This window comes from Eulemur rufifrons, chromosome 22 (assembly GCF_041146395.1).
Source record: "Eulemur rufifrons isolate Redbay chromosome 22, OSU_ERuf_1, whole genome shotgun sequence".
NCBI lineage: Eukaryota > Metazoa > Chordata > Mammalia > Primates > Lemuridae > Eulemur > Eulemur rufifrons.
Window position 1 is genome coordinate 1788880 of NC_091004.1, and position 129916 is coordinate 1918795.

At 57.6% G+C, this 129916-nt stretch overlaps 3 protein-coding genes across 4 annotated transcripts; all 3 read right to left on the reverse strand.

Moving 5' to 3' along the window:
• Positions 1 to 4199: 4199 nt before the first annotated feature.
• Positions 4200 to 53394, reverse strand: FGD5 (FYVE, RhoGEF and PH domain containing 5). The gene is made up of 21 exons (XM_069497671.1): positions 53310 to 53394; positions 47024 to 49505; positions 27471 to 27615; positions 26730 to 26788; positions 26596 to 26626; positions 22229 to 22389; positions 21948 to 22104; positions 21235 to 21322; positions 19586 to 19636; positions 18833 to 18891; positions 16440 to 16511; positions 14454 to 14522; positions 14131 to 14214; positions 13630 to 13709; positions 11300 to 11399; positions 10846 to 10983; positions 10290 to 10419; positions 9640 to 9755; positions 8087 to 8215; positions 5536 to 5690; positions 4200 to 5150 (listed from the first exon to the last, which is right to left on the reverse strand). Exons 1-21 carry the CDS (start codon positions 53320 to 53322, stop codon positions 5114 to 5116), a joined length of 4356 nt encoding a protein of 1451 aa, XP_069353772.1. The 5' UTR covers positions 53323 to 53394; the 3' UTR covers positions 4200 to 5113.
• A 17418-nt stretch (positions 53395 to 70812) lies between these two features.
• Positions 70813 to 89893, reverse strand: C22H3orf20 (chromosome 22 C3orf20 homolog). The gene is made up of 15 exons (XM_069497709.1): positions 89419 to 89893; positions 87567 to 87701; positions 86170 to 86289; positions 82927 to 83062; positions 82162 to 82428; positions 81196 to 81348; positions 80451 to 80571; positions 78410 to 78541; positions 77511 to 77634; positions 76731 to 76986; positions 75554 to 75857; positions 73891 to 73998; positions 73496 to 73638; positions 71989 to 72129; positions 70813 to 71254 (listed from the first exon to the last, which is right to left on the reverse strand). The coding sequence occupies exons 1-15, from the start codon at positions 89891 to 89893 to the stop codon at positions 71164 to 71166; spliced, it is 2706 nt and encodes a 901-aa protein (XP_069353810.1). The 3' UTR covers positions 70813 to 71163.
• A 2893-nt stretch (positions 89894 to 92786) lies between these two features.
• Positions 92787 to 109597, reverse strand: CCDC174 (coiled-coil domain containing 174). Of its 2 annotated transcripts, XM_069497677.1 has the most exons (11): positions 109496 to 109597; positions 107113 to 107217; positions 105233 to 105333; positions 103908 to 103966; positions 102491 to 102668; positions 101659 to 101754; positions 100346 to 100488; positions 99292 to 99386; positions 98603 to 98732; positions 97050 to 97202; positions 92787 to 95853 (listed from the first exon to the last, which is right to left on the reverse strand). In XM_069497677.1, the coding sequence occupies exons 1-11, from the start codon at positions 109535 to 109537 to the stop codon at positions 95558 to 95560; spliced, it is 1398 nt and encodes a 465-aa protein (XP_069353778.1). In that variant the 5' UTR covers positions 109538 to 109597; the 3' UTR covers positions 92787 to 95557. The 2 variants fall into 2 exon arrangements, with proteins under 2 accessions (XP_069353778.1, XP_069353779.1); XM_069497678.1 differs by lacking the exons at positions 98603 to 98732; positions 99292 to 99386.
• Between the last annotated feature and the right edge of the window lie 20319 nt (positions 109598 to 129916).

Genomic DNA, 129916 nt, shown 5'->3' on the forward strand with positions numbered 1-129916 from the left:
AGGGGTCCAATCCAGTCCTTTTGACATTAAAAATTTATGCAATAAACCAGCTGTCTGAGTTTGCCACCTTGAGGATAATGTTAAGTTTTCAGTTAAAGGTTATTTTCTTAATGTTAAAAGCAGTAGCGAGGGTTCATAACCTTGATCGGCTCAACAGCTTTTCTTCCCCTAAGAAGAGATGCGTGTGTACACACGCACACAAATTGTGTGCACTATCTCTGCACGACAGCCCTTTACAAGCTGAGGTCAGCACTGTTTTCGTGCCGTTTTTTTTTACTCCAGGGTTTTTTGACCAGAAGTCTTTTTAGTGAGAACGCTTTAAGTGGCTTTTAAAACTTGATGGGTTTTATAGTCCCCCCAAAATACATGTTGTATTATACTAGCTGTACTTTCTTTTACCTTCCTGTTAATGAGAAACATGCACATTTACATTCGCAGTACTTTTAACATTGTTTTTGTCAGCTTTTAAAATAACGAGTTACTGACCGGGGGGTGTACATCAGAACTGCCAGGCCCCCATGCTTCTCCAGTACTTTCATTGAGCATCATAGGTTAATTCTGATGCATACTCAGGGCCTGAATCACTTATCTAATTCCAAACATGCATAACAAAACAAAAGGAAAAAAAAACGTTTTTGTTTTTTTTTAACAAGACTGATTAGACAATAACAAAAAAAAACTTGTTTCACCTTTTTTTTCCCGTTTTTTTTTTTTTGTTTGTTTGTTTGTTTTTTGAGATAGGATCTTTCTGTGCCCTGGCTAGAGAGCTCACGGCAACCTCAAACTCCAGGGCACAAACCATCCTTCCGCGTCAGCCTCCCAAGTAGCTAGGACTCTAGGCGCGTGCCACCCTGCGCTGCTAATTTCTTCATTTTTGTAGAGTCTGGGTCTTGCTGTGTTGCTCAGTCTAGTTTTAAACACCTGGCCTCAAGCCATCCCCTAGCCCCAGCCTCCCAAAGCACTGGGATGACAGGCATGAGCCACCGGCCCCCGGCCCTTTGCACATATCTTTTTCAAACACTTACCAGTCTGTTCTGACAGTCTCGGCTTGACTTGTCCGTGAACCTGAGAGCAGAAACTGTATCATCATACAGTTTAATTTTGTACCTAGCACATAGTAAACATGTTTTTTTTTTTTTTTTTTTTTTGCTGTCCAAGGTTATCTAAATCTCCCTTTAAACAATAAACATAGTATCATTGAAAATCAAGTTTGATGAAACAATGGTTGTGGACGTGCTCAATTTTTCCAATGACTATTATCAAGCAAAGATTTTTTACTTGTAAACGTGTTCCTTTTCTGCGACATAAATTAATTGCTGATAACTTTTGCATTCTCATAGACTGGGAAGGTTTAATAATTACCTTCCTAAGTACTTCTATACAACTTGGTCTCAATTTTTTCTGTAACAGCTATGCTATATTACGATACATAGTAATCATTTTAGCAGGCTTTTTGTTTATATCATTTGTGTGATTATTACCTGTATTCGTAAAATAAACTTAAACCTCACATCATGACCGTTAGCCTTAGTTTTTAATGACTACGGAATCTGAACCGACATAATCTCTGAATACTGGATCGTACATTTCTTACACCTTATCCCGTTTAATCTTACAATTACCTTGTGAAGTAAATGATATGATCCTGTTTTTATAGCTAAAGTGGCTGAGACCCGAACACAGAGAATGACTTCTCCAAAGTCACATGGCTTGCACATGGTAGAATGTTTTATTAATAGCCGTTTCTGATTTCTTCTCTTCTGTCCTTGAGGACTCTTTTTTTTTTTTTTTTTTTTTTGAGACAGAGTCTCACTCTGTCGCCCGGGCTAGAGTGCCGTGGCGTCAGCCTCGCTCACAGCAACCTCAGACTCCTGGGCTCCAGCGATCCTCCTGTCTCAGCCTCCCGAGTAGCTGGGACGACAGGCATGCGCCACCATGCCCAGCTAATTTTTTTCTATATATATTTTTAGCTGTCCAGATCATTTCTTTCTATTTTTAGTAGAGACGGGGTCTCGCTCTTGCTCAGGCTGGTCTCGAACTCCTGACCTCCAGCGATCCTCCCGCCTCGGCCTCCCAAAGTAGCTGGGATGACAGGCGTGAGCCACCGCGCCTGGCCTGATTTTTTTTGTATTTTATTTAGAGACGGGGTCTTGCTATGTTGTCCAGGCTGGTCTCCCCAGAGTGCTGGGATGACAGGTGTGAGCCACCGCGCCCGGCCTGATTTTTCTGTATTTTATTTAGAGACAGGGTCTTGCTATGTTGTCCAGGCTGGTCTCCCCAGAGTGCTGAGATGACAGGCGTGAGCCCCCGCGCCCGGCCCTTGAGGACTCCAAGAGGAAGAAAACCACATACCCACCTCCAGCCTTCTGTCAAAGTCAAACTCCATCACAGTCTATCAGGCTACTTGGAGACGCCTCAACTTCTATATACATGGCCCTTGTCCTTCCCAAGAAAAGAGAAAGACAGTTGTCCCCGTGGTGGATTAGTGGGGCAGGGACACAGGGACATGGAGAGGGCATTCCCTGGCCCCCTTCTGAACCACTTTTACTGAGATTCACGCGCCTGTCGTCTCTGTGGCTTCCTGGGTCTGAAAAACGTGTCATTTCCAAGTTGCACTTGGCTCAGATATCTTAGAACAGTGGTCTTGATCTTTTGGGGGGAGGCATGAACCCTTTTGAGACTGTCATGGAAAATTACATTCTCAGGACAATTTCACCAGCTCCTGGTCCGTTATTTTTAGAGTACGGATGGCTCTGAAGGATGGTTTTTGTTTTTAAATATTTTTAAATGTTACCTAACTAGGAGCTTTTAATCTCAAGGGTTGGAAGGTAGAGGGGGAGAGAGTTCCCCCGGTGAGCAGGGAGACTCTCTTAGCTTGTCTTGTTTTCGGCGAAGTGTCTTATTCCTGGTCTCAGCCATCTGTTTCTTTGTCCCCAAGTCCCCAGAGAATAAACTTATTTCCTGCCAGGGCAGGGGAAGGACGGTCACTTGTTTGTCTGGGGTGGGGCTAGGGTAGCTGAGAGTCACAGAGCATCAAAAATAGGCTGTTATAGAGTAAGAGGCTTTCAAATGACTTTCAGACACAGATTTCGATCCAGCTCAGAAACTGGTGGGGACACTGTCCCCCGCCTGGGACCGAAGTCCAGCTCTGCTTTTTTTAAAGACTCAAGAGGCCCATTTCAATCCATCCGATGATGACACTGATTCCGTTGGAATTGAGCCCCTCGAAAATCAACAGATAAAGACCTGTCTAATCACGCAGTCTAAATCAGCGATACGTTTAATGCAAAAATTTTTTAAAAAGGAGCTGAAAAACCGGAAGGAAATTTTGCCCCGAAAATATTTAATGTAAATAAGTCCTCGAGATGATGGTTTTTTTTTTTCCACAAAAGCTTGGTCAAGCCAATGCCTTTTTTTTTTTTTTTTTTTTTTTTAGGGGACAGGATATCAGACAATGAGGATTGTTTTTGATTGTGGTGAGAGTCACAAGAAATGTCCCCCTCCCCAGTCCCCTCTGCTTTGTGTAGAAAACTGTCCAGCTTAACCGGCATCAGCCGGAGGTGACATCACCCCCAGGTGCCTGTGCCCAGACGGTGTCTTTAAGCCACTCTTTTTTTTGTTTGTTTGTTTTGAGACAGAGTCTGGCTCTGTCGCCCGGGCTAGAGTGCCGTGGCGTCAGCCTCGCTCACAGCAGCCTCAGACTCCTGGGCTCCAGCGATCCTCCTGCCTCAGCCTCCCGAGTAGCTGGGACGACAGGCATGCGCCACCACGCCCGGCTAATTTTTCTTTTTTTCTTTTTTGTAGAGATGGGGTCTTGCTATGTTGTCCAGGCTGGCCTCAAACTCCAGGGCTCAAGCGATCCTCCTACCTCAGCCTCCCGAGTAGCTGGGACGACAGGCGTGTGCCACCACGCCTGGCTAATTTTTTTCTACATATATTGTTAGTTGTCCAGATAATTTCTTTCTGTTTTTAGCAGAGACGGGGTCTCGCTCTCGCTCAGGCTGGTCTCGAACTCCTGACCTCGAGCGATCCTCCCTCCTCGGCCTCCCAGAGTGCCGGGGTGACAGGCGTGAGCCACCGCGCCCGGCCTTCACGCCACTCCCGAGTGGCTCCGTCACCGTGTCCAAAGCCATCTGTCATGACCACGCATTCACCTCCCTAGTACATCGTGTCTTCTTTCTCTCTTTTTATTTATTTACTTTTTTTTTTTTTACCTCTTTCAAAAAATAAAACGGCTTCAGTAACAGCCCAGGGGTAGCGGCGTGTCTAAAATACGGATAAATTCCAGCGCTCGTCGTCAACAGCTCGAGTGGGCCACACAGAGGGAGGCGCGCAGGGAGGCAAAGCAGACCCTGACCCTTCAGAGGGTCTGCAGTGACCCTCTGGGGTCGGGGGACAGATCCGGGTGCCGGGATGGGGACCCTGGGAAGGAGGGTGTCCCCTGCCTCGAATAAGTTATGTCACCGTTCCGGTGACAAGCTCAACCAGAGGGGAACATCTCTCCTCCCCGTCCGGTGGGCTTCCGCGCTGCAAACCCAGTTCTACGTACGCCCTGCTTGGACGACCTGCTGGCCCATTAGTCTAGAAGATTCCATCTGCCGCTGACGCAAGCAGATCCCTTGGAAACCAAGAAATTGGAGGTCGCAGCTCAGCGGAACAGTAAAGTGCTTTCGTGGAGAGCAGGTGACAGTCGCTGGTTTTTGTCATGTCACCGCCGGTGACATCACGGAGGATGGGACGCTCTACCGCGAGTCCACGCTTGTTTCCACCCAAACGCCTGCGTTCCTGGAGGTATTTTTCTAGCAGTTTCCACATCGTCGTGTCGCCAAACTGGAACTCCCAGCAGGGGAAGGAAAAAGTTGATGGGGGGGGGGGAGGGGAAAAAGAAAAAAAAAAACGGAGACAGGAAAGGAGGGGACCATAAATATTTCTGGAAGGCTCCGCTCGAGAAGAGGGGTGTGGGGGGGTGGGTCAGGGGGTGACAGCAAGAAACACGAAGCCCCCCACGCCGATGCCACAGGTGCGTCCACACGAGCTGACACACGGATTGGCTTCTAGAAGGTTCCACGTGTCAACCCAAGAGTTCATTCTGAGTCCACGAGCTCGGGGACTGCTATAACACGCTGGCGTCCTCCATGGCCTCCATCCACCTGTGGGGACAGACGAGAGAGGAGGGGACAGCCCGGTGTCACAGGTGTGCCTGTCACTCCGCTCACAGAATCTTAAAGCGACCGGACTCGGTGACGCTCAGCTGGACGTCAAAGACCGTGTCACAGTCGTGCTTTTTTCCCCGCTAAACGTTTTCTAGATTTAGCAGAAGGCCTGGAAGATCGTGCAAAGGTTGACGGAATCGAGCCCGGCCCGTGTGGGCGAATCGTGACAGTCTGAAAAGTTGTCACCACTCGGAAGTGGCAGTGCCACCGTCGCGCTGTGGCCCAGAGGGACCCGAAGGGACAGGACGGCAGCCAAAGCCCTGGGAACCCCGTGTCTCCTCCTGGCCAAGGGTCTGAGGCCCAGCACGCGTTATTTCCGTACCTCTGAGCGGACTTGGCGTCCTCCGCTTTGAAGCTGTAAAACAGGCTTTTCTTGTGGTAAAGGTGGAACGTGGGACCCACTTCGCTGCCCCCTTTCTCCTTCTCGGGGGCGATGGTGAAGCCCAGCAGGGGCAGGGTCTCCAGCGCCACTCTGTCCTGCAGAGGGAAGGACCGGCGTCAGGCACGGCACGGTGGCCGGGCGCGGTGGCGCACGCCTGTCACCCCGGCGCTCGGGGAGGCCGAGGCGGGAGGATCGCTCGAGGTCGGGAGTTCGAGACCAGCCTGAGCAAGAGCGAGACCCCATCTCTACTAAAAATAGAAAGAAATTAGCTGGACAACTAAAAATATATAGAAAAAATGAGCCGGGCGTGGTGGCGCATGCCTGTCGTCCCAGCTACTCCCGCAGTCCCAGCTACTCCTCTAGTCCCAGCTACTCCTCTAGTCCCAGCTACTCCTACAGTCCCAGCGACTCCCGCAGTCCCAGCTACTCCTCTAGTCCCAGCTACTCCCACAGTCCCAGCTACTCCCACAGTCCCAGCGACTCCCGCAGTCCCAGCTACTCCTCTAGTCCCAGCTACTCCCACAGTCCCAGCGACTCCCGCAGTCCCAGCTACTCCTCTAGTCCCAGCTACTCCTCTAGTCCCAGCTACTCCCACAGTCCCAGCTACTCCCGCAGTCCCAGCTACTCCTCTAGTCCCAGCTACTCCCACAGTCCCAGCTACTCCTCTAGTCCCAGCTACTCCCGCAGTCCCAGCTACTCCTCTAGTCCCAGCTACTCCCGCAGTCCCAGCTACTCCCGCAGTCCCAGCTACTCCCACAGTCCCAGCTACTCCCGCAGTCCCAGCTACTCCCGCAGTCCCAGCTACTCCTCCAGTCCCAGCTACTCCCGCAGTCCCAGCTACTCCCGCAGTCCCAGCTACGCCCACAGTCCCAGCTACGCCCGCAGTCCCAGCTACTCCCGCAGTCCCAGCTACTCCCGCGGTCCCAGCTACTCCCGCGGTCCCAGCTACTCCGGTCCCAGCTACTCCTCTGGTCCCAGCTACTCCCGCAGTCCCAGCTACTCCCACAGTCCCAGCTACTCGGGAGGCTGAGGCAGGAGGATGGCTTGAGCCCAGGAGTCTGAGGCTGCTGTGAGCGAGGCTGACGCCATGGCACTCTAGCCCAGGCGACAGAGCCAGACTCTGTCTCAAAAAAAAATTCTCATAAGGAGCCACCACCTAGATCCCGGACGTGCACAGCTGACACTGGGGTCCACGTTCCTCTGAGCATCGCAGGGCCCCGCTGACCAGACAGGAGGCGGACCCGGGGCGGCGATGCCAGCGAAGTTCTGAGCAGCTGGAAACACAGACGAAGCTCCGCTGGCCTGTCCCCGCGGCTCACCTCCTGCTGTGTGGCCCGGTTCCTAACAAGGCCACCGATCCGTAACAGTCCCCAGCAGCCCGGGGCTTGGGGACCGCGGCTACAGAAACACCTACTTAGGACGCAGCTGCCTTGGGCTGCAGAAGCGAATCACATTGCATTTCCATTTGTTCTGGAAAAACAAGACTTCCCCACGGTGCAGAAAGCCCTACCTGTGGGCCCCTGAGTGAAGGGTCCCCCCTCCGCGAGGGCACGGGTCCTGTGGTCCCCAAGTCACTCAGGCCACCGAGGGTCCCGGGTCTGTGTCTTCCCCGAGGACAGAGCAGCCCGCAACCTTCACGGCTGCCGGTCTTTCCAGGGGGGGAAGCTTTATGTCCCCAAGAGGGAAAGCTTGTCACACAGCTGCGGTCGGGGACCAGGATCGGCCGTGTGTGACACAGAGTGGGGGACCAAAGCGCCCACCCTCTGCGGCTGGTCACAGCGCCCCGAAGTCCCATTGTCAAGGTGCATTGGGCCCGTGAAAGCCACCGGATGCTGGGGACCGGGGACCGAAGTCATTCCCGTTCCCCAGCAGGCTCAGCCTGGGTTGGTGACAGACAGTCGTCCCCCCCCGCCCCCTGCCCGACCACGACTCCCCATCTGTCTATTCCGGAAGCCACCTTGGTTTCCGACACTCTGTCCCCCAAAATAAGATGTCACATAAAAACAGACGTCTCCGTTTTACGTCTTAGAAGCGTGACCGGATTTTTCAGAAAATAAACGGAGACAGAAAAAGCGGCTTCCTCCAAGCTGTGCGATTTTTGTCCCAGGCAACCAAAGGGGACAGCACGGAGGGGGCGGCTTTCTTTTGTGACGTGCCTGGCCGGACCCAGACACGGCGCCCGTGATCCTTCAACGCTCTGTCCTGCGGGCCAGCATGCGGGGACAGTCTCGTCCGCACAGAGAAACTGCAGGTCCCTTAGATTTGGCAGCGACATGTGGCTCTGTGTGTGTGTGTTTGCACAGCGACACTCCGGGAACGTGGCTTCGCTCGGCAAAGGCGTGGCTGCCACGGAACCGGCCGCCCCTGGCACCCAGGACGCGCGCACAGCCCTGCAGGTGACTCAGGTGACGGGACGGGCGCGGAGCCCAGGTGGCCACCGAGAGGAAGGACAGGAGCTCGAGGTCCTGCCCGGGCTCGGAGATGCGCCTACCTCCCTGGCCACGTAGGTGTAGAGGACTTTGCCTTTGATGACGAACCAGAGCTTCTTCCAGTGTCGCCGGCCTTTCTTGCACCGGCTGAGATACCCGCTGATGGCGGAGCCCTCGCCCGACGCGGCCACCTGGCGGGAGGGACGCAGAGCGGGGTCAGGGCCACCCGGGGGGGGGGGGGGCTGCGGTTCAGACAGAGCCAGAGTGACAACGCAGGCCGGGCGCGGCGCGGTGGCTCACGCCCATCATCCCGGCACTCGGGGAGGCCGAGGCGGGAGGATCGCTCGAGGTCAGGAGTTCGAGACCAGCCTGAGCAAGAGCGAGACCCCGTCTCTACTAAAAATAGAAAGAAATTAGCCAAACAACTAAAAATATAGATAGAAAAAAATGAGCCGGGCGTGGTGGCGCATGCCTGTCGTCCCAGCTACTCGGGAGGCTGAGGCAGGAGGATGGCTTGAGCCCTGGAGTTTGAGGCCAGCCTGGACAACATAGCAAGACCCCATCTCTACAAAAAAGAAAAAAAGGAAAATGAGCCGGGCGTGGTGGTGCATGCCTGTCGTCCCAGCTACTCGGGAGGCTGAGGCAGGAGGATCGCTTGAGCCCAGGAGTCTGAGGCTGCTGTGAGTGAGGCTGACGCCACGGCACTCTAGCCCGGGCGACAGAGCGAGACTGTCTCAAAAAACAAAAAAATATATAAATAAAAAAGTAAATGTAGGCCGGGCGTGGTGGCTCACGCCTGTAATCCTAGCACTCTGGGAGGCCGAGGTGGGCGGATCGTTTGAGCTCAGGAGTTCGAGACCAGCCTCAGCAAGAGCGAGACCCCATCTCTACTAAAAATAGAAAGAAATTATATGGACAGCTAAAAATATATATAGAAAAAATTAGCCGGGCGTGGTGGCGCATGCCTGTCGTCCCAGCTACTCGGGAGGCTGAGACAGGAGGATCGCTTGAGCCCAGGAGTTTGAGGTTGCTGTGAGCGAGGCTGACGCCACGGCACTCACTCTAGCCTGGGCAACAGAGTGAGACTCTGTCTCAAAAAAAAAAAAAAAAAAAGTAAATGTATATAATCTGCTCCTGTTTGCGGGACGGAATTGCGTTTGGCCAATGCTGAGGTTTCCTGCGGCATCCCGTGGCCTGTGACCCGTTTGGGGTCCGAACCGTGACAGAATGGTACAGCCCCGGTGACCTGTGCAAAAGCCCTGGGTGACGGGTCTGGCTACAGAGCAGGAGAGAAAGAGGAGGAGGGGACAGGCAGGGAGGAGGGGACAGACGGCGGCTTGTAGCGCCATCCGTGACCATCCCAGGCCCGCCCTCTGCCACCACGCAGGGGTCTTCTCAGCCACGCCCAGGGGACTGGCATGTCCTTAATTAAGAGCCAGCGAGGACAGACAGGGCACTGCCCTTTGGTGGCGAGCCAGTCCTTGAGGCCAGAACGTCTCGTTAGGGATGCTCTCCGTCAGGGTGGGCGGGACAGGGCAGTCTGACCCCACCCGGAAGGAAGAACCTTGGACCTTCCGACCGCCCCCTGGCCCTCCCCGCCCCCCGGCCACCTCACCTCGGTCAGGGCCGAAGGGACCTTCTTCTGCTTCTTGAAGGTGGCGGGGCTGATGCTGTGGAAGACGGAGGAGAAGCGGGGCGTGGACAGCGGGAAGCTCATGCTCACCGGGCGCTCTGCGGGTGACAGAGACAGGGGGACAGGGACCGGGTGAGAGCCCCCAGACGTACCTGCTCCCCTGGGTGGGCAAAGCCTGTCCCCCCGCAGCCCCAAGTCTCAGCCTCCCGAGGACCCCATATCCCCCGACCCACGACTCCTCTCTGCTGTCCATCTTACACCCTCGGTCCCCAACGGATGACAGAGAACACAGGCCTGCAGGACACTCAGTACAGACCTCGGGAGCGCCCCTGTCTCTTCTGTCCCCTTCCCAGAGACGATGACGCCTACACTTAACTGTCCCCAGAGCCCTTGTTCTGGGAACACTAATCCGCCTTGCCCAGAACCTGCATTTGGGGGACAGTGCCCTGGTGGCGTGAGTCTGCGCCTCGGTGACCTCGAGGGCTGCCGCTGCTCCGGTCATCACACCATGCTCTGCTCCAGCCCTCCCGCCCTGCAGTCGCTCCCTCCCGCCCGGGGCAGGTGGTTTCAGGCACGAATGACACCCGGGGACAAGCCCCCCCAGAAGGCGACGACAGTGTCCCCGAGCTCACCCCGCATCGGGCCTGGGACGTTCCCGCCACGCTTCTGCAGCTCCGCGAAGCAGCCGTCACACACCTTGGCCAGCCGGTCCTTGAGGTACTTGAGCGGGTACTTGTTTCGCGAACAGTTCCGGCACACGATCTACGGGGGGGGGGACCCGGCAGGGGACACGTGTCCCTGGGCGCAGCCCACCCTCTTCCTCCTCCTCCTTCCCCGCCCCCCCCACAACTCCTCCTCCAGGGAGCCCCCGGGGCTTTAGTCCCGGGACTGCGCCGTGTCCCCAGTGCCGGCTGCGTCAGTCACGCGTGTCTGGTTTTTCTGATGACCCCGTGGCCTTGGCCACCAAGCCACCCTTTCTTCTCTCAGGAGGGTGACCACGTGGATGTCACGCTTTTATATTGCAAAGGTGGCCTGGCGCGGAACGGGCCTGGGACTTGGAGCCGGGGCTGGAGGATGTCACCCCGCGGGGACTGGCCATCCCCCCCCCAGCTCTGGGGGCTGGGTGAACGCGCCCCGCGGCCCCCCTGGGCGGGGACAGTCCCCGCGCCCCCAGCCCCGGCGACTCACCTTGCCGCAGGCTTGGCAGTGGTGGCGCCGCAGGGTCAGAGAGAAGTCACAGCCGCAGTTCATGCACATGATGACGTGGGTGACGGGCACCAGGGTGGGCGGCCTCTCGCCCAGGCTGACCCCCAGCCTCTCCCGGATCTGCGGCAACGCGGGTGCGCGGCGTCTACACCGGCCCCATCCGGGGCGCGGGTAGCCCTGCCCGGCCGGGTCCCCTTTGCACGGTGGCGGTGGAGGGGGACGTGCAGGGTGACAGCGGGGGAGGGGACACGCTAGTGCTCAAAGCCCCTCCCGCCTCCCCCAGGACGCTGACCTCGGGGCCGTGCTCCCGGGGTGCCCTGGGGTGCACGCATGGCAGGGGGGCCGTGGAGAAGGGGACCCCAGCACCCCGAAGACAGAAGCCACGCGCCCTCCTGGGGGTGGGGGTGGCCGCGGGGACGGTCGCCCGCCCGCTCACCTCCACGCTGTGCTGGAACGCGGCCAGCGCCTGCGCCTTGCAGTCCTCGGGCAGTGCTCGGCCCAGGCAACCGTACCAGTCGTCCCTCTCCGCGCAGGAGCTGCGGGCGCGCGGCCGCCGCGGTCAGCGCAGGCGGCGGGGGCGAGCACGCACATGCGCACACGCGACTCCGCCGCCACCCCCGCCACCCCCCCCCCCGCCCCCGTCTCCATCCTCCTCCTCCTCCTCCTCCTCCTCCTCCTCCTCGCTTCCCCCGCGTGGGGACAGTCGCCCTGCCTGGAGATTCCCACAGTGTCCACGAGGTGTCAGCCTCGCCCCTGCACACGCGTGGCAGCGTCCCCGGGAAAGCCGCGACAAAGGGACCCGTTTGGCCGGGGAGGGAGGTTGGGGACCGAGGCCCAAGCGGCATGACACGCAGCCAGATGCCGCGTCCCTAGGAGGAGAGGAAGGGGTGCTGCCCCGGTCCCCTGGGAGCTCGCTGTGAAGGGAGGGTCTCAGCTGGCAGGAGGGTGACAGGCCTGGCAGTGACGGTGGCTCTTGGAGGCCGGCGTCCCTGCCTGGGGACACACGGTAGCCCCACCTGAAGGCCCCAGCGTGGCCCGTCACCACCTTCATGTCACAGCCGGGCAAACAGAAGCTGTACCCTGGGCCTCCTCCAGCCTCTGATTCTATCAAGACGGGCGAGGCCCAGACGTCACCTCCTCCAGGAAGCCCTCCCTCACTGCCTGTGAATCTCCAAGGCTGCTTCCACCGCCCCAGGCAGGAGATCAAAGTGGAGAAGAGCTCTGGGTCCCACAGCCCCGGGACGGGCCGGGGCCCCAGTTCTGCCCCCTCCCACGCACGGAAGGAGCTAGAAGTCCCCCCTCCGAGGCGGGTGATGAGGATCGAGGGGGTGCCCGGGACCCGGCAGGGGTCCGATGGCTGTCACTGTCCTCACGACCGCTCTCCATGACTACAGCGGTCACGGTTCTGCATCAGAACCAGTTCCCAACTCTGTCCCCAAAAAGCAGGGTCCTCCCGACACGTCAAGGGCTTTAATAGTTTGTGCCCGTGGCCCATGACGTGGCCCGAGACGTGGCCCGTGACGTGGCCACATGATCAGGTCATGAGGGTGGGCCGTCCTTGATCAGATTAGGTCCCTTATACAAGAGGCCCCGGAGAGGCCCCCTCCCCGTCTACCACGCGAGGTGGTGACAGCAAGAAGCGGCCACTGTGAGCCAGGACATTGACTCTGGTGGCACCTGGATCTTGGACTTCCCAGCCTTCCAGACTGCAAGAACTTTCTGGTGTCTATAAGCCAGCATTTGGTGGCTTTTTGTTAGAGCAGTACAAATGGACTAATGCTGAACGTTCACCTGTTATTTTTTTCTCTCTCACCTTTTAGACACCAAAGCGTAAAGGGAGAAGACTTTATCAACTATGGCGCACGGGATGTTTTTTTTTCCTTGCCTTGACCGTTTGTATCGCTAAAAAGCCCCCATCGTGCACGAAGAATTTTGCAAACATGAGACCCTGTAATTGTTATATCTAAGCAATGGATCTTAGAAACCCCTAAAGTCATATATAATATTTTATATAAGTACGTGCATTTTTCTGGGGAGAGAAGTCATAGTTTTTTTTTTTTTCGTTTTTTTTTCTCTCTTTGTTTTTTTTTCTCTGTTTTTTTTTTCTGTTGTTTTTCCCTCTGTTTTTCCCCCGTTTCTTTTTTCCTGTTTTTTTCCCTCTGTTTTTTTTCTGTTTTTTTTTCTCTGTTTTTTTTCCTCCGTTTTTTTTTTCCCCCGTTTTTTTTTTTTTCCTGTTTTTTTTTTCCTTTTTTTTTTTTTTTTTTTTTTTTTTTTTTTTTTGGAGGCAGAGTCTCGCTCTGTCGCCCAGGCTACAGTGCTGTGGCGTCAGCCTCGCTCACAGCAACCTCAGACTCCTGGGCTCAAGCGATCCTCCTGCCTCAGCCTCCCCGAGTAGCTGGGACTATAGGCATGCGCCACCACGCCCGGCTAATTTTTTATATATATTTTTTTAATTGTGCAGCTAATTTCTTTCTATTTTTAGTAGAGACGGGGTCTCGCTCTTGCTCAGGCTGGTCTCGAACTCCTGACCTCGAGCGATCCTCCCGCCTCGGCCTCCCAGAGTGCTGGGATGACAGGCGCGAGCATGGTTTTTGCTTAGATTCTCAAAGGGGGTTGTGACCCCAAAAATGGTTCCGAAACGCTGAAGAGGAATGAAGCCTTTTGATCCAGAAGTCTCTCAGATAAAAACGACGCGGCCGGCTCCTGTCACTCCAAACGTCCCACCCTCACGTCCCTGCCGTGTCCCCTCCCTCGGCCTCCCGGTACCTGGCGGACAGCATCAGGCAGGACTCGGGGGTCTCGATCCGGAGGGCGTAGGGCACTTTCTCCGTCACGGGGCGGCTGACCTGGAAAACCAACAGCACGTTCAGGCCGAGACACGCACAGACACCCCTTCTCCTGGTGGCAAAGGGGGACGAAGGTGCCAGGTGCGCCCAGCTGCTGCTCTCTGCCTCAGTTTCCCCGTCTGCATGGCTAGGATACAGATGAACCCAAATCTCCCAAACACCTGCCTGTCTCCTCCTCACGGGGCGCCCTTCCCTCTCTCCCTCCCCCTTCTGACCAAATATCACCCACTCTAAGGACTCAGGCCCCCTCCTCCAGGAAGCCCTCCGTCTCCCTCCTTTCTCCTGAACCACCTGCAGCACAAATCGGCCGTGACAGTTCAACAGCTGCTGCCGCCAGCTGCTCTGGGTGCCCCTAGAAGCAGGACCCTGTCCCCTCCCCGCCCCGCCGGGGTGTCCCTGTCCCTCCAACCCCGCGAATGACCTTCATGCTGGCCACGGCCAACGAGCTCTTGAGCCGGTACTTCCCGTCCTTCTGGGGGTACGTGTACAGGAGCACGTCGTTCATCTGCGGAGGGGACACCCCGTCAGCCCCGTGCTCGCCCCAGAGGGCTGCGCCCGGCTTCTGTGCAGGGAGGGTCCCCGAGCTTGGTGGGGGGGGGGCACAGACACCTCCATTTTCCAGGGACCCCCGCAGGGGACCCAGAGCAGTCGGGGGTCCTCAGTGACTGTCCCAAACGCGGGGACCCTCGTGGTGGCTGCTGACCCAGAGCCGAGTCTCCTTCCCCCACGACCCCGGGGACTTACCAGAAACAGGTGCCGAGGGCGTCTGTTTCTCCCCGTCACCTTCATCAGCGTCCCCTCCTTCAGGAACTCCTGTGGGGAGACAGGCAGACCTCAGGGACCGGCCGATGCTCCCCGCTGTCCCAGAGAAGGGCACTGGGACCCCGGAGTGGGACACTCAAACCGTGACGCCTCCCCGAGAACCAGAGAGCAGCTCACGGGTGAATCCCAGCTCGTGAGAGATGCTCCCCGCGCGGAGAATCGAATCTGCTTTAAGGCTAAAATCCCGGCCGGGCGCGGGGGGCTCCCGCCTGTCACCCCAGCACTCTGGGAGGCCGAGGCGGGAGGATCGCTCGAGGTCAGGAGTTCGAGACCAGCCTGAGCAAGAGCGAGACCTCCCCCCCCCGTCTCTACTAAAAAAAGAAAGAAATTAGCTGGACAACTAAAAATATAGATATAAAATTAGCCGGGCATGGTGGCGCATGCCTGTAGTCCCAGCTACTCCTCTAGTCCCAGCTACTCCCGCAGTCCCAGCTACTCCTCTAGTCCCAGCTACTCCCGCAGTCCCAGCTACTCCTCTAGTCCCAGCTACTCCTCTAGTCCCAGCTACTCCCGCAGTCCCAGCTACTCCCGCAGTCCCAGCTACTCCTCTAGTCCCAGCTACTCCCGCAGTCCCAGCTACTCCCGCAGTCCCAGCTACTCCCGCAGTCCCAGCTACTTCTCTAGTCCCAGCTACTCCTACAGTCCCAGCTACTCCTGCAGTCCCAGCTACTCCTCTAGTCCCAGCTACTCCTCTAGTCCCAGCTACTCCTCTAGTCCCAGCTACTCCCACAGTCCCAGCTACTCCTCTAGTCCCAGCTACTCCCACAGTCCCAGCTACTCCTCTCGTCCCAGCTACTCCTCTAGTCCCAGCTACTCCCACAGTCCCAGCTACTCCCACAGTCCCAGCTACTCCTCTAGTCCCAGCTACTCCTCTAGTCGCAGCTACTCCCACAGTCCCAGCTACTCCTACAGTCCCAGCTACTCGGGAGGCCGAGGCAGGAGGATCGCTTGAGCCCAGGAGTCTGAGGTTGCTGTGAGCGAGGCTGACGCCACAGCACTCTAGCCTGGGCAACAGAGCCATACTCTGTCTTAAAAAAAAAAATAAATAAATAAATAAAATAAATAAAAGATAAATTCTTTTCAAGACTTTCCTAGATTATTGTTTCCAGAATTCCATTTTGCGGGACTGTGATATTTCGGGATTTCAACATCTGGGGTGATGGTGCTCAGGATTGTGTGTTTCACGATGACGATCCGCTCTCACTAGGGTGGCACTGGACACGGACAGCCCTGACCTCTCGGGAGTGTCACCTCGTGTCACACCAAGGCCCCAGATGCTGTTCTGGCCACAGAGTGGGCAAAACCCAAGACTCCCACCGCGGCTTGCACCAGGGAGGCGACTCAGAACAGAGCCTCTGAAGTTTGCTAGAGCAGCAGAAGAGCTGTGAACAACTGCTATGGCCCCGTTAATTCTGGAGCACACAAACAGCTATTCAATAAATATTTCCCGAACTCACGATCCTGGCCAGAACACTCAGTATGATTCTCACAGAAGGCCAGACTAGCGAGACCCCTTGCTACTTCCGAGTAAAATCCCCGCCCCCCTCCCCCCCCCCCGAGCACAATCTTTCGTTCCTTTGCGTCCTGTCCTGCGTGAGCCGTAACCGGTCACGAACATGATTCCTGAGCTGATTTTATGTTTTCCATTTGGAACTTTAAAGGAGAGTTGATCTGCCTCTTGAAGAATGTTATTTCGAAGACGTTTCCTACGGGCCGTGCTCTGGAGAGAGCGTTTGCTGTTTCTCCAGCAAGCGTAGAGGACAAATGCCAACTGGGACCATGGCTGTCACTGCCCTGAGACCAGAGACGCGGGGGACACACAGCCCCAGGGGAGGCCCAGAGGGTCCGTGCCCACCCGCCTGCGTGCCCACCCTCCCACCCTCTGCCCCTGCCCGCGGTGGCACTCACCCTTCCCGGCTGCAGCAGGTCCCCTTGTCCCCGAACGCTGTGTTCAATGTGGACCAACTTCCGCAGGTTCTCCTGTGGGTGGGCGTGGGCCAGGAGGGAGAGCGTGAGGGCCCCTTCCAGGGGGTCTTGTCCCCTCCGTAAGCAACGGCATTGGCAGGAAGTCCTGCTCCAAATCTGACCTCCTCTGTCTTTTTTTTTTTTTTTTTTTTTTAGACAGAGTCTGGCTCTGTCGCCCGGGCTAGAGTGCCGTGGCGTCAGCCTTGCTCACAGCAGCCTCAGACTCCTGGGCTCAAGCGATCCTCCTGCCTCGGCCTCCCGAGTAGCTGGGACGACAGGCATGCGCCACCACGCCCGGCTCATTTTTCTTTTTTTCTTTTTTGTAGAGATGGGGTCTTGCTATGTTGTCCAGGCTGGCCTCAAACTCCAGGGCTCAAGCCATCCTCCTGCCTCAGCCTCCCAAGTAGCTGGGATGACAGGCATGCGCCACCACGCCTGGCTCATTTTTTCTATATATATTTTTAGTTGTCCAGCTCATTTCTTTCTATTTTTAGCAGAGACGGGGTCTTGCTCTTGCTCAGGCTGGTCTCGAACTCCTGACCTCGAGCAATCCTCCCGCCTCGGCCTCCCAGAGTGCTGGGATGACAGGCGTGAGCCACCGTGTCCAGCCCAAATCTGCCCTCTTCTAAGTGGCAGGACCAGGACGCGAGCTCGGGTCTGCAGGACGCCAAGGTTGTGCGCTGTCCGCCATTAGGCTAGTCCCTCCGGATCTGGGGCCTGACAACACCATCATTCTGTGTGCCATGGGGTCGGCCACTTGGCCTCTCTGTGCCCAAGGTTGGACTCCAGCTCTCCTCACCTGCAGGCCAGGTGGGGACCAGTAGCCAGGAACATGCATCACCTGGCAAGAGATTGGATCCAAGCTCCTTGGAGCGTCACGGTTAGAAAAGCAAGTGTGTGTCATCCCAGCGCTCTGGGAGGCCGAGGCGGGAGGATCGCTCGAGGTCAGGAGTTCGAGACCAGCCTGAGCAAGAGCAAGACCCCGTCTCTACTAAACATAGAAATTAGCCAGACAACTAAAAATACATATAAAAAATGAGCCAGGCGTGGTGGCGATGCCTGTAATCCCAGCTACTCGGGAGGCTGAGGCAGGAGGATCGCTTGAGCCTGGGAGTTGGAGGCCAGCCTGGGCAACATAGCAAGACCCCATCTCTACAAAAAAGAAAAATGAGCCGGGCGCGGTGGCTCATGCCTGTCATCCCAGCACTCTGGGAGGCCGAGGCGGGAGGATCGCTCGAGGTCAGGAGTTCGAGACCAACCTGAGCAAGAGCGAGACCCCGTCTCTACTAAAAAAATAGAAAGAAATGATGTGGAAAAAAAAATAAAAAAAAATAAATAAGCAAGCGGTGTGGGATTAGAACCCCCAGTATGCAATATATCTCCACGGTGTCTATGCGTATCGATCATTTATTTCTATCTAATGATCGGATATGTTAATCAATGAGGGAGAAAAGACAAAAATGTCCGCAGCAGAAAAATTCTCAATCGTCTCGGCGGATCCTCGGCCCTCAAGGAGAGGAGACAGAATTCCCCGCTCAGGTGTGGGCTGCGGAGAATGATTTAGGGAAGGGAAGCAGGTGGGGTGGGGGGGTCAGAGAGAAACACATCACACGTGCCCAGGACAGGGACATCCTGCCATATACCTGAGCGTCGGGCTTCAAAGCCGTCAAGGTCGCCAAACACGAGGAATGTCCGAGAAACTATCCCAGAAAACTAAACAAATCTCAATAAGCTACATGCTCTTCCATTAATAACACCGTATCAATATCGATTCTTGCGCGTAATAAACGTACCACGCAAATATGTTACTGATAAACGAAACCGTGTACAAGATACACGCGAACTCTGTTTCGTTCCTGAACGTGTCTCTAGAGCTTTGAAATTGTTCTAGAAAATAAAGGCTATTCCGCGAGCAGAACGGGGCTTGGCAGGGGCCGGGAGGAGGTGGGGATGGTGTCTAGTTTCAGTTTGGGAGGATGAAAAGTCCCTTGCACACCGGCCCAGGACGTGACCGTGTTCCCCGCCGAGCTGGGACTGAGCCTCAGAATCATTCTTAACACAGCACTCTCTCGCATTGACAGAGAAAGGGAGCAGGGAGTGTGTGGAGGCAAGTAACCATGGTAACCACGGGAGGGGGGGGCTGGGATGTGGAATGTGTTTGCTGTCCTCGAAGAAGCCTATTGTCTAGCAGAGGGTCACCTGGTCACTCGGCAGGGGTCGGGGCCAGAACCCAGGCTCTCTGCAGAGAGGTGCCTGCCTGCAGCTCCCGGGACACAGATCAGAGCGGGGCAGGGTACGGAAGGTTCTAGAACCCGCCCCCAAGGGGCCACACTCACCCCCTGCTCCATGCTGTCGTTGGCGCGGTCTGTCACCTTGGAGAGGAGGCTCAGGGCGCCTGGGGACAGACACAGAGCAGACAGCCGGGCCGTCGGGGGGGAGCCGCCTCGGTCCCACTGTGCCCACCTGTCCCCTCTCTGCTCACCTCCTCGGTCCCCTGCCCCGGCCCCCTCGCCGCGGCAGGGACTTTTGGTGGCAGGGGACAAGGGGTGGCACCGATGTTTCCCACTGTAGGGCCACGTCACACGCCCCAGCTCTCTAAGGGACCGTCACAGTACGTGACCCCCCCTCTGCCTCAGTTTCCCCCGCTGTAAACTGAGTGTGTTCCAGAAGGAACGGCCCGGGCCGGGGACCCACGGGGACAGCCACGTGGAACTGGGAGGAGACAGAAAACCGTGGGGAGCTTTTCCGACTGGGCCCCCCACTTCCTGTGGCCGCATTCTGGGGGGCCCCTCACCCTCTGGCCACACGCCAGCGTCCCCCGCCCCCCCCGGGGGGTCCCCAATGTGGAGGGGGAGGGGAGTCACCCCGGGAGACCTGGAGGCTACAGGACACACCCGGCCGGCAGGGACGGGGCCGTGTCCTGTGCCCGGAAACTGCTCGGGGACAGGGGCCAGACGGGGCCGTGTCCCCTGCCCAGAAACTGCTCGGGGACAGAGGCCAGACGGGGCCGTGTCCCCTGCCCGGAAACTGCTCGGGGACAGAGGCCAGACGGGGCCGTGTCCCTCGCCCCGGATTTGTGACAGACTCACCCTGTGTCCTGTCGTACTCGGCCGAGTCCGGGCACAGGTTGTTCAGATAGTCTGTGGGCAGAACGAGCGCAGGGAGTCGGTGACACCCTGGCGAGGCCACCCCCGTCCTGCCACCAGCGTGGGAGGCCCAGCAGGACGGGGCGCCCGCGCTGTCCCCCGTGAGCCCCACCGTGACACCACGCTGGCACATGGCCGGGTTCCAAGACCACCGTCGGCCTCGCGCGGCCAACAGACAGCCACCCTGGCTACGGCTCTGGGGACAGGCACAAGGGACCCTGCCTTCTAGAAGCACACGCTCCATTCCGCGGTGTCTGAACACGCCGAGCTCGTTCCTACCCCAGGGCCTTTGCAGGGAGGAGGGAGGAGGGAGGAAGGAGGGGGGAGGAGGGAGGAGGCGGGAGGGAGGAGGAGAGAAGAGGGAGGGGGAGGGAGGAGGGAGGAGGAGGGAGGGAGGAGGAGAGAAGAGGGAGGGGGAGGGAGGAGGGAGGAGGAGGGAGGGAGGAGGAGGGAGGGGGAGGAAGGAAGGGGGAGGGGGAGGAGGGAAGGGAGGAGGGAGGAAAGAGGAGGGAGGAAAGAGGAGGGAGGAGGGAGGAGGGAGGAGGAGGGGGAGGAGGGAGGAGGAGGAGGGAGGAGGAGGAGGGAGGAAAGAGGAGGAGGAGGGAGGAAAGAGGAGGAGGAGCGAGGGGGAGGAGGGAGGAGGGAGGAGGGGGGAGGAGGAGGGAGGGAGGAGGGAGGAGGGGGAGGAGGGAGGAGGAGGAGGGAGGAGGAGGAGGGAGGAAAGAGGAGGAGGAGGGAGGGGGAGGAGGGAGGAGGGAGGAGGGGGGAGGAGGGAGGAGGAGGAGGGAGGAGGAGGAGGGAGGAAAGAGGAGGAGGAGGGAGTGGGAGGAGGGAGGAGGGAGGAGGGGGGAGGAGGGAGGAGGGAGGGAGGAGGAGGGAGGACAGAGGGAGGAGGAGGGAGGAGGGGGAGGAGGGAGGGATGGGGAGGGGGAGGAGGGGGGAGGAGGGAAGAAGGGAGGAGGGGGAGGAGGGAGGAGGAGGGAGGAGGGGAGGAGGGAGGAGGGAGGGAGGAGGAAAGAGGAGGGAGGGGAGGAGGGAGGGAGGAGGGAGGAGGGAGGAGGAGGGAGGAGGGGGGAGGAGGGAGGAGGGAAGAAGGAAGGAGGGAGGAGGGAGGGAGGAGGGAGGAGGGAGGAGGAGGGAGGAGGGGGAGGAGGGAGGAGGAGGAGGGACAAGGGAGGAGGGAGGAGGGAGGAGGGGAGGGGGAGGGGGAGGGGGAGGAGGGGGGAGGAGGGAGGAGGGAGGAGGGAGGCGGCCTTTGCACCTGCCGTTCCCGCCACCTCCCACTCTCTTCCTCCAGCCCTACACGCGGCTCACGTGCAGAGGGTTTGCCCGTTTATCGACCGCTCTATCTCCAGCCTCGAGCACGGGGTGGGGTGGGGGGAGGGGTCAGAGGGTTCCAATTGCACCTCGAGGGACAGCGGCGGGTGGGGACCGGAAGCTGGGAGCCATTCTTCCCCGACACCGAGCTGCCCTGCTCGGAGCTGAGGTCAGCATCGTGCGCCTTCCCGCCATGTCCTTGACCCCCGTCCTCGGGGGACCCTCCCAGCTGCCGCCCCCCACCCCAGCCCACCTTGACCCCCCGCGAGGCCCACCTGTGAGCAGCACTTGGTACTGGAACAGGCGCTGAACCACCCGCAGCAGATGATGCTTCGCGGTCTGGCCGCGTCCGTGTAGACCCTGCTGCTCTCGCGAGAGAGACAGAGAGACAAAGAGACAGAGAGAGACAGGAAGAAACTCCATCAGTGACCCCTGCCTTGAGGGACCCAAACTCACAGCGTCCCACATCTGCCGACCCAACCAGACTTCCTCCTTGGCCGGGCCAAACTTCTCCCTCATCTTCAAAACCCAGGTCATCCTCCTCCAGGAAGCCCTCCCGGATTAGCCCGACCCCGTCGTGCTAATTCCTCCCAGTTCAGAGCTGTATGTACCCCGTACCCCGCCTCTCCTCGTCCCTGCTCTGCTCCCCGATCTTAACGAAACACAAAAGCCCCCCCCATTTTCTGCCTGGATTCCCAGTTGGTGGCCGGTGTCGGTCATTTCTGCGGTCACCCGCTCCCGGCTGGGGCCCCCCGAGCTCGGCCGGTGCCAGGACAGCCGCCCCTGAGGCCTTTCCCACGGCTGGGGCTCACGGAGCTGTCACCCACTCGCTGCCCACCGTGGAATGTTCTGGATTCTGCCTTCCCCTCTACCTGCCTCACCCCTCCCTGCTTCTCAGCCTCCCACCGCTTTGCACGAAGCTCCTCAGTGTCCACCCCCAACCCCTTGCGTCCGTCCCCGGCAGGGTCTCAGAAGCCCAAGGACCCACCTCGAATTCACAGACGGCAGCTGCCAGTTGGGGACAGCGGAGACAGTTGTCCCCAAGCAGAGCCAGGCAGCGGTCGAACTGCAGGATGTGGGCGGCGTGGTGGTCAAACTCCTGCTCCCGGGCCAGGAAGACGTCGGCCACCTTCTGCTGGGTCTCCCTGCGGCCAGGCAGGGGGACGGGGGGCAGTGAGGACTCGCACGGCCTGTGACCTGTGTCCCTGGGGACGATCCCAGCTGGACCCGGCGCAGGAGTGGCCGTCTGGGAGCGTGGGGACAGCTCACCATTGCGCCAGCCTCTCCTCCAGCTCTTGCAAGATCCCCAAGTGCAGGTCGAGGATGGCTGGGAGTTCGCTCAGGCTCAGCTTCAGCTCCTCCCGGGCCACCGCGTCCCCGCCTTCTTGGTCCCCGTCGTCCAAGGCCCTCACGACAGCTCCGTGGAATTCCTGCAAGCCCGAAAACCTTGTCACCCTGCGGCTTCGGAGCCCCGGGCCACGTAGCGACAGTCACGGGACCTTCCGCCGCGGCCTCAGGACCCAGCGTTCTCCCCTGGGAAGCAGAGGTGACAACGCCCAAGGGAGAGTCCCCAACCCCATTCCTGGCACCACGGCGCCTAACACGCGTGCGTCCCTCCTCCCTTCCCTGCGGTGACCTGGCCGATGCCCGTCTTTTACAAGACGGATGAGAGATCGGGGTCATTTGTCATCTAAGGAAATACCTCCCCTCCCGTTTTCTTTCTCTTCTCTTTCTGGAACTCCAGTGAATTTATTTTATTTTTTATTCTTTTGGGACAGGGTCCCCCTCTGTCACCCGGGCTAGAGTGCCGTGGCATCAGCCCCGCTCACAGCAGCCTCAGACTCCTGGGCTCAAGTGATCCTCCTGTCTCAGCCTCCCCGAGTAGCTGGGACGACAGGCATGCGCCACCACGCCTGGCTAATTTTTCTTTTATTCTTTTTTGTAGAGATGGGGTCTTGCTATGTTGTCCAGGCTGGCCTCAAACTCCAGGGCTCAAGCCATCCTCCTTCCTCGGCCTCCCAAGTAGCTGGGACTACAGGAGTAGCTGGGACCGGAGGAGTAGCTGGGACCAGAGGAGTAGCTGGGACGACAGGCATGCGCCACCACGCCCAGCTCATTTTTTATATATATATTTTTAGCTGTCCGGCTCATTCCTTTCTATTTTTAGTAGAGATGGGGTCTCAGTCGGGGTCTCAGGTTGCCCATAAAGATCCAAAAGCAGAGAGTGGCTGAGAGGATGGGCAGTCCCCTTCCTCCAGGAAGCCCTCCTGGCTTTCTCCCCTCCCGGGGGAGGGCGGAGGGGTAGGAAAAAGGGCAGAGAGCGGGAAAGGGGGTCAGAGAAAGGAAAACAAGACAGAGGAGGAGGTGCGGGTGGGGAGGCTGAGGCTGACAGACCCTCCCCCCGCCCCCGTCTGGTGTTGTCCCCTCCAACATCTGCCCAGAGACGCCCAGGCCACCAGGACGCAGCACATGTGGCATTTAGAAAGGTCCCTACTTGCTGAACACCTCCTCCCGCGCTGCGCTGACCTCTTGCCCCTGTGACCCGCTCTGCCGGGAACCGCAGGGACAGGGGACAAGGCACAAGAGACAGGGGACAGGGGACAAGAGACAGGGGACAAGGGACAAGAGACAGGGGACAAGGCACAAGAGACAGGGGACAGGGGACAGCTTGAGCTCTAACAAGCCACCGAATCTCCTCTCGTTGCATCTGAGCTAGCGCACAGCCCTTCTTGGAAGTGAGTTTTTCAGGGGACGGAGAAGGACAGGGTGACAGGGAGCGCGGTGGCTCATTCGGACTCGGGGCGACCGGGTCATTCTGAACCCGGGGGGAAGGTGTCCCCATTGACCTGGTGACAAGAGGACCCCGCTGTTGCCCGGCGCGTTCGGCCCCAGGATCCAGCCCTGCGGGGTCTCCGCGGTCCCGGCCTCCCGGGAAAGGACAGACAGACATCGCTGTCCTCTGAGGACGGCGGAATCACCCCTCTTGCTCGCGTGGCTGTTTGTCAGGCGACTGTCAACCTCCAAGTTCAAGCCCAGCCGCGCCAGAGGGCAGTCGCGGGACCGTGCCTCAGTTTCCCCACCTGTACGACGGGGATAACAGCCCCGCAGGTACAGCAAGAGGCTGCGGGGGGGGAGGGGCTCATCCTGATGACTTTGCAAACTGTAAAGTGCGGCTCCCACGGTAGTGGTGATTGCACCGTCAACGGGACATCGTCAGAGCAGGGCCCACGGTATTCTGGGTCCCCGAGATGTCTCCGAAGTCCTGCAGAGCCGGGGACACAGAGGACGGGGCTTTGCGATGCTTTCCTGACCGCACGACCCTCGACCCCCGCTTAACAGAAAGGGAGACTGAGTCACGGGGAAGCTGAGACCAGATCTGGTCACCCTGATGCGCAGACGGGAGCATCCCAGCTGGGGGGAGGGAGGGGGGAGAGAGAAGGGAGGAGGGAAGGAGGGAGAAGGGAGGAGGGAAGGAGGGAGGGACGAGGAGGGAGGAGGGAAGGAGGAGGGAAGGGGAGGGAGGGAGGAGGGAGGGAGAAGGAGGGAGGAGGGAGGGAAGAGGGAGGAGGGAGAAGGAAAGAGGGGGAGGAAGAGGAGGGAGGGGGAAGGAGGGAGGAGGGGGAAGGGAGGAGGGAGGGAGGACAGAGGAGGGAGGATGAGGGAGGAAGGGAGGAGGGAGGAGGGAGGAGGGGGAGGAAGGGAGGAGAGGAAGGAAGGGAGGAGGGAGGGAGGACGGAAGAGGGAGGAGGGAGAGAGGAGGGAGGAGAGAGAGAGGAGGGAGGAGGAAGAGGAGGGACGGAGGAAGGAGGAGGGAGAGAGGAGGGAGGAGGGAGGAGGAAGAGGAGGGAGGGAGGAGGGAGGAGGAAGGGGAGAGAGGGGGAAGGAGGGAGGAGGGAAGGGAGGGAGGGAGGAGGGAGGAGGGAGGGAGGAGGGGGAGGAAGGGAGGAGGGGGAGGGAGGGAGGAGGGAGGAGGGAGGGAGGAGGGAGGGGAGGAGGGAGGGGGAGGGAGGAGGAGGAGGGAAGGGGAGGGAGGAGGGAGGAGGGAGGAGAAAGGGGAAGGAGGGGGAACGAGGGAGGAGGAGAGGAGGAGGAGGGAGAGAGGAGGGAGGAGGGAGGGGAGGAGGGAGGGGAGGGAGGGGGAACGAGGGAGGAGGGGAGGAGGAGGAGGGAGAGAGGAGGGAGGAGGGAGGGGAGGAGGGAGGGGGAGGGAGGAGGAGGAGGGAAGGGGAGGGAGGAAGGAGGAGGGAGGAGGAGGGAAGGGGAGGGAGGAGGGAGGAGGAGGGAAGGGGAGGGAGGAGGGAGAACAAGCCCAGAGAAGTCACTGGCCACATCCTCGTGTCTCCCCGGGGACCTTCAACACCAATGGCTCCTCCAGGTGGTTTCTCGTCCCTAATTAATTCTCACTGAGGCGACTCGGTCCCGGGGGGCAGGACGGCCATCGGCCATCGGCCATCGCCAACGTGACTCAGTCCAAACCCCCGAGCACGATCAGAACCGCCACGAACGTCCGTTGTTAAAACCAGCGCGCCGGCGGCAAGCGCCGAGCCAGGCCATCTGTCACTCCGTCATTCTGGTCCCTCCTGGCACCCGGGGGGACAGAGGGACGGAGGGACGGAAACCGCCAGCCGTCCTTCCCTCCCTGTTCGCGCTGCAAACGCTCTGAGCAGCGGCTCTGCACGGAGCCCCGCCGCCCCGGCAGGACAGGGACGCGTCTGTCCCCAGAGAGTTTGCAACCCGGGGCTGGGGACGATGAGCAGAAACATGACTTGTCCCGGGGCTGTAAGTGTTGGACGGGGAAAAGCAGGGGCGGGGAGGTCCGGCTTAGCTCCGGGAAGCCCCCCGAGGACGCAACGCCACCCTGAGACAAGAGGGACGTGCTCCGGGCGGCCGACACAGCACGTGCAAAGGCCCTGGGGTAGACGAGGCCCGGCTTGGAAAGCAAACAGGAGCCCTCGTGCCCCTGGAGAGGTGCCCGCGTGTGACCGGGCCGAGGTCCCTTCCTCTGCAAAGACCTCGATCTCCTCGTCTGCGAAATGGGGCTACGAACACACACCTGCTTCACGGGGCCGTGTGGAGACAATTGTCACTTTCCGCACCTCCCAGACGCGGTTCTAACCGTCTCTGTCCCCAGCAGGCAGCCCAGGGAAGGTGACCGACACGCGGCGACCCCTCCCAATGTCACCTCCTCGGGGAATGCCGGGATCCCCCGAGGTTGGTTGTCACCGCCCTGAGCTGTTGCCCCCTTGGCTGGCCAGAGGTCACCCGGGGGAGGACCCTGTCTGCTCCCTGGCCATGCCATCAATCCCCTCCTCCACAGGGACCCACACGTGACGCACGCAGGTGCCCGCAAACTCACGCCCGCAGAAATGCCCGGGGCCGCCCCTCCCGCCTCTCTCCGCAAGAGGGCCGAGGAAACCCCAAATCCTTCCAGAACCTTCCATCCAACGCCCCCATGCCCCCCGCTACAAGCTCACCGCCACCCGGCCTTGGAGAACGTCCAGGAGGACACAGCCTTCCCCAAAAACGCCTCTGCAAATGACAGTCACCTCTGTCCCCTCAATGCTTTCCTGCTGCCTCTTGTACCAGCCTCGTCCAAGGGACGATCAGCTTGGGGACAATCAAAATGCCCAACTCACCAGGTGGAGCCGCTGCAGCATCTCCACGTACCTGCGGAGGGAAAGCGAGTTGAGCCTGCGCTAGTCCCCGTGTCGCGTAAGCGCGGGAGGGGTGACATTTTGTCTGCGAGCTCCAGCCGCCCGGGGGGACTCACGCTTTCTCCGAGGACAGTAGGTCCTGCACGATGACGAGGGCTCTGGACTGTCCTTCCACCTGCGGGAGCAAACAGAGCCATCGAGAGTTGGGGACAGGCGCTGACGGTGTCCAGAGGAGGCCACCAAAGCTGCCGGAGGCCGGCGCCGGCGTCCTCAAGCCGTCCCCTGGTGCTCGGCAAACTCTGGGACCTTCAGAAAGTCACTTGACGTCTTTGGACCTTGCCTCGCTCCTTTCATAGCTTTGAACCCGTGCGAACCCCGCCCCTTCGCATGCTGTGTGACCTTGGCCAAGTTACTTAACCTCTCTGAACCTCTGTGTGTCTCTTCCCTCCCCCGCCACACGACAGGGAAGAAGAGGAGCCGGGGAGAGTAACCCCCTTGTCAGGGGTCCCCCCCCACCAAGCCCTTGGTAAGTGTCACTTGCGTGAAATGCCAAGAAACATCGTCCATGCGGACAAACGGATTTTTACCTGCCTCTCTGCTTTGCAAACATTGAACGCCGGGAGCAATTTCTGACGCCTTAGAAGGGGCTTGCGGAAGGGCCGAGACCACGTCACTGAATGGGTGTCGCCACCCTCAGCGCCGTCCCCAAGCAGGACCCGGGTGGGCTGTGCTACCTCAAGCCACAGCCACCCCCCCCCCCCCCCGGGCGAGTGACCCACCCAGCTGCGGCCACACAGGCGGGTGTCTGACGTCCACATGCCCCCGGCCCCTCCCCCGGGGCAGGGACGGTGACCTACCTTGGGGGTGACGCTGGCGTCTCTCGGGACGCTGTCCTCCTCCTCCTCCTCCTCCTCCGAGCTCCTCTGCTCCTCGTCCGACGTGACGTCCTCTTTTGGGACCGCCACCAAGACAGGACAGACCTTGTAAGGCTCTGTGTAGGTGCTGCGTCAGAGCAGGGGACAGAGACGGGGGTTAGAGCGTCTGGTCGAGCGACGTGAACCCGCCGGGGGGGGGGGGTCTTATCCGTGTCACACGGATGAAGGGGACACACGTACGACCCAGCCACCAGCCCCCACCCGACTAGCCAGGCTCCTCGCTGCCCCAGGGCCTTGGCACGTGCTGCGCCAGGCTGGTTTCAAAGGCACGAGATGTCCAACCGATCGCTCCGGGGTCCGAACCGGCTTGTCCAGACAGCAGGGTTTGTCCTCAAGGTCACCTGGGTCCCCTGACCCTGAATCAGGGACGGGTGACGTGGTGGACAGAACCCGGGACGTGCGTTCCGGGCCATCGGCTCGATCATTCGTGCGCAAGACGATTCCAGTCTCGCCTGCTTCGCGGGGGCCGCGAGGCGGACGGCTCACGCGGATGTGACAATCTCACAGCTGTACCCCCGTGACGATGACACCGCGAATTAATTGCATCACAAACACCGGCCTTCGATGCCTACTTATCGAGCGCCGGCTGTATGCCGAGCGCTGCATAAAACACCGGTGAATACAGCAGACGCCGCCCCCGTCCTCACACGCGAACAACCCGTGTACGATCCCAGACCGGGATCCCCGTAGAGACGGCTCCGGCCCCCTCACAGCGGCCTCCTTGCTCCCAGCCTGTCCCCTCCCCACGGCACAGTGACCGTTCTAACACGCTGCTCCCCTCTCCCGCTCAAGAACCTTCAATGGCTCCCTATTGCCACTGGCAACGCAGCCTCAGACAACTTCTCTTTATACGCAAAATCTGATCTGATTCAATCCTCATCCAATACGTAGATTCCTGCGCTGCTCCTGCTCAAGAACCTTCAATGGCTCCCTCTATTGCCACTGGCAACGCGGCCTCAGACAACTTCTCTTTATACGCAGAATCTGATCCTGTGAAATCCTCATCCAATACGTATTCCCGCCCTCTGGGAACGCCGGGATGAGATGCTGGAATGTTCCATGGGTGGATGAGAGGAAGGAGAGAAGGGAATGTCGCTTCTGGACTGGCCGGGGCCAACTACAGCCCAGCCCTGAGGCAGGCAGGCAGGCCGGGGACAGTGGCCTCGGGCCCTGGCCCAGGCAGAGGAAGTGTGGCCGGGGTTGGGGACACGGCGGGGTTGGGGACACGGCGGGGTTGGGGACACGGGGAAGAGACACGGAGCCTTAGGCTACAGCTGAACCAGGGCCCGCCCCGGATCTGCCTCTCAACTAACGATCACAGGAGCCAGACCTATCTCGGAACAGATGTCCCCAGGGGGCCACACAGAGCAGGGACAAGGTGACCTCCTCCTGCCCGAGCTTCCCCTGACGTCGGGGTCCTCACCCGGGACCCCAGGCTGAGCTGCGACCCCGACCCCCGCTCCCCAAGGGGCTTCCCGCTTCCAGTCCGACCTCTTTGCAAACAAGTTACTTTGTTGCGCTTTGGTTGCAAACGATGCATTTAAAACACGCAACACACCAGACGCCCATGGAGCGAGAAAGAACCTTCTCGAGGTTCGCTGAGGATGCTGGAGCCTCCCCTGCCCTCCCGGGACCACCCTGCACCTCCGCCGCCTGTCACCCCCCTGGGGGGACCGCCAGCTCCCTCTGTGGAGCCTCAGTTGCTCGGCGGAGCTCAGAACCAGGTTCAAGAACGTGACTGTGTAGACCGGTCCCATGCAGCCCTTCCTCCTCTTCCGCCAGAGCCCAACCGTTTGCGGGGCTGCAGTTTACCTGCGCCCGGACCCCTCCTCCGCCTGCTCCCCAGCCCAGAGAGGAGGGTGCAGCCAGGCCTTTTCTAGAATGTTCTAGGAGGCAGGAACGGAGTCCCGGCTGCCTCCCTGTCCAATGCCGTTCCACCCTGGCTGCCCCCAGCAGACCCTGTTGGATCCAAATCCCGCTCTCGATCATTATCCGATCACAAACACACTTCTGTCTGCGCTTGGACCCATTTTGCAGACATGAAAATAGAGGCACAGTTCGTTGGGTTCTGCATCAAAGGATGTGGACAGTCGGGTCTTAGGTTGTGCTTTGTTTTAGTGTTTTTTTTTTTTTTTTTTTTTTTTTGAGACAGAGTCTCGCTCTGTGGCCCGGGCTAGAGTGCTGTGGCGTCAGCCTCGCTCACAGCAACCTCAGACTCCTGGGCTCAAGCGATCCTCCTGCCTCAGCCTCCCGAGTAGCTGGGACGACAGGCATGCGCCACCACGCCCGGCTCATTTTTCTTTTTTGTAGAGATAGGGTCTTGCTATGCTGTCCAGGCTGGCCTCAAACTCCGGGGCTCAAACCATCCTCCTGCCTCGGCCTCCCGAGTCGCTGGGACTACAGGCATGCGCCACCATGCCTGGCTTATGTTTTCTATATATTTTTAGCTGTCCAGCTAATTTCTTTCTATTTTTAGTAGAGACGGGGTCTCGCTCTCGCTCAGGCTGGTCTCGAACTCCTGACCTCGAGCGATCCTCCCGCCTGGGCCTCCCAGAGCGCTGGGGTGACAGGCGTGAGCCACCGCGCCCGGTCTCCGATTTCTATCCGGAACAGCAGTGACGATCCTACAGGCGCAGGCCATATAGACGATTAATTGAAATCGTGCAACAAACGCACACACGCTACAGCTTAGAAGCCGCAAGAACGGAATTTCTGGGCGTTATTTCAACAGTTTAAACGACCAGTGGGATCTTTCCGGGAAATTCCGGGCATGCGGTCACTACGGGGGAACGGCAGTCCCAGCACTCACCGAGTTCTCCCAGGGGGACAGTCACACGCTGGGAGAACAGACAAAAGGGCCGGGCGGTCAGTGTCGTACGTTTAGTGACCTCACTCTGGCATCAGATGCAGAAGAATCGCCGGGCAAAGCTCAAACAAGTGACTCCACGTGTTTCTCATCTGCAAAGCGTGGGCATCGCTACATACATTCATTGCAGGATTCCACGAGAACAGGACAATAAAACCAGCCACCGCCTGGCACACAGTAGGTCCTTTCTGAGCCAGCCCAGAAGAGCTTACAGAAGGGCCAAGCTCTGTCCCCTCCCCCCATCAGACTGGTTTCCAAGCAGCCAACATGACGGTAAACCAGCCCCCGCCTGGCGCACAGTAGGTCCTTTCTGAGCCAGCCCAGAAGAGCTTACAGAGGAGCCAAGCTCTGACCCCTCCCCTCATCAGACTGGTTTCCAAGCAGCCAACATGACAGTAAAACCAGCCCCCGCCTGGCGCACAGTAGGTCCTTTCTGAGCCAGCCCAGAAGAGCTTACAGAGGAGCCAAGCTCTGACCCCTCCCCTCATCAGACTGGTTTCCAAGCAGCCAACATGACAGTAAAACCAGCCCCCGCCTGGCGCACAGTAGGTCCTTTCTGAGCCAGCCCAGAAGAGCTTCCAGAAGGGCCAATCTCTAACCCCTCCCCCGCAACTGGTTTCCAAGCAGCCAACATGATGGTAAAACCAGCCCCCGCTTGGCGCACAGTAGGTCCTTTCTGGGCCAGCCCAGAAGAGCTTGCAGAAGGGCCAAGCTCTGTCCCCTCCCCCCCAACTGGTTTCCAAGCAGCCAACATGACGGTAAAAGCAGCCACTGCCTAGCGCACAGTAGGTCCTTTCTGGGCCAGCCCAGAAGAGCTTGCAGAAGGGCCAAGCTCTGTCCCCTCCCCCCCAACTGGTTTCCAAGCAGCCAACATGACGGTAAAACCAGCCCCCGCCTGGCGCACAGTAGGTCCTTTCTGGGCCAGCCCAGAAGAGCTTGCAGAAGGGCCAAGCTCTGTCCCCTCCCCCCCGCCCCGACTGGTTTCCAAGCAACCGTCTGAGTCCACTTGTCCTTTAAGAGCATCATAAATTCAAGCTGCCCAGAGCTTATCACCTTAAACGACCCAGCAAACGAGCCCAGGCCCTTTCCGAAGCCTGAACGGTCACGTGCACCCTCGTCGGGGCGGGGGACAAGCACTGTGTGACCCGGCCCGGCGCTGTCCAGCTCTGACCGTTTAATTCCACTTTATGTCACACTCCCTGCGAGCCACAGCCCTGAACGCAGCCAAACGCGCCTGACAGCTCATAAAAAAGGCATGTTTTTCTCCCCCCCCCCACCCCTCAGGGACTCTCTCTTGGCCCCAAATTCCGCCCTCGAGGGTGCGGCAATATGTGTGATCGAGGTCAGACTGCAGAAGGAACCGGCGGAGGTGGCGGCGGTGGCGTCCAGCTGCTCTGAGTGAGACAGGTGGTGGGGACCTTTCTGAAGCCAGCGGGGAGGGGACAAGGGGTTCGGGGCTGAGCTTTCTGGGGGCTGCAAAGTTTGAGACGGAGCAGACAGGCTGGCGGCCGTATCCCAATCAGCGGAAGAGCAGGACTGGGAAGGGGGGAGGTCCCGGATTCACTGCTAACCCACTGGGCCATGGGATTGTCCCCATGGGCCTCAGTTTCCCCATCTGCAAAATGGGTCAAAGCACAAACCACCCAGGGACAGGAAGCTGCGCGTTGAGATCGGGCTGCGTGCACCCCACGGCTTGGGGGGGGATCCCCGGCTCTGCCATGAGCTGCCTGCCTAGTGTGTCCACTGACGTCTGAAGTGACACTCCATCTCGTCCCTCCCGGAGACGACACATCACACACCCAGGGTCAGCCGACGCAGAGCCTCGCGTTGGTTCCCGGAAACACGATCCAAGGAGAGACTCTTGTGCCATCTCCGGGAAGGTGGCACATCTTGGAATCCGGCTGCCTGAGGCCACCGTGTTTACTCCCCAGAGTCTCCAGACACCTGGGTTCCAGTCTCACGTCCCCCACGAGCCAGCTGCGTGACACTTGAGTGGCCTCCTTCCCCACGAGTCCCGGGAAGACAGCACTCACGGGCTTGCTGGACGTTTCTGCGTCCACGCGACCGGTGCATAATAGGTGCACAGCGACTGGTGCATAGTAGGTGTGCAGTGACCGGCACATAGTAGGTGCGCAGGGGCCGACTCATAGTAGGTGCACAGGGACCGGTGCACAGTAGGTACACAGTGACCGGCCCATAGTAGGTGCACGGTGACGTGTGCATAGCAGATGCACAGTGACTGGCGCATAGTAGGTACACAGGAACTGACACATAGTGGGCACGCAGAGACTTACACATAGTAGGTACACAGTGACCGGTGCATAGTAGGTGCGCAGGGACTGACTCTTAGTAGGTGCACAGGGACCAGCCCATAGTAGGTGCGCGGTGACTTGTGCATAGCAGGTGCACAGTGACCGGCACATAGTAGGTGCACAGTGACTGGCGCATAGTAGGTGCGCAGGGGCCGACTCATAGTAGGTGCACAGGGACTTCTGCATAGCAGGTGCACAGTGACCGGCACATAGTAGGTGCACAAGGACTGACGCATAGTGGGTGCACAGAGACTTGCACATAGTAGGTGCACAGTGACTGGCGCATAGTAGGTGCGCAGGGGCCGACTCATAGTAGGGGCACAGGGACTTCTGCATAGCAGGTGCACAGTGACCGGCACATAGTAGGTGCACAGGGACTGACGCATAGTGGGTGCGCAGGGACTTGCACATAGTAGGTGCACAGTGACTGGCGCATAGTAGGTGCGCAGGGGCCGACTCATAGTAGGGGCACAGGGACTTCTGCATAGCAGGTGCACAGTGACCGGCACATAGTAGGTGCACAGGGACTGACGCATAGTGGGTGCGCAGAGACTTGCACATAGTAGGTGCACAGTGACTGGCGCATAGTAGGTGCACAGGGGCCGACTCATAGTAGGGGCACAGGGACTTCTGCATAGCAGGTGCACAGTGACCGGCACATAGTAGGTGCACAGGGACTGCCGCATAGTGGGTGCGCAGGGACTTGCACATACTAGGTGCACAGTGACCAGCGCATAGTAGGTACGCAGGGGCCGACTCATAGTAGGTGCACAGGGACTTCTGCATAGCAGGTGCACAGTGACTGGCACATAGTAGGTGCACAGGGACTGACGCATAGTGGGTGTGCAGGGACTTGCACATACTAGGTGCACAGTGACTGGCGCATAGTAGGTATGCAGGGGCCGACTCATAGTAGGTGCACAGGGACTTCTGCATAGTAGGTGCACAGTGGCCGGCGCACAGTAGGTGCACAGCAAACGCGCTGACCGATTGTCCCCGGCTTCTCCATCTTGTCCCAGCTGATCGACCTGACTTTGGCCCCGGCCCCTCGGCTCAAGGTCTGCACACAGGACACAGCGATGGCATCGTCCCCAAGGTGCTCGGTGCCTTGGGCTGAACCGCCTGCTCCCGCCACCGCCGGGCACCCGGGGACGATGCGGGGGCCGGAGGTTCACGGCGGACACTGTGACGCGGTGATCCCATCCCACGCCCGAAGCCACCAGGAGCTGCGCGCGGGGGGCCCGCGGTTTGCGCGTGTCGGGGGCTGAAAACCGACCCCCTGTCCCACCTCCTGCCTTGCACACGAGCACGGGCACTAACAGTCGCCATGGGAGACGGGGCACCCGGCGTTTTTTCATGTCACCACGTGGCCAGGGGCCTTCACGAATCCTTCCCGGCCCCCTGCGTCCTGCCGGGATGAATGTCCCTGCACAGACAGAGAACAGGCACAGATGGGGGACGCGGGTGACAATCAGCACTGCCCCCCGCCCCCACCCGAGGCGCCACGGAGTCCCTGGGGCGCCCGATGCAGCCCGTATCCCCGTCTGGCGTTTGGAGAACGGAGGTTGACCAGGAGAGGACAGGAGAGAGGCGGAGGACGCCGGCCGGCCGTGGCGAGGATGGGGGAAACTGAGGCACGACGCGCTCTGTAGATCCCCGGGGGCGGGGGACAGAGCGGAGAGGACCAAGGCTGGGAGGGGCTGGCCTGGCCCTCTGCACTTTGCCTTTCCCGACCCGGACAGGGTGCTTGGGGACAGCACGTCACCCGCTTAGCAGGTGGGGGACGCGAGGTCCTCAGGGAGGGACCAGAAGGCAGGTCCGATTTCCGCGTCCCTGGGCAGAGGGGGGGGGTTCAGCTGTCCCGGGTGCCATGAGGCTTTTGGGGTGCAGCAGTTTTGGAGGGAAGAGGCTTGGGGACAGGCCGGGTGGCCTGGGAAGAGGGGGACCCCCACCCTGGGACCCCCAGAGCCCAGATCTGTCTCCAGGGCTCGCGGTGGCCAGCTGTCCCCTCCTCCACCCGCCGCCTCCCAAGCCTTGTCCTGCATTTCCTGTAAACACGAAACTTCCTCCCCTCCCCCGGGGAGGGGACAGGGACACACCCTGCAGGCCACACAGCCCGGGACACAATGGCTGGCCCGGGGCTCCCAGAGAAACACCGCCCTTACCCTTTGCCCTTTGCCCGAGCCAGACTGGCCAACGCCCGCAAGACACAGACGGGTAAACTGAGGCTGGGAGAGGAGGGGAGGCGTCTGCCCAGGCCTCGCTCACCCATCTCTGCGCCCTGGCACCGTAGACACGGACACAGCACGTGGGGCTCTAGGGGGAGGGACACGGCCAAGGAGCCAGCTGGGCGGCCTTGGAAAAGCGGTCTGTGCCTCAGTTTTCTCATCTGTAAAATGGGGACAATAACAGCACTGACCTTTCTAGGTCGTTGTGACGATTTAGTGAGTGGACACGTATTAAGCGCCACTCTGTGGCCCGGGCTAGAGTGCCGTGGCGTCGTCACAGCTCACAGCAACCTCAACCTCCTGGGCTCAAGCGATCCTCCTGCCTCAGCCTCCCGAGTCGCTGGGACGACAGGCATGCGCCACCACGCCCGGCTCATTTTCCTTCTTTTCTTTTTTGTAGAGATGGGGTCTTGCTATGTTGTCCAGGCTGGCCTCAAACTCCAGGTCTCAAGCCATCCTCCTGCCTCAGCCTCCCGAGTAGCTGGGACTACAGGCACACGCCACCATGCCCGGCTCATTTTTTCTATATATATTTTTAGCTGTCCAGATCATTTCTTTCTATTTTTAGCAGAGACGGGGTCTCGCTCTGGCTCAGGCTGGTCTTGAACTCCTGACCTCGAGCGATCCTCCCGCCTTGGCCTCCCAGAGTGCCGGGATGACAGGCGTGAGCCCCCACGCCCGGCCTATTCGAATGCGAGTTCAAATCCCAGCTCCTCTAGCTGTGTAACCCGCTTCTCCCTTCTGAGCCTCAGTTTCCCCACCTGTCAGGTGGGCACGGGAATCGCTTCTTTCCGACCCAGAGGGCTGCAGCGAGTGAGAACCGAAAGCCCCGAGGGCGAGACCCCGAGGTGCCCGGTGTGGCAGCTACCAGACCCGGGCTTTGTCTACAGGACGCACCCAGCGGGTGGCGGAGGGGCTGGCTGTGACTTCCTCAGCGGTGGGGGCAGGGGGGACCGGGCAGGTCCCCCATCGGGGGCTGCCTGGTGTCCAGCTGGGACACCCGCCGGCGGGGGGGAGGCCCGGGGCCGAGAGCTGTCTGCAGCCGGGACAGAGGGAGCCTGGTGACAGATTTCAAGGCTCAAAGGAAAAGACCCTGGCGGAAAGGACATCGGCCTGGGGACCCGGCTCCCTCCTCGTGCGCCCAAACCGCACTTCTAGCAAACCCACGGGACCCTCTCCAAGCCGCACAGTCCCCCGGGGGGATCCCCGTGTCCCCCGGTCCCCGTGCAATCCAGCTATTTAGGGAGACACCGCTGCTTGCCAAATACCACGCTAAGCGCACGATGGGGACCACCGCTTTGATCCAGAGCCACGATCTAAAACAAAAAAAATAATCAATCCAGCAAAATGTCACACACGACAGAGAAAAATTTTTAAAAAGCAGCTTAATTTAGATACTCTTTTTTTTCTTGAAGAACTAGCGAGCGTTCGACGTTGAGGATTTTTAAAATGAAGAACGAGAAACGGCCGGGCATGGTGGCTCACGCCTGTCACCCCGGCACTCGGGGAGGCCGAGGTGGGAGGATCGCTCGAGGTCAGGAGTTCGAGACCAGCCTGAGCAAGAGCGAGACCCCGTCTGTACTAAAAATACAAAGAAATGAGCTGAACAGCTAAAAATATATAGAAAAAAATGAGCCGGGCGTGGTGGCGCATGCCTGTAGTCCCAGCTACTTGGGAGGCTGAGGCAGGAGGATCGCTTGAGCCCTGGAGTTTGAGGCCAGCCTGGACAACATAGCAAGACCCCATCTCTACAAAAAAGAAAAAAAGAAAAACTAGCCGGGCGTGGTGGCGCATGCCTGTAGTCCCAGGGTGTCACAGGTGGGCAGTTAGACACCTGTGCCTGGGCTCTGGTGACCCGGGAGGGAGGAGGTGACACTTGGAAGTTCCCGGTCCCCAATGATGCCACCTGCAGCCCCCAGGCAGCTGGCCACGTGTTGCGGGGCTGCAGGACGCGGCCGTGGTTTGGAGATCCTGAAGTCTCAAGAGAAGCTCTCCGTGGCCTTCGTGCAGCATTTGCTGGAAGGTTCTGGCCGGGAGCACGACCGAGTTGCTCTGAGGACAGCTTGGCGCTTTCCAGACACGGCGACGCTAAGCTGCAGCCGCCCAGGCGGGGACAGAAGCACAGCCCGGACTTCGCCCTCCGGCCCAACGCTGGGCCGAGCGGAGACAGAGGCCAAACATCTGGATTTTAGCAGCCGCCTGCATCCTCTCTGGCAAGAGGGGGTGGCAAAAGTCGGGGTCTGGGACCCCAGACACTTGGAGGGCAGGCAAGCGGGGGGGGGACTTCTAAGCTCCCAGGAACAAGCAATCATGAGAGAGCCACCAGGGTCCTGCGGGAAGCAGGCAGGAAGGGGCTGTTCTGGGGACAGGCCCCCTCCACGCAACTGTTTGGGGACAGCCTTCCTTTGGGGTGGGGGTGGCACCGCTGAGAGCCCCTCCCCCACCCGTGTCCTTTCTAGGTAAGAGCTGAAAGGACAATTGTCAGTTCCATCCATGCCCTCCCTGGGGGGGAGGGGTGAGTTTTCCGGTTATCTCGTCTGAAATCTTATCCTAAAAAAAAATAAAATAAAATAAAACTTGCTCCTTAACGAAGCGTGTTCATCTCTTTCCTCTCTCCAGGAATCCCTCCTGTGGCTCAGAATCTTTTTTGTTTTTTATTATTTTTTTTGAGACAGAGTGTCGCTCTGTCGCCCGAGCTGGAGTGCTGTGGCGTCAGCCTCGCTCACAGCAACCTCAGACTCCTGAGCTCAAGCGATCCTCCTGCCTCAGCCTCCCCAGTAGCTGGGACTACAGGCATGCGCCACCACGCCCGGCTCATTTTTCTTTTTTTCCTTTTTTGTAGAGATGGGGTCTTGCTATGTTGTCCAGGCTGGCCTCAGACTCCGGAGCTCAAACCATCCTCCTGCCTCAGCCTCCCGAGTAGCTGAGACTACAGGCATGCGCCACCATGCCCAGCTCATTTTTTCTATATATTTTTAGTTGTTTGGCTAATTTCTGTCTATTTTTAGCAGAGACGGGGTCTCGCTCTTGCTCAGGCTGGTCTCGAACTCCTGACCTCGAGCGATCCTCCCGCCTCGGCCTCCCAGAGTGCCGGGATGACAGGAGAGAGCCACCGCTCCTGTCCCCAACAGACAGATAGCTCTTTAAAGGAAGGCCCAGATTATTCGAGATGAGGGTGGGGTTTCCAAACTGCATTGCTCAGACTGTGGGGGCGGAGTCACACGTCACAGATACCACAGGGCGACACTGTTAACAACAGCCAAAATGGCCACATTGTTACCAACAGCTAAAATGTATCTTTGAGCATTTACACCGGGCAGCCACTGTCCTTTCCCCTGTGTTTCACCGATAAGGCAGCTGAAACAGAGACGCCAAGCAACTTCCCTAAAGACACACAGCGAGCCAAGTGGCAGGGCTGGGATCTGAACTCAGCCGTCTGACTCTGGAGAACACACCCTCAAGCCCCGATCGGACACCGCGTCACACAATCAATGGCGCCTCGTTGGGCCACACGACAAGGCACAACCCCCAATTTTCGAGATTTCTATTCATCACGACGATCTCGTTCATGGACGTCCTACTAGAGCGTTAAAAATGAGAACTTAGGGAAGAGAATTATAGTCACAAATCCTTGGCCCTCTAAGCTGGGGTTGCACGGATGATTTTCTTTGCAAAACCAGCCCCGTCGTGACAGAAAGTGCGTCTTGTTTTCTTAATCCAAATCCTGCAAGAACAGCCTGAAATTTCAACTTCTGGGGTCAGGTCTTGACCTTGGAGAAATTTCCCCTCGGGCTTTGATCCAGGGGCGGTCAACCAACCCCAGGCGCACGGAGAGAATGGCTTTGTTTACATGGAGACCGGCCACAGCAGCCCAGAAAAACAATCTCGTGGCTCGAGACATTCGGCCCTGCGGGGAAAACGGCCAAAGAGCCCCGGCTGCTCCAACTGAGGAAAATCCGACGCTTCTCAGCTGCAAGATCCGAATTCCCCGACCCAAGGCTGCATTTCTGGAAGGCTGGACCGTCTCGGGGCGTTCTCGGGGAACCGAACGGAACAGGTTAGTTCATTACTCAGAAATCACTAACGACTTTTCTGTCCTGTTGACCTGGAGAATCACAACCACGGGCAATAAACTTCCCCAGAGCTGTTCCCGGGGGTAGCCAGGCGGTGCAAGGAAATATTAACGTTTTTGCATACCATCGTCCTTTTGTTAGTGCACGAGCGTGTGATGTTATTTCTCTGTGCGTTTTTTTTTTCCACAGCACTCCCTGGCCATGTGGATCTAAGCAACAAGACAGTCACTGTCCGCCGTCCGACTCCGCCAACGCATAACAAGGACATTTCCATTCTGAACATTCACGCCCGACTGTACGTCCTTAATTTGACACCTGGCGGGTGACAGTTCTAGCTAAGATGCTCTTAACGGGGTGAACTAGAAAGAGGGAAGAACCCTCCCTACAGGTATCATCCGGTCCTAGCTCCATTCACTATTACTGGCTTACGAGTTACATCACCACTCTGAACCTCTGTCTCCTCTTCTAGTTAAAAAAAACGGGATGTTTAGCAGATTCAACGCAATGATGCACAAAAAGTGCGAAGGAACCTCACAGCTTGAGAGCATCAGGACTGAAAACTGCCTGGTTTAATTCACTATTTCTGGCTTACAGGTTACGTCACCACTCTGAACCTCTGTCTCCTCTTCTATTTAAAAAAAAACGGGATGTTTAGCAGATCCAACGCAATGATGCACAAAAAGTGAGAAGGAACCTCACAGCTTACTTGAGAACATCAGGACTGAAAATTGCCTGGGTTTAAATTTCAGTTCACTTGGGTGACCTTGGCTCCTTAAGTTAACCTCTTTCCAGATCTGCTGGGTATAGATTTAAAAAAAAAAAAAATCTATGTCTCTATGTGTCAGGGTGTTTTTTTTTTTGGTTTTTTTTTTTTTTTTTTTTTTTTTTTTTTTTTTTTTGAGACAGAGTCTCACTCTGTTGCCCGGGCTAGAGTGAGTGCCGTGGCTTCAGCCTCGCTCACAGCAACCTCAGACTCCTGGGCTCAAGCGATCCTCCTGCCTCAGCCTCCCGAGTAGCTGGGACTACAGGCATGCGCCACCATGCCCGGCTAATTTTTTTGTATATATATATTTTAGTTGTCCATATAATTTCTTTCTATTTTTAGTAGAGACGGGGTCTCGCTCTTGCTCAGGCTGGTCTCGAACTCCTGACCTCGAGCGATCCACCCGCCTCGGCCTCCCAGAGTGCTAGGATTACAGGCGTGAGCCACCGCGCCCGGCCTGTTTTTTTTTTTTTTTTTTTTTTTTTTTTGAGACAGAGTCTCGCTCTGTCGCCCGGGCTAGAGTGCCGTGGCGTCAGCCTCGCTCACAGCAACCTCAGACTCCTGGGCTCAAGCGATCCTCCTGCCTCGGCCTCTTGAGTAGCTGGGACGACAGGCATGTGCCACCACGCCCGGCTCATTTTTCTTTTTTTCCTTTTTTGTAGAGATGGGGTCTTGCTATGTTGTCCAGGCTGGCCTCAAACTCGGGGGTTCAAGCCATCCTCCTGCCTCAGCCTCCCGAGTAGCTGGGACTACAGGCATGCGCCACCAAGCCCGGCTAATTTTTTCTATTTATATTTTTAGCTGTCCATATAATTTCTTTCTATTTTTAGCAGAGACGGGGTCTCGCTCTTGCTCAGGCTGGTCTCGAACTCCTGACCTCGAGCGATCCTCCCGCCTCGGCCTCCCAGAGGGCTGGGATGACAGGCGTGAGCCCCGCGCGCCCGGCCATGTCAGGGTGGTTTTAAGATTAACTCAGGTACACATAAAGGGTCTAAAACGGTGCCTGGCATACAGTAAGAGCTTAATAAAGCCACACCTGCAGCAGAGTCTACGTGCCTCAGCTCCCGGCAGCAGAGTACAAGACTGATAAATCTTATTTTGGAAAACCCAACAAAGCCCTTGTACATACATGATCCCTCATGATAGCTCAGCGGTGAAGAGACCAGCGTACCCATTTGTACAGATGAGGAAACTGAGGCTGGGATCGGAGGAGAAGCTACGGGTCAGAGCCGGGCAGGAGCTCACGCCCCTCCTGCTGTGCCCCATACCAACAGTAAACCCCAACCCTGGAAAGTTCCAGACTAGCCAGAGCGCTGGGTTATTCCGCTCCGAGCCCCCGCGCTACCGCCATGGCTGGAACCGCCACCAAACGACAGGGGCTGCAGAAGTTACGTCCCTCCTCCGCCTTTGCACAAAGCCCAGACACCTCCAGCCTCAGGACACAGGGCCTTCGTCTCTGCTGTTCCCTCCGCCTGGAACACCTTTCCCGCTGAGAACGCGCACCCGTCCCCGAAGTCCCCCTCAAATGCCACCACCCGGAGGAGCCGTCCCCGACTGCCCTGTCTAAAACGTCCCTCCCACCAGTCACTTTCCGGCACGTGGCTCTTTTTTTTTTTTTTTTCTTCTTTTGCACAAACTGGAATCATCGTGTTTATGACTCAGTTTACCTCTGCATTTCTGCAACAGCATATGAGCTCCGCCGGGGTAAGGACTTCCCCCCCCACCCCGTCTGTCTGTCCCTGCTGTACCTGAAGCTCAGAGAGTGGCACCTGGCATGTGACAAGCAGGTCTCTCCTGAAGGAACGTCTCTCCCAAGATGACTTTTCCCTTTCTTCGGCTGGATCTGCTGTCTGACAGACTTGTTCCCATTTCGCAGATGGGAACAACTGAGGCCCAGACACCTCGCGGCTTATCCAGACTTAGGCCAGAACAAAGGCCCCTGCTCCTCCTCTGAGGCTCAGCTGCTTAAGACGACCCGAAGGGGACATTTCACCCCTAGAACTCGCCCAACCAGACTCCCTTCCATTAGCGAGAATTATTTTCAGGAAACCCTGATTTTTTTTTTTTTTGAAAAGAAAACCACACTGTGATTAACGCTTAATCAGGACGCCGTCTACATTTCCAGCTTTGCAAATAAAAAAAAAAAAAATAGTCGGGGGGCGGGGAGAGGGGGGTCTTCCTATCACGCTTCTAAAATGTTGCAAGAAGTGTGTTTCCCGACACGATTTTTTTATTAGGGTCCTTTCCCTGGAAATTTTTTTTTTTTTTATTGCATGTCATTAAAAACGATGGCTCCGAGAAACAGCTTGCAGATGGTCTTCTTGGAAGGCAGCAAATTAAAAACTGACGCTTCTCAAAAAAAAAAAAAAAAAAAAAAAAAAAAAACCAAACAAAAAAAAAAACTGACGCTTCTCAAAAAAAAAAAAAAAAAAAGAACAAAAAAAAAACTGACGCTTCTCGTCCGTCAACTGCATTTGGGCGTGATGCTTCTGAGGTTGCAATAATTTTGACGGAATGTGTAGGTCCTTCCAATGAAGCTTCATGGGAGCTCGGTGTGAGTTCATTTGTCAGAAACGTAATAGAACAGGAGGAAGGTTCTAGGCGTACGGGCAGATAGGAAGATACCAGCGGAGGCCAGAGCTGGGTTATTCCAAAAATCTGGCTACACAGCTCTCTGCACCATCAGAGCTAGTCGGCAGCAGGAAGTTTTGCCGTAGCTCTGCCTGGAGGATTTTCAACCGAGGCTGCAAATCACCTTTGTTTTACGATGCTGCGTTATTTGTTGCTACGGAACTGTGTGCGGTTGTAAAAAAAAAAATAAAAGTCAGGGAATCGTTTCAGCAGAGGATGCTGGCGGTGGACGCTGGTGGACGGGTGGGGAGAGAAAGAAGGGGACCCTCGGGCTAGATTCTGGGATGCATTTTTTTTTTTTTGAGAAAGGGTCTTGCTCTGTTGCCCCGTCTAGAGTGCAGTGGCGTCCACCTCGCTCACAGCAACCTCAGACTCCTGGGCTCAAGCGATCCTCCTGCCTCAGCCTCCCGAGGAGCTGGGACGACAGGCATGCACCACCACGCCCGGCTAATTTTTCTTTTTTGTAGAGATGGGGTCTTGCTATGTTGTCCAGGCTGGCCTCAAACTCCAGGGGGCTCAAGCCATCCTCCTGCCTCAGCCTCCCGAGTAGCTGGGACTCCAGGCATGCGCCACCACGCCCGGCTCATTTTTTCTATATATATTTTCAGCTGTCCAGATCATTTCTTTCTATTTTTAGCAGAGATGGGGTCTCGCTCTTGCTCAGGCTGGCCTCGAACTCCTGACCTCCAGCGATCCTCCCGCCTCGGCCTCCCAGAGTAGCTGGGATGACAGGCGTGAGCCACCGCGCCTGGCCTGATTTTTTTGTATTTTATTTAGAAACGGGGTCTTGCTGTGTTGCCCAGGCTGGTCTCCCCAGAGTGCTAGGATTACAGGCGTGAGCCACCGTGCCCGGCCCACACCGTTTCTTAAATGGCGACACTTTAAATAGAAAACGGACTTCAGTGGAAAAAAAGAAAAAAAACTTGGACTTAAATAGCATTGAATCACATCGCGCTGAGCGAGAGTTCCTCCCTTCCCTATCCTTCTAGATCCTTCTGATTACGCCAAGCAGAAAGTCCCGTGGTACCGGGGCGTCCCAACACCTCTCCCTGCTTAGCAGAGAGGCCGGGCCTCCAGCTCACGGCCCTGACGAGTCACAACCTCGCAGCCCGACTTTGCCCGCGTTATTTTATTTGTCTCTGCGTCGTATTTTCCCCATCGCCTTCTATTTCTGGCAACCGATACTGTTTTTCCATCGCCCCGTGGTGACGAGAAGTTTCCTTTGTATTTTAAGTAAAAAAAAAAAAAAAAAGATGGACTGATTTAAAGAAAAACAATAGGGACATCATAGGATCTGCCGTGTAACAGAAAAACGACACGCGGAACCCGCTCCAAGCTCACCATTTTGCAGATGAACCTACTGTGCGCAGCCCAGCCTTTTCCAAAGTCTCATAACGAGTTTGGGGACCTTGGGCCTTGGGGGTTTCTTGAGGCCCCGTCCCGCCCCTCTGTTAAAGCTGTTGCTACTTATTTTGGCTTCTCCGTCCTGATCTCCCCAGTGAAGCAAGGGATGGGGACAGGACAAGCGGCCAGAGCCACCTCCCCAGTCTCCCATCCGGTGCGACCCCAAGCACGCCAAGCACGCACGGGTCTCAGATCAGCCTCGTCCCCCTTTGATCCACAAAGCACCCCATTCAGGCACAGAAGCAGGGGCCCCCCAACCCCGGCGGCAGTTCCTTGCACCGCTCAGCCTGTCGCAAACCTCCCCTGCCCAGACCTGCCCCAGCCCAGAGCGGGGAATTTTTTTTTTTCTCTCCCATTTGTTCCCATCTTTTGCACGCAGGAAAGCGCAAGAAAAGTTGGCTCCCTCAAAGAATTCCAAGAGGATGCGGGTCTTGCATGGGAGATTCATCCCGGCCTTTGGCAAAACAGCAGCGGAGTGAGGCAACCAACCACGCTTTGGAAATCCAAAGCCGGACGGTTCCGGATCCTACAACTCCTGGGCTGTAGGTGCCCGGCACAACCACGCAGTCAAGACCCAGCAGCATTAGCATTTTCTCGGATATTTTACTCCCTTGCTATATCATGTGAATCCGGACGAAGTGATCTTTTTTTCTTCGCACAAAGTATAAAATCAAAGCAACAGGTCGTTTGCGTACGGTTGAGCAGGCTGCGCACTGCACAAGCAACCCCAGGGACATCGTATATAAAACCAAAAGGTCAGGGAGTGACCGCCAGAATCACACAGAGCAAAGAGCTACTTTGAGGAGGTATTAGAGGGGGATAGTGCTTGCCTCAATCAGAAAGAAAAACTTTCTACATTTTAAATTTTTCTTTTTTTTTTTTTTTTTTTTTTGAGACAGAGTCTTACTCTGTTGCCCAGGCTACAGTGCCGTGGCGTCAGCCTAGCTCACAGCAACCTCAGACTCCTGGGCTCCAGCGATCCTCCTGCCTCAGCCTCCTGAGTAGCTGGGACTACAGGCATGCGCCACCACGCCTGGCTCATTTTTTCTATATATTTTTAGTTCTCCAGCTAATTTCTTTCTACTTTTAGTCGAGACGGGGGTCTCGCTCTTGCTCAGGCTGGTCTCGAACTCCTGACCTCGAGCGATCCTCCCGCCTCGGCCTCCCAGAGTGCCGGGATGACAAGAAAAAACTTTCTAATCATCAGACTACCCAGCAACAGAGGAGGCGGTTCTGAGAGGTAGTGAGCTCCCCGTGGCTGGCGGATTTAAAACACAGACTGGGGAGCTACCTGCTAAAGGTGGAGGTCTGGACGCACGTCCTCTGAGGGCTGTTCCAGCACGGAGAGTTTATTGTTTGGGCGCTTGGTCCTGTTTTCACAAGTGCCACCAGGCTCTGAGCCAAGGGGGCTGATTGTCACTCACACAAGGAGCTCTCGAGCTCCGCCTCAATCACCCCCGAGGCAGGGGTGGTATTTATCTTGGCTCTGACAAACAAAATCTTTTCATCCTACAAAGAACGAACCAACAGCCTCACCCAGACCACAGGAGCAGGGAGAAGGGGGGGGGGTCAGGCTGCAGAACCACCTAGAATACTCCAGAACAAACCGTGCAAGCACTTCCCAGCATTAATACCCCAGCGACAGCTAATGCTAATCACAAATCATCCTTACGTATTCAGGACCGCGAGTCCCCAAGGAATTCCCAGCAGCAACAGCTGTGCAAGCCTGGTTTGAGTTCTCGCACCCGGGAAGAAAGAATCCGATTAATTCCCTTTCGGATCCCAACCGGTTTTGGGGCTTTGCATTAATTCCGATCAGGTGTAAACAGTCGCTAGTCCGATCGCACCATCTTTAAGGGGCAGCCACGAGGCCTAAGGGACAGCGAGATTTTGCAATTATCTCGTTGGGATGATCAATTAACGAGCGTTCAGTCTTGGCAAGGCGGCATCAGAAAACCCCCCACGACTGAACAATAACGTCAAAATTTCCCTCTCACGTCAAAATTTCCCTCTCACGTCAAAATTTCCCTCTCACGTCAAAATTTCGCTCTCACGTCAAAATTTCGCTCTCACGTCAAAATTTCCCTCTCACGTCAAAATTTCCCTCTCACGTCAAAATTTCCCTCTCACGTCAAAATTTCCCTCTCACGTCCAAAGTGAATGAGCCACCAAAAAAAAAAAAAAACAAAACCAAAAAACAAAAAAAAACCCAGCTTGGATGCACTTTTTAAACACTTCCATTCAGAAATTTAGCTCGGGGCACACGGTAAGCTCTTTAAACAATTCAAATCCACGGTGTTTTCTAGATCCCCGTGGAATACAGTGTGTCTTTAAGCAGTAAAAGAAGGTATCGATCTCCATTGAGGGTATTTTCCCTGCTGGCGAAAGAGATCGAGTTGGGCGGGATTCCAGAACCTTCTCTCTCCGGGACTCTCCCGGAGCAGAGTCGCAAAGCCATCGAGCCCCGGAAGCATGAGAAATGTCCCCCAAATGATGGAAGTACAAATGCCTGCGTTTGTGCTGTATTTGGCAATTTTTAGATCATGCTTCCAGGCCGGGCACGCGGCGGTGGCTCACGCCTGTCACCCTGGCACTCTGGGAGGCCGAGGCGGGAGGATCGCTTGAGGTCAGGAGTTCGAGACCAGCCTGAGCAAGAGCGAGACCCCGTCTCTACAAAAAAGCAAAAAAGAAAAATGAGCCGGGCGTGGTGGCACATGCCTGTAGTCCCAGCTACTCGGGAGGCTGAGGCAGGAGGATGGCTTCAGCCCTGGAGTTTGAGGCCAGCCTGGACAAGATAGCAAGACCCCATGTCTACAAAAAAGAAAAAAAGAAAAATGAGCCGGGTGTGGTGGCGCATGCCTGTCGTCCCAGCTACTCGGGAGGCCGAGGCAGGAGGACCGCTTGAGCTGTGAGCGAGGCTGACGCCACGGCACTCTAGCCCAGGTGACAGAGCGAGACTCTGTCTCAAAAAAAGAAAAAGAAAAAAAAAAAATGCTCTGCCCAGAACATCTCCTGATTTTCTTACACAGTCTGCCACGAGGCGGCATGAACCCATTTTGCAGAGGAGGCCAACTGAGGCTGAAAGAGCTTTAAAGCCGCACATCTCTGGGAAGACACAGAGGCTGAGGCTGCAAAGCGACCCCACCCACCCCCGCGACCCCCAAGCCACCTCCCCCGAGCGCGACAGCCCCACGGTACCTTTCCGCGTCCCGGTCTGCGCCCTGCTGTTTGCCGTCGTAGGCGTTGAAGCTGCTCATGTCCACGTAGCCGTCGTTCTCGTTGGCCGCGGCCAGCGCCCGGCTCTGGTCTTCAAACACCTTCGTGAACGTCCCCGTCCTCGCCGGCCTGCGGGGCGGGATGTGGATGTTCTCGTAGTCCGAGCTCAGGGCCGGAATGTTCTCGTAGTCCGACGTGTCGGCGTTGGGGAAGGAGATGGAGCGCGGCTTGGTCAGCGGCAGGGGCAGGAAGGGTGGCCGCGAGCGGTCCTCGAAGGACTCCCCCCGGGACACCGTGCGGCCGAAGGGGACCCCCTTCCTCCTGCTGTCCCTGTACAAGATGAGGGACGAAGGGGACTCGCAGGCCCGGAGCTGCCCGGTCCGGCACTTGAGCTGCGGGGAGCCGCTGAGGCTGCGACGGTCGATTTCTAGAAGCCGGGACGGGCCATGGTAGCTAGACTCCGAGGACGACCTGGAGGACGACACGTGGACATCCACGTGGCCTTTGCTCTCCGTCCTCCTCTTGAACGTCATCGCCAGGAACCGCTTGAACGACGACTTCTTCTTCTTGGGGTGTCTGTCCGGGGAGTCCCCCTCGAGCAGCAGGGACGGGGTGCTCTTGGTGACAGGCCTCTTGGTGACGCACGCCAGGTCGAAGGGCGGCGGGATGTCGGCCACCGAGGACGGCGTCGAGGTCCCGCTGGACGCAAGGTGGTTCCGCTGGGAGAAGCTTCCAGAAGAGCCGATCACGCAGGGCAGAGACAGGCTGTCCTCGTGCCTCTTGCCCCTGGGCTCGTCCGAGCCGGACCCCTCGGGCTCGCGGTACAGGGACACGGGGACCTCGCGGCTTTCCACGGAGAACGACCGCGGGAACAGCGTGAAGGCTCTGGGCTTCGCGGGCAGGGCCCTGCCGGCTTCTAGAAGCTTCCCGTCCGGCGGCGACGCCGGTTTTCTCGCCTCCTCGGTGTCACCGGGGACGCCGGTGGCGGCTGAGCCCGCGTCTGGTCCCGATTCTTCGGGGACAGTTTCGGGGACGTGGCCGGCCACCTTCGCGGCCGGGGGCCGGGCCCTGGTGACCGTGCTGTTCCTGTCACTGGGGACCGGGCCGCCCTCGGCGTCACAGTGGGTGGCTTCCAGCGGGTCCCCTGCGGTGGTGACTCCCAGCACGTAGGGGTCCACGAGGGCGTCGTCCAGGCCACCCTCTTCCTGCGGCGTCAGCACCGCGGGGACGGGGACAGCGGGGCCGTCCCCAGCGCCAGCCTCGGGGACCTCCGGGTCCCGCCCCGATGACGACACTGAGCCCTTCGCCGGCCCAGAAAGGGCACAGCTGTCCCCGCAGAAGGACGTGCTCTCGGTGGGCAGCAGTGCGTAGGGACTCCCCGCGAGGGACGTCACCAAGTCATCGAGACAGCCACTCTCGAAGGGGACGATGTGGTAGCCGTCCTCGGCGTCCTGGGGGTCCCCGGCCGCTTCCTCCTGGTGGGTTTGATCATCGCGGCCGGGCGGGTCGTCGCCGTCAGCCTGGTCCCCACCGGCCGCGGTGGCTTCAAGCTCCTCTGACGTTTCTGTGTCACCCGCGGCCACCTCTGCGTCCGGGACGCCCGGGGACACCTCGTCACTCTCGGGGAGCTCCGCGCTGGCCTCTGCCGTGTCCCGTCCGGCGTCCTCGGTGGTCCTGTCGGGACCCGCATCCTCCTCTGTCCCAGCTGCCTCGGTGGCATCACCATAGCCTTCCTCACCGTCCTCTTCCTCCCCGGGGCTGTCGGGGGACCCGGGCTCCTCCCCGGGGACAGCTGGGTCCCCTGCGTCCACCTGCGTCAGGACGACATCGCTCTGAAAGACCCCGTCTCCGTCCCTGTCCCCCAGGTCCTGTTCCTCCGCCGGCTCCTCTTCTTCCTGACTTGGGGACGCCTGCTCCTCTGTCCCCATGTCCCGGTGACAGCCGTCCTCCCCGTTTCCAGGAGCGCGGTCTACGCCTTCCTCAGCGTCCCCGCGCGGCGTCCCTCCGGCCTCTGGGGCTTCCGAGTCCTCGCCGGGTCCTGTCCCGTCCATGTCACACGCGTCACCTTCCTCCTCATGCTCCTCTTCCTCCTCCAGGGAGCCCTCCGGAGGCACCGTCTCCGCGCTCCGCGGGGACCCGGGGACCACGATGTAGTCCTCGTCCGTCTCGGACTCGGAGCACTCCGGGACGGCCCGGTGTCCCCCGGGGAGCCCCCCGTCCCCGCAGGGCAGCCGACCGTTGCTGTACCTGCCGAGGGTCTCACCCGTGTCCCCGCCGCCGGCTCTCCACTCGCCGGCGCCGGCCAGCCTGGGCTTGGGGGCGATGGGCGGCTTCGGTCCCCTGAACATCGAGTTCAGGCTGGGGACGCTATCGGGCCTGGGGGACGAAGGGAACTTGGGGACGGTCCCCGGCGTGAGCGGACTGGCGGTCTTGGGCTTGGGAGCGAGAGGCGGTTTTGGTGAATCTAAGGGACAAAAAGAGACAAAAGAAGGAGGAGAAAAAAAAAAATACAATGAATTCTATTTCCAACCAGGGTCGCCGACATACCATCTGCAAGGGACGCTGGGGACAGGTCCCCGAACCCTGAACCCTGAACCCTCAGAATGCCCTGAGCTCCCCCTAAAGATTTCATCTGGGCCGGGGCGCGGTGGCTCACGCCTGTCACCCCAGCACTTGGGGAGGCCGAGATGGGAGGATCGCTGGAGGCCAGGAGTTCGAGACCAGCCTGAGCAAGAGCGAGACCCCATCTCTACTAAAAATAGAAAGAAATGAGCAGCACAACTAAAAATATATATAGAAAAAAATTAAACTGGGATGGTGGCGCATGCCTGTAGTCCCAGCTACTCCTGTAGTCCCAGCTACTCGGGAGGCTGAGGCAGGAGGATGGCTTGAGCCCCGGAGTTTGAGGCTAGCCTGGACAACATAGCAAGACCCCATCTCTACAAAAAAGCAAAAAAGAAAAATGAGCCGGGTGTGGTGGCGCATGCCTGTCGTCCCAGCTACTCGGGAGGCCGAGGCAGGAGGATCACTTGAGCCCAGGAGTCTGAGGCTGCTGTGAGCGAGGCTGACGCCACGACACTCTAGCCCGGGTGACAGAGCCAGACTCTGTCTCAAAAAAAAAAAAAGATACTAAAAAAAAAAAAAGGGGATCCTTCGAGGAGCACTGGATAGGGAGTCAGGAGCTCTGGTCTCTACTCCTCGCTCTGCCGTTAACCAGAGCTGTGACCTTGGCCAAGTTCTTTCCCCTTTCTGAGCCTCAGTTTCCCCATCTGCAGAGTGAGACGACTGGACCCAACAGCCAGTCCGGTTTGCTCTGGCCCACGGCGACCTTTTCTTACGATGTCCTCTGACACCCCAGGGTCTTCGGTCCCCAAGTCTGTTCCGGCCGCGGTTCGCTATCCTCCCCCGCCCCGCCCCCTCACCGGGGGACGCTCGTAGCCATATGTTACAAGAGTAATTATCTTCCAATTTCACCTTCCAATTGCATCTTAATTTAATTTTTATTGCCGGGTGCCTGTGACGTCCAAGCCAAGGCTGATGAGTTCTAATTAGGCCGCTGCGAAGCTGGCCCGGTGATCCGCGACAGTGCGCCGACCAGGACACAGCGCCAGACGCAGTGGGCAGACCTGGGCTCTAGTCCCCGCTCTGCCGTGCGCTGGCTGTGTGACCTGTGTCACTTTGCCCTTTCCTTCTCGGTAAAATGACAAGCTAGACAATCTGTGTTTCCATGTTTTTTTTTTTGAGACAGAGTCTCGCTCTGTCGCCCGGGCTAGAGTGCCGTGGCGTCAGCCTCGCTCACAGCAGCCTCAGACTCCTGGGCTCCAGCGATCCTCCTGCCTCGGCCTCCCGAGTAGCTGGGATGACAGGCATGCGCCACCACGCCCGGCTCATTTTTCTTTTTTGCTTTTTTGTAGAGATGGGGTCTTGCTATGTTGTCCAGGCTGGCCTCCAACTCCCGGGCTCAAGCGATCCTCCTACCTCAGCCTCCCGAGTAGCTGGGACGACAGGCATGCGCCACCACGCCCGGCTCATTTTTTCTATATATTTTTTAATTGTCCAGCTAATTTCTTTCTATTTCTAGTAGAGACGGGGTCTCGCTCTGGCTCAGGCTGGTCTCGAACTCCTGACCTCGAGCGATCCTCCCGCCTCAGCCTCCCCGAGTGCTGGGATGACAGGCGCGAGCCCCCGTGCCCGGCCTGTGTTTCCATCTTGTCTCAGCCCCTCCATAAGTCACTCAGCATAAAAATCTCTGTGCCTCAGTTTCCCCATCTGTAAAATGGGGACAGGAATAGTACTGACCTATAAGGTCACCGTGAGAACGAAATAAATCGACGCGAGGAAAACAATCAAAAGCAGTAGCCGCTTTATCGTAAGTCCCCAACAAATACTGGGGCTAAGATTTCTAGGTGACTTATGTGACAGACGCTATACTAGGCACCTCGATATGTTTTAGTCTATTTCATCTGAAGAAACTCAACGACCACGTGCTATGATCCCCATCTTTCAGGTAAAGAAACAGAGGCACAGAGAGGTGAAGCAACTTTTTCAAAGTCACACAGCGAAGTCTATGATGATTCTGAGATCAGTCCCGCGGAGCACGGGAAACGTCACGCCACGGTGACCGGGACATTCAGACCCTGCCTGGCGCCCAGAAATCCTCACTGCCGCGTCCCTGATGCAAAAAAGAAACCAGGTTTACCCGGGCGCTAAATCCCAGGACGGCTAAACGCAGGAGCGGCCACCGTTAGGATTTCCTGGGCCCGAACCTGCCTGTACGTTTATTCTAACGCGTTCCATCTTATTTTACTCTGATTCTCCGGGAAGGGAGGGCCGGGCCAAGCCTCAAATGCAGGAAAAAACGTCGCAAAGCTGGAAACGCTGTCCCCATTGTTACAAAGCGAGTTTTATTGGGAGCGGAGGAAAAAGCCAGCCGGGCTCTGCCCAGGCCGGGCCAGCACAGATAGGGGACAACCTTCTTCCTTGGGGACCCTGTGCCAGCCGCGTCCACTCCCAGAAAGTGGCACCTCTGGTGCCCCTGCCCCCCAATTCTGTGACCCCGACACTCACTCACCGCCCAGCAAGAACATGGCCCCGGTGGGGGGGGGGACACAGGGAGGTGGCGGCCACATTCCCAAGTCCTTTGTTGGACCCAATGCCTGCTGCTTTGCACGTCACTTCTAAGACGATGACGTTTTTTTTTTTTTTTCCATTAAAAAGATTTTAAAACGAAAAAGGAAAAAAAAAAAAAAACGCACCCACGTTCCCCACCCCACCCCCAACTCCAGCAGGATATGATTCCAAGACACCCAACATGGTGGCTTCCTGTTTGTTTAGGGACGTGTGTGTGTGTGTTCTGGAGGATGGCGTTGGACCGGGGGGTCGGGGGGTCGGGGACAGGGGACTCTGCCTGCTGCTAAAATCTGCAAGAACCAGAAAGAAGAATTGCTCCTTGGCACCGAAATGAAGCCAGCTGGGATCTGGTCGTTGGCAAACTCTGGGCTTGGAGGGAAGTTTCTGCGTCGCCCATGGATGGGACTGGGAATCCCGGGGACCGGGTGCCAAGCCACCGCCCCTGGGCGACTGTCCCTGTCCGCATCTGGGAAGTGGCCCTGCTCTGGAAGGATCGCTGAGACGTCTTTGCAGACACAGGCGGATCTCACGGAATCCCTGAAGTGACGCGCGCTGGGGCGCACGGGTGGCGTCGCCAAAGAGCGTCCCCTGGGCATTCGGTGCCCAGGCCCGGGCGCTTTTGGAGAGGGGACAGCTATGGGGGGGAGGGGGATGATATAATTCGGGGCTTTAAGCTCCAAACCTCCGGGCAGGGGCCACCGTGCACCGAGGCACCACGAGGACCCCGATGTCGGGGAGAACTCTGGGGGTCCCCCACGAAGCCAGATGGGGGACCTGCCCTGGGGACCACGATGGGGGAGGGGGAGGACAAGGGCTTCCTGGCGCGCGCGCGACCACGTCGCTTTTGCAACACCGCGGTGGGACCGGGCTACGGGCGCGGCCTCGCCAGGGCTCCGGGGACGTCCCCAAGGCGGGGCGTTCCGGACAGGCCACCCCCCCCCAGTGACCCCTCCCCTCCCCCCGGTTCTCAGCCTGCGCTGCTTGGGGACCCCCATCACCACTGGGCACGCCGGGGTGGGGGGACAGGGCGCGCCCCGCAGCAGGCGACAACTCGGAGCGCCCGGTGGGGACCCCTCCTGGCGCGCGCGCGCGCGCGTGTCGCCTGGGTCGCCCGGGGGTGTCGCGCGTCGCCTCCTACCTGCCCTGCGCATCTTCCGGCGCGCGGAGCCCGGGGCCGCCCGTCGGTGCGCGGGGCTCGCCGCGTCCGGGGGTCCGATCGCGAGTCCCCGCGTCGCCTCACTCCATGGTGGCCCCGCGGGGCCCGCGTGTCCCCCCCGCCCCCCGACCCCCCCACACACCCCGGGCGCCGCCGGACTCCGCGCAGCGCGCAGGGCCAGTGGGGCGCGCGGGGACAGCGCAGGGACGCGGGGCTCCGGGGGTGGGGACCGCGGCGGGGACAGCGCGCCGCGTCCTCGGGCTCCGCGCTCTGGCCGCCGCCTCCGCCCGCGCCGCTGTCGCCTCCGCCCCCTCCGAGACGTTTCCTCCGCTCCCGGCGAGAGGAAGCGTTTTTTTTTTTTTTTTCTCCTGCTCCGTCCGGGATCGAGGGAGCCGAGGGTCCAGGCGTCCCCGGCGCGCATTTAAAGGGACCGTGGCCGTGGGGACTGCGGGGCGCCGGAGGCTCGAGGGACGAGCACCCCGACGAGTTGGGCTTCTGGAGGCTCCCTGGTCCCATCCACCCGCCCGACGGCCCAGCCGTCCGTTTTATTTTCCGCTTTGGGCGTTCGCTCAGTCCTGAGACGGTTGCCCGTGCCGAGCACTGCACAAGACAGCGCCAAATCCTCGCCAGAAAAAATAAAAAAAGGCAACAAATATCATTTCCAAGCGTGGCTTGGGGGACAGAAACCAGGGCCGAGGGGCACCAGCGCCCGGGGCTGTCAAGGTGGGGCCGGGGATCCCACGGGAATCGTTCGGGGTGCGGATGTTTGGGGGGCCCCTCCGCAGGCTCGCTGAATCAGAAACCCCCGCGTTTTAGCCAATCCTGGGCCTTTCTGATGCGAGCTGGCGTCGGAGAAGCGCTGGAGTTCAGAGAATGGGCGATCAGGGAGGGCTTCCCGGAGGAGGTGACATTGCAAATGCGGACCTGGTTGGTGAGAAGCGCTTGGTTATTCGCCCCCGCCCGGTTCCTGGCCTGGTGCTGGGTGACAGATGACCCGGGTCCCAAACCCTCCAGGAGCTCACGGTCCGGTTGTCCCCGAGACGGGCGGATGGTTCTGCTTCCCCCAGACTGGTGCTGGGCCGGGGAGGAGCTCAGAGCACGCCGGGGCGTGGAGAGGGGTTTGCAGGTGGAGCCACCAGCTGGGGCCACCACTTCAGGTGTGAAAAAGCACGTGCCACCTCGGAGGAGGTGGTGGGGGCGGGGCCTGGCTTGGCGCGGGTGGCGCCGCAGGTGGACACAATTTTCCTCCCACCCTAAAATCGAGAATCGAGTTCCATCTTTGCGAACGTCCCTTCCCCCTCTGAGGCCCCCCAAAAAGTCCCTGAGCCAGCAGCCTTTTGTGCAAAAAGACTGTGACTTTGGAACAGGAAACCGGTGGCTGACTTTTGTGTCACTTCGCTTCTTAATAAACTTTAATCCATGCACGGAGGTCGTGGAGGTGGCAGAGAGGGGACACGTATCCGTGTTTCAACGTGGGTTTAAATGAGCAACTAGTTACGTCGCTTGCAAAGTTCATGCAAAAAGAAAATACGTTTTGTTTTTTTTTTTAATAGAGCTCGTTTCTGGGGATTAGCAATAAAAGCAAAATAATTTAGGACCCCGGGCAGAAGCAGGTGACGGAGGCTGCGCTAGTTTAACCCACCGGCAATTTGTCACTTGTGGCCCTGGTGCAAAGAAGGGACTTGCAGGAAGGAGCCCTCAGCGCCCTGCTAAAGCCCTCTCTGCCCCTGTCGGATTTGGGGTTCACGGCTAAGAACGTCCCCTTAAAAATACAGCAGCAAGGCCAGCTGGGAAAAGCCACCGGCCTGAACTTGTACCTTGAAGCCACATGATGCGAAGTGACATTCAATTCCTTTGTTTGCTTTTCTTTCCTAATAAGAGTCGTATGGAAGACGGTGGCTTTACAACCTCCGTCGCGGATGGGACTTACGGAGCTAACACTGAATTCAGGGCCCGTGACTGCAAATACCTACACAGGACGTGGCCGTGTCGGGCACAGTGACCACAATCACTCCCGTTTTGCGCCTTTAATGCACGTATTCTTCTCAAGAATCCTACGAGTGAGTTGCCATGGCCCCAATTCGCAGATGGGAAGACTGAGGCCTCTCTCCCTCTTTCTGTCTCTCTCTCTCTTACGTGCTGCTCGTGACGCTACCAAGGGATTTGTGTCCGGGTCCCCATTTTGCAGATGACAAAACGAGGGGGTTGGGGACACTCAGGACTGAGAGCCCAGACCTCGCTCTGCCCGTCTGCCGGTTCCCGCGTCTGCCCAGCGTCCCAGGCCGGGCCCTCCTGTCCCCACCCACGAGTTCCTTCGTGCCCCCCAAAAACGCAGAGCGCCTGCTCCGGGCCAGGCTTCGGGCCGGGCGCTGGGTGAGCAGGCGACACTCACCCCGTGTCCCCAGGCCTCCCGGGGAGCCGCGTGAACTTGGGCGTGCCTCAGTTTCCCCGTTTGCAAATCCTCATGTTTGCCGGTATTTTCTGCACTCAGTGAGCGTCTTGCCGACATCGACTCGTCCAGTCCTCTCTCGACGAGCCCGAGAGGTGGACGCCGGTGTCGCCGCCCCGGCACAGAGAGGCTGAGGCACCTGCCCAGGCATGCACAGCGAGTAAGCACGCATTGAGCACCACCGGTATCCTGGAAGGAGCAGAGCGTGTGTGGGGGAGGGGGAGGCCAGCAGGAGGCGTGGGGAGGTCTCGCCTGGGCTCTGCGTCCCACGGGGTGACAATGGAGGGTCTGTCTCCCACCGTGGGCCACCTGGGCGTCCACCTTTGCAGTCCCCACCCCTGTGGCCGGGTCCTCTTGCGCTTTTCCACGAAGCGTCACTTTTGTCGCCAGGGATCAAAGGCGTGCTATTAGAACGGAAATCACCCTGTCCCCCCCGGTCTCCTCGGCTGCCGACCCCGAGGTCCCCCGAGCCTGGGACTGCTCGCCCTGCACCACCACGGGACATGGGACATCGCCAGCGTCCGGAGCTCGTCTTTCCTGAAAAGCAATCGAGTTGCCTTCCTGGCTCCAGGGAGGACAAATCTAAGCCGGACACCTGCCGGGGTGGCCGGCGTCTTAGCTCCGCCCATTGCCACACTGTGCACCTCAGTTTTCTCGTCTGCAAAATGGGAATAGCGAGACCTCTCTCGTTCTGTCTCTTTGCCTCCATAGACAGCTCTCAGCGTGGCGGGGGGGGGAAGGGCTGGGGACAGCGGGCAGGGACACGGTGGGGCAGAATCGAGCTCAGGAGGTGACGTTGGGGCTGGCTTTAAAGGTCCAGCGGCGTTTCCCAGCTGGAGGAGAAGGCGTGGCCGTTGCAAGCGCGGGGGACAGCCGGAGCCGGGGTCTGGAAGACACAGGGACAGGCGTGGCGAGACGCGTGTCGTGGGCACAGCTCAGGATATACATGGGGAGAAGCTCCCCGACCGTGGGCGAAAGAGTTTGCACTTTGCCTCGCAGGTGACGGGGAGCCATAGAGTGTTTCAGGGAGAGGGAGTGACGTGGTCAGACCTGCGTGGCCGGTGAGTCGGGGTTGGGTGGGTGGGGGAGGGGGCGAGGACAAGACGAGAAGACCCATCGAGGCAGGAGCAGGGCTGCCCCGCAGTTAGGCCTGACCTCACGGCTATGCCTGACCCCCGGCTGCGCGAGGGAGGGGTTCAAGTGCAAGCCCGGAAGGCTTCCTGGAGGAGGTGGGCTTTGCCCTGCACTCTGCGAGGCGAGAGGGTGGGGGCAGGAGTCTGGGGCCGGGCAGGGCCCGCGGCGGGGGAGTTTTTATCGCTGGGTGGGATTCAAGGTCCGCGGAGGAAACGGCCACCCTCTTCCGGCCGGCCGGCCGTTGGCTCCCCTCGGCCACACACACCCGGCGGCAGGGGTGGCCCCGGCCCTGGGCTTCCTGACCCCGCTCCAGGCAGGCGGGATTGGGGGCCAACGGCCCTCAGGCCTCCTTCAAAACAGGAAGCTGCTCGCCCTGCTTCCTGAAGGACAGGAACTGTCGCCATGGCAACCGCGGGACAAAGAGGCCACAGTTAACCCCTCCGAGGACGCCGCCTGGCCCAGCCTGGTCCCTCTCCCGCGCCCGGTGGCTGCCGTGAGAGAGTTGTGCCAACGAGCGTGGGACTGCACACAGCAGGTGCTCAATACTTGCTTTGGGCTTAGCGTCTGGCCTTGTCGCGGCCCCTGAGACCCGGCCCCTTCCCCACCCACCTCCTGCCACCTGCCATGAGCGTGTGGCTGCACACAGCAGGTGCTCAATAGTTGCTTTGGGCTTAGCGTCTGGCCTTGTCGTGGCCCCTGAGACCCGGCCCCTTCCCCGCCCACCTCCTGCCACCTGCCACGAGCGTGTGGCTGCACACAGCAGGTGCTCAATAGTTGCTTTGGGCTTAGCGTCTGGCCTTGTCGCGGCCCCTGAGACCCGGCCCCTTCCCCGCCCACCTCCTGCCACCTGCCATGAGCGTGTGGCTGCACACAGCAGGTGCTCAATAGTTGCTTTGGGCTTAGCGTCTGGCCTTGTCGCGGCCCCTGAGACCCGGCCCCTTCCCCGCCCACCTCCTGCCACCTGCCATGAGCGTGTGGCTGCACACAGCAGGTGCTCAATAGTTGCTTTGGGCTTAGCGTCTGGCCTTGTCGTGGCCCCTGAGACCCGGCCCCTTCCCCGCCCACCTCCTGCCACCTGCCATGAGCGTGTGGCTGCACACAGCAGGTGCTCAATAGTTGCTTTGGGCATAGCGTCTGGCCTTGTCGCGGCCCCTGAGACCCGGCCCCTTCCCCGCCCACCTCCTGCCACTGTCCCTCTTCCCTGGCCTCCTGTCCCTCCCTGCCCCAGGGCCTTTGCACCTGCCGCCTCTTTTCTCGTGGCTGGGCCGGCCCTTGTCCTATTCAGGTCTCCCGAATGTCACCTCCTCACACGTGTCCAGCTGTCTCCCCCGCCCAGAGTGCCCGTCCCCGGCGGGGAGGACAGGGCTGGGTCTTTCCTGGTGCAAAGACGAGTGATTGGCACCGTCTGTTTGCACCTTCGGGCTCATGCACGCAGGGAACCCCAATTCCCTGCTCCGAAGAATCTTCTGGGCCGGTTCAAACACGGATAGCGACGCCCGACCTCACCCCAGGGAGGTCAGACCCGCCGGGGCTGAGACCGAGACCCTTCGTTCTAGAAAACACTTTGGAGCCTGCGGTGGGAGGAGCCCAGGGACCCCTTTCTCGCCATCCCAGCTTCCCGCTTGTGCTTGGATTCTCCTGCGGACGGGGAGCTCAGCCCCTCGCAGGGTCTGACCCCGTTCCCTTGCGTGGTGGCTTTGCAGAGTGGAGGTGACGGTGTCACCTCCCCCGGAGCACCAGGAAGGTTTCAAAAGAGGCATTGTCACGCGCCGCCCGGGCCAAGCCCTGATTTATTTCCCCCCATTCCAGCTCCAGAGCGGAGACCACGTCCAGAGCGCAAGGGAGGTGGCGTTTCTGGAAAGATCGTTTTAATTAGCTTAATGAGCGTGCATTTCTGCGCAGAGAGGGACTCGCGAGCCAAGCGTGACCCCCTGTCACGGCCACCATCCATTGCCAGGCATGAGCCTCCCCCGCAACGCGAAACCCAGACACTCAGAGAAACGAATCCGGCCCCGGCCCCGGCCACCCGCCAGCCCCGAGCCCAGGACGACCTCATTTGCCTTCTAAATGTTCCTCCCCTTCGGCAGGTGACAGACAGGAAGACGGAGCAAGAGAATGATCCCAAAGCCACTCCAGCCCGGGGCCAAATCCAACGACACGTTCACCCCCAACTCCACGAGGGACACTCAGAACCACGCGCTTGCAGATGGGTAAACTGAGGCTCGGGACGCTTCCAGACTCACCCTGCGTCCTCCAACCAAGTCCCCGCCTCCCGTCCCACCTCACGCTTGCCCGTTGTCCCCCGTGGACCCCCGTCCTGCCCTGTGTTTTCCTGACCCCAGCAAGAAGGGGACCGTGTTTACCGCGGGCCGAAGTTTATTTTATTTTTGTGTTTTCCCATCGCCGATTCCAACAGCTCCGCAGATGCGCGGCCGAAGGAAAACATGTTTTGCTCGTTCAACCTTCGACTTCCTTGTGGCCGTGAGGAAAGCGTGGGGTGACTTTTCCCTTGGTTATTTTCTTTTCTTTTTATTTTTTTTTCCCCATCTCCCTGTCGGGGGCACAAAAAAAAAAAAAACATGTTTTGCTTTTTCTCCGAAAGGAAGTCAGAACTTTCTCATGGACGACTTGTGGCCGAAAAAATTCATCTTCCTCCTCCCGCGGTTATCTTGGACCCGGTGAGATGCGTGAGTCAACTGCAAGGTAGAGGAGTGTCCTTCGTCTTCCTAAAAGGATGACTGTCACCGCCAAACTTTGCTCCTAACGTTACTTTTTGCAAATGGCACGGGATCGGGAACACATAGACGCAGCCGGTATCTTGGTCAAGGTCAAAGGCGTCTTGGAGTTCCCGGAGGCAGAAATGGTATATGGTGTGAGGAAGGGATCGGGAATCTTCCCGGCCCCGTGAGAGTATCCAGTTGATCCCGGGGCCATTTATCGAAAGCGTCCTTTCTCCAGCCGATATTTTGGTCAAGGTCAAAGGCGCCTTGGAGTTCCCGGAGACAGAAATGGTATATGGTGTGAGGGAGGGATCGGGAATCTCCCCAGCCCCGTGAGAGTATCCAGTTGATCCCGGGGCCATTTATCGAAAGCGTCCTTTCTCCAGCCGATATTTTGGTCAAGGTCAAAGGCGCCTTGGAGTTCCCGGAGACAGAAATGGTATATGGTGTGAGGGAGGGATCGGGAATCTTCCCGGCCCCGTGAGAGTATCCAGTTGATCCCGGGGCCATTTATCGAAAGCGTCCTTTCTCCAGCCGATATTTTGGTCAAGGTCAAAGGCGCCTTGGAGTTCCCGGAGACAGAAATGGTGTATGGTGTGAGGAAGGGATCGGGAATCTTCCCGGCCCCGTGAGAGTATCCAGTTGATCTGTTACAATCTATCGAAAGCGTCCTTTCTCCACCGCACTGACGTGTCTCCAATTGTCACACATCCGGGCCTTCCACACACGCTGGTCTGGTTCCGGACTTTTCCATCCTGTCCCTTGAGTCTGTCCGTCTGTCTTGGCACCGGGACCACCCAGTCGGAATTAGTCTTGTGTCCTCTGAAATGGATAAATTGCGCTTGGCTTTGTGACTCCTTTATGGTGGAACAATTCGGTTGTTTCCGGGGTTTTATGATTTCGAGGTGTGTCGGCCTGAGTCACAGCAATAAAAAAGCAATAACGGTGGAGACTTACGACCTGCCAGGCTCTAAGTGCCACACGTATAGTTGCTCATTTAATCTTCATAACGACCCTTGGCGGGAGGGGCAGCTGTGACCTCCTCTTTGAGAGGCTGAGTCTTTGTCACCTGCGTTTTATCTTCAAGCCACCATTTCCTTGTCCATAAAATGAAAATAATAGGTCTACTTGTCCGGGTCATCCTGGGGCTTTGGGGACCGGGACATTGTCCGCTGGTTTAGAGGAGGTTCCCGGAGGTCTTCTCCATCTTGATGGTCACCCAGGAGCTTTGGTGACCTCGGCGGAGGGCTTCTGAAGAGCTTTTTCCTCTGCAGACATTCTGAGCTTTCTTCTGGAGCTACAGGGACCTTCCCGGATGGGAAACTGAGGCTCAGAGGAGCTCGGGGTATGGCTGGTGGGACCGCCTCTCCCTGCATTTGTAGATCCAAAGTTCAGGTCTCGGCCGGGCGCGCTGGCTCACGCCTGTGTCACCCCAGCACTCTGGGAGGCCGAGGCGGGAGGATCACTCGGGGTCAGGAGTTCGAGGCCAGCCTGGGCAACACAGCGAGACCCCATCTCTACAAAAAAATTTAAAAAAAAAAGAAAAGAAAGGACCAAGTTCAGGTCTCTCCTGATCACCAGCTCAGCGGGACGGGTGATTGGCCCGGAATGTTCCCTCCCCACGCACTGGGCAGCCAGTGTCACCAACCTCACTAGCTGAGTGACTTCCTTAGGGTATCGCCCGCCTGCCTGCTGTGAAACCAAGCCAGACGGAGGCAGATTTGGGGCTGGCCCGTGACGATGGCTCCCGGCTCCCCCGAGAGTGTCCCTCGGGGGGCCTGTCTGTGCCCGGCTGCGTGTTCTGGGGACCGTGCGGTGCAGGGACCTCCACGGTGGTGGCGCGGTGGCTCTGGGGGCCAGGCCGCGTGCCGTCAGCTGCCCGTGATCAATGTGAATAATAAACGTTTCGAGTTAATAAGCGCCGGTTAACTTCTCCCGCTCGGGTGACAAATGGGCTTCCCCGAGCCCATAACTCACGCCGCGGCCTCCCCTCCCTGATGTCACCGCTGCTGCTGAGAGATGTCACCAAGGGAGGAGGAGGAGGAGGAGGAGGGCGCTGGCTGGGCTCGGGCCTTGTTTGTGGCACCGGACGCCACAGTTTAGGGTCTTTCTGGCTGGTTTTTGGCTGCAGGAGAGACAGTGGGGGAAGGGAGGGAGGTGGCCTTTGTGTCACCGTGGCTGGCTGAGGGGGCGGGGGGCACACATGGGCGAGCCCTTGCCTCATGTGTCCAAAAAATTAACGACCTGGGCTGATCCCAGGGGGCTTGATGGATACGAGAATCGCGGGACGGCGGGGGAGGGTTTGCAAACGGTGGACAGTCGTCGCGGGAGACGAGGACGGGGGGACAGGAGGGGACAGGCAAGGGCCTCGCCCGTGTCCTCGGTCCTCCTCCAAGCGTGGGCCCGCGGCCAGCAGCCTCTGCGTCCCCCGAGGGCTGCCAGGACGACAGCACCAACCCGCCCCAGGTCTGGGGACCAGAATCTGCAGGTCCCTAAGCTCACCCAGCCGGGGACGCCCTGGGCCACCCCCCAGCGTGGCCACAAGTCACTCGGGGGGGGGGGGACCCCGTCTCCCAGCGCTTGCCAGGAGCAGACGTGGCGATCGATGGCAGCCGGGGGGAGGTGGCCGGCGATGGCCTTTCTGTACACACCCCGCAGCCTTCGCCGCTCCTACGCGTGGGCATCGTGTGACATGCAAACTGGTTGTCACCGTAGGCTCAGCCCCTGCGCCCCCAGATCTTTGGCCAAGATGAAGAAACCCAGCCCGGTCCCCTCTGCGGTTTCCAGAAAGCATTCCAAGCACAGACGGGGACACGAGGGCGAGGCGGCCCAGGAAAGAGGACGCTTTGGGAAACTGAGGCAGGGAGAACCCACCAGGCTCAGCGAGGACGCTTTGGGAAACTGAGGCAGGGAGAACCCGCCAGGCTCAGCGAGGACGCTTTGGGAAACTGAGGCAGGGAGAACCCGCCAGGCTCAGCGAGGACGCTTTGGGAAACTGAGGCAGGGAGAACCCGCCAGGCTCAGCGAGGACGCTTTGGGAAACTGAGGCAGGGAGAACCCGCCAGGCTCAGCGAGGACGCTTTGGGAAACTGAGGCAGGGAGCACCCACCAGGCTCAGCGAGGATGCTTTGGGAAACTGAGGCAGGGAGAACCCACCAGGCTCAGCGAGGACGCTTTGGGAAACTGAGGCAGGGAGAACCCGCCAGGCTCAGCGAGGACGCTTTGGGAAACTGAGGCAGGGAGAACCCGCCAGGCTCAGCGAGGACGCTTTGGGAAACTGAGGCAGGGAGAACCCACCAGGCTCAGCGAGCAGTGAGAAGGGGGGGAGGGGTGGGCGCCTGAAGGTCCCCCCCCGGGAGGGGCCGTGCTGAGCTGTCCCGAGGGAGGGGACAGCCTTCCAGCCCGTGCGTGACGAAGCCACCGGCCGGCACGTCCCCTCAAGAACTGTTCTCAAATGACTTTCAAGAAAGAGCATTCGCTGCTGGAACTAGGACGGCTACAAAAACAGGTCGCACAAGTCCAACACAACAGAAGTGACACAGAAAATAATGTCATCATCTTGGTCACCACTGGTGATTTCTTCCCCCCCGGGGGAGGGTCACCCACCGAGAGCAGCGGTTTGGAGACTGTTTCTTCTGCAGCGGACGCTGCGCTTTCAGACACGTTTACAAAAAACGGGAATCGTCCTGCAAACGTGACTTTGCAACTGTTTCTTTTTTTTTGTCTAATAATTGTATCATCAACGCGGGGGGCCAGGTCCCCACCCACGGATGTAAGTCCCAGAATTCATTCATTCAATGTCCTCCTAAGGATCAACATGTAGCACATTTTGTTTGTTTTTTTTTTTTTGCAACAAACATCCTCATGCATTTAGCACGTTTTTTTTTTTGCAACAAACATCCTCATGCATTTAGAAGCGTTATTTTTTTTTTGCAACAAACATCCTCATGCATTTAGCGCGTTTTTTTTTTTGCAACAAACATCCTCATGCATTTAGCACGTTTTTTTTTTTGCAACAAACATCCTCATGCATTTAGAAGCGTTATTTTTTTTTTGCAACAAACATCCTCATGCATTTAGAAGCGTTTTTTTTTTTGCAACAAACATCCTTATGCATTTAGAAGCGTTTTTTTTTTTTTGCAACAAACATCCTCATGCATTTAGCGCGTTTTTTTTTGCAACAAACATCCTCATGCATTTAGCACGTTTTTTTTTTTTTTTTTTTTGCAACAAACATCCTCATTACGTATCACCTTACATGTCTATTTGGTTTTGCAGGATCCATTTATCCAAAGCGGAATTGCTTGGATCAAAAGGGCAAACGCATTTTAAACTTTAATACGCGATCCTGTCCCCAAAGATCGCGGCGGCTCAACACTTGCCACCGGCAGCGTCAAAACTGCTCCGCCGCCCCCTCCTCGCGGGCTCTGTGTGTCATCAATATTTAACACTGTTTGCAATCTGATAGGAGAAAAAAAATGACATTTCGTTCTTCTTTGAATCTGCACGTCCAGGACTGCCTGAGAGGTTTCAGCATCTTTTTTTTTGCATTTGCTTCTTGGCCGTTTGCATTTTTGCCGCTTTTTCGTCTTTATTTTTTGCTTTGCATTTATTTTTCTTATCGATTTCGAGGCACTGGCTCTGCGCGGCGACAATAGCAAGCCTTTGTCTGTCTCGGGGGGGCTGGAAAGATCTCTGTGAGCTGCCGCAGCACAGGTGAGATGCCACCGCGAGATAAAACCACAGGGACGAATGCAAATTCCAGTTCTCGCATCTGCAAGCCCACCCCGGGCCTTGGAGGAAGGAGAGGGGTCTCTTGGCCACTCGGGGCCAGTTCGAGGGGACGGAACAGTGGGGTGCAGCTGCTCAGACAGCTGAAAGGGATTTGGGGTGCGTTTGCAGAGGTTGGGGGTTCGCCATGTTCTGCCCACTTCTGGGGAAGGTGCTGAATTCCTGGTCCCTCGAGATGGGGCAGAGGGCTCCCCTTCCCACGAGGAGCCGAGCGAGGCTATCTCAGGACAGGAGGACCAGAGGGACCAGAACGGGGCCTGTGACACCCAAAGCCGTGGGTCCCAGGTGACAATGACAAGGACCTTTCTCCTTAACTGCCTGTTTCCCGAATGGCATCCCCAACACTCTCCCCGTTCCTGCTTTATCTCCTCCCTCTCAGTGCTTGCGACGATGTCTAACATCCCATCCGTTTTATTAATTTGGGGGAGAAGCACTGGCTGTGCGTGTCCCCCTCACCGGCACGTCAGCTGCACGGGGACGGGCGTTTCGGTCGGTTCTGCTCACCGCTAGAAATAGTGACCGCTTCTGCCCCCATCAGAGCTGTGCGGAGACGGGGATGCGCCGCCCGCTAGGTAGTGAGCTCCCCGTCAGGAGAGGTAAGCAAGCCGAATCTGCCCGGCCACGTCGCAGGCTCTCTGCGTGGGAGAGCCCGGCATCCATCTGCGGTCCCTCCCACCAACGTGAGGTCCAAAAAGGGGGGCTTCGGGTCCACGGGAGGAGACCCCCACGGGCTTCCCGGAGGGGGCCGCGAGTCAAACGGGGAACTCTCCAACTGGGTCAGCTTCTGTTTATGTCCCGGCCTGGCCCGCCCCCCCCCCGGGCAGCCCCAGGCCAACCCCGACTCCCCCCCCACCCCGCCACCCCCCAGGGTGCGTTGGAAAATCAACCCGCATCGTCACCCCAGACTGCAAATATCTCAAAATATCGCCGGCGACTTCCTCCCGCGACAAGCCCTTCCCTTCCCTGTGGGTTTGCAAGAAAAAGCTTCTTCCATCCCTGGGACGTGCGGAATTTCCAGTATTTTTCTTCCTCTGGCCTTTTTATTATTATTATTATTACGGGTTTATTATTATTATTATTATTACGGGCTTATTATTATTATTATTTTTTTTTTTTTTGGCCCTCAGAGGCCCGCATGGTGTCGCCTGAGGCAGCTCCAGGCGCTGTTTTGCAGCAGGGACGGGGACCAGCGGGAACAATGACTCCATAACTCACCAGAAACTCCCGTCCGATGACGATGACATTTTCCTGTTGCCGACCGCGGTCCCCTCGGGTCCCCGCCTGCCCAGACTGCTTTTTCCTGCAGCTACAATTTAAAAGCGACAGAGGCCGCAAGCGGGCAGGGCCCGACGGCGGGGGACAAGGGTGGGGGGGGTGACAGTGAATGGGACCAGAGCCGCCCCCCCGTCCCGAAGTCCCCAGCTCTGCCACCAGCCACGGCCGGGGGTGACTGACTGCAGGGCTGTCTTCGTTTCAAGGCCCCAAGACCACCATGGGCCACAGCCACCGCTTGGGGACTTCAGAAAAGCCACCAGCCCTGGAGAGATCAGAGGGCTGACAGCTCAGTGACTTCATGGGGACCCGGGTGCTGTCCCAGAGGAGGGGGGACGGCAGGCAGGTCGGGGGGGCGCTGGGTTCAAAGGGGAGCGGGGTGGGTGGGCGGCACGGGCTGGGGGACGCCCGGTGACAGTCACTTGTGCCCCGTGGCTGTGGCCCAGGCTGGGAGGAGGCTCGGTCCCGAGGTCCCCTCCGCTCCGTTCAGCCTCCCGTGTCCTGTGCCGCTTGCCGGGAGCTTGGGGACTCAGCCTGGCGTCCGCTACGTTTGTGTCACCCTCCATCGGCCACTTGCTTGCCAGGTGACCTCAGCCAGCCCTGTCCCCTCTCAGCATCCTCGTGTGTGAAACAGGGACGGTGCTGGTCCCCACCTCACAGGGCTGCCGAGAGCGGGGACAGGGCCGGGACGTGGAAGGGACACCAACCCTGAGGCTGGTCCTCAGCCCCCAGCACCCAGACTGCCGTGTCACCCCCAGGTGGTGCCACTGGGGACAGCCCCGGCTGGCACAGGGACGCCCTCCGGTGGCCTGCGGGGGCGGGGGGGAACAAGGAAACTTCTAGAACCTGCCGTGCCTGGCCGCAAATGCAAAGTCACCCTAGTCTGGGCACAAGAGCCGCCTTGTCCGATTCTGGCCAGACTCTGAGACTGTCACCGTCTCCCTGCCCTCCGTGGGTGACAGGGAGTTAGCAAAGCGTCCCCATTGTACAGATGAGGAAACTGAGGCTGGGAGGAAGGACATGACTTAGCCAAAGCCGCTCTGCTTTGTAGGGGCAGAACTGGAACCCGGAAGCTGGCGCCTCCACCGGGCAGGCGGCCGACACACGATTGCTGGGACAAAACCCGGTAACGGGCACCGAGAGGGGGCGAGGCTGGCGGGGCCAGGGGTGGACGGGGAGGACGTGAGGGGGCAGGGCAGGGGCCGCTCTGGGGGGCTGAGACTGACCCCCTGGGGGACCAGCGCACGAGCCTTCCAGGTAGACGGAAACGGCCGTGCAAAGGCCCTGGGGTCAGGTGCATCTCGACACGCTTAAAGCAGGCTCAGCTTCCTGCCTGAGAATGGGGGCGTTGAGTGGGCATCCAACGGGCTAAGGTAGGTGACTTCAGTGCCCGCGACATCGTAGGATGACGATAAATGACAATTTCCCCATTTGGAGACTCAGGGGAGTTAGTAGCTGCTCATTAAAATCAGTTCACCGGCCGAGCAGGAGGAGGTCAGGATTCTCGTGAAGATCGGTCGCGCGAGGCAGGGCTGACGGTGTAGACTAAAAAGCGACCTCTGGGAACCCTCTTTCCCCTTTGCTCTGGGTCCCCCTTGTTTAAATTGCCAAGAGCGACACCCCTGCCCCAGGCCGCACCCCACGTCCCCACGGTAAGTGGGTCCCGCGCCCAATCCCCCAGTCCGGCGGCTTTCCTGTTTTCGTGACCACTCTCCCCAAGACGAAATACACTTCATGCCGGGAAGACAAGGGCACAGAGAGACACACTGCCGCTGTCCCCGTGTCCCCAGAACGCCTCTCCTGGGTCACCTCCGCGCTTCCCACAGCCGCCAGGTGGCTGCTGTTCCTGTCCCCGCCGACAGACAAGGAAACCGAGGCCTGGAATGCTAAATAATGGTGGCTGCGGCCAGGCAGGCGGGCTCCAGGGCTTGCGTTTTTTTTTTTTGTTGTTGTTTTTTTTGAGACAGAGTCTGGCTCTGTCACTCAGGCTAGAGTGCCGTGGCGTCAGCCTCGCTCACAACAGCCTCAGACTCCTGGGCTCAAGCGATCCTCCTGCCTCAGCCTCCCCAAGTAGCTGGGACGACAGCTGTGTGCCACCATGCCCGGCTAATTTTTCTTTTTTGTAGAGATGGGGTCTTGCTATGTTGTCCAGGCTGGCCTCAAACTCCTGGGCTCAAGCGATCCTCCTGCCTCAGCCTCCCAAGTAGCTGGGACTATAGGAGTAGCTGGGACTAGAGGAGTAGCTGGGACAACAGGAATGCGCCACCACGCCCGGCTAATTTTTTTCTATATATTTTTAGTTATTCAGCTAATTTCTTTCTATTTTTAGTAGAGATGGGGGTCTCACTCTTGCTCAGGCTGGTCTCGAACTCCTGACCTCAAGCAATCCTCCCGCCTCGGCCTCCCCAAGTGCTGGGATGACAGGCGTGAGCCACTGCACACGCCCGGCCTGATTTTTTGTATTTTATTTAGAGACGGAGTCTTGCTATGTTGTCCAGGCTCGTCTATCCAGAGTGCTGGGATGACAGGCGTGAGCCACCGCACGCGCCCGGCCTGATTTTTTGTATTTTATTTAGAGATGGGGTCTTGCTATGTTGTCCAGGCTGGTCTCCCCACCGCGCCCGGCCTATGCAATGCACCGTTTTCCATTCCGGCTCTTGTTCAAAGTGCAGATCAGCACCCACCGCGTGGATTTGGCGACTCGCTACTGGGCTGTCATTTATGGCTGGAAACATCCTGTCCGGACCCAACGCAGGGTGGCCTCTCTGACACCCCCCACCTGGCGGCTTCCCCTCCCCCCAAGCTCCAGGACCCCTCCCAGCTCCCCGTCCCTGTGTCTCTTCCCTCCCCACCGCACAGGGCCAGAGCTGCAGTCCCCCAATCTCCCTCCCTCTCTCCCACCTGCAGCCGGAGGGAGAGGGGACCCGCCGGTCCCTAGACCTAGGGGGCGCAGGGAGAGACAGAGAGAGGGAGAGAGGAGGGGCCACCCCCATCTCCTCGGCAGGGACGTCATTATGATTCAGCCCGGGGTGGCCTTTCTTCCCAGGCCTCTACAGGGGGGCGGAGGAGCAGATGGCTCACAGATAGGGACCCGCTCTTGGGGCTGATCCTCTATTCCCGCCTCGTGCCCAGGCGACAGCCAAGCTCCTTAACCCTTGCAGGACCGGGACACGGACGCAGCTGGCAGCGGGGGGGCGGTGGGGGGCGGGGGGGCTTGCTGAGGGGGAGGGGAGCGTCGTTAACTATTTTATTAATCGTCGTTCTCGTCGCCAGACTTAGCCTCTCCCCCTTCCTGTCAATTTTTAGCCCCTGACGATTTTCCGTAGGACCCTATGAGTTCTGACGTGCGATTAAAGGGCTATGTGGACAGCTAAAAATATACATATAGAAAAAATGAGCTGGGCGTGGTGGCACACGCCTGTCGTCCCAGCGACTCGGGAGGCTGAGGCGGGAGGATGGCTTGAGCCCTGGAGTTTGACACCAGCCTGGACAACGTAGCAAGACCCCATCTCTACAAAAAAGAAAAAATGAGCCGGGCGTGGTGGCGCATGCCTGTAGTCCCAGCGACTTGGGAGGCCGAGGCAGGAGGATCGCTTGAGCCCAGGAGTCTGAGGCTGCTGTGAGCGAGGCTGACACCACGGCCTCCCCTTCTCCAGCCTGTTTCCTTTCTCACGCCGTGCGAGGCCGGACACCCCGACCCCCTGCATTTCCCTCTCGTTTCGGCTTCCGAGTCCGGTCGTGGACGGCCTTCCCCTGTCTTGGGGACCCGCCGAGTCGGCCTGAACGAGAATCGGGGATGGGGGGGCAGGGGGCTCAGTGATAAGGGGGGAGAGCCTGCCTCAGTTTCCCCAGTCCGCAGGGCTAGTGCGTGTCTTCCGCATGTCACTTAGGCACAGATGACACGCGGCCAGGCCTCCCGACGAGACCTACCTTCTCGCCTTTGGCTCTAGCTGCGCCCCGACTTCCTCCGAGGCGTCTCCCTGAAAACCGGGTCTGGGGCTGCTCTCTGCCCGGCGAAGATCGGCAGTCAATTGGTCGTGGCTGCCTGGGTCTCTGGGCTGAGCTGCTGCCGCCCCGGGTTCGAGCGTGCTGGGATGGATTAATGATGTCTGCAAGGGCCTGGGGACGGGCGGCAAGAGCGCGCGTGACATGTGGTCCCTGTCTCTGCATCGGGCCACCCCTTTAGCCTTGGGAAGCCGCCCTGAATCCGGGGACGATGACAACAGGAAGCAGATGGAAGGGCCAATCCAGCTACTCCGATCTGATGAGAGTTTGCGACCTTTCCTGTTCACTTAGCACCTTTTTATCCTGCCCGGTTTGTTGGGGACAATCGTTGAGGGTCAAGTCGTGGCCCGCCCCCCCTGTCTCCTGGTGTTTCCACGGAGCAGGGGACGTCCCCTCGTCCTCCCTCCTCCAACAGGGGACAGTCGTCGGCCCAGGCCTGAGCCGAGGTCTCCGTTCCGACCCTTCGGGGGGCCGGAGGGTCCCCCGCCTGCAAGGACAGACGTCACGCTCCCCTGTCCCCCCGTCCCCCGCTCACCCTCTGACCCCGTCTGTCCTTGAGTCGGGAGGGGAGGAGGGGACAGGCTCAAGAACACACAGGGCCATTTCCGATCCGTTTCTGGGGGGGGGAAGGACAAACGTCTAATTGAGAAAAACATCTTTGAATGACACAAAAGATAAAACGTCTGCAAAAAATGCAGATCGAAAGAGGTGACGTCACAGAGGAAGCACAGGGGGGTGGCTACGTGTGGGAGGCCACCAACCGGCCGCCACCGCTAGACGGTGGCCTGAGCTCCCCTCCGGGCAGAGCCCCCGGGTCCCCCGCCCTGCTCACTGGTGCCCTCGGGGACACGGGGACTTTGCGGGGGCTGCTGTCTCGGGGCCCCTGGTGCCGCTGAGCGTCCTTCAGGGCCGGGGGCTCAGGGACGGGGTGTCCCCGATCCGACAAAGGCCACCAGGATGGGCTCGGCCGGGAGGTCGCGGGGGCTCGGACTTGCTGGGTGTGGCCCGTGTCCCTGCCCCTCCCGGCCGCTCCATGTGGCTGTCCTCTGGCTTCCGCCTCCGTCCCCCTCTCCCTGTCCCCTCTCCCGTCCCTCCTGCCGCCTCTCTCTCTGTCCCCCTCTCTCCTGCTTTTCAACCTGGGCCAGAACCCGAGTCCTGCGTTCCCCCGGGGAGGGCACAGTTCGGTCCTGCCCGAGACTTCCCCAGGGGGGACAGTCCCCGAGCGGGGTCCCTTGGCGTGCGGCGGCAACGTTTGTGTCCTTGGGGACTGGGGGGTGCTGGGCCCACTTCACCGGCCCCCAGACCGGCTCTGGGCGGAGGAAACCAAGTCTGCAAGGACGCCGGGCCTGTCCCCGCGAGACCCCAGGGCCTCACCACACGCCGGAGGCAGCTGGTTTATTGGGACACTGGGGGACCGGGCCGGGCGGGGGCTGTGCGGCGTCCAGCCTGGGGCCACCGGGCGGCGTCACTTCCTGACGGACAGTTTCTTCCAGTTGGAGAGTCTCCCGCTGCCTTTGCTGGCAGCAAGTGGCGGCTCCTCCTCGGGCTCCTTGGGCCTAAATGTCCAGAGACAGAGAGAGAGAGAGACAGACGCTGGGGAGCGGTGGCCGGGTGGGCATGGTGGCCCCCCTGCTGCAACCCCAGGGTCCCGGTGGCACCTGTGACCTTTCTTTCTTTTTTTAAGACAGAAGCTGGCTCTGTGGCCCGGGCTAGAGTGCCGTGGCATCAGCCTCGCTCACAGCAACCTCAGACTCCTGGGCTCCAGCGATCCTCCTGCCTCAGCCTCCCGAGTAGCTGGGACGACAGGCATGCGCCACCATGCCCGGCTCGTTTTTCTTTTTTGCTTTTTTGTAGAGATGGGGTCTTGCTATGTTGTCCAGGCTGGCCTCAAACTCCCGGTCTCAAGCCATCCTCCTGCCTCAGCCTCCCGAGTAGCTGGGACGACAGGCATGCGCCACCACGCCCGGCTCATTTTTTCTATATATATTTTTAGTTATCCAGCTAATGTCTTTCTATTTTTAGCAGAGACGGGGTCTCGCTCTTGCTCAGGCTGGTCTCGAACTCCTGACCTCGAGCGATCCTCCCGCCTCGGCCTCCCCGAATGCAAGAGGCCTCAGTCACCCCCCGGACCTGTGTGCCCAGCTGGACGCTGAGTTGAGGACACAGCCCAGGCATCGGGGTGGGTGGAGAGGACCTGTGCCAGGGGGGAGAGGGGTCTTTCCTAGGGATACGTGGCCCCGAGGTGGCCGTCATGGCCTGCTGGGGCGGGGTGGGGGGGGGGACCACCTACTTCTTCTCGGCCTCGGGAAGGGACTCCTTCTCCACCTTGTCCCCCAGGATCAGCGAGGAGAAGCTCCCCTGGGTCTCTTCCGACAGGGTGGCCGCCTTGGCCGTGCCGCAGTCGTCCAGGCCGGGCTCCGAGCTGGGCACACTGCGGGGGCCGGGGGGGGAGGGCAGAGGTCAGCGGGGGCCCCTGCCCTGCTGGAGGGCAAGTGTCTCGCTGCCCCCTGCCGCCCGGGCCTTCTAGAATGTGCTCACGTTCCCTCAGCGCAGCCTTGGGGAACTTCAGGAAGCCCGGGCTCCTTCCCGACCAGGCTGAGGCCGCCCCGAGCCGGGAGACCCCCGCTCTGCTCGCCTGGCGGGAGCTGGGCAGGCTGCGCGGGGGGTGTGGCCGGGACCCCGCACACCACACTGTCCCAAAGACAGTGGCGACACGCTCACCCCCCACGGCCCGCTCTCGGCCCTCCCCCGTCCACCTGCAGAGGCCCCCTGCCGCCTCCGGCCCCCTCTGTGGTCCCCTCCCCACGCCATCCCCTGGGCCCCGCCGGCCCTCCTCCTCCTCCCCCCCCTCCTCCCTCCTCCCCTTCCCCTTCCTGCTCCTCCTCTTCCCCCTCCTCTCCCTCCTCCTGTCCCTCCTCCTCCTGTCCCTCCTCCCTCCTCTCCTCCTCCTGTCCCTCCTCCTCCTCCCCCCCTCCTCCCTCCTCCCCTTCCCCTTCTGCTCCTCCTCTTCCCCCTCCTCTCCCTCCTCCTGTCCCTCCTCCTCCTGTCCCTCCTCCCTCCTCCCTCCTCCTGCTCCTCCTCTTCCCCCTCCTCCCCCCTCCCCTTCCTGCTCCTCCTCTTCCCCCTCCTCCCTCCTCTCCTCCCTCTTCTCCCTCCTCCCCCCTCCCTCCTGCTCCTCCTCTTCCCCCTCCCCTTCCCCCCTCCTCCTCCCCCTCCTCCCCCTCTCCTTCCTCGCCCTCCTCCTTCCCCTCCACTTCTCTCCCTCCTCCTCCACCCCATCCCCCTCCCCTCCACCCCCTCCCCCTCCTCCCTCTCCCCCTTTTCCCGCTCCTCCTCCTCCTCCCACTCCTCCTCTCCCTCCTCCTCCCCCTCCACTTCTCCTCCTCCTCCTCCTCTCCCTCCTCCCCCTCCTCCTCCCCCTCCACTTCTCTCCCTCCTCCTCCACCCCCTCCCCCTCTCCTCCACCCCGTCCCCCTCCTCTCCCTCCTCCCGCTCCCCCTTCTCCAGCTCCTCCTCCTCCTCCTCCCCCCACTCCTCTCCCTCCTCCTCCACCCCCTCCCCCTCCCCCTCCTCCTCTCATCTCCCTCCTCCTCCACCCCCTCCCCCTCCCCTCCACCCCCTCCTCCTCCTCCCCCTCCCCCTCTCCTCATCTCTCTCCTCCTCCAGCCCTCCCCCTCCTCCCCTCCTCCTCCCTCCTCCCGCCCCTCCTCTTCCTCCTCCTGCCCCTCCTCTTCCTCCTCCTCCCCCTCCCCCTCCCTCCCAGCCCCGGCCCCGCCCTGCGTGTCCCCTCGTGTCACCTGAACTTGTAGTCGTCGGGCAGGAAGCAGCCCAACTCGCAGTCCCGCCGGGCCCGGAAGATCTGCTTGAGCAGGTTCTGCCTGCTGAAGCCGTAGCCGTTGAGGACACAGCCCCCGAAAAGCAGCTTTCCCCCCGCGAACATCTGGGGGGACAGACGGGCGGGGACACAGGCTGGGAGGGGCCCCGGGCAGGCGCCACAGCGGGGGAGATGGGGACGCGCGGCGATGGCCGGGCTCCAGCAGCCACTCTGTGTGCCGGAGGCTCTTGGGGTCTCTGGGCCTCGTCCCGGGCGGGGAGGGGACCCTCTCCCGCCCTGTGACCTCCACGGGGCGCGGCCGGCCGAGACGAGGGGACAGGCTGTGGGGCACTGGGTCCCCCGCGGGCCGTGGCTCACCAGAATCATGCCCGGCACCACCGAGAACTTCTTCACCATCAGCGGCGGCGTCATCTGCAGGGGGCCGTGCAGGTCGTAGCACAGCAGGCGGTAGGGGTCGTGCCGGCACTGCCAGGTCGGACCGTGACAGCCGGTCACCCCGAGTCCCGGAGTCCCCACCCCGCCACAGCTCGGCCTCCCCGACTCGTGCTCCGGCCCCCTCCAGCCCTGCACAGGCCTCCCGTGACTGTCCCTGCATGTCACATCCACCAGCCGGGTCCTCTGGGGGGGACTGGTCCCTCAGAGGAGAGCTGGCCTCTTCCCCTCCTTCTTTCTGGGCGCTTTACACCTATTAATACGACCAGGGCGCCGTCTCCCGGTTTCATCCGCCTTTCGTTTCCAGCCGCCTCCTCACATCCCGCCCAGTCACAGCGAACGTTCAGCCCGGACTGTGAACCCAGAACCACACCCGGCGGCCGGAGACCGAGAACGTCGGAGAACGGTTCTGCGCTAAGCAAAGCCACCCTGATGGGGTAAACTGAGTCACCGCGCAACCCGAGAGCAGCCTCCGACTGTGTCTGTCAGGGCTTTGGCCACCTCAGGCCAGGCCCCGCCCTCATCCTGCAGCCTGTGGCCTGGCCAGGCCACCTTAGTGCCCCGATTGCTTGGGGACATTTTTTTTTTTGAGACACAGTCTGGCTCTGTCACCCGGGCTAGAGTGCCGTGGCGTCAGCCTCGCTCACAGCAACCTCAGACTCCTGGGCTCAAGCCATCCTCCTGTCTCGGCCTCCCGAGTAGCTGGGACGACAGGCATGCCCCACCACGCCTGGCTCATTTTTCTTTTTTGTAGAGATGGGGTCTTGCTATGTTGTCCAGGCTGGCCTCAAACTCCAGGTCTCAAGTGATCCTTCTGCCTCAGCCTCCCGGGTAGCTGAGACTACAGGCATGCGCCACCACGCCCGGCTAATTTTTCTCTATATATTTTCAATCGTCCAGCTAATTTCTTTCTATTGTTTAGTAGAGACGAGGTCTCGCTCTTGCTGAGGCTGGTCTCGAACTCCTGACCTCAAGCGATCCTCCCTCCTCGGCCTCCCGCAGTGCCGGGATGACAGGCGTGAGCCACCGCGCCCGGCCGGCTTGGGGACATTATTAGGGGACAATGAACAGCTCCAAAGGAGCAGAGATCCCGCCTCTCCTTACTCAGGACCTCAACAAACGCTCCCTGGATTTCACTAAACTTCAAGTCGACTCTGGAGAACAAATGTGGCTTTGATGAATGGGACCAGGGACGAGGCCCGAGGCCGGCTCTGCGCTGCCTGGGGCCCGGGGTGACGTCTGCTCAGACGGCGGCCCCCCGACGCTGACCCCCGCGGCCCTGGCTGGCCCCCCGAGAGCATCACGGTGGCTTCCAGCAGACGCCCCTGCTAACATTTCCCCGGCCCCGTCTCTGCTCTAGACAGTCACACCAGGGAATGAACAGACACAGACTGCGCGGAAGGTTCCGGAAGGAAAGAACAGAGCCCAGGCGCTGTGGCAAGGGTCTGCATGGGCACCACCCCGGCGTGGGGCCAGACACGCGTCCGGGGACGGGGGGTGAGCGGGGGGCAGAGCGGGGAGGAGGGACGTGGCTGAGGGCGGCAGCACGTGCAAAGGCCCTGTGCCCGGCAGGCTGGGCGCCACCCACCTGCATGCAGGGCGAGGCCCGGCCCTGCTGCCGGTGGCCGTACAGCGTGTCCAGCAGCCACTGCAGCTCCGCGCTGTCGCCAGGGCTGCGGCTGGAGACGACGCCGAACACCAGCACCTGGCCGGGGTCCCGGGGCGCCGACAGGAAGCGCTCGAGCTCCACGTCCGAGACCAGCGGCGCCCTCACGACACACCTGCAGCCGGCGCGCACGTCCTCCCGGCGCAGCAGCCTCCGCAGCACCAGCGGGCAGTCGGTCGGCGAGGCCGCCCAGCGGGTGGGGCTGCGGCCCTCGGCGGCCGTCCCCCTGCCGGGGACAAGCGCCGTGGGCAGGTCCCCGGGGTCCCCCCCCCCCCCCAGGCGCACGGTGTCACCTCTGAGCATCCGCTAAGGGGTCGCGCCTCCCTCCTCCCAGCCTCTGTTCCCCACCCTGCGAGCCAGGGACCCTGCCGCGTGCACCTAAGTCACATCCTGTCCCCCTGTCTCTGCACCTAAGTCACATCCTGTCCCCCTGTCTCTGCACCTGAGTCACATCCTGTCCCCCCCCCAGTCTCTGAGACTGTCTTGGTTAATTCTTTTTTATTATTGTCATTTCTTTTTTGAGACAGAGTCTGGCTCTGTCGCCCGGGCTAGAGTGCCGTGGCGTCAGCCTCGCTCACAGCAGCCTCCAACTCCCGGGCTCAAGCCATCCTCCTGCCTCAGCCTCCCGAGTAGCTGGGACGACAGGCATGCACCACCATGCCCGGCTAATTTTTCTTTTTTGTAGAGATGGGGTCTTGCTATGTTGTCCAGGCTGGCCTCAAATTCCAGGGCTCAAGCCATCCTCCCGCCTCGGCCTCCCGAGTAGCTGGGACGACAGGCATGCGCCACCACGCCCGGCTCATTTTTTGTCTATATCTTTTTAGCTGTCCGGCTAATTTCTTTCTATTAATGGTCAATGAGATGGTGTCACCTCCTTTCTTAAAGTGACACGATGGCTTTTCTACAACACCGTCGGGGCTAACCGTGCTCTCGTCCCAGCGCCCTCAGTCTGGCCGGGCGTGTGCCTGATGTCCCCAGCTGTCCCCCTTCTGTGTCCCCACCCTCAGGATTTAAGTCCCAGGAGGGCAGGGCCCTATCGTGCGTCCCCCGCAAGCCACAGCCCCCGTCGCCGCAGAGGACACGGGGGCCCCGGGCCTACCTGGGTGTCGCCACGGCTCTGGCGGCCGGCGTCCTGACGGTTTTCTTCCTCGGGGGGCTCACGGGGGCCGAGCCGGGCCCCTCCTTCCCGGACTCGGCGAGGGAGGACTCCGGCCGGGCCGACTGAGACCGCACAGGCGTCTCCCCGGGAAACAGGTTCAGCTTGGACACCCGCTCCACGTAGCCCCCCGGCCTCCCCTTCGACCGGCCGGACTCGGCTTCCTGCTTGACGACCGGGTATTCGATGGTGAACAGCCCTGTGAGGAGAAGACACGCCGTGTCACCCTCCCCTCGCGGCCGGGACCTCGCGGCCCTGCTCCTGGGCCGGAAGCACCAGAGCCCCTCGTCACGGCTGACCCCATTTCCACCCTTCGCTCTTTGCTTAGTCTCCGGCTGCCTGGTGCAGTCAGGGAAGACTTCCTGGAGGAGGCGGCATTCGAATTAAGGCTCTGTGGGCCTGCCAGGGACATCCTGATGGGGTGACTGCTCTCTTCTCCTCTGCTGAGATTTTTCCACGACACACGGCGAGAGGGGAAGCAGGTGGGGGTGGGGATGGGGACAGACACAGACGGGTGACGAGAAGCCGGGAAAGTAAGACAATCACGGGGACACGTCGGGGACCCGCAGGGAGAGAGCTGCGAGGGACCCAGGTCACCGTTCCCCGCCGTGTGGCCGGGGCCGGAGCCCGGGGACCCCGTGACAACGGGGACATGTCCCCACCCTGCCCAATGGCCTGGAGGTCCCCGCTGGAAGCCACCAGACAGGCCTTCACCCTGCTCACCTGCCGCCAGCAGGACGGAATTCATGAACTGCGTCACCGTCCGCTGAAACCGCTTCTTGATCTCGGCCAGCGCCCGGCTCATCTTGGCGACCTTGTCATCCAGGCCGGTGACGCCACGGTTGAGCTGCAGAGAGGCACACGGGGGAGGGGCGGCTGTCACCTGTTCCCCCGGGGGAGCCACCGCCTCGCCTCAGCTGGTGGGGACAGCGGCCGGGGCTCACGATGGCTTGGAGCAGGGGCCGGACCCTCCACGTGGCACGCGCCTCCCTCCCTTCCCAGCCCAGAACATTCCGACACGCCTGCCTTTTCTCAGCCCACGCCACCGGCTCTCTGTCCTTTCTGCCCTGTGTCCTGGTCACTTTTCACTCCCTTGAGCCCCGAACTCAGCTCTTTGAGGACAAAAATCCACGTTTTTTTTTTTTTTGTTTTTTATCTCCTGCCTAACACAGAGCATTTACTCTGGGCCCCGGGACACCAGACAGGAGCACCGAAGTTGGCATTTCTACTGGAATGGGGACACTCAGGCTGGTAGAATAACAGCCCAGAGATGTTTGTGGCCACCTTGTCACCAGCAAGATAGAAACTGCCTGGGAATAAAGCCACCACAGAGCCAAGAAACAGGAAGATCTGATGGAATCATTTGAGCGCCTGGATCGAGCCATGCCTGAAGCTGCACATTGACAGAATTCTCAGTCTACTGAGCCAGTGTCTTCTGTTTCTGTGCTCAAGCCGGTCCACACCGGATTCTGTCACGTCACACGGAACATTGTCACAGAGAAGGTGACGCTCAGGGCGGGAGGTGAGTGATGGTGGAGAAAAAAAGCCCCAGAGATGGGAGGTGGAAACGAGAATTAAGATGCTCAGGGGGTGGGGATGGTGCCTGGTCCGCGCTGCCTTACCCGCTTATCGTGTGCCATTCCATGGGGACAGTCGGTGGCCGACACGGTGAGCGTGACCGTCTCGTTCATGGAGGTGAAGGTGACCACGATGGAGTCCTGTCCCAGCACCTTCAGCTTCATGTGCTCGTTCACCTGCAGACGGAGAAGGCGGCACTCACGGGACCCCTGCTTTGAGCTGCCCCTTCCAGCAAGACCCCACCAGGGAGCGCGAATCCCCTCCTGCTCTGGGGCTGACGATGCCTAAGAGCTTTCGGGTTCTGTGTTTTTTTGAGACAGAGTCTCGCTCTGTCGCCCGGGCTAGAGTGCCGTGGCGTCAGCCTCGCTCACAGCAGCCTCAGACTCCTGGGCTCAAGCGATCCTCCTGCCTCAGCCTCCCGACTAGCTGGGATGACAGGCATGCGCCACCACGCCCGGCTCATTTTTCTTTTTTGTAGAGATGGGGTCTTGCTATGTTGTCCAGGCTGGCCTCAGACTCCTGGCTTCAAGCCATCCTCCTGCCTCAGCCTCCCGAGTAGCTGGGACTACAGGAGTAGCTGGGACTACAGGCATGCGCCACCACGCCCGGCTCATTTTTTCTATATATATATTTTTAGCTGTCCAGCTAATTTCTTTCTATTTTTAGTAGAGATGGGGTCTCGCTCTTGCTCAGGCTGGTCTCCAACTCCTGACCATGAGGATCCTCCCGCCTCGGCCTCCCAGAGTGCCGGGATGACAGGCGTGAGCCACCGCGCCCGGCCTGCTCTTAGACTTTTGAGTTTCTTGAGTTTTGTTTATCTTTCTACCCCCCATCACGGCTTCTCAACGGGGGGCGATTTTGCATCTAATGGGGTCCCGCTAAACATTCGACAGGGCGTGGCTGTACGGAAGAAGTTTCCACACCCAAACGTCAGCAGTGCCCGCAATGAGACATGCTGTCCCACAGGGACAAGCGCACTTAATTCTTTATTAATGAATTAAATTGACTCAGCATTATTATCTAATAAATCTTTGATGACGATCTGAACAGCCACGTGAATGAAAAAAGAGTTCGTGTCTATCTACCTTGGACGCTTCGATTTTTTTTTTTTTTTTATTTCGTAGATAGTAAAGTTATAAAAACACCAGCCTGAGCAAGAGCGAGACCCCCGTCTCTACTAAAAATAGAAAGAAATTAGCTGGACAGCTAAAAAAATATATATAGAAAAAATGAGCCGGGCGTGGTGGCGCATGCCTGTTGTCCCAGCTACTCGGGAGGCTGAGGCAGGAGGATGGCTTGAGCCCCGGAGTTTGAGGCCAGCCTGGACAACATAGCAAGACCCCATCTCTACAAAAAAGAAAAGTTAGCCGGGCATGGTGGCGCATGCCTGTTGTCCCAGCTACTCGGGAGGCCGAGGCAGGAGGATTGCTCGAGCCCGGGAGTTGGAGGCCAGCCTGGGCAACATAGCAAGACCCCATCTCTACAAAAAAGCAAAATGAGCCGGGCGTGGTGGCACATGCCTGTAGTCCCAGCTACTCGGGAGGCTGAGGCAGGAGGATCGCTGGAGCCCAGGAGTCTGAGGTTGCAGTGAGCGAGGCTGATGCCACGGCACTCTAGCCCGGGTGACAGAGCGAGACTCTGTCTCCAAAAAAAAAAAAAAAACGTTATAAAAACCAATGAGGAAGGCCGGTGCAGAATGGCTAGCTTTTATTATCACCACGTTAGAGACGTTAAAAATAAACGTAGCAACTGCTATGACTGCTGCATTATAAAATAAAGACAATTTTGAACAATAAAAATATACATTAATAATAAAAATTAAATAGGAAGGATATTGCCAAGAGAGGCCGGCATAGCAGCCAAGGTTTGCTGCAGGCTGGTGCAAACGTCCCTTCAGCCGAGCCCGGGCCACCAGGCACCAGTGTGGGAAGTTTGCAGGAGTTTACGAGCTCCGGGAGCCGGGGTCTCCCATCCTCCAGGCGGCCTCTCGGTTCTCAACTCCGGGCAGCCCATGGGAGGCTGGCGAAAGCCCTGCCGGGTGCCGGGGGGCTCCCTGCCACCCCTACCTGGGCCGCCCGCCCCTACCTTGTACTCCAGGGACAGCAGAGTCTCCGTCCTGGAGGCCCAGCTCCACTTGTGGACCACGTAGCCCTTGTGGTCGTTGGTGGTCCCGCCTTCCTCGTCCAAGACCAAGACGTACGGGCAGCTGGAAGAGACACACAAGGGAGCAGCCGCTGCCAGGCCCCCGAACGAGGCCCCCGAGGTCGCTACGGGCCATAGATACGGGCAGGAAGGTCTGCCAGATTCTGTTCCCGGCAGAAGGAACGGTGGGGTCCCCTAGGCAGCCTCGACTTCCCCCTCTGCTATGGTCTGAGTCTCGCTCTGTGGCCCGGGCTAGAGTGCCGTGGCGTCAGCGTCGCTCACAGCAGCCTCAGACTCCTGGGCTCAAGCGATCCTCCTGCCTCGGCCTCCCGAGTAGCTGGGACTGCAGGAGTAGCTGGGACTGGAGGAGGAGCTGGGACTGCGGGAGTAGCTGGGACTGCGGGAGTAGCTGGGACTGGAGGAGGAGCTGGGACTGGAGGAGTAGCTGGGACTGCGGGAGTAGCTGGGACTGGAGGAGGAGCTGGGACTAGAGGAGTAGCTGGGACTGCGGGAGTAGCTGGGACTGCGGGAGTAGCTGGGACTGGAGGAGTAGCTGGGACTACAGGCATGCGCCACTGTGCCCTGCCTCGGTTCTTTCTCGAACCAGGAACCCCCGGCCACCACCTCCGCCCCTCCCATCACCCCTAGAGATGCTTCCATGACACAAGGGCCGCCCCAACTCGCTTACTGGGTCTTCACGTTGTAGTGGACGCAACCCTGGCCGTCGGCGTTGAACAGGGCCAGGAAGGAGAAGCCGGGGGTGTCGTTGAAGAGGCAGGTGATGGTCCTCCCTCGGCAGCACGTGGGGATCTGGCACATGGCGATGTTTCCGGACGGGTAGCTGGGCAGGAATGGTCAAGCAGAACTAACAGGAAACCCTCCAGGGTTCTATTCTCGTACACCGTGGTGACGCATGCCTGTAGTCCCAGCTACTCCTGAAGTCCCAGCTACTCCTCTAGTCCCAGCTACTCCCGCAGTCCCAGCTACTCCTCTAGTCCCAGCTACTCCTCTAGTCCCAGCTACTCCCGCAGTCCCAGCTACTCCCGCAGTCCCAGCTACTCCTCCAGTCTCAGCTACTCCTCTAGTCCCAGCTACTCCTCTAGTCCCAGCTACTCCTCTAGTCCCAGCTACTCCCGCAGTCCCAGCTACTCCTCCAGTCTCAGCTACTCCTCCAGTCCCAGCTACTCCTCTAGTCCCAGCTACTCCTCTAGTCCCAGCTACTCCCGCAGTCCCAGCTACTCCCGCAGTCCCAGCTACTCCTCCAGTCCCAGCTACTCCCGCAGTCCCAGCTACTCCCGCAGTCCCAGCTACTCCTGCAGTCCCAGCTACTCCTGCAGTCTCACCTACTCCTCTAGTCCCAGCTACTCCTCTAGTCCCAGCTACTCCCACAGTCCCAGCTACTCCTGCAGTCCCAGCTACTCCTGCAGTCCCAGCTACTCGGGAGGCTGAGGCAGGAGGATCGCTGGAGCCCAGGAGTCTGAGGCTGCTGTGAGCGAGGCTGACGCCACGGCACTCTAGCCCGGGCGACAGAGCCAGACTCTGTCTCAAAAAAACAAACAAAAAAAAAAACTATGGAGATTCGTTTGAAGCCCTGGACTTCTCGGGGGGGAGCCGGGCGGCCGGGGGGAGACAGGGCCCCCCGAGCAAAGGATACTAGACGAAGGAGGAGCCGTCGTGGAAGCCGTAGTGCAGCTTCACGGCCTTCCTGACCGGCTTCCACTCCTGCGAGCGGCGGCCCGCGGGCGGCGGCGGCCCGGACGGCTGGCGGTGGGCCGGCCCGGGGGGCTGCCCGGCTGCGGCGGGCGCCGCGGGGGGGTCCCCTCTGGGGCTCAGCGTCAGCTGGGGGGAGATCTTGGCCCGATAGTTGCGCAAGATCATCGGGCAGATGTTCTTCCCTCTCCACGTGGCCCGTTCGGCTTCTCTGCGGGGAAGGAGAGGGGACACCCTGTCGTCCGGCCGCTGGGGTCTCTGCGGACCCTCCCCGGTGCCCGGGACACCCCCGTCTGTCCCTCCGTCCCGACAGCAGGCAGCCCCCTCCCTCGGCCTCGAAAGCTGCGTTTTTAGGAAGAACCAGTGAGGTGCCGACGGCCTCTGAGGCCAGCCCTGGCCCGAGCTCCTCCTGCCGTCGGGACGGGGACCTATGTCTTGGTCACCGCAGCCCTGGGGCTGCAGCGAAAGAGAACTTCCTTCCGGAACATGCTGAGGGGGCCGTATATTAGGTGTTTGCGCGTGCGGGACCCAAAGCTGGTGGCTCTCTTGAGAGCACAGGGTCACCTACGCTGTTACAGCTCACACACGTCCGTGACTGTCCCCTGACGCCCCCGGGGTGGGGCTCCAAGCCGGAGGGGCCGGGCTTCCCGGACAGCCCCCACCCCTGTCCCCTGTCCCCTGTCCCCTGTCCCCACCCCGGGCGACTCACATATGCCGACACATCTCTTGTAGCTTCTCCCGGGCCTCGGGGCAGGGGTCGCCGACCTCGACGCCGTCCGTGGAGGCCTCGGCTCCCCGCTGGGTGGGAGGCGGCGTGGTGACGTCCTCCGTGGGCTTCGATTTGCCTGGGGACGGCGGGACGGGGGGTTAGTGGGGGGGGGCGGTTTCCGGGGACGCCGTGTCCCCTGGGGCCGGGGAGAGCAGAGAACGGCGACCCCCGTGGGTCGGAATGACCGAGGGGACCGGGGACAAGACTCCAGTGACCGCCCTTCACGCTCGAGTGTGTTCCTTTCGGACGCTCCTGACTAAAGACACCAAGTTCAGGTCCATCTCGATCGGCTGGAAAACGTCTCCGATGTCACCCAAGCCGTGTGTCCCCAGGGCCAGTGACCGTGACAGTCTGCGTCCCTGGCACTAATTTCGTGGCTGGCCTCCGTGGCAGGTGGCAGGATTTGAGGACGAGGGGTCGGGAGCTGACCCTCCCCAGCTAGGGTTCCGGAGGCATCTGCTGAGTGACACGTGGCCGGTCCCGCCCGCCCGCGCTGAGCCTCTGTGTCCCCCATGGCTGGGGCCTGAGCCTCGACCCCGCGTTGGGCTCAAGGACGGACCCGGCTTTGGGCGGGTGGCATTTCTCAGGTTCCAGCCGCGCAGGGGAGACCCCTTCCTCGCCGCCGGCCGAGCCTGGCGGTTTCCGATCGGCGCTTGGGCCCCATCTCTGTCACCTGCCACTCTGCCTGGTTCCCAGTCCCTTCCCACACGCCTCCGGCCACCGGAGACAGAGACTGAGGCTCACAGTGGCCCGAGCATCCTCGCCCAGGCTGCCTTGGGTGCCCGGAGAGAGACAGCCTCTTGCTCGGACGGGGGACGGCTCTGCCCAGGCGTCTCTCTGTTCCCTTCCTGGAATGTCAAACGCCTTCCAGAAACAGCTGCTGTCCCCGCTGGAGCCGGGCCAGCCCCATAGAGCCATCTGCTCCCAGTCTGCTGGCCCCAGACGGCCGGCTGGTGAGGCGCGAGGACACGTGGGCACAGGACAGACCGCCGGGAGCCTCCAAACCCCAAACGACATGGTCTCCTACATCGTCCCGGCTGCAAAGCTGTTCAGGCTGAAAGTAGGTGTCGCTCACAGTAGCATCGGGACAACAGAGAGACACTGAGACATTTCTGGGCAAGCCGGGACCCCTTTGACTACAAGCTGGAGGGCAAAGGTAAGCCCCGGGCTAGCAGGCACGTGCGAGGCTGATTCCTATACAATATTAAGAAACTAGGCCGGGCGCGGTGGCTCACGCCTGTCATCCTAGCACTCTGGGAGGCCGAGGTGGGCGGATCGTTTGAGCTCAGGAGTTCGAGACCAGCCTGAGCAAGAGCGAGACCCCATCTCTACTAAAAATAGAAAGAAATTATATGGACAGCTAAAAATATATATATAGAAAAAATTAGCCGGGCATGGTGGTGCATGCCTGTAGTCCCAGCTACTCGGGAGGCTGAGACAGGAGGATCGCTTGAGCCCAGGAGTTTGAGGTTGCTGTGAGCTAGGCTGACGCCACGGCACTCACTCTAGCCTGGGCAACAGAGTGAGACTCTGTCTCAAAAAAAAAAAAAAGAACCTATAACAGGCCGGGCGCGGTGGTGGCTCACGCCTGTCATCCCAGCTCTCTGGGAGGCCGAGGCGGGAGGATCGCTCGAGGTCAGGAGTTCGAGACCAGCCTGAGCAAGAGCGAGACCCCGTCTCTACTAAAAATAGAAAGAAATTAGCTGGACAGCTAAAAATATAGATAGGAAAAATGAGCCGGGCATGGTGGCACATGCCTGTGGTCCCAGCTACTCCTACAGTCCCAACTACTCCTGTAGTCCCAGCTACTCCTACAGTCCCAACTACTCCTATAGTCCCAGCTACTCGGGAGGCTAAGGCAGGAGGATCGCTTGAGCCCAGGAGTCTGAGGCTGCTGTGAGCGAGGCTGACGCCACGACACTCTAGCCCGGGTGACAGAGCGAGACTCTGTCTCCAAAAAAAAAACAAAGAAAAAAAAAAAAACAAAGAAAAAAAAAAAAGAAAAAAAAAAAAAACAGAGGAAAAAAAAACAGAGAAAAAAAAACCAGAGGGAAAACAAACAAACAAACAAAAAAAAAAAAACAGAGGAAAAAAAAAACAGAGAAAAAAAAACGGAAAAGAAATCACCCTCGGGTTCATTAGGAAGAGAAAGTCTCGACGTCGCCGGAGGTTTTGAGGCTGAATGCAGCTCTTCGGGGAAGGCACATTCTGTCCTGGGACCCCGCGTCCCCGGCCCCGACAGGGACCCACGACCAGCCAGTGCTTGATAAACGCTCCTTCACTAACCGAAGAGACGCACGATCGGCTTGAGAGGGCGAATGACGGAACAGTAGGAGCAATGGCAGCGGTCACGACACAGGTCTGGGGACACCACCCACAGCCACCGCGATCACCCCGCTTTACCGGCGAGGAGGGGCGGCCGCAGGGAGGCGGGTCATGCAGCCAAGCAGGGCGAGGGGAGGTGGGGGACGGGGACAAATCCAAGCCGTAGCCCCGGTGTCCGGGGGGATCCGGTGGACGGGGTGACGGTTCTGCTCCCCTCTGTCCTCCCGCCACTCCTTTGGGGACGGGACCCCCTCGTCCCCCCCGCTATCACGGCCGGCCCAGTGGGGCTCGCTGTGGTCCCAGCCCATCTCTTCTTCCAGATTCTTCTTGCCTAGCTGTTGTTACGCCGTTTGCTCTCCCCTGTCACCTGTTCCTTCCTAGAAGCCTCCCCCTGCGTGTGTCCCCTTCAGCAGGACAAGAGGGTCCTGCCCGTCTTTCACCCTGGCTCACACCGACTGGCCCCGTGAGAGACACGCAACTGAGGTCCCCAAACACATACGTCCACGCACGAGCTGCCCGCGTGCCGTGGGCTCCGCGGAGCTGGGCCGTCCCCGAGCGGAGGGCGGAGGACGTGGGTTTGCTGGGGGTGTCGGCTGTCCCAGGGGACAGGGGGGCCACGTCGCCAGGCAAAACGGCTGCACTTGCAAAGGCGGACACTGTGCCCTGGAGTGACCGGGCTGGGATGCAGCCGCGCAGTGTCCAGCCAGGGTGGCCGAGCCTCCGTCCACGCGGAAACCCAAATCCCGCCACCCCGGCGACCCCCACGGGCTAGGAGCGAATCGCCCGCCCTCTCCCAGACTCTGTCCCTTCGCCGCGGCCACCGAGGGCTCACGAGGTCCCGCGGGGACCCGCCTGCACCTGCTTTCTTCTTGCCGTCCTTTCCCGTGGACAGGGAGAAGCTGAGACAGGCCGCGGAAGCCTCGTAGGTTAGCTGGTAGGGCGAGTTCACGCCCACGGCCGAGATGCTCAACGCGGACTCTGGGGAGGAGCAGAGAGACGGATGTTCCCTTCAGTTTTTTTCTTTTTGGTTTGAGACGGAGTCTGGCTCTGTCGCCCGGGCTGGAGTGCCGTGGCGTCAGCCTCGCTCACAGCAACCTCAGACTCCTGGGCTCAAGCGATCCTCCTGCCTCAGCCTCCCGAGTAGCTGGGACTACAGGAGTAGCTGGGACGGTGGGAGTAGCTGGGACTAGAGGAGTAGCTGGGACTGCGGGAGTAGCTGGGACTGTGGGAGTAGCTGGGACTGTAGGAGTAGCTGGGACTAGAGGAGTAGCTGGGACTGTAGGAGCAGCTGGGACTGTGGGAGTAGCTGGGACCAGAGGAGTAGCTGGGACCAGAGGAGTAGCTGGGACTGTGGGAGTAGCTGGGACTAGAGGAGTAGCTGGGACTATGGGAGTAGCTGGGACTAGAGGAGTAGCTGGGACTGCGGGAGTAGCTGGGACTGTGGGAGTAGCTGGGACTGTAGGAGTAGCTGGGACTAGAGGAGTAGCTGGGACTGTAGGAGCAGCTGGGACTGTGGGAGTAGCTGGGACTAGAGGAGTAGCTGGGACTAGAGGAGTAGCTGGGACTAGAGGAGTAGCTGGGACTGCGGGAGTAGCTGGGACTAGAGGAGTAGCTGGGACTGTAGGAGTAGCTGGGACTACAGGAGTAGCTGGGACTGTAGGAGCAGCTGGGACTGTGGGAGTAGCTGGGACTAGAGGAGTAGCTGGGACTAGAGGAGTAGCTGGGACTGCGGGAGTAGCTGGGACTGTGGGAGTAGCTGGGACTGTGGGAGTAGCTGGGACTAGAGGAGTAGCTGGGACTGTAGGAGTAGCTGGGACTAGAGGAGTAGCTGGGACTGTAGGAGCAGCTGGGACTGTGGGAGCAGCTGGGACTAGAGGAGCAGCTGGGACTAGAGGAGTAGCTGGGACTAGAGGAGTAGCTGGGACTGTGGGAGTAGCTGGGACTGGAGTAGCTGGGACTGTGGGAGTAGCTGGGACTACAGGAGTAGCTGGGATGACAGGCATGCGCTGCCACGCCCGGCTAATTTTTTTCTATCTATATTTTTAGTTGTCCAGCTGATTTCTTTTTAGTTTTAGTAGAGACGGGGTCTCGCTCTTGCTCAGGCTGGTCTCGAACTCCTGACCTCGAGCAATTCTCCCGCCTCGGCCTCCCGCCGTGCTGGGATGACAGGCGTGAGCCCCCGCGCCCGGCCTCCCTTGCACCCCCGTTGCTACTGTTTGCAGGTGTCCCCCAGGGGCTGCATCCCGGGCACCCACCTTTGCCCATGTGTCCGCTGTGGCTGTGCCTCCCGGCTGTCCCCATGAGCCGGTCCAGCGCCATCTCCTTGGCGCTGAGGTGCAGCAGCTGGCTGGCCTCCACGAAGCGCCGCGTGACGTCCAGGGGGTTGGCGCCTGCCAAAGCAATGGTCAAACACAGCACGTTTTTCCTCCTGGCACGCGGCAGATGCTTCCAGAAAAAGTCATCTGTCCCCTTTCCCCGTCTCTCTTCCCACCCACGGGACTGGTATCTGTGACAACGTGACTCTCCGAGGGCTTTGGTCACCGACACGGCTTCCTGTCCTCGCCTTGGCGCCGGGGTGACACACTCATGTCAGAGGGACCTCACTTCTTCCACCCGCCCCGACCCACCGCCCCCTGGTTCTGCTCTGCCGGGCTGCGTCTGGCTCTGCCCCCCGGCCCGGCCATCCCCATCTCCCAACGCCACATGTCACCCGCCCCTGGGTGACATCTCTCTCCACCTCCATCTACATCACTCCCAGAACCTCCCCCCTTCGCTACCTGTGACCTCACGATGTCACCGCCGACCTTTCATGTTGCAATCTGCAAAGCTCCGGGGAGGAAAATGCCAGAACGCGGCGGCAGAGGAGGAGGAGGAGGAGGAGGAGGAGGAGGAGGGAGGGAGGGAGGAGGAGGGGGAGGAGGGGGAGGAGGAGGGAGGGAGGAGGGGGAGGAGGAGGAGGAGGGAGGAGGAGGGGGAGGAGGGGGAGGAGGAGGGAGGAAGGGAGGAGGAGGGGGAGGAGGAGGGAGGGAGGGAGGAGGAGGAGGAGGAGAAGGGAGGAGGGGGAGGGAGGGAGGAGGAGGAGGAGGAGGAGGGAGGAGGGAGGAGGAGGAGGGAGGAGGGGGAGGGGGAGAGGGAGGAGGAGGAGGAGGAGGAGGAGAGGGAGGGAGGGAGGGAGGAGGAGGAGGAGAAGGAGGGAGGAGGAGGAAGAGGGAGGAGGAGGAGGAGGAGGACGACAGGGAGGAGGAGGAGGAGGAGGGAGGAGGAGGAGGAGGAGGAGGAGGAGGAGGGAGGAGGAGGAGGGAGGAGGAGGAGGAGGAGGAGGGAGGAGGAGGAGGGAGGAGGAGGAGGAGGAGGGAGGAGGAGGAGGGAGGAGGAGAAGGAGGAGGGAGGAGGAGGAGGAGGAGGAGGAAGAGGAGGGAGGAGGAGGGAGGAGGAGGAGGAGGAGGAGGGAGGAGGAGGAGGAGGAGGAGGAGGAGGAGGAGGGAGGAGGAGGAGGAGGGAGGAGGAGGAGGAGGGAGGAGGAGGAGGAGGGAGGAGGGAGGAGGAGGAGGAGGAGGGAGGAGGGGGAGGGGGAGAGGGAGGAGGAGGAGGAGGAGGAGGAGAGGGAGGGAGGGAGGGAGGAGGAGGAGGAGAAGGAGGGAGGAGGAGGAAGAGGGAGGAGGAGGAGGAGGAGGACGACAGGGAGGAGGAGGAGGAGGAGGGAGGAGGAGGAGGAGGAGGAGGAGGGAGGAGGAGGAGGGAGGAGGAGGAGGAGGAGGAGGGAGGAGGAGGAGGGAGGAGGAGAAGGAGGAGGGAGGAGGAGGGAGGAGGAGGAGGAGGAGGAGGGAGGAGGAGGGAGGAGGAGGAGGAGGAGGAGGGAGGAGGAGGAGGAGGGAGGAGGAGGGAGGAGGAGGAGGAGGAGGAGGAGGGAGGAGGAGGAGGAGGGAGGAGGAGGGAGGAGGAGGAGGAGGAGGAGGAGGGAGGAGGAGGAGGAGGAGGAGGAGGAGGACAGGGAGGAGGAGGAGGACAGGGAGGAGGAGGAGGAGGGCGGGGACGACCGTGGGCTGCTCCGGGGGTCCCCGTGTGTGCCGGGCGCGCTGGGCCCGAGCTGCGAGGCCCCAGCCTTACCCGACAGGGACTCCAGCATGGCCTTCATCTTCAGGCCGAGCAGCTCCGTGAGCAGGTGGACGGACCGCCGCTGGAACCTCTGCAGGGCCTCGTGGCCGGGGGACGCCCGGTGGCCCTGGCTGGGGGACGGGCTGGCGAACTTGGAGGCCGGCATCGGTGGCAGGGACAGCAGCAGCGGCGGCTGCGGCGGCGGCGGCTTCCGCTGGGCCAGGACCTGCGTCGGGGGCGCCTCCAGCAGCGCGGCGGGCGGGGAGCCGAAGGTGACCTCCAGGCCCGGGATGTGGCACGCGGTGGGGACCGCGGGATCGGCGATGAGCTCCTCCCAGCTGAACTCGAAGACGTTCCGGATGCCCTTTGGGATGGCGACCCCCGCGTTGCGGCACACCAGCAGCAGCTTGGAGATGCGGGCCAGCAGCTTGGGGGCGGCCGCCGTGGACCGCAGGTACAGCTCCTGGTTACTCGTGACGTGGCTCATGTCGTGGGCGCATGCCCGTTAGGTGACGCTGTCCATCTCGCGGGAGGGGGACGGGACCTGCGGCGGCGAGCGGGCAGGGCACCTCGACAGGTCACCGAGCGCGGACGTGCCCACTACGCCGAGGCTTTGCAGACGGACGGGACGGGACCGCAGAAATGTCCCTTACAGGTCATCGAGCCACGAGTGCCTGCCCAGGGCGGAAAAAGAAACGCTTGGGGCCGGGCGCGGTGGCTCCTGCCTGTCATTCCAGCACTCGGGAGGCTGAGGCAGGAGGATCGCTCGAGGTCAGGAGTTCGAGACCAGCCTGAGCAAGAGCGAGACCCCGTCTCTACTAAAAAAAAAATAGAAAGAAATTAGCCAAACAACTAAAAATATATAGAAAAATGAGCCGGGTGTGGTGGCACATGCCTGGAGTCCCAGCTACTCAGGAGGCTGAGGCAGGAGGATTGCTTGAGCCCGGGAGTTGGAGGCCAGCCTGGGCAACATAGCAAGACCCCATCTCTACAAAAAAGAAAAAAAGAAAAATGAGCCTGGCGTGGTGGCGCATGCCTGTGGTCCCAGCTACTAGGGAGGCTGAGGCAGGAGGATCACTTGAGCCCAGGAGGTTGAGGCTGCTGTGAGCGAGGCTGACGCCACGGCACTCTAGCCCAGGCGACAGAGCGAGACTCTGTCTCAAAAAGTAAAAAAATAAAGGAATATAAGATGACATTGACCATTAAGATGTATCACAATTTCAGAGTCGTTAAAATTTGAAAAATGCGCACCTTAAAATAATAAACATGTTCCCACTGTACGGCTACGGTTCTTTTTACTCTAACGTATTCCCATATTGCGTTTCGTTCTTACCTTCTTAACTGACACCAAGAACAGACCACCGGTTGGAGAGATCGGGAGCAAAAACAACAATTTAACGGGCACGGAAACGCCTAGAACAATCTGCCAACAGACGTCCAGGGTTTTGTGACCGGATCTGAATGTTCCATTTGTCGGATCCAAACGGACCCCGTCGTAACGCTCTTCGGGAATAAGATCATCCTCCGAAAATACAGTGACAAAAAAACATAAAAGCACTTCTGAATCTTAAACTGCACAGAAATGATGGTGTATTTAACCCCCGAGGCAGGTCGTGAGGATAGAAGAATCTAGAACACGTAGCAAAGCTCGATCTTAAGGGGACTCAGAGCAGCGGGAATGTCGTCTCCTTTGGTGGCCTTTGCCGGCATCGCCACGGCGAATTCCCTCTGCTGTCCGGCTCCAATGGCCCCAAGCAGCACGCCTGCCAGGCACAGTGGCCCGAGTCGGGGCAGGGGGACGGGCTGCGGGGAGGGCCCTGGTGACAATCTTGTCAGTTACTGCAGGCGTCCAACTGTCTCTCCCGCCACCTTCCGTCCCGACGGCCACTCCCACTGCCTGCGGCGTGGCTTTTCAAACCTCGTCCTCTGAGCGCCCCCGAGCCTGGCATTCCAGGACAGTTGGCCAGGTTGTGCACTTTCAGTGTTTTTACAACGCAGGGCTCAGGTACCTGCCCCTTTGTTTCTGCTCTGCTGATGACGAATCGGAGGTCTTGGCGGGGACTCGGCCGTCTTCAGCATCCTGGCGGGGAGGCCTTTGCCTCTACCCAACCACCGGTGACCAAATCTCCAAGCAACAAGAGCCCCACAGATCAACCCTTTCTGACGTCCTGCCTGGCTGCAGATAAGTGACTTTCTCTGTCTACCCGTTGACCCCCTGGCGTCTCCGTTCCCCGGCTTTGCGGACTGGGAAACAGAGACTCATTTCTGAAATCCTACCGTCTACACAACAAAGACACCACTCAGCATCCCCACCCCCCGCCATCTGGGCCACCAGCCAGAGGGACCTGACCCGGACCAGCCTGGGGACAGATTTTTTTTTTTGTTTTTAAAGTCAAGGCTAAAACGAAGATGACAATCCTTGAAATGTTAACTAGTTCGGGGACACTCCCCCCCCCACAGCCCCACCCGTTCCTTTCTTTCGAGGTTAATTTAGAACGTCTGTCTTACAACCAGATAAAAACTGACGTTTATTATTTTTTTTTATTTTTTTATTTTTATTTATTTATTTTTTGTTGTTGTTTTTCTGTTTTACAGTCCAAATTTCTCCTTGGTAAAAACTGATGTTTAAAACAGTTTTATTGAGACACAATTCACACACCGTCCAATGTACCCTTGGCAAAGCGCACGATGGTTTTTGGTATATTCTCAAGGGCGCGACCGACATCGCTATCTAATTTTAGAACGTTTTTCATCACCCTAAAAAGAAACCCACCCGCCCGGTCACTCCCCAGACTTCCTCTTACCCCACCCCGGCGACCCTAAATCTAGTTTCTGTCTCTGTGGATCGGCCTGTTCCAGACATTTCCTAAACATGAAATCACACGCTATGGTCTTTTGTGATGGGCTTTTTCGCACTTGGCGTGATGTCTTCGAGAATCATCCGTGGTACAGCATGTGCCAGTACTTGGTTCCTCTCTACAGAATAATAATAATGATAATAATAACATCTCGCTGGGTGGACACGTCAGACTTACTGATCCAGGCATCAGCCGACGGGCATTTCTGCGGTTTCCATTTTTTGTCTTCTATGAACAGTGCTGTGAGGAACATCCACACCGAGGCTCATTCTGAGGTGTGTGCCGAGGGCTGGCATTGGCTGGATCACGAGGCAGCTCAATGTTTAACTTTTTTTTTGAGACAGAGTCTGGCTCTGTCGCCCGGGCTAGAGTGCCGTGGCGTCAGCCTCGCTCACAGCAGCCTCAACCTCCTGGGCTCCAGCGATCCTCCTGCCTCAGCCTCCCGAGTAGCTGGGACTACAGCCGTGCGCCACCATGCCCGGCTCATTTTTTTTTGTAGAGATGGGGTCTTGCTATGTTGTCCAGGCTGGCCTCAAACTCCAGGGCTCAAGTGATCCTCCTGCCTCAGCCTCCCCAGTAGCTGGGACGACAGGCATGCGCTACCACACCCGGCTCATTTTTTTTCTATATATTTCTAGCTGTCCAGATCATTTCTTTCTATTTTTAGTACAGACGGGGTCTCGCTCCTGCTCAGGCTGGTCTCGAACTCCTGACCTCGAGCGATCCTCCCGCCTCGGCCTCCCAGAGTAGCTGGGATGACAGGCTTGAGCCACCGCGCCCGGTCTCCCTGGCCGTTTTATACATTCTCTGGGGAAAAAATCGATTCGGATCTCAAAGGCGTTTTCAAAAGCGATGTCATTTTGGAAAGAACAATTCGTGACGTGTAAAAGAAATAGGACTTTTCGTAAAACGCTCTACATCGAATAGGCGGAACACACTGACGAAAGTGACTTCTATGATGAAAGGGACACTACAGAAAAACGTGTAAAGGCCAAGGGCACCCAAGGAGGACGGTCTGAAGGGCTGCGCACGGTGGCCCAGACGATGACCTGCACCAGTGACACCGTCCCTGGCCCCCAATGCCCAAGACACACACACACACCCACACACTCCACTAAGACAGACGTCCGCAGTCGACCAGAGCAAAACGCCCCACCAAGCCAGCTAGCAGGGGTAGGAACACGCTCTCTCAGCATTTTCAGGGGCTCAGAAAATTCTTTCCGATTGTCATCGCTCACCTTAGGCCCGGGCTTTTCTGCATAAACTGCCGGGCACACAAGCTTAGCTCACCTTGCTGGCTTAAAACGACGACGCACATACTCACGGCTACTCTGGGTCGCTGCGTGCGCTGCAAAGACCTGGTCCCCACCCCCATTCCGAGCTCTAAATTCCGCTGCCCGCCCGGGATGTCACAAGGAGACAGCCCGGGTGACACCCTCCTGCAGGCCGCGCGCTCCGGCTGTCCCCGGGGACAGGAGAGGAGCCCATGCAGTCTGTCACTCGGGCTAGAGTGCCATGGTGTCAGCCTCGCTCACAGCAGCCTCAGACTCCTGGGCTCAAGCGATCCTCCTGCCTCAGTCTCCCGAGGAGCTGGGATGACAGGCATGCGCCACCACGCCCGGCTCATTTTTCTTTTTTTCTTTTTTGTAGAGATGGGGTCTTGCTATGTTGTCCAGGCTGGCCTCAAACTCCAGGGCTCAAGCCATCCTCCTGCCTCGGCCTCCCAGCGTGCTGGGTGGATTATTCGATTATAGCAAAAGATGCAATTGCTGGCTTGGGTTGACTGAATTAACTCCGCCCTTGCTGTGGAGTTCAGAGGTTGTACGGATTCGGGGTTTCTGTCTACGCCGGCTCGCTACTCGGGCAGCAAGACTGAGAACAGAGGGCGCTGGAAGAAGACAGACGCTGGAGCTCTGACGTAAATGGTGCTAAAGTCCCAGGACCGGCGGTGAGTTACTGACCCTCTCTGGGCTCCCGCGTGTCACCTGCCACGAGGGTGGTGGCACTCCCGTCCACCCCGCAGTGGTGTGGGGACGGAAACGAAGCCGTTGCAGACGACCTCGGGGAAGTGGGCTCTTCCTCGTGGTTCTCTCCCTCCCCCTGCTTCAGGGCACTCAAGGACCTGGGCCACCCGTGGGCCACCGTGTTCCCACAGGACCCGCCGGCCCGAGAGCCAGCCGGGGGGCGCCTGACGGGGCTGGTGACCAGCTCTCGGCCGGCCGTCTGCAGCCGTGAAGGAGACCGAGGTGTGGCCGGCAGGTGACAGGCTGGGTACTTGGGGACAGCGCCGTCCTCCTGGGGCCCTGCCCAGCCACCCTTCCCCTGGTTAGCAAGGCCACGGGGACCCACGGGCTCCACTCTGCCCCGAGTCTGACCCAAATCGGGCGCCCCCGCACCCCCCGACAGTGAGGACGGAACAAAACGAGCTGAAAAACTGCGACAACAGATAACGGCTAAAGAGCATCGATCTCCGCCCAGGCCTCGCAGCCGCCACGCCCCTGTCACTCGACCCACGGCCCCGCACACCCCTGTCACTTGACCCACGGCCCCGCACGCCCCTGTCACTCGACCCACGGCCCCGCACACCTCTGTCACTCGACCCACGGAGCCGGACGGCGTGACGACACAAGTCATCAGCCAACTTCCCTTCCAGCTTTTTCTGCATTAGAAAGTGCTCCTTCCTGTCTTCCTTCTAGTTTCAAACATGACCATTTATTATGTCACCAGCCTCGGGGGCGGGGACGGGGTGGGCAGCCTCTCCTGGACTCTATGTCACTCTGCGGCCCTCCGAGCGTCCCCTCCGCCTTGGCCTCCGTTGGACAGGTGCAAACTGCCCCCGACCTGCGCTCCAAGCGGCCCCCTTGCAAGCAGGACAGCCCCGTGCCACTCTCTGCAAAACGGACGGGACAGAATGCTCAAGTTCAAGCTCAAGTCCGCTCAAGTTCAAGTTCAAGTCCGTCGCCGGAGCGGACGAGAAACAAACGGGGCCACAAGGGCCTCGGGGGCGAAGCTGACAGGATAAATATTTCCACCCTGTCCCGGCCTCCGCCTGCCCCCCGTAAATCCCGGGGAGCACAGCTCCACACCAGCCGGGAAACCAAGGACGGCCGAGTGGCCGGGGAGTCCCCGCAGTACCATGCACGCTCTTCCCTGCGGACAGAGCCAGCCGGAAGGTCGCGGCCTGCAGAGAGAGGACGGAGGGAACACAGGCACGACTCGGTCCCTCTGGGGGCGGGCGGGGGGGAGGACGGCGCCGTCCGCGGTACAAACCCAAGCCCGGGTGCTTGGCACACTCATGTCACTTGTTTGTAATAAGCTATCATGTCGTCCAGAGTTTCGAAGGACACCGTGGGGGTTTGCGGTGGGCCCTCGGGGGCCGCAGCGGACGGCTGTGCGGCGCTGGGCCCGTGGTCCTGGCTCCCGCCCGGCCCCGCGTCCCCCTGCGCCGGGCCCGGCCTGCTCCACGCCTGGCCGCCGGGAGGGCCCGCTCTCCTCGGGCCCGCAAAGTACTCCGACGGCGGCGCGAACTCCGGATCTCTTTGAGCGCGGAGACCCGCCTGCCTCTTCGACCAGTGTCCGAAGGAGAATTCTAGGGGAACGGAGACAGGGAGCTTTCAGAATCCGCCAGTTGAATTTATCGTGGTTAGTGTTTTTCGACTGTTAGCGTAGATTTCGTAAGAGCCACTTTGAATTCTCTGGAGGACAAGGATGCCGACAAAACTATGTTGCGAGGTGTAAGTGATACCCACAAACAGTGTAAAAAATAAAAAAAAAAAAAAAAAAAAAAAAAAGGAGTAACAGGCCGGGCGCGGTGGCTCAGGCCTGTCATCCCGGCACTCTGGGAGGCCGAGGTGGGAGGATCGCTCGAGGTCAGGAGTTCGAGACCAGCCTGAGCAAGAGCGAGACCCCATCTCTACTAAAAATAGAAAGAAATTATTTGGACAACTAAAAATATATAGAGAAAAAATGAGCCGGGCGTGGTGGCGCATGCCTGTAGTCCCAGCTACTCCCGTAGTCCCAGCTACTCCTCCAGTCCCAGCTACTCCCACAGTCCCAGCTACTCCTCTAGTCCCAGCTACTCCCGCAGTCCCAGCTACTCCCGCAGTCCCAGCTACTCCCGCAGTCCCAGCTACTCCCAGTCTCAGCTACTCCCACAGTCCCAGCTACTCCCGCAGTCCCAGCTACTCCCGCAGTCCCAGCTACTCCTCTAGTCCCAACTACTCCTCTAGTCCCAGCTACTCCCACAGTCCGAGCTACTCCCACAGTCCCAGCTACTCCCACAGTCCCAGCTACTCCCACAGTCCCAGCTACTCCTACAGTCCCAGCTACTCCTGTCGTCCCAGCTACTCCTGTCGTCCCAGCTACTCCCACAGTCCCAGCTACTCCTACAGTCCCAGCTACTCCTGTCGTCCCAGCTACTCGGGAGGCCGAGGCAAGAGGATCACTTGAGCCCAGGAGTTGGAGGTTGCTGTGAGCGAGGCTGACGCCATAGCCCAGGCGACAGAGAGAGACTCTGTCTCAAAAAAAAAAAAAAAAAACAAAACCCACCAAGAGAGACCGCCGAAAGCACAGACTACAGGAGTGAGGCCAGCAAACCTCCATGACACTTCAAAGCCAGGCCCTGGGAAATGGCATCCCACAGCCGTAAAGCCATTTGAGGGCGGCACAAATGTAAAACATCCCCCCCGGGTGCTTCTAAAAACACAAAAAAACCGACACAGGAAAACACACAAACATCTTTCCGTGCCCTGCAGAGACCTGGCGCCGCAGAGACCCCTCCCGTACCTTTTCCTCGGTCCCACTCGCGGACGTGTGGCACTCCGGGCTTGGTGTCCCTCCTCTCCTGCACGATGACTTCCACCTTGCTGCCCTGGGTGGCGGCCCGCGGCGTCGGCGCGGCCTCTGGTTCCAGTGGCGAAGGCCCAATGACGTCCCCACCTGTTGTTTGTGAGGGAATCAGACATCATTATACTGAAGCCTAAAGCTATTAAAAAAAACTAGAGAACACGCTAATCCTGAAAGTAAAATACCCAGCATTTACCAAGGACCTGACACGTCCTGGGCAGTGGATTATTATTTAGTATGTTGTGTATAACAGGTCGTTTAACTGTTGCACCAAGAATTAAAATCCATAACCCCATGTTGGCCGGGCACAGTGGCTCAGGCCTGTCATCCCAGCACTCTGGGAGGCCGAGGCGGGAGGATCGCTCGAGGTCAGGAGTTCGAGACCAGCCTGAGCAAGAGCGAGACCCCGTCTCTACTAAACATAGAAATTAGCTGGACAACTAAAAATACATATAAAAAATGAACCGGGCGTGGTGGTGCATGCCTGTAATCCCAGCTACTCGGGAGGCTGAGGCAGGAGGATGGCTTGAGCCCCGGAGTTTGAGGCCAGCCTGGGCAACATAGCAAGACCCCATCTCTACAAAAAAGCAAAAAAGAAAAACTAGCCGGGTGTGGTGGCGCATGCCTGTAGTCCCAGCTACTCGGGAGGCTGAGGCAGGAGGATCGCCTGAGCCCAGGAGTCTGAGGCTGCTGTGAGCAAGGCTGACGCCACGGCACTCTAGCCCGGGCCACAGAGCGAGACTCTGTCTTAAAAAAAAAAAAAAAAATTATAAACATATATATAAAATAACCAATAAAAAATTACAGCAATAGGCCGGGCACGGTGGCTCACGCCTGTAATCCTAGCACTCTGGGAGGCCGAGGTGGGCGGATCATTTGAGCTCAGGAGTTCGAGACCAGCCTGAGCAAGAGCGAGACCCCATCTCTACTAAAAATAGAAAGAAATTATATGGACAGCTAAAAATATATATAGAAAAAATTAGCCGGGCATGGTGGCTCATGCCTGTAGTCCCAACTACTCGGGAGGCTGAGACAGGAGGATCCCTTGAGCTCAGGAGTTTGAGGTTGCTGTGAGCTAGGCTGACGCCACGGCACTCACTCTAGCCTGGGCAACAGAGTGAGACTCTGTCTCAAAAAAAAAAAAAAAAAATTACAGCAATAAGAAAAAAATTTCAGTCTAAAATATGTATGTACACAACTAAACTCTACCTGAAAATACCTTTTCTCTAAGTCTCGATGACCAAACTGTGCCGTTCTAAGCAGCAACCCAGCACATTGCTTTTAATCTCCTCGTCTGTACCCTAGAAATACTGGGTGTCATTCGACGTCACTTTGGTGAGGACAGTGGCTCCTGGCGGTAACTCGGAGGCACACTGTGTGCTCAGAGATTAAACCAAATAGCTGATTCCCACACCGCCAGCCCTATTAGTAAGACGCCAATGGAACGAAAGTTTTCCCTCTGGAAGTTCAGAAACATGAGCCGTGGAATATACCTCTTTCCTCCTCCGCTCCATCTTCTTGTGACTTTTTCATCTTCTTCTTCCGAAGTTTGGCGAGTCTTGCTTCCAAGATAGCCTTTCGTTTCTCCTTTATGTTTTCTCGTTTTGTTCTCTGATCTGTCGTCTTGAATTAGAAAATGAGGAAATTATTTGCTGGAAGCCGGATTCGGGCTATTTCTATTCAGAAGGAGGAAATAATTTTCCCCTAAAAATAAGACTAATGAATTGATTTCCAGGCCGTCTCTAAGAAGCGATTCTTGAGACCCTCGAAATGAAGGGACTCTTCGTATGAGCCCCCTGATGTCTTAGAAAGTTAGTAAGAGTTCAAAGAGTATCTTGAAAGCCTTAACGTTCAAAAAAAAAAACCCAACCAGTTGTTTTTTGCCCATCGATCCCTTAAATAACTTCCTGTTTTCCCCCCCCACGCGACCCCAATAGTACCACACTGGAAACCAGATTTAAAACATCAAAGTAACACCGGTTACGTGGCAATAGTTCTAAAGTTTGAAACACTGAAACAGTACAGCAATGACCTTTATTGACATTTTGAATATCAATTTTAATTCCTAATTAATTTACTACGCTTTCTGTTTTTTTTTTTTTTTTTTTTTTGGCAGTATGATCCAACAAGAAACCAAATGCTCAAATCCTTCCCACCATCGAGTCTGAATTTAACGTGTTACCTGTTCACGCAACATCTCCAGAGTTTTCATTTGCTTATTCCTCAACTCCTTGTCTTGGGCGAAGGCAAAATAGCCAACACCGAGTTGCCGGGCCTCTGAAATAGGGGAAAAAAATCATCCAAGAGATTAGATTTCCCCGATCAGTAAACTAACCCTCCGGCCCAATTTCCTGCCAAAGCAAAAAGAAACACAGTGACATTTGGCACAAGTTTTAGGAAAGACAAGAAAGCAGCCAGGCAAAAACAAACAAACAAAAAAAAGCGAGAACTAGTTTTCGTCTCATTTGATGATAAATGTAACAAAGATTCACTACTTTCCAGCCGCGGGCTGTTTCTGTGTCTCGTGGGAAAGCAAACTCTTAAATTAACAGACCCTCTGTTAGGGAGAGATTCCCCAATAAAAGTGTTTTTAAGGCCATAAAGTGGCCGGGTGCCGGGGCTCACACCTGTCATCCCGGCACTCTGGGAGGCCGAGGAGGGAGGATCGCTCGAGGTCAGGAGTTCGAGACCAGCCTGAGCAAGAGCGAGACCCCGTCTCCACTAAAAATAGAAAGAAATGAGCTGGACAGCTAAAAATATAGATACAAAAAAAACTAGCCAGGCATGGTGGCGCATGCCTGTAGTCCCAGCTACTCCTACAGTCCCAGCTACTCGGGAGGCTGAGGCAGGAGGATCGCTTGAGCCCAGGAGTTTGAGGCCAGCCTGGACAACATAGCAAGACCCCATCTCTACAAAAAACAAAAATGAGCCGGGTGTGGTGGCGCACGGCTGTAGTCCCAGCTCCTCGGGAGGCTGAGGCAGGAGGATCGCTTGAGCCCAGGAGTCTGAGGCTGCTGTGAGCGAGGCTGATGCCACGGTACTCTAGCCCAGGTGACAGAGTCAGACTCTGTCTCAAAAAAAAAAAAAAAAAAAAAAGGCTATAAAGTGAACTAAGGAGATATTTTCAATTTCTTTCCCTTCTAGCTAAGAGCTGTTGCTTTATGTTTGCCATTCGTTCAAGATAAAAAAAAAAAAAAAACGGTTTACAAAGCTGCACAGGAGGAAAGTAACCTGACCGTTCTCCCGAATGTCTGCGTAGTGCACGGGCCCCACCGGCCTCTTCAAGGCCTCCCTTTCTTCCTCCTCCCATTGCTGGCGCTGAAGCTCCTTCCTCATATCTTCAGACAGCAAGGTTTTCTCATTGGCGGGGCTCACGAAGCTGGTAGGAAAAAAAAAAAAAGAGCCAAAACCTATCTTCACACGAGGGCTGCGAGACATCGATGCTTAAGTTCAGGCAGGTGGATCGTGGACAAGCTTCGCGATTTGATCCGCAGCACGACCAGAAACTGAGAAGACAGGTGTCACCCGTCTTAACTGCAGGCGGGACTTGTCACATTAGCACAACGGAATCTTGCACTCGAGACAAATAACTTTCCCTCCCACCTGGTCCCGGGCTGAGCAGGCAGGAGGCGGCCTGGGTAGGCGGGAGGGACTCTAGGCCTCCCTGGGACGGTCTCCTGTCCCGGGGCCTGGAAGCTGCCCAACCTGTAGCCCCGGCAACGCCTCCTGTCCCCACTGGTGGCCCGACCCCGAGAGGCCCGAGGTATCTGCTCCTCCTTCGTCGGGCCAAGCCCAGGGCTGCCCGCAGAGGCCTGAACACGGAGGGCCCGGAACACGGACAGCTTCTCCTAACACTGTTCACACACACGTTACCTGTGGCGACGGGAATCTTATTGCCTTGGATGTTTTAGCAAGTTATCTCTTAGGTCTGTCTGAGGCCGCGCAGAAAAATCTACTTGTAAGGTTCTGACTTCAAAAATGCAAAGATACAGCCAGGCGCGGTGGCTCACGCCTGTCATCCTAGCACTTGGGAGGCCAAGGCGGGAGGATCGCTCGAGGTCAGGAGTTCGAGACCAGCCTGAGCAAGAGCGACACCCCGTCTCTACTGAAAATAGAAAGAAATTATATGGACAACTAAAAATATGTATAGAAAAAATGAGCCGGGCGTGGTGGCGCATGCCTGTAGTCCCAGCTACTCCTGCAGTCCCAGCTACTCCCGCGGTCCCAGCTACTCCTCCAGTCCCAGCTACTCCTCTAGTCCCAGCTACTCCCACAGTCCGAGTTACTCCTACAGTCCCAGCTACTGGGGAGGCCGAGGCAGGATGATCGCTGGAGCCCAGGAGTCTGAGGCTGCTGTGAGCGAGGCTGACGCCACGGCACTCTAGCCTGGGCGACAGAGCCAGACTCTGTCTCAAAAAAAAATAAAAATAAAAAAAAATAAATTCTCTTTACCGAAGCAACAAAATAATTATGCAACCGCCTCCCCCACGGAACAGTTTCTGGGGCTGCCTTTCAGACCTCCACAAAACTCTGCACGTGACGTACTCACAGTCTCCCCTGAAGATTTTTATCCATCTCCAGCAGATCCGGCAAATCCTTCCTCATGCAGCGCCGAGATCGCCCTAGAGAGTCCACGTAGTCCACCCTGGAACAGACATCGGGAAGGAGGATTTGCACACGGCTCTGGGGTACAGGGAAGAAGGAACACGGGCCTTGCTGCCGAGCACGACCCCCACCCCGCGAGAGGCCCCGGCCACAGGATGAGAGCATGCTTTTTAACGTTAAAAGCTGAGGTCAGGAGTTCGAGACCAGCCTGAACAAGAGCGAGACTCCGTCTCTACTAAAAATAGAAAGAAATTAGCTGGACAGCTAAAAATATATATAGAAAAAATGAGCCGGGCGTGGTGGCGCATGCCTGTAGTCCCAGCTATTCCCGTAGTCCCAGATACTCCCGCAGTCCCAGCTACTCCCACAGTCCCAGGTACTCCTACTGTCCCAGCTACTCGGGAGGCTCAGATAGGAGGACCGCTTGAGCCCGGGAGTTGGAGGCCAGCCTGGGCAACATAGCAAGAGCCCATCTCTACAAAAAAGCAAAAAAGAAAAATTAGCCGGGCGTGGTGGCTCATGCCTGTCGTCCAGCTACTCGGGAGGCCGAGGCAGGAGGATCGCTTGAGCCCAGGAGTCTGAGGCTGCTGTGAGCGAGGCTGACGCCACGGCACTCTAGCCCGGACGACAGAGCCAGACTCTGTCTCAAAAAATAAATAAATAAAAGCCAGGGAGAGTAAGGAGAAACAGTTTGATAACCAGCAAACAAAGTCACCCTCCGAGAGTCAACACGACCCCGAGGACACGGCTCTGACCCAACCCGTAACGCTACCCACCATTCTTCACTGGGGTCCTGGGGAGCGGGAACGTCCTCTTCGGGAAGGTCTTCCTCGTCGGCGTCCCTGTCCCCTGCCTTCCGGGACTCTCTGCTGGCACCCAACGCCTCCGTTTCTCGGCGCTTGTCTAGGATCTTCTGTGTGAAGTCCACAAGGTACATGTCCTCTACTTCTTCATCTAGGACGTAAACATCCACGTTGAGATGTCAGAGTTCAGAAAGCCACGCACGGAAGGGACAGGCAATGACACGCGCTGCCCGGGGGGCTCCACCCCTGAGATGCGGCCAGGGACACACAGCTGCCCCAGGAACTGACACACAGCACGCACAAAAAATCTTAAAAAAAAAACCTAAAGAGCCGGGCGCGGTGGCTCATGCCTGTCATCCCGGCACTCTGGGAGGCCGAGGTGGGCGGATCGTTTGAGCTCAGGAGTTCGAGACCAGCCTGAGCAAGAGCGAGACCCCATCTCTACTAAAAATAGAAAGAAATTAGCTGGACAGCTAAAAATATATATAGAAAAAATTAGCCGGGCATGGTGGCGCATGCCTGTAGTCCCAGCTACTCGGGAGGCTGAGACAGGAGGATCCCTTGAGCTCAGGAGTCTGAGGTTGCTGTGAGCTAGGCTGACGCCACGGCACTCACTCTAGCCTGGGCAACAGAGTGAGACTCTGTCTCAAAAAAAAAAAAAAAAAAAAAAAAAAAAAAAAAAAACCCTAAAGATTTCTGCTGCCTCATCAGCATGCTGAGTGAACAACGCCATCTCAAAACGTTTTTTTTTTTTTTTTTTGACACAGAGTGTCACTCTGTGGCCTGGGCTAGAGTGCCGTGGCGTCAGCCTCGCTCACAGCAACCTCAGACTCCTGGGCTCAAGCGATCCTCCTGCCTCAGCCTCCTGAGTAGCTGGGACTATAGGAGTAGCTGGGACTGCAGGAGTAGCTGGGACTGTAGGAGTAGCTGGGACGACAGGCATGAGCCACCACGCCCGGCTCAGTTTTTCCATATATATTTTTAGTTGTCCAGCTCATTTCTTTCTATTTTCAGTAGAGACGGGGTCTCGCTCTTGCTCAGGCTGATCTCGAACTCCTGACCTCGAGCGATCCTCCCGCCTCGGCCTCCCAGAGTGCTGGGATAAGACACAGTTCCTGAGCTTTTTCTCAGAGGACAGGGATGAGCTGTAGACAGCAGAGCAGAGGCAGAGAATCTAGATTCCTCCCGGCACCCAACATGGCCCAGCCCCTGCTGGACAATCAGTAAATTACTGCTGATGTTCTTGTCCTAGTGCCGCCACCGAAAAGTAAAATTTTGATTTGCTTTTTAAAATTTCTCCCTATTTCTTAGGTATTTCAACAAATAACAGAATACCAAAGGGCTCTAAGAATCAGAGAAATTCAAGTATAAAATAAATCATCGTATTTACCGATAAAGTCTCCGTTAGTCATTTTTTCATATAGTTTGGCTTTTTCTTCCAATTTTTCCCTAAGAGAAAAAAAAAAAAGAGGGGGAAAAAAAAAAAAAAAAAAACCACAAGCATGAGAAATTGTCTTACAAGTGTCCCTCGGCCCCCGGCCCCTTAGGCTGACAGATGCCACTTCTACCCACCAGGCAAGGGAACCACTCCAGACTAGAGGAGACGAAAGGGATCTCTGACAACTAAACACAACGTGTAATCTTGGAATCCCGGATTAAAATTTTTAAAAAAAAACTACAAAGGACATAATTGTACCAGGACAACGGGTGAAATCTGACTATGGACCACACGATAGAAAATACTATTTTATCGATGCTCAGTTTCTCGGGGATGATAGCAGCGTTGAGGTTACGCAGGAAAATGTCCTGGTTCTTTGACGATCTAATGCTGAAATGTTTAGATGCGAAGTATCGCGATACTTAACGGAGTCTCTCCGGACACACGTACGCATGTACATATCACACATGTGTTATCTACGTGATCATGTGTGTAGCAGAGAGAGGGAGAGAGGGAGAGTGAATGTGGCAAGATGTCAACTGACGAATCTGGGTGAAAACGGTATGAGGATTTTTATTGTACCCTTGAAGTTTTTCAGAATAAAAAATTGAGGCCGGGCGCGGTGGCTCACGCCTGTAATCCCAGCACTCTGGGAGGCCGAGGTGGGCGGATCGTTTGAGCTCAGGAGTTCGAGACCAGCCTGAGCAAGAGCGAGACCCCATCTCTACTAAAAATAGAAAGAAATTATATGGACAGCTAAAAATATATATAGAAAAAATTAGCCGGGCGTGGTGGTGCATGCCTGTAGTCCCAGCTCCTCGGGAGGCTGAGGCAGGAGGATCCCTTGAGCCCAGGAGTTTGAGGTTGCTGTGAGCTAGGCTGACGCCACGGCACTCACTCTAGCCTGGGCAACAGAGTGAGACTCTGTCTCAAAAAAAAAAAAGAATAAAAAATTGGGGAGTTCTATTAGGTCCCAGAATAGAACAAAAAAAAAAAAAAAAAAATTGGGGAGAAAATTTAGAGTCTCCAAATGCCAACATCGTACCACCTGGCCCAGAACCTAACTATGAGGACACTGCTTACTGACACTATGTCTTGTCTTTTTATAACACAACACACAGATCTGCAAAGCATGTTATTTTTAGAGTACTTACGGAGTATTTGGTTAGAAGGATGGTAACCATGGAATGTGCAAATCGAAAAGAACAAAATGCGGACTTTCCTGTCTTTGCTTTAGCGTCTCCAAGGGAACGGCGCTCGCCACAGCTCAACTTTACCTGGCTTTGTCTAACGTCTTCTGTTCCTCCATCTTCTGCTCCGCATCCTTCTCGGCGCGATTTGAGACGCCTGCGTTCTGTTTGCTCCAGATGCTTGGTTTCTGCAGGATCATTTAAACAAGATAAAACACAAAGCACCACGTGATTGCGAAGAAATCTCTACTTGGGCTTCATTAAAAAAAGGGGGGGACTGTTAGACCTTATGAGTCAATGGCGATCATTAGGTCCTATGAATCAATGGCGACCATTAGATCTTACGAATCAATGGTGATCATTAGACCTTATGAATCAATGGCGATTGTTAGACCTTATGAAAGAATCAATGGCAACTGTTAGATCTTATGAAAGAATCAATGGCGACCATTAGATCTTATGAATCAATGAGGATCATTAGACCTTATGAAAGAATCAATGGCGACCGTTAGATCTTATGAATCAATGGCGACCATTAGATCTTATGAAAGAATCAATGGCGACCGTTAGATCTTATGAATCAATGGCGACCGTTAGACCTTATGAATCAATGGCGACCGTTAGACCTTATGAATCAATGGCGATCGTTAGACTTATGAATCAATGGCGATCGTTAGACTTATGAATCAATGGCGATCGTTAGACTTATGAATCAATGGCGATCGTTAGACTTATGAAGCAATGGCGATCGTTAGACTTATGAAGCAATGGCGATCATTAGACTTATGAATCAATGGCGATCATTAGATCTTATGAATCAATGGCGATCATTAGATCTTATGAATCAATGGCGACCGTTAGACCTTATGAAGCAATGGCGACCGTTAGACCTTATGAATCAATGGCGACCGTTAGATCTTATGAAGCAATGGCGATCGTTAGACCTTATGAATCAATGGCGACCGTTAGAGCTTATGAAGCAATGGCGATCGTTAGATCTTATGAATCAATGGCAACCGTTAGATCTTATGAAGCAATGGCGATCATTAGACCTTATGAATCAATGGCGACCGTTAGATCTTATGAAGCAATGGCGATCATTAGATCTTATGAATCAATGGCGACCGTTAGATCTTATGAATCAATGGCGATCATTACGTTAGACCTTATGAATCAATGGCGATCATTAGATCGTATGAATCAATGGCGATCGTTAGACCTTATGAATCAATGGCGATCGTTAGATCTTAAGAATCAATGGCGACTGTTAGACCTTATGAATCAATGGCAATCGTTAAATCTTATGAATCAATGGCAACCATTAGATCTTATGAATCAACGGCGATAACTTTATCTTCCACCTGCTAACCCACGTCCTACAAGACGACTGACCGAGTTGGAACATGGGCAGGTTGGAACTGGGAAAAAAAGCTCTAAATTGCATAAAGAATTTCTTTACACGACAGCAGAGAGGTATTTCTCTATTATCTTTTCTCTCCTGAATGATCCCAAGCTACGTCAAGACTCTAACGGCAACGTACATATTACAGAGAATTAGTAACACCGATAGTAGACACCCTTAGCTATAAAATTCAAAAGCTATTCACCACTCTTGAAGACCCTCATATTTTCTGCTATATTTCTATGCTGTATAATTGTCTGTTTGGATACATAAAACCTATGGAACCAGAGAATCTTCCGTGAGAATGTAAGCCATCCACTTCTTAATACCATGTTCTTTTCCAAAATAAGTGTCAAAGAATTAAAGTCTCACAATGTGCTTTTAAATACTGTTCCTAATTTCTACTTCAACATCTAAAACATTTCATGCAGATGTTCACAAATAGACAGATATTTTTCCTTAACATTCATATATACGAATATCATTGGCAATTTTAAAAAACTCAGGCGTGGCCTAATTCTCCCATGTTTGAAATCCATGGCGATAATTAGATCTCATTTTTTACCTTATTAGCTGTCTTGGGTTTTCCAAAAACGCCAGCATCTTTCAGAAGTTTCTCTTGTTTGAATTCCTCTTGTTTTCGGAAGAGTTCAGCCTTGAGATCGACCAACTACAAGAACAGCAGAAAGAAAACGAAAACGTTTTCATCAATTCTAACGGACGACGTGGATTGCCAAGTTATTGTAATTCTCAAAGCGGAATTTCAGGTCCCTCTAATAGACCAAAATGGATACAAAATTAAAGGTTTCGACGTAGAATCCGTGCTCTAACTTTCAACGCTGGAGGCTTTGCCTTGGGCATAAGGAAAGTGAAAAAAAAAAAAGCAAAATAATGAAGTCGAGATTCACGTTCAACTTACGTTACTAAGCACCTTCTCGCTGACTGGCCCTGAACTTGGCTCTTTGATACGATCATCGCATTTAATCTTCACAACAACTTATTATTTCTACAGGGAGATGTTTTTATCCAGCAATTCTCTGAGCACCCGGTTTGTGCCTGGCATTTATTTACACCCAAGAGCAGGACGTAAACATGAATCAGACATGCTCCCTGCCCCAGAGACCCTACGATCTAATAACGTTCTAATACCAGTGAAATGCGGCAAATGTAATAAATGACTACGTTTGAATTTAAAATGCAAGATGCTCAGAAAATCACCAGTTCTCCAATAGCACGTCTATATAATTATTGCTCTTTTTTTTTTTTTTTTTTTGAGACACAGTCTCGCTCTGTCGCCTGGGCTAGAGAGCCGTGGCGTCAGCCTCGCTCACAGCAACCTCAGACTCCTGGGCTCCAGCGATCCTCCTGCCTCAGCCTCCCGAGTAGCTGGGATGACAGGCATGCGCCACCACGCCCGGCTAATTTTTTCCATATGTTTTTAGTTGTCCAGCTACTTTCTTTCTATTTTTAGTAGAGACGGGGTCTCGCTCTTGCCCAGGCTGGTCTCGAACTCCTGACCTCGAGCGATCCTGCCGCCTCGGCCTCCCCGAGTGCTGGGATGACAGGCATGAGCCACCTCGCCCAGCCTAATTATTGCTCATTTTAACCTGTCAGGAGAGGTTGGCGTTAAGATTCATAGGTTTTTGGTTCCTAATCCTCAAACACAATAAACAGGTCTAATTCTCAATATCAGAGGAAGAAAGGGACTCAAATACTGCGACTCGTACATTTTCTTTTCAACTCCCTTTGCAAATCCTAATGCCCTGCAGTAAATCCGAGATTAAATCGGGAGGTTGGGCAATTGGCTCTGATATAAAGGAAAAGGCAACAGCTTTGGAGTTAACCAGAGGGAGCCAGCCAGGTTCTAGTATCATGAATTTTATACCTAAGCCAGGGAAAGCGCCTCCACTTTCTGAACCTCAGTCTCATCGTCTGTAAAATGGGAATATTAATGGTGTCTACCTCCTAGAGCAGTGTGGGAAAGTTCAACGAGACTGTATAGAAAAGTGTTGGCGGTGGCTCCAGCCTGTCATCCTAGCACTCTGGGAGGCCGAGGCGGGAGGATCGCTCGAGGTAAGGAGTTCGAGAGCAGCCTGAGCAAGAGCGAGACCCCGTCTCTACTAAAAATAGAAAGAAATGAGCTGGACAGCTAAAAATATATATAGAAAAAATGAGCCGGACGTGGTGGTGCACGCCTGTGGTCCCAGCGACTCGGGAGGCCGAGGCAGGAGGATCGCTTGAGCCCAGGAGTTGGAGGTTGCACGGAGCTGATTGCACCAGTGCACTCCAGACTGGGCGACAGAGCAAGATCCTGTCTCAAAAAAAAAAAAAAAAAAAAAACGAAAAAAAAAAAAACGGAAAAAAAAAAAACGGAAAAAAAAAACGAAAAAAAAGAAAAACGGGGAAAAAAAAAAAAACCCAAAAAAAAACCAAAAACAAAAAAACAACGCTGGCCCCCAGTGCACACTCAGAACCGGTTTCCCTAGCTCCCACCACACTTCCCGGCTCCCAGGCCGGGGCACAAACAACCTTTGAACTCCCGACGACGGGGGCGCGCCGGGCACCCTGGGATCCCCGTGAATAACCCGCAAAGGTGTTGGGGGGGCCCTTGCGGGTCCCCGGATTGGAGGCGAAAGCAGGAAGGGGACCCGTCTGCACAGCCAGAGCAGGCTGGGGGTCCTCTCGGACCGCAGTGGCGACCACGCCGGCCACGGGCAGGTCCCTGCGGGCAGGGACGGGAGGAGGAGGCGCGATTTCTAACCCGGAGGACACCGGGCTCCGTGTCTACAGGGGCGGGCGCGAGTCACAGAGGAAAAGCCCGGTTCGGGGGGGCCCGTGGCGGGACAAAAATCTAGATTCAAAGAAGAGGCCGGGTGGGCGCCCCGGAGGAAGGAAACAAGCCAGACCGCGATCCTTGCGCGACGGCGGCGCGGAGAACCCGCACTCACCGACGACGCCGTGACGTCCAGAGGCTTCTTCCTCCGGTCCATGGTCCCCCCCGGAGCTGTCCCGGCGTCAGCAGGACCCTCCGGGAGTCCCCACGGGCCTCATCAAGCCCACTTCCGGCGCACCCGGAAGTGTCTTGCTGAGACGACGGCGAGTTTGCGTCAGTTTGCGACGCCACTTGGCGGCCGTCTCGCCATCTTGAGAAGGTCAAACTAAAATACGTGATAACTTCACTGCCATTTGCGGAAGGTCAGAGGGTACGCCGTAGACGCTCACTGTTAAAGTCACCTCGAAGAGGGCGCCATCTCGCCATCTTGAGAAGGTCAAACTAAAACCCGTTTCAAGTTCACCACCATTTGTGGAAGGGCAGAGGGTGTGCCGTTCACGCTCGCTGTTAAAGTCATCTCGCAGAGGGCGCCATCTCGCCATCTTGAGAAGGTCAAACTAAAACCCGTTTCAAGTTCACCACCATTTGCGGAAGGGCGGAGGGTGTGCCGTTGACGCTCGCTGTTAAAGTCATCTCGCAGAGGGCGGAAAATAACAACGTCTAGCGTTGGGGGAGACGGGCGGAATACGTTTTTTTTTTTTTTTTTGATCGTAATAGATGCCATCTTGAGCGAAGAGGGTCGGAGGCGGGCGGGGGAATAATGACGGCGCCATCTTGGGGGGGGCGGGGCGCGTCCGCAGGAAGGTGGATTATTAGGATTGGAAAAATCCGAATCCGAGTCAGGATCCTACAGTTTGGCACTTTCCCCACAATTAGTTAATTGTCACACGAACGTCTGCGATAAGGATTATCATGTTAATCCCGGTAGAAATAGCAATAGCTCCCACGAAGACGTGAACCACAGCTTTCTGGGTTCACCATTGGCTGTGTGACCTTGGGCAGGTGTCTTAACTTCTCTGTGCCTCCGTTTTCAAATGGGACTATAATTGCACCGACCTCATGGGATTTAATGACGGTGAAATGAGCTAATTTTGATAAAAAATATGGATAATTCTGGTGGACAGACCCTTGACCGTCGCTCCCCACCCCCACCACGTGTCTACTTTCTAGTTCCCAGAATCTGAATACATGGCAACCTTTTACCTTATATGGCAACAGGGAGTTGGCAGATGAGATTAAAGCTGTCGAGATAGAGGGTCCACGAGCCTGGAGGATATGGGTGGGTCCAATGTCTCAAAAAAAAAAGAACAAAAAAAAACGCTCGTTTCAGACTCCTGACTTCCCGAACTATGCAAGAATAAACTCCCGTTTGTTTTAAGGCCCTGCATTTGTGGTAATTTGTCACAGCGGCAAGAGGAAGGTGATGGTGAGCAAGATTGGAGCCATAAATAACGTTCACTACATGTCCGGCCTGTGTATATCTCTTCACGTGGATTATTGTATGTAATCCCTTCAGGAATCTGAGAAATGGAATTATTATTATCCCCTATATTAGGAGAAAAATGAGGCTGCAAAGGTTAAGCTAGCAAGTGATAGAGCCCGGAGTCAAAAGAATAACTCAAAAGATACCACGTTAATAATTATTCACCTGCTCTTTACTTGTATGTAACATCTCAGAAGGCCAGAAAAGCATGCCTGGTTAATTTTTTCTATATATATTTTTAGTTGTCCAGCTAATTTCTTTCTATTTTTTAGTAGAGACGGGGTCTCGCTCTTGCTCAGGCTGGTCTCGAACTCCCGACCTCGAGCGATCCTCCCGCCTCGGCCTCCCGCCATGCTGGGATGACAGGCGTGAGCCCCCGCGCCCGGCCAAGAAAAGTAATTTGAGTTACTCACGATGCTTGGCTTGCCTAATGCCTGTCACGGTCCTCGATTGTCATTTGCATCTTAGCTGCGCAGGTTTGCACCCTCCCCCTTGTTAGAAATTCTCAGGAACCTGGCATTCCCGTCTCCTCAAACTCTCCCTTTGATGTTTTGCAAGCATCTGGGGTTTTCTGCAACCTCCTCCCTGCCCCCAAGTATACACACACACACACACACACACACACACACACACACACACGGAGGTCACAGCCAGCATGTTCTTTTCCGGGCCATGCTCTAAACATACGGACCTGGCTTTGTTCTGCAAGAAAAGGGAAGACGGGGACACCCCGGTCTGGGGAAAAGAGCGCAAGGTTTCGTCTGCAGACACTGAGGCTCAGCCCCTATACGTTGAGTCCCTCACGCTGAGTCTCTGAGTCTCAGATCTCTTGGACGCACAGGACGTTTGAGACGAAGAGTGTGGGGCACAGTTTGCAAGCTGAAAATGCCGCGCACGCCTCGCTTGCACGGGAGTTTGGCTTCTGGCAGTTTCCCCGCGGCAGAAGGCCTGTGTGTGGCAACAGTCTGTGCTACGCACTGCATATTTTATAGTGTTTTGAGTTCCCGTTTGTCTTCCCTCCGTCAAGCCCCACGGGGGTGGAGCTAGGTGGGAGACGGATGATCTTCTTGCTCCTCCTCTCTTATTGCATTTTTTTTTTTTTTTTCTGAGACAGAGTCTGGCTCTGTCACCCGGGCTAGAGTGCCGTGGCGTCAGCCTCGCTCACAGCAGCCTCAGACTCCTGGGCTCAAGCGATCCTCCTGCCTCGGCCTCCCTGAGTAGCTGGGACAACAGGCATGCGCCACCACGCCCGGCTACTTTTTCTTTTTTTCTTTTTTGTAGAGATGGGGTCTTGCTATGTTGTCCAGGCTGGCCTCAAATTCCAGGGCTCAAGCCATCCTCCTGCCTCAGCCTCCCGAGTAGCTGGGACCACAGGCACGCGCCACCACGCCCGGCTAATTTTTTCTATATATATTTTTAGCTGCCCAGCTCATTTCTTTCTATTTTTAGTAGAGACGGGGTCTCGCTCTTGCTCAGGCTGGTCTCGAACTCCTGACCTCGAGCGATCCTCCCGCCTCGGCCTCCCAGAGTGCTAGGATTACAGGCGTGAGCCCCCGCACCCGGCCTCTTATTGGATTTTAATCGACTATCAAATCTCTTAGGTGCTTTAAATGAAGGCGGAGAGAGGAAAACTTCTGAAACACACAGCAATCATTTCCGACGAGCCCAGCCACCAAGCCACGCTCTTCTTTTTAACGACCCGCAGTCATTTTGCAACGTCAAGGCTCCTGAGCCCATGACCACAGACCAGACTCCAACTGTAGCGTGGGCTGCTATGGTAACATTTTAATCGGTGTTTTTAAGTCAAGAGGTTTAATTTAGTCCAGGGCTCCTTTTGGCAAAACCAAATGACTTTTTTTTTTTTTTTCTGTTTCTTCGAACTAAAAATACATCTCGCCCCCGTGCCTCCAGCCGACAGCGTCTTAACCTTTCTTCCATCTGCAACACCGCTGTCTCTGACACTAAATTACTCAGCAGCAAATGAACGAGCTGAGTCCAAGGCGTGAAAAAAGATTAGGCTGCATGGAGGAAAATTAGGTTCTCAGCAAGGATACAGGATGAGGCCTAAAGATACCCGAAGTCACGCCCGCCGTGACAAAAAAAGCCAACCTTGGTTAGCATCACGCGTGACATCTGCTATTGGCATTATCTCATTGAATCCCCACAAGAAAACCAGGGGAGGCCGGGCGGCGGTGGCTCACGCCTGTCACCCCGGCACTCTGGGAGGCCGAGGCGGGAGGATCGCTCGAGGTCAGGAGTTCGAGACCAGCCTGAGCAAGAGCGAGACCCCGTCTCTATTAAAAAATAGAAGAAAATGATCTGGACAGCTAAAAATATATGTATAAAAAATTAGCCGGGCATGGTGGTGCATGCCTGTAGTCCCAGCTACTCGGGAGGCTGAGACAGGAGGATCGCTCGAGGTCAGGAGTTCGAGAGCAGCCTGAGCCAGAGCGAGACCCCGTCTCTACTAAAAATAGAAAGAAATGAGCTGGACAGCTAAAAATATATATAGAAAAAAATTAGCTGGGCGTGGTGGCGCATGCCTGTAGTCCCAGCTACTCCTGCAGTCCCAGCTACTCCTGCAGTCCCAGCTACTCCTCTAGTCCCAGCTACTTGGGAGGCTGAGGCAGGAGGATGGCTTGAGCCCTGGAGTTTGAGGCCAGCCTAGACAACATAGCAAGACCCCATCTCTACAAAAAAGCAAAAAAGAAAAATGAGCCGGGCGTGGTGGCGCATGCCTGTCGTCCCAGCTACTTGGGGGGCTGAGGCAGGAGGATCGCTCGAGCCCAGGAGTCTGAGGCTGCTGTGAGCGAGGCTGACGCCACGGCACTCTAGCCTGGGCAACAGAGCGAGACAGGGCTCCCGGACCTGTCTTGCCGCCGCTACTTGGCCACCTTCCCTGCGTCCCCCCTGCCGTCGTCACCCAGCATCTACGCAGAGGTGGCAACAATCCAAGCTCCCCTGTGGCCCCCGCAATCTGATAAGAGACTGTACTTGAAACAAAGAGGCCCTGAGTCATATTCTTTTTGTGCACACTCGAGTCTTGCAGCCTGGGACCTGAGCATTATTGCAAAATGTCCTGGTATCCGCTTTAATTTCCTGCCTGGTCTAGACGGACAGAGATAGAGACAGAGCTGGGCGGTGCCATGCTGGATCGGGGGGGACGGAGCGAGGGGACTGCCTCCATTCCGGCATCCCACATTCCACCTTTCTTCCCAAGAGTCCATCCTCAAAAAATAAAAAAAAACCAAAATGGCGCACGGGGATTGGACTGTCCTCACCTTTCATCCTTGCATTTGACATTCACACGGCTTTGAAGGGCCCGTTCTCTGCTGGGAGCCATGCCGGGAGGCTGTTCACTCACTATCTCATTTAATCCGCATGGCAACCTGTAAAGATTGATGTGCCCATTTTACAGATGCGAAGATGGAGGCCGAGAGAGTGAACGGCCTCACAACGGATGGGGGAACCCGGGTTCGAATCCAGGGGGTGTACGACTGCAAAGACTGCTCTTGCCACACACTTACCATCCAGTCGTTCGTGTGACAGATATGTTTGTGGTCTGGCGTGGGGGCTGGCTGTCGTGCTAGGTGCTGGCGCCAACGTGCTTCCTCAAGGATGTGGTGTCAATTCCATGCCTCCAAGCCTTGCCTGTAAAATGGCCCAGTTGTCACAGTTGGGGACACAGGGCGCCAGGTGACAGCGGCCAGGAGAAAGCGCACCGCACACCTCCCTGGGCCACAGCACGAGGCTGACACGTGCCGCCGACGGCTGCGGTTTTCTTCCCAGCCTCCTTCGCTAGCAAGAACCCCTGAATTTTATTTGGGGACTCAGCCTCCCACGTTTTATTCCGACACGTTCCTGCTTATCAGTCACTAACCCTCACTCGCCTCGACCACGATCCGGGGCCCTGGATACGCTCCGTGAGCCCCGTTTTCCAGATGCGGAAGCTCAGAGAGGCTGTGCAACTGCCCCAGGTCACACAGCGTGTTCAGTTGTAGACTTGGGGCTTAAAATCAGGTTTCTCTGACTGCACAGCCCCTGTTGCGTTTTGTTTTGTTTCTCTACATAATACTTTTTTTTTTTTGAGACAGAGTCTCGCTCTGTCGCCCGGGCTAGAGTGCCGTGGTGTCAGCCTCGCTCACAGCAACCTCAGACTCCTGGGCTCAAGCCATCCTCCTGCCTCAGCCTCCCGAGTAGCTGGGACTGCAGGCATGCGCCACCACGCCGGCTCATTTTTCTTTTTTTGTAGAGATGGGGTCTTGCTATGTTGTCCAGGCTGGCCTCAAAACCCGGGCCTCAAGTCATCCTCCTGCCTCAGCCTCCCAAATAGCTGGGACTACAGGCATGCGCCACCACGCCCAGCTCATTTTTCTATATATATTTTTAGTTGTCCAGATAATTTCTTTCTATTTTTAGTAGAGACAGGTCTCGCTCTTGCTCAGGCTGGTCTCGAACTCCTGCCCTCGAGCGATCCTCCCGCCTCGGCCTCCCCGAGTGCCAGGATGACAGGCATGAGCCACCGTGCCCGGCCATGCCTTTTGTTTCCATCTGAGGCCAGGATGTATCAGGCTGCCCATCCAGGTCACCCAAAGACAGGCTTGGGGAAGCCACGCCAGACGTCTCTCTTCCTCCTCCTCCTCCTCCTCCTCCTCCTCCGCGTCCCTCAGGTCCCCTGTTTGGGTGACACAAGCCTTCTGTAGAGTACATATTGAAGCATTCCCAGAACACACAACATCTGCTGCGTTGAGACACACTCCCTCTCGCAGGTGCGTGGCTCAGCGTGGGCTGAAGACATTATAAACGTCAGTGTGATATTCGCACCCGACTAAGAACGAACAGATCCTTGGCAGAATGGAGGGACAGGGACACACCCCCTCCAGGCATGGTGCCTTGGGGCAGTTGGCCTGGAGGATGCAGGAGGCTGTGTGTTTAGGAGTCTCCTGCATCCATCAGAAACCTCCCGAGCTGAGAGAGTGAGCCAGGGACCCCTGCCAAGGAAGAGGCGGGGACGATGGTGATGACTTTCCCCCAGATGGAATGCTGCTTCCTGCTGCAAAAAAAAAAAAAAAAAAAAAAAAAAACCCACCAAAAAAAAAAAAACGCCCCCCCAAAAAAACCAAGAAAAAAAACCAAAAAAAAAAAAAAAAAAGGAAAAAAAAAACGCCCCCAAAAAAAACCAAGGAAAAAAAAAAAAAAACAACCCAAGTGTTTCTGGTAATTTAGAGGAAACAAACAAAAACCAAATCAAACCCCAACGCTTTTTCTTTTTTTTTTTCTGCCGTTCATTGCAGACGTCTTGCACAAACCCTGACTCTCCTACAAACTCTAGGGAGACTCGGAAGTGTTAAGAGGTATTTTTACCATAAAAGATTTGAGCTTCTCTCTGCGGAAGTGAATCGATGCGGTTTCTCACAACCAGTTCTGGATAAGTGTTACGGAGTGAATGTTTGTGTTCCTACAAAATCCTTATGTTGAAATCGCAAATTCCTTGGCTGGGTGCGGCGGCTCCCGCCTGTCATCCCGGCACTCTGGGAGGCCGAGGCGGGAGGATCGCTCGAGGTCAGGAGGTCGAGACCAGCCTGAGCAAGAGCGAGACCCCATCTCTACTAAAAATAGAAAGAAATTAGCTGCACAATTAAAAATATATATATAAAAAAAATAGCCAGGCGTGGTGGCGCATGCCTGTAGTCCCAGCTACTCCTGTAGTCCCAGCTACTCCCACAGTCCCAGCTACTCCTCTAGTCCCAGCTACTCCCACAGTCCCAGCTACTCCTCTAGTCCCAGCTACTCCTACAGTCCCAGCTACTCCTATAGTCCCAGCTACTCGGGAGGCTGAGGCAGCAGGATCGCTTGAGCCCCGGAGTTTGAGGCCAGCCTGGACAACATAGCAAGACCCCATCTCTACAAAAAAGAAAAAAAGAAAAATGAGCCGGGCGTGGTGGCGCATGCCTGTCGTCCCAGCTACTTGGGAGGCTGAGGCAGGAGGATCGCTTGAGCCCAGGAGTCTGAGGTTGCTGTGAGCGAGGCTGACGCCACGGCACTCTAGCCCGGGCGACAGAGCGAGACTCTGTCTCAAAAAAAAAAAAATTTTTTTTTGCAATTTTGTTAGAAGAGACGAGAAATAACCTATGTTGTTTTCCGAACTGCAGACACCCTCACATTTCCAATGTCCAGCGGTAAGAGTCCGGGGTGCCCTGATTTTGATATTTCTGGCCTGTTTTTTCTAGGAAGCGTGGTGCCCAGCTTGGGAGGAAAGGGCTTCCGGCAGCTTCCGTCGCGGCTCCCATGTGAGGCCCCTGCCCTGTTCACGCCACACTGGCCCGTCCATCTGGTGGTGCCCCGGGCCTTTCTCTCGCTGCTGGACTTTCTGGCAATTTCCAGTCCCCCCGGCGGGGAGCAGCCGTGACCAATAACCAGGCAGAGCTAGGGTATGACTGAGCCAGCTCCCCGGGCCCTCAGGCATGGCGACTTTGACCTCTGCTCTCCCTGGCTCTCTGCTGCAGCTGCCCACGGTGGTGGCCGGCGGCCAAGGCTGTCTCCGTTGGCTGTCATCTCCTCCCTTGCTCAGCAAGACCCTCTCTGCACCCTGGGTCCCCTCCCGAGCAAAACTCCTACAGTTGCGTCTTTGTCTCAGGGTCCGCCTCTGCGGGACCCCCAGACTAAGACGGAAAAATATTTTCAAAAAGGGGATTCTTGGCCGGGCGCGGTGGCTCACACCTGTCACCCCAGCACTCTGGGAGGCCGAGGCGGGAGGATTGCTCGAGGTCAGGAGTTCGAGACCAGCCTGAGCAAGAGCGAGACCCCGTCTCTGCTAAATATAGAAAGAAATGATCTGGACAGCTAAAAATATATATAGAAAAAATGAGCCGGCATGGTGGCGCATGCCTGTAGTCCCAGCTACTCGGGAGGCTGAGGTAGGAGGATCGCTTGAGCCTGGGAGTTTGAGGCCAGCCTGGGCAACATAGCAAGACCCCATCTGTACAAAAAAGCAAAAAAGAAAAATGAGCCGGGCATGGTGGCGCATGCCTGTCGTCCCAGCGACTCGGGAGGCCGAGGCAGGAGGATCGCTTGAGCCCAGGAGTCTGAGGTTGCTGTGAGCGAGGCTGACGCCACGACACTCTAGCCCGGGCTACAGAGTGAGACTCTGTCTCAAAAAAAAAAAAAAAAAAAAAAGAGAGAGAGAGATTCTGAGGCCTTTGCTCCCTGAGTTAAGCAGCCTGCCAGCAAACCATCAGAAAGTTCTAGAACGCCAATCTCTCTGCAAAACGAGCAGACAGAGCCGGCTTGGGATTAACCCCCGGAAATGTCACCTCATATAAGCTCCTTAGGTGTCTGGGGCTCGGTGTCCCCGCTTGTCAAGGAGGATCCAACAAAAAGCACGCGGCCTTGCCTTGTGCAAACACAGACAGCAACCGAACCTCGATTTACGAATCTTAAAATGTCAGGGAGCTTTATCTTAATACGCACGTCGCCAAAAATCCTCGTCAGGCTGTGTTCTGATTTCCTGGCTATGTAGGTCACTTTGCAAGTAAATGCCAAAAAAGTACAGTTTCCTGACTTTTGCTTAAGCTCTTCTTGCCCTGGGCTGGAATGTTCTGGAAGTAATACATCAGAACTGCCTAGCTGGAAGAGACATTTCAACAAATCGTGGTGCCACATGAAAGAGCCCCAAGAGACATCGGTGGGAGGAGGGGGCGCTCGTGGGTTTTGGCCGCCGGGGGGTCCCAGGTTCAAGACCCTCATTTATCTTCCAGGATCTGCTCCTCCCCCCACTTCTGGCCCTCTGGACCCAGGGGTGGCCATGTGACTCACGCTGGGCCAATCAGTGCTGTCAATGCCCCGCCCCCCCGCCCCGGCCGAGGCGATTGGTTCAAGGATCGGCATGTGACCCAAGCTGGACCAATGAGACTCAGTTCTGGGATTTTTGCTGAATTTGAAGCTGGCAGGGTAAAGCATGAGGCTTCCAGAAGCTTCCAGGGCTGCCTTAGAGAGAACCCCAGACAGAGGAAGGTGCAGCCCACCAACAGCTGGAAGCAAAGCCCCATCCCAGCTGTGTCTGAAGCCGGCTCCACCGCCTAGACTTTTCTATCGCATAAACCAACGAATCCTCTTCCCCCCCCCCTTTTTTTTTTTCCTAACCTACCAAGAGCACATGCCTTGCGCAAAGTCTGCACAAGTCACAGAGAAGACAGCCAGGAGGAGGCAGCCACTGCAGGGATAGACAATCTGGGAAGACTTCCTGGAGAAGGGGGCATCCGATGGAGGCTTTGAGGAATGAATAGAAGTGTGTTCTTTGGCAAGCAGAGCAGGGAACGGCATTTGAGGCGGAGGAAATAGCGTTGCAAAGACACGAAATTGGGAACTGGGGGTGCTCCCCTATGGCAGGAATGTGGAAAATGACACAGGGGTGTTAGAAGGGGCCAGAGGCAACGAGGCTGGGCTTTTCTCTTCTGGGAGGCCAGAGGGCAGCGGAGGGCAGATGTCTGCGTCATAAGCAAGAGAGAGGTCAGGTCAGGCCTCACTGGGGCCGTGGAGACTTGATGAATATCTCTTGCAGAAAGTACCCTCCCCACCCCAAAGCATCTCGGGGACTTACCGTCCTAAGATTTCAGCTGTGATTGCTTGCTTGCTTTTTGCTTTAATTGTTCTTTCTTTTTCCTCCCTCTACCCACCCCCTGGCTGTCTGGCTGGCTTTCTTCCTTTCTTTTAAAAATATCCCTGCCTCTTACTGCAAGGAAAAACAACAAACGATTGAAGCATCGAGCGTGATTGGCAATTAAAAACAAACTCAAATCGACGTACGCCAAACAAGGTCCACTGTTGGTTCAGATAACAGAAAAGCCCAGGGAGGATCCAGCTTCAGGTATGGCTGGATCAAGGCTCTCAGATGACGTGGGAAAAATGACATTGCCAGGAAACGGTATAATGACAAATCTCTCGCCTTTCCTCCGTGAGGCTCCAGCCTTCCGGCTTAGCAACCCCAGCAGACAGCGCCTCCCTTTTCCGGGTTCTTCCTTCCAAAGTCCCAGAGTTGAATCTCATTGGCTAGGCTTGGGTCACGTGCATATCTCTGACCAATCATCGACGTGCTCAGGGAGCAGACTGCCCTGACCAGCTGGGGGCCTGAGTCTATTGTAAACTCACCCTCAGCTGAATCCCACGGGCAAATGCAAGGGAAATTAAGGAAAATGAGGAAGACGAGGGCATGAGTCTTGGGTGGGCACTAGCGACAGCCGTTTGCAACTGACGTCCTGTTACAACGTAGCCCCCCGCAATCTGCCTTTGCATCATTCATTGGCTCTTAGAAAACGATAGAACAATCTGAGCGGTTGCTTGATTCATAGCTGTCTCTCTAACTAGACTGGAACCCTAAGAGCAGGGATTTCGTTCGTGTGCCCGCAGATAATGGCATCCACGCTGCCTGGCACAAAGTAGGTGCTCAGCAAATATTTACCGCAAAAAAAAAAAATGGACTCTCTCCAACGACTTTGACAACAGCTCTGTTTGTGCATATTTACCAAAGGCAACCCGGAAAGCTGGCACTCGGCCTCGTCCGCGCTTTGAATTCGATTTGGCAACTCACCGAGCCAGCGCCTCTGGCCCAGCTGTGCCCCGGGACAATCTGTGCCAAGGAAACGCTCTTCTGCAGGGCTGGCGACATCTGGCATGTAGCCACTAGAAACTGTGGTCAGACAGCACAGCCCCTGGGGTGGGTTGGCAGCGTGCGCGGTGGCGGAGAGAGGGGGGCAGATTTTGAATTCTGGGGCAGACTGTAGCGTCTGGCGACATCCGAAAGCTGGCTGTCTCAAGCCTCACAGCCTGGCTGGATGGGACGTAGTAAGAGCACGTCTATTTATTTCAGGGAAGAGACTGAGGTTTAGACCAGCACCCTGGTCTCCAGCTCATCCTCAGCACAGCGAGTTCTTGAACACGAGTCTTCCACACCAGCTCAGGTTCCAATCCAGGCTCTGTGTGACCTTCCCCTGTGGGAGCCTCAGTCTCCTCATCCGTGAAATGGGCATGATCATCCTTCCCTGAAGGTAGCGCTCTCAAAGGCAGACACTCTTTTATTTATTTTTAATTTTTTTTTTTTTAAGACAGGGTCTGGCTCTGTCGCCCGGGCTAGCGTGCCGTGGCGTCAGCCTCGCTCACAGCAGCCTCAGACTCCTGGGCTCCAGCGATCCTCCTGCCTCGGCCTCCCGAGTCGCTGGGACTACAGGCATGCGCCACCACGCCCGGCTCATTTTTCTTTTTTGTAGAGATGGGGTCTTGCTATGTTGTCCAGGCTGGCCTCAAACTCCAGGTCTCAAGCCATCCTCCTGCCTCAGCCTCCCGAGTAGCTGGGACTACAGGCATGCGCCACCATGCCCGACTCATTTTTTCTATATGTATTTTTAGTTGTCTGGTTAATTTCTTTCTGTTTTTAGTAGAGACGGGGGGGGGGGGGGGGGGGGGGTCTCGCTCTTGCCAACCCCGAAGCCATGGATGCAACCGCCCGGCCTCCCTCCCAGGACTTGGGGAGAGAGCCCTGCAGAACTCCGGGGTCCCCTTTGCGTCCTACAGGCCCGAGGCCAAGCGGCATTCATTCACAGATCGCCTCATTCATTAGTTCCTTCCGGCTCCGATTTGCACACCCCTTTGGCCATGTATTGCGCAATTTACGCATTGATCTCCGGAACGCATCCAAGCGTCCGGCCATTCATTCACTAACGCGCGCCGCTGAGTTATTTGCGGGGGGCACTGGGGTGCGGGGGATGGGAGGTGGGGAGGGAGGGGGTCGCTCGGGTATCACTGCGGGGGCGAGCTGGCTCAGGCTCCCCCCGGGGTCCCCGCCTTCCCCCCCTGCGCCCCGCCAGGCGCGCGCGCGCGCGCGATCGGGACAGCGGGGAGGGGAGTGTCGCCGCTCGGCCGCGGGCTCGGAGCCGGAGCGCAGCGCCCGGCACCGCCCCCCCCACCCTGGGCGGTCGCCCCTGTCCCCGGCCCTCCCCGGCGCTGCGCGTCGCCGCGGGGCCCGGCGGGGGCGGGGCCGGGGCGGGGGCCGGGGCCGGGCAGGCGAGGCCGGGCCGGGCCCGCAGCGCGGCCGCGGGGATGCGGGGCTGGCGGAGGAACCTCGCGCTCTGTCTGCAGCGGCTGCCGGACGAAGGTAGGACGCGGCGGTCGCCCTGCCCGGGCCGGGGCGCGCAGGGATGGCCCGGGGGTGGGGAGGCTGAGCTGGCTGGGGTGCGGCGTGCACGGCGCGGAGGGTCCCCACGGCGGGGGAGCGGGGCACGCGGGCATCTGGGGCGCCAGGAAGGGGGACAGGACCCGCGGAGCCTGGTCCTGGGAAGCTGGCAGCGGGGCGCGCAGGGATGGCCGGGGAGGGGGCTGAGCTGGCTGGGGTGCGGCGTGCACGGCGCGGAGGGTCCCCACGGCGGGGGAGCGGGGCACGCGGGCATCTGGGGCGCCAGGAAGGGGGACAGGACCCGCGGAGCCTGGTCCTGGGAAGCTGGCAGCGGGGCGCGCAGGGATGGCCGGGGAGGGAGCTGAGCTGGCTGGGGTGCGGCGTGCACGGCGCGGAGGGTCCCCACGGCGCGGGAGCGGGGCGCGCGGGCATCTGGGGCGCCAGGAAGGGGGAGCCGGCGGATTGTCGCAGGACCCGCGGAGCCTGGTCCCGGGAAGCTGGCAGCGGGGCGCGCAGGGATGGGCGGGGAGGGGGCTGAGCTGGCTGGGGTGCGGCGTGCACGGCGCGGAGGGTCCCCACGGCGCGGGAGCGGGGCACGCGGGCATCTGGGGCGCCAGGAAGGGGGAGCCGGCGGATCGTCGCAGGACCCGCGGAGCCTGGTCCCGGGAAGCCGGCAGCGGGGCTCCGCGGGGCGCGCGGAGGTGGCACCCCGCAAAGGACACCGCAGGGGGCCGGAGGGCAGGGCAGGACCCCAGGGCGCGAGTCCGTCTGGTTCCTGGAGCGAGCCCTGGCCGGCTCGGCGGCCACGTGCCTCCCCCTCTCCATCTCCGGCCGGCCAGGGGGGGGGGGTGGGGGGGGTCGGGATGTGCGGGGCGCGCGCGGCGGGGTCCTTTGGGCCCCCCGGAGACTGCAGCCCCGCGCACCCAACTTCCCTTGGCATCCCCGCGGCTGCACCCGGGGCGCGGACCCCGCAATCCGCAGTTCCCCAAAGTTACAAAGAGGCTGGGGGCGGGTGACGGGGGGGGGGGGCGGGGAGGGGGAGGGGACGGTCGCTTTGCCCCCAGCCCGGGCCTGCCCTGCCGCAGCGCCGCGGCCCAGCCCCCCCGCACCCCTGCGCCTGCACCTGTTGTCGGCACCACGTGCAGGGCTGGGAGGACGAGGAGGAGGAAGAGGAGGAGGAGGAGGAGGAGGAGGAGGAAGAGGGAGGACCCGCGCCCAGGCCCTGCCACAGCGGAGGGAAAAGTTTGCATTTGGGGTTGATTTGGAATCGCCAAGAATTGCGAGTCGGGGGCGCGTGGGGGGCGGCGAAAACGGCGGCTGCGCCCCGGCTTTGCGCGTTTTGGGGGAGGGGGGCGCGGCACGGTGGCCCCTGGGGCCTCCCACCTGCCCCCCGGTGTGAATTCGCTTCCTGCCGTGCGGGTGAGGACGCGGCAGGCGACGCCCCTTGCCGAAGGTCACCCGGCCGGGAGTCGCCGGTGGAGCTGGGGTGGGAACCTAAATCCGTGCGCCCCTCGAGTCTTTGCTGGTTTCCAAGACCCTCCTCCCCAATTTCTTCCAATTGCGCCCCCAAATCGAGCTGCTCTCAGCGTCCTGAGCAAGTGTCTGTCTCTAGCCCAGCCCCCTCCTGCTGTGTGGGCGCGGGGAGCGAGGAGGGGACTTGGAGACACCCCCCCCCAGCGCCTGCCTCTCTTGTCCTGTCCCCCAGGCCAAGTAGGGCCCCTGTCACCCCGGCGTCGCTGCAGCCTTCATCCTGAGGAGCTGGCTTGGGTCCCCAACAAGCTCCAGCTGGCGGCCCCAGACCTTGGGGGCCTCATTCTGCCCGGCGGAGGGGACAGACCCTCCGCTTGTCCTTTGACCCCAGGAGGTGCTGATGGAGCAGGTCTAGCGTCGCCTTCCCTGGGGTTGACGGAGGCGGCAGGTGGACGGGGCTGCCAGCAGAGGAGGGGTGTCTTGCAGGAGCGTCCCTTAATCCGTGCCTCTGTCCCCAAGCGGGGAATCTTGCAAAGCCCGGATGCCTGCCTCCAACCTGCAGTGTGAGCGTGGCCCTCCCTTCGGAAAACAGGACAGGTCAGCAGGCCACTTCTTGTGGTGGCGGGAGGTGACCCTGCATTTGAGATTCCCTTGGAAAAAATCTTAGCTGGGTGATTACTGTTTCAAAAAGGACAAAATCTCCGGCTCGCCGTGGGCCACGGGAAAATCGGTGCCCGTCGGCCGGGTCTCCAATGAGAGGCTCTGAGGTTTGAGCACAGCGTGACAAGAGGCTTGTCGTGTCGTGGGAGGTCAGCCCGGCCTGGGTGACAGAGAGACGCAGAGACAGGGCCAGAGACCTGGCGTCTCTCTCGGAGAGGAGCTTTATCCAGCAGGGGGATGTTTTGAATGAAACGAACTCCTCGACTTACCAGGTTGTGTGACTTAAGACCTCAGGGCGAAGACTTGAGGGGCTTGGGGACCAGACTCATGTCCATCTTGTGGCCCCCCAATTGCAATCCGTGTGACGTGTGTGTGCTGGGTCGTTTTTCTGAGGTTCAAATGTTTTTCATCCGTCACGTGGGAAGGGCGGCCTTTGGTCATGGAAAAAAGTGAATGTTAACATACCCTGGCACGGAACTCAGCACATAGTAGGTGCTCAAGAAATACCACTCTGCGCTTCTTTTCTTGTTTTTTTATTTATTTATTTATTTTTGAGATAGTCTCGCTCTGTCACCCAGGCTGGAGTGCCGTGGCGTCAGCCTCGCTCACAGGAGCCTCAGACTCCTGGGCTCAAGCGATCCTCCTGCCTCAGCCTCCCCAGTAGCTGGGACGACAGGCATGCGCCACCACGCCCGGCTAGTTTTTCTTTTTTTCTTTTTTGTAGAGATGGGGTCTTGCTATGTTGTCCAGGCTGGCCTCAGACTCCAGGGCTCAAGCCATCCTCCTGCCTCAGCCTCCCCAGTAGCTGGGACTACAGGCATGCGCCACCACGCCCAGCTAACTTTTGCTATATATATATTTTTTAACTGTCCATATAATTTATTTTTAGTAGAGACGGGGGTCTCACTCTTGCTCAGGCTGGTCTCGAACTCCTGACCTCGAGCGATCCTCCTGCCTCGGCCTCCCAGAGTGCTGGGGTGACAGGCGTGAGTCCCCGTGCCCGGCCTGTGCTTCCTTTCTTGATCACTGTATTTAGTTTAACTTCCAGGTGGGGAAATGATCTGGTATGTTGGTCAGTGCAGGACTCAGGGGGGATTTCTGAGTTACGAGTGGCCGACTTGAAACTCTCCACTGCTAGGGTTTGGGGGAACCCAGTAGGTTTCCGCTGGAATCCGCTGGAATCCGCTGGAATCTGCTGGAATCCACTAGAATCCACTGGAATCTTCTGGAATGCGCTGGAATCTGCTGGAATCCGCCACCTGTCCTCGCCCAGTGCGGTTGGCAGAAACGTGGTCATGCTCACCACAAACTTACACAGCCCGTGGCTCAGGATCACCCCACTCCGGCCACTGCTTTAGGATCTAAAGTCGCAGTCAGGTCCCTTGAAGAGAGACCCATGCAGCCACTGGGTTTGGGGGACGCTGTCATTCCGGCTTTGTGACGCTTTTGAGTTCTGTGTGTGGAACAGAGAGACAGACAGACAGACGTGTGCTCCAAGGAACCTCCGTGTAGACATTTGTGGTTCTGTAGACGGCGACACGTTTTCTTCCAGTTATTGCAGCAAATGCATTCAGAAGAACCCAGTTCCTGGCAAATGGCGGCTTGGAGATCTGTCCAGGGTGCTGACGGGGGGCCGCGCAGCATCTTGGCGATTGTGGATTATTAGGGGGAGCCTTTGTGTGTCCGTGTGTCTGTCCCTGGCTCTGGCTGGTCTCCGTGTACAGTCAGAGAAATAAAAGCCAGCCCTCAGCCTCCGTCACCCCCAGTCCCTCATATTATAGAAGTTCAAGGTGCCCGGTGCTTGGAGAGCGTGGGGTTGAGGCCAGCAGCGATTTCCTAGCAGGGAGGCTGCTCAGAGGACGAGGACACTTTGACCCAGTTGACAAGTTCAGATTTCCATCGGCGGATTCTTCCCACGGTGTGGCCTGATTAATTTTCCTCTGTGTGACAGTCCTTTGATGTTCGCCAGAAGGGTTCGTAGAAGTCATTAAGCCCGACCCTCTTAGCAGAGACATGGGGAGATACAGAAGCAGCAAGGAGGAAACGATCTTTTAGTCATTCAACAAACACGTCGTCCTGGGCCCTAGCTCTGGGTGTTGGGGACATGGCTGCGAGTGACACACAGACCCTGCCGGACAGGGTTTGCGTCCTAGAGGAGCAAAGAACAAGCAAACAAATAAATGTGAATGGATTAGTTTCAGGAAGACATCAATGACCTGAGGCCGGAGCAGGAATACAAAGGGGACGCAGAAGAGACTCCCAGGGGAGGGGGCTTATCTAGACAGGTGGTTGGGGACGGCGTCTCTGAGAAGGTGACTTTGAGCTGGGACTAAAGTATGAAAAGATTCTGCCAGACCGAGAGCAGAAGGTCGCGAGGCGTTGCAGGCTCAGGAAGCAGCCCTGGGCTGGGGAGGACGGTTTGTCCCGTTGGAGGCAGAGGAGGGAGGACGGAGGGAGAGCGAGGGGGCAGGCGGTGGTGTGGCAGCTGCCAGATCGGAAAGGCCAGGTCACCGCGGGGGACTTTGACCGCCGGAGGAAGGAGCGTCGTCGATGTTATTCTGTGACGGTGGCCGTTGGATTTGCCTCAGCGCTTGGGCTGGCTCCAAAGGTGAGCAGGGTTTGGAGTGACAGGGATGTCGCCAGACAGACGGATCCCAGGCAGAGGGGTGGCGGGAGCGCAGGGGCGGAGGTGACAAAGCTCTGGGCGATGAGGCTGCCCAAGGAGATGGAAACCAAAGGCGTCCATCCATCCATCCATCCATGCATGCATGCAATGGCGCCTTGGTGGCTCTGTCCAGGGTGCTGAAGGGTGCCCAGGGCACCTTGGCGATTGTGCGTGTGTGTGTGTGTGTCCCTGTGGTACCCAAGCTGATGTGTCTCTGTGCCGGTTACCTAGGCGACCACGGGAAGACGATAAGGTCGCATTGGATTGGCTGCTCACTCCGGCTGTTCAGAGCTGCGGGCGGAGGCTACAAATGCTCCAGGCGGGCGCGTCAAACGCCAGAAGAAGGGGAGTCGCGAATGTTCCACCGCCCCGGGGGCCTCTGTGTGGGTGTTGCGGGGGCGGGACAGGGGGTGGCACGTCCCTGCATGCGTGCACGCGTCTGGAACACAGCAGCATCTGGAACCAACACGCTTTTTGCTGTGCAACCTCTGCACCGTTGCCCGACATCAGATACCCTGAAATCAGATACCGGGGGTCCCAGATACCAACCAGCCAGACTAGCGGAGGTGCTGTCTCTTTGGTTTGTCATAACCCGCAGTGTCTACACTGGGAGCGGATCCGAAAGGTCTCCTTGTCCCCAGGACAATGCAAATTGAAGCTTTCAGTGGCAGAAGTTACTTCCTGCGCCCCGGGAGGGGGACCGTGATGTCAGCTTGCAAATTGCATCCCCCCTCCCCCACTCAGGCCAAGAAGAGTGGTATAAGACCCGTAGATCCGTTTTTTTTTTTTTTGTTTGGTTTTTTTTTCCTACCCTCTCCTTTAAAACCGTTGTTTTTTTTTTTTTTTTTTTTTTTTTTGCCCCTTCTACTTTGTGGCTAAAAGCACAAGGGATTGACACTCTAATTTTGCTTAGAAAGGTCACGGGGCCATAACAATAAGATGAAATAAAAATAAAAAATAAAATAAAATAAAATAAAAAAAAAGAAAGGGCACGGGGGAAACAAACAAACAAACAACAACAACAACAACAAAAAAAACGCATCAAATGGATTCCCGTGCAGTTGGTTTTCTAAAGAAGCAGCTCAAGGATGCTTGGAAATGAAAATTTTTTTTAAACACCCCCCCTCATAAAAAAAAAAAAAAAAAACGGCCTCTTCTACTTCAAGCCTGGGACCACATAAAAATAAATTAAAAAAACAAAAAGAAAAAAAACGAAACAAACAAACAAACAAACAAACAAAAAAAAAACGGCCTCAGGGCTGCAGAAAATTTAGCATTCTTGGTTTCTTTTTCCCAAACCCAGCCTCTACTTTGCAGGGCTTGGCAGACGATGCGGCTGGTGAGGAAGGAAACAAGGGTTTGCTGGTGCAACGCGAGGCACCCAAAAGATGAGCAAAGGAGACCCCAGGGCCTTTGCACTTGCTGTTCCCGCTGTTGCGTTGCTCTTTTACTGGTTTACTCACTTCCTTTAGATCTAGGCAAACTGTCTCCTCCTCAGAGAAGCCTTCCCTGACCATCCCATCTAAAATACCAATCCTTTGGCCCTGCGGATTTCTTTTTTTCTTCCCAAGCCTTTGCTCCACCAGCTTTCGTGTGACACACTCGTTGATTGCCTGTGTCGCCCACGGGTACGCAACCGGCAATTGTTGAACCGTGCAATTGTGGACCGTTTTGGAAATAAAGACCAGGAAGAAAACTGAAATCCTCCTCCCCCGACCCACTCCCCCAGCGCCAGCCTGGTTTTATTTCCTGCTGGTTTTTTATCTAAGGTCCGACCACACGCGTCATTTTTTGTGTGGCTTTTTCTTTACGTGGCTTTATAGGGTCAGTGTTTTCCTGGATTGTTATTACTTTATTTATTTAATTTTTTTTGAGACAGAGTCTGGCTCTGTGGCCCGGGCTAGAGTGCCGTGGTGTCAGCCTCGCTCACAGCAGCCTCAGACTCCTGGGCTCAAGCGATCCTCCTGCCTCGGCCTCCCGAGTAGCTGGGACGACAGGCATGTGCCACCACGCCCGACTCGTTTTTCTTTTTTTCTTTTTTGTAGAGATGGGTCTTGCTATGTTGTCCAGGCTGGCCTCAAACTCCAGGGCTCAAGCGATCCTCCTGCCTCAGCCTCCCAGAGTAGCTGGGACTACAGGCATGCGCCACCATGCCCGGCTCATTTTTTCTATGTTTAGTTGTTTGGCTAATTTCTTTCTATTTTTAGTAGAGACGGGGTCTCGCTCTTGCTTCAGGCTGGTCTCGAACTCCTGACCTCGAGCGATCCTCCCGCCTCGGCCTCCCAGAGTGCTGGGATGATGGGCGTGAGCCACCGCGCCCGGCCTATTCCACGGTTGTGTAACCGACACGTGGTGGTCACCGTCCGCGTGGTGAGAGTCCAGTGGGGAACGAGGCCGAGTCTTTGACCCTGTGGCGCAGGGGAGATGGCCCAGAAACAGGGCGGACGAATAAGTAAGCGTTCACGGAGGGGGCGGTGCTGCTCGTAAGACGGGGGAAGGGGATGAGATGACAGAGTATGATGAGGTAGTCAGGGAGGGCTTCCTGGAGGAGGCGGCATTCGTGCTGGAACCAGCGGAGGAAAGACCTAGAAGAAGAGTGATTCGGGTGGAGGCAGCTGCCGAGTGAGGCTGGGGGGGGGAGGCCAAGGGGTCAGCAGGCCCTGCCCGCTGAGGGACAAAGTTCGAGTTTCTTCTGGGAGTCGTTGGAAACCTTTGCAGGGATTCACACGGGGGCTGATGTGGGGAGCCATTTCTCACCCCGTGACTTTGCTCTGCTGTCCCTCGGCCTCCCCCGCGACTTCTTGTGAGCCTCTTCATCTGTGAAATGGGCGCAGTGTGGATATCTGCCTGACCGGGGTTGTTGGAAGCCTCGTTCATTCCTGTACTCGGCAGACGTTTAGTGAGCAACTATTATGTTCCTCCGCTGTAAATGGGAATAGTCATAGTGACTCCTCGGAGGGAAGGGGGAGGATTGAATGAGCCCGGGGCGTGGGGGGTGCTTGGCGGAGACCCCTGTCCGAGACCCCTGCCCGTATTGTTCCAGGAGCCCCGGGAGGGACCCAGCGGGTGTCCCCTTGGGGAAGATGAACCGCAA

Bases quoted from the DNA above. Each gene is read 5' to 3' on its own strand.
- CCDC174 (XM_069497677.1), bottom strand. From the start codon at position 109,537: ATGGACCGGAGGAAGAAGCCTCTGGACGTCACGGCGTCGTCG. The intron at 100,489-101,658 runs GTGAGTACGTCA...TTTTCCTACCAG, and splicing joins AAAAATCTTCAGGGGAGACT to CTTCGTGAGCCCCGCCAATG. The intron at 95,854-97,049 runs GTACGGGAGGGG...CCGTTCCCCTAG, and splicing joins CGAGTGGGACCGAGGAAAAG to AATTCTCCTTCGGACACTGG.
- FGD5 (XM_069497671.1), bottom strand. The intron at 16,512-18,832 runs GTGAGTGTGGCC...GCCCACCCACAG, and splicing joins ACGACAGCATGGAGCAGGGG to GAGAACCTGCGGAAGTTGGT. The intron at 14,215-14,453 runs GTAAGTCCCCGG...TCCCCTCCGCAG, and splicing joins GCCCTCGGCACCTGTTTCTG to ATGAACGACGTGCTCCTGTA.
- C22H3orf20 (XM_069497709.1), bottom strand. From the start codon at position 89,893: ATGAGCCACGTCACGAGTAACCAGGAGCTGTACCTGCGGTCCACGGCG. The intron at 73,999-75,553 runs GTGGGTGGCGCC...CCGACCTGGCAG, and splicing joins GGGCCTCGCCCTGCATGCAG to TGCCGGCACGACCCCTACCG. The intron at 73,639-73,890 runs GTGAGCCACGGC...CTGTCCCCCCAG, and splicing joins TGGTGCCGGGCATGATTCTG to ATGTTCGCGGGGGGAAAGCT.